This window comes from Pinus tabuliformis, chromosome 5_2, assembly GCF_031772625.1.
Source record: "Pinus tabuliformis cultivar Carrire ecotype Pingquan chromosome 5_2, CPIR1, whole genome shotgun sequence".
Taxonomy (NCBI): domain Eukaryota; kingdom Viridiplantae; phylum Streptophyta; class Pinopsida; order Pinales; family Pinaceae; genus Pinus; species Pinus tabuliformis.
In genome coordinates, this window is record NC_142306.1 from 1,027,029,303 (window position 1) to 1,027,173,481 (window position 144,179).

Consider the following 144,179-nt stretch of genomic DNA (forward strand, 5'->3'; position numbering starts at 1 on the left):
AATTATTGATCAAAACATAGAGATCAGGCAGATGGAAGCAGAGTTGGAAAAGCTAATAAAGGAGAAGGAAGACAACTTGAAAATGGCCATTGTTCCCTTGGATGATGTACCTCTTTCTCAACTACAATCCACAGGAAAAAATACTGCCCCTACCACTTCAACTCAGACACCCAATGCCGAACAGGTCACACAGACATTGCAAAATATGTCTTTGCGGTCAAAGGAAATTGAGACCTTGCATTAGCAACTTAAATATTTGGAAGTCCAGAAGGCAAAAGATGAAGCTACTAGGGTAGTTGAATTGGAAAAATCTCAGAGACTTTTGGATAAGCTACGCCAGGTAGAGAGATATATTTATTGGCCAGACCTTGGCCCTAGGTAGGGAAACAATCTGGATGAACATATTGGACTCAATGAATGAGATTTGGCATTCTATTAAGATTATATTTGAATAGAAACAGTTAATAGAGAAGGCCACTGAGACCATTGTGCAAGGAAGGGAAAAGCTGGGAGAAATGTCAACTGAAGTTGCCAATATTATTAGGTTCTTAAATTCAAAGTCCAGATATGAGATGGAGGAAGTGCGAGTCGGTTACAGAATTGCCACCATTCTGGAGGTTAAGAAAGTCTTGACTAAGAGAAATATTATTGACCAGTTGGAGGAAAGGTGTGAGACATTGGAGCTGTAGGTAAAAAAATTTACAAACAGGATTGAAGCCTTAATACAGAAGGGGCTACCCAGTATCTATGTCATCAATGACAAACTGATCACTCAGGAGGACCACATCTACAAGATGAAAGAGGTATCCAAAAGCAAAATCAATTTCAGTGGAATCAAAGGGAGTATGACAACACAGGATTTTTTGGAGACCATGTCAAATGACTTCCAGGTGTTGAATGAGGTAAAACACATTTTTATAGCTAAACCAACCTTTGCTAAGTGTACAAAGGTAGATGAAATCTACCGCATGGTGAAAAATTTAACATTTCCAGATGAAAAGAGATGGGAAGAGTTACTTGATTTACTCGACTAAGAAATAACTCAGCAACAGTGAAAAGGTTTTCTAGCACAACAACCAGCGCAAGTTTCAGTTCAGCATCACATTCTGTTTTGAATGACTCAGCAGCGTAAACCACCCAAACAGGGCCACTGTTTCCCTCAATAGCCTACATGGCCTATTATTGTGCCAGGATTAGATGATATTAGTTTGTAACTAGGCTAATAATACACTGTCAGTTTGACAACGATTTTTTAAGGCATTGTTGTAATGTTTATTATAAATAATTCACTGTTTGAAGTATTAGTGTTGATTTCCGAATGTAATTTTTGGTGCACATTGTAATTTTGAAGTATTGGAGCATCAATAATACAATGACCTTTTACAGGATTCATGTGGTGTCTTGAATGGTGATGTGTTTCTTGTCTTTATCTGTTTAAACGCTGTTATTTCTTTCCTCTGTTATTCTAAATTTGAATTAATCAACATAAATTGTGATAAATAGGATTCATTATCAAGAACGTCCTATTTTGGCTATTGTTAATTTTAATGTTTTCCACTGAAGTCAGGATAAAGAATTCTTAATTTCTCTTTGTTCTCTACTAAACCTTACATTTCTTCTTTTCCACCATCCATTTAAACTCTAAAAAGATCCATTTACTGCAACCTAGCCTTCCCTGTGAGAACTCCTTAAAAAATTGATGAACAAACTCTAGTTTAATCTATAGACTCCATAGTCCAATGGAATTATAACACTAAAATCAACCAATCATTTCAAACAAAACAAACAAGTACAATCATATCTAGCCTAAAATTTATCCATAAAACAAAGCTAAATCAAACAGAGAGATCCCTCTCTAAAGCTGGCAGGGATAGATCTGAGCTTCCAAAGTGGATTTGATGTTGTCCTATGTGTTTACTCCCTCAACCTCAAAAATCCAGAATGACAATACTATGATAAAGAAATGACCTGTTGGACATTAAATGAGTAAGGATGATTGAATTAGAGTTTGATTCAGGAATTTATGAGGGTTAAGGTTCAAAACCCCAATACATGATGTAAATTACCAAAAATGACTTGACATGATATCTATATGAAAGCAAAAGGGCACCCAATGAAATGAAACTATAGGCCAAGTTAGCAAATTCGACCATTATAGGGAAAATACTCGATGGGCTGAAAATAGTCACATTAAATGACTCAACTAATAGCAATAGAAATGACTAATACCTACCTGACCACAATCAATTGAGGTATATCACAACAAAAATGAGACGCTATTGACACTACGAAAATAAATGACTGAGACTAAAAAGGAAAAATTTACTCTACCCTAAGACTTATTCTATTCTCCCGGATAGAGAGTAATTAGAACCAAATGAATTTAGTGACCAATGTGGGGTTTCATGTGTGAACCATTCACCCAACCAAGCATGAGAACTCCATCACATTGTGTGAGCTTCATGACTCCAAACTCGCTTATTTCTGCAATAATAAAAGCACCCAACCAATGCTTCTATAACATTCTAGGGTTCTTTACATACTTACTATCATATAGCATAACCCTAAGAAATCAAATCCATCCCCCCCATGTCTTCAATCCCATGTGTTTGACACGATTCTCGGGGGACAAGTGTCTGATTTGTGGATCAAGCATGTCCGAACATGTGGGACTCGCTGGGCCTGCGAATTTGATTCACCCAACAATATGTCCTAATTTTGGGATACGTGTCCCATTATAAATGTGTGCCATAGATCCTTAAAAACCAAAATTTGGCCACTTTCTCTTCATCATTGTGTACCTCTCTTGTTGTTGGTATGTGGGAGTGATTAGAAAAAGTTTTAGGAGTGTTTTGGAGGTGATTCAAGCAATCGATAAGTGCAGTTTACTTCCATTTTTTTTCCGTTTTTTCTAATCCAATTTTCTTGTCCAATTTATTTTACATTCTAATGCATTTTTTCTTTATTTTCTTACAACATTCATGGCTTAATCAAGGGAAACAGGGAAGGTGAAAAATAAGGGGAAGAATGTTCCCATTGATAATGCCCCTCCTATTCTAATTTCATCAAGGTCTGTCAGTTCTCCCTCTGTTGGAAGTGGGGCTACAACAACAACTTCAAATGTTGAGGGAAGAATAAATTTAGAAAGAAAATAGGCTCAAGAAAGTGAATATCCCTTTTGGAAGTATGTCACAAGAGATCAAAGGCCATGCAATAAGTACCTATGTAACACAATTTCATTTTGATAAATTAATGAGAAAACTACAATTTATTGTCTTTATCCAACTGGATCATTAATGAATCTATCATGATTATATTTGTATACAAATTGTTACAACTTACAATTTTATGATGTAGAATCTAAATGTATGTTTGAATTTGTATCATCATGAGAATTTATCTAATATGAAATCATTGAAATATATATATATATATATATATATATATATATATATATATATATATATATATATATATATATATATATATATATATTACACGTCATTTTGTCACCATTAGGAAAATGACTGCCAATTTGGATCTCTCACTATCCAATGAAGTGTTCCAAAGCAATCCCCTACAATGTTGGAAGAAAAACAATCCCAAAGATAACAAGAATTCTAGATTACATTTCTTAAAAACCTATTTTCATGCATTGTCACACTTTTCCTAGTCACTACATACTCAAATGCAATTATTATCATTATTGCCTATGCAATCATGTGCTCTATTCTCCATTAAAAGGTTTGAAAACTTCTTAATGTAGGTAGAAATAAAAAGAAATTTCTAGAAGCTTTGTTGGGGGAATACTTCCCGACAAAAAGGCATCAAACTCCTACCTACTTTTTCCTCATCCTTTGACTTATGGATCAAACTCTGTCTCTTTGTGGAACCATAATCCCTCTCTTTATGGATCTCATCCCTTGAGAAGAGGATCTCAGACCTCCTCCTCTTGGCTTATAGATTTAACACAGTCTAGAAGGTAAGGGAGGAATTTGGAATGTAAACTTATGTTGTCACATTGAGGCTGGAAGCTTGTTACTTAAGGGAGGATTGGTGTAGCACCCTACTCCCACATTTACACAAGCTAACTGGTCCTCCCAGATAAACATGTGAAGAATAGCTATTAGGATATGATTAAACTCCCCAGGTATAGTTAAGGAAGATGAATCAACATGAAAATACCAAACTGACCTTCCTCATAAACTATAGAACCTTCAGGATCCAACCAACCCATTCAGGTGTCCAACACCTGAGAGAACTTACTATTTCACTGCCCTGGAGCCTCACCCCACTCCCATGAGAAGACATGCATGTGATTGGGACCCTCCAGTCGCTCCCACAGTAAGGAATCCATGGGACTTTAGCCTTTTCTAGGAAGTTCTATGCCAGCGACTTGAGATTTTGTGCTGCTTTTTCAGGACCAGGACTCAGGCCACTACCCAAAACTTCATGAAAATTCCATAAATGAAAAATAACATTGAAACAAGGGTAATAATGCAAAAAATTGAAAAATGGCTTTCTACTAGCCATGACAGGCATTTCGTCAAACACATCAAAAACATGTAATCTACATGTCACAAAAAAAGATCTAAGCATAGGGGTCTCATACTTATCTGAGATTCATCAAAGAGGACTGATATCTCTACACAATAGTTACATTGTAATCTATTAGGTCATTTATTCAATAATATTCCATATACTAACCAAAACATAATGTGAGTCATGCATCATAATTGTCATAAAACATTTATCACCACCAAATAATTATAGATATATCAATGAGGAAACAACCATTAACGCCACATAATATCAATCACATTTACTCATGAAAATACCAAGGAAAAGGAACTATTATTAACATATGAAAATCCAACCAAGTCAGGGGCTTCCATGTACCACCTAACCATAGATTGGGCTGAACCAAATCTCCCTTTCAACCAAGCATGAATGTGGGGTCTCATGAAACAAATCCACAAAACCAAATCAAGGCTTCCAAAGGCCAAACCACCTCAACCCTGAACCAATGATTCCACCTCACGATTGGACATCACTAACCATCACCAGATTAGTCTCTACCCAAGATGTCAAGGGCTTTGGAGCGTTTTTTATAACCAAGGCTTCGAGGGCTAGTAAATCAACCCAAAACTATTGTCAGAATCCAGAGCGTTTGTCCAACCAGGGCTTCCATGACTGGCAACTCAACCCACTAAGGGCTCCAGAGCATTTTTCCAAGCAATGCTTCCAGGACTATTAACTCAACCCAAGCTGTTATAGGGCTTCTAGAGCGTTTTTCCAACCAAGGCTCCAAGAACTAGTAACTCAACCCATATCCATAAGGAACATAAGAAACAACGAAAAAACTAAGACAAAGCCCATCACCATGGCTATCTAGGAAAACGAAATTCTAGGAAAAACCATTGTTAATCAAGGTAATCCTCCACGCCAATGACAAATCATAACCAAAAAACCACATGCATGTGCCGTGCATGCCAAAACTCGGAAGGAAATCAGACATGCAACTCCATACCTATAAGGAAAGTTGGATGTAGATGTTGATCTTGATGTCCTATTACACTTTCCTTATCTTCCTTTTCCTTCTTGCTCCAAATCCAAGGTGTGCCACACTCCTCGAAGAGTGCTCCAAGAAACTCCAAGTGTCCAAGAGTATGAGAGAGCATAGAGAGAGCTCCAAGCTAAAACTGACAAAAGTCTGTCAAACTTATCCTCAAAATACTTTTTATTAATGAGGCCTCTAATTTCTTAAATTTTCCATTATTTTCCTTCATTTTCCTCCTCACATGCAATTTGTGACCTTTCACCTTCCTTTTCTCCTATTTCCATTATTTTCATAAACAAAATGTCAATTAATGCCTCATACCTTGCCAAAGCCTTTGCCATTTTCCTCTTCTAATTCCCATAACCATTAATTAATCACAAGTGATCCCCATCACTATGTTTTTTCCCAGCATTCAACTTGGATTACATGTCCCATGATCTTGGTTATTATTTTCCATTATTAACTTTATTACATTGATTTTTGACCAGGGCTATTACAAAACCCTCCCCCTTGGGGGAACACCATCCTTAGTGTTCAATTCCACCTACAACCAACAAGACCGTTGAAAAGAAAAAACATACTGACAATGGAGATTTATAACTTAGGTCATTTTAGTATTTACAATGATCATCCCATTGAGAAGAAAACCAACATGTGAAACATAACATGACAACCATAATGACATAACACCCATATCGCTTATTGGAGATTTATAACACAACTCATGGCAGTATTTATATCCATATACATATATACAGATGTACCAAAACATCACACTAAAACATATGCCACATGTTTTTTCTCAACCAGCGAACTTGGAAGGATACATAGCCCACATCTGATCAACCATCTCCCATGTAGCTTCATTAGGCCCAAAGTGCTTCCATTGCACTTTAACTTGCTTGATTTCTTAGTTCCAGAGCATGAGCATCTTTCTCTTCAAAATTCACTAAGGTTCTGACCTAAATTCTCCTTCTGGCTCCACCTATAATGTAGACCAATCAATCACATGATCAACATATTTAACATATTTTTTAAGCAATGAAACATGAAAAACATCACAGACTTTCACTTTCGGAGGTAGCGCAAGTTGATAGGATACTACACCAATCCTCTCAAGAATCCTGAAAGGTCCACATTGTCGAGGTGCCATCTTTGCACATGATCCAATCCTCAAAAGATCTTCTAAGGCTTAATGTGCAGGTACACCTATTCCCCAACTTGAAACTCTTAAACATCCTATTATGATCTTCATAAATTTTATTCTTGTCATGTGCTACCTTCAAGTTCTTCTTGACTCCATGCATTTCTTGTTCCATCTCTGCCAACATGTCTGACCCTTTCAACACCTTGTTAACTAGATCACTCCAACTGATTGAAGTATTACAACTCCTCCCACAGAGTGCCACGAACAGACTCATATTCAGTGACTCCTGATAGTTGTTTTTGTAAGCAAACTCAACCAATGGAAGATACTCTTCTCACCTCCACTGCTAATGCATCACATACAACCTCAACATGTATTCCAATATCCTACTGACCCTCTGTATATATCCATTTATCTACGGATGATCATTTGTTCTGAAGGCCAACTCTGTCCCCAAAATGGAAAATAATTCTTTCAAAAATCTAGAAGTGAACTTGGCATCCTTGTCTGACACAATTTTCCTCAGTAGACCATGCAACCTAGCTACATCTATGATCAAAACCTACGCTACATCATTATCTAAATATGTAGACTTCACTAGAATGAAGTGCAATACCTTCATCAACCTGTCCACCACAACCATGATGGAATCATGCTATCTAGATGTCCTCATCAAACCTTTGATGAAATCCATGTAAATGATCTCCCATTTCCACTTTGGAATCAAAATCAGCTGTAGTAGACCTCCTGCATGCTTACACTCTACTTTTACTTGTTGAAAATCCAAGCACGTAGCCACAAATCCTTCCACTTCTTTCTTCAAGTTTGGCCAATAGTAAAACTTCTTCACCACTATCAATGTCTTTTGATATCCTGGGTGACCTAAATATGGCTTAGCATGAAATTCCCTCAAGATAATATTCTTGAGCTCACTGTTGTCTGATACATTTATCTTGTCCCCATCTTGATCACCTATACCCTACTATATACTGTGCATCAGCTCCATGTACCTACCATCCTGTTGTCATTCCTGTAAGATCCGATCCTGTAAGTATCTCCCATAAGAACTCATAGCTTCTACGTGATTCACCGACACCCTCCTGGTAAGAGCATCTACAACCCCATTATCTTTCCCTTTGATGTCTTGATATCAAAGTTGAAATTAGTGATTGTGGCCAACCATCTAGATTGCGTAGAATTTAGCTTCGGTTGATCAAATAGACACCTCAACCCACTATGACCACTCATCAAGATAAACTACCTGCCAAGAAGATAGTGTCTCCACATCTTCAAAGAAAGGATGATCTCTACCAACTTAAGATCACAATGTTGGATAATTTTGCTCATTCTCATTTAGTTTCCTTGATTCATAGAATACCACCCATCCTTCCTCTATAAGTAATACACCAAGTCCTCTCTTGAAAGAATCTGTACATACCACAAACTCTTTGTACGGATCTGTAATCTTTAGAACTAGAGAATTTGCCAATAACTTTTTCAACTACTCAAAACTAGCTACACATTATTTTTTCCATTCAAATTTCTTACATTTCCTTTGCAATGATGTAATAGGATAAGAAATGCAAGATAAGTTTCTGATTAACCCCCTATAATATCTTGCCAACGCCATGAATGATCTTAGCTCATCCACATCCCTAGGAGCTTCCCACACCATGATAGCCCTTATCTTCTCTGGATCCACTTCCTTGGGAACCACATGCCCTAAGTAGTGTACCTCTATCTGAAAAAAATTGCATTTACTAAGCTTAGCATAAAACTAATGCTCTCTCAGAAATCTCAATACTGTTGCTAAATGTTCAACACGATCTTCCTCATTCTTAGAATATATCAAGATGTCATCAATGAATACAATATCAAACTTGTCTAGATAAGGACACAACACATTATTCATCAAGAACATAAAAGTAGATGGAACATTAGACAAACCAAATGGAACTACAACGAACTCATAATGCCCATACCTTGTATGGAAAGAAGTTTTGTATATGTACTCTTATTTGATGCATACATGATGGTATCCTGATCTCAGATCAATCTTCGAGAATAATGTTGCTCCCTTCAACTGATCAAACATGTCATCATTCCTTGGCAACATATACCTATTCTTGATGGTCACCTTATTCAACTACCTATAATAAATGCATAACTTGAGAGTACCATCCTTATTCTTTACAAATAATAGTGGTGCACCCCAAGGAGATACACTTGGCCTAATGTATCCCTTGTCAAACATTTCCTTCGATGACAACTTTAATTCCACTAACTCGGGTGTGTGCTCATCTTGTATGGTGCCTTTGATGATGGTGTTGCCCCTCGTACCAACTTAATAGAAAAGCACACTTCCCTGTGAGGTGGTAACTTTGAAATCTCTGCTAGAAACAAATCCTGAAACTACTATAAAACCGGGTACCTACTTAAGAAATCTACATCCCCAACTTCCTTACCTATGTCACTAGAAATATGCACTACGAATAACACACACCCTTTCCTATGGCTGCGCTTTTCCTACGTAGCTATCATTGTTCTAACTAATGTTGCCTTCTTCTTACCTTGAAATATCCTCTTTTCTCCATTATCATCCAAACACTCAATAGATTTTTCATAACATTCCGCCTTAGTCCTGTGAAGATATATCCAATCTGTTGAAAATAATACTGAGAGGGGGGGGGGGGGGTGAATCAGTATTATCAAGCAATTTAATAAATCTTCCTTATTTGATCTTTGAATTATTTTTGCATGTCAGTACCATAAAATAATGAGCATGAAAAACAGATAATCACACCAAAGAACACAAGATGTAAGGTGGAAACCCAATGTGGGTGAAAACCACCTGCTGCAATATGTCTCTATCTTCTTTCAATTTAGAAACTTCTTTTACAATGATTTTGTACGGGTGCAGTCCTTTACCAGTACGCAGGCTGCAACCTGCAGAGAGCTACAACTCTCTCTCTTTCTCGTTTTCCAGTCTACTCCTGGAAGGGAGCTACAACCCCCTACTTCTTTTCATAAAGCATCAGATGATCAACAAGTACATAACAGATATAGACCACTACAGATATCAGATCAGCAATAACAGAAACAACCCAGAACACCTTATCAACAGAGAAATTCAGTCAACAGAACATCTTAAAACAAAGACGCAGTTTTTTATTTCTGTGACCTGCGACCAGACGCCGTTAACTTTTTGCTACTCTGCGTCCACACGCAGATATCCTTCTGCTTCGCCGCGTGCCCACGCACTGTTCCTGTGACTGCTCTGCGTTCTGTTGCTCCAGGGACGCACCCAAAGATACTATCGCGCCGCGTCTTTCGCTACAGAGACGCACCTGAAAACATTATAGCGCCGCGTCCTTCTGCTTCAGAGACGCACCTGAACCTTGATCGCCCTGCGTCCCCACGCAGGTCTCTTTCTACTGTACTGCGTCTCGGCGCACTTACCCTTTACAGTATCAGCGTCCCGGCGCACTTGCCCTTTACAGTATCAGCATCCCGGCGCACTTTCCCTTCACTGAACCTGCGACCCTTCAGATGTAAATGATATGAAGACTTCAGAACAGACCCAAATAGTCAGATCTACAGATCTGATCATGCGCCATAGAGATCACAGTCCATTAGAAGATTCGTCCTCTTAGATCTGGACTAGATCTCACCAAATAAGATATTCAACCCAAGACTCTTGCCCAATCCAAATGAACACCTTTGCTTTATATAGGCAAGCTCCTCCCCAAAACATGGAACAATACCATGAGCCGACACCATAGAAACACAAAACCGTCGGCTAGATACCACACAAGAAACCCCCACGTGCCTTGAAATGTGTGCACTGGGTAGACGCACCCCCTGAACGGCTGGTCGGCGTCCCTGGACGCGGGTTCTGCATGGTATACCTGCGGGGACGCACTTTCTGAACCGATTGTCTGCGTCCTTCTTAATTTTCAACAAACTGAGAGCCTTACCACTGGAGTTGCCATCAAGTACAACATCTGTAACATACAGTCATACCAGAAAACATAATGCCAACACAATCCATACCCAAAACCATATTATATGATCCAAATGGAAGTACATTCAAATGTGATGATGTAGGCATACAATTCAACTCAAATGCACAAGATCTTACCCAGTGATGAACTATCTTCTTTGTACCTATAGCCAATTGCACTAACCATGAATTTGCATGCACTTCTTTATTCAAACCACACTTATCCACCAGGTTAGGATTAACATAACTATAATTATATCCAGGGTAAATAAAAATAGAAACAAATTGATCACAAAGATTACCATCCATCTCGATAATAGATGACTAGTTATCTTCCTTCCTATTATCCATCCTTGCATAAATATGAGGAATAATCTGTCCAAAATCCCCCACTGCCTGTGCCTCCTGAGAACTGTATATTTGCAGTCTACCACCCTAATGCTATGGAAAATCTATCCTACGATGCTCTCCACCACAAGTCCAATGCTATAAAGGTTTCCTATCATCACCCTTGTTCTACTCATCATATTGAAATCCCTACCCTCTGTCAAATGCATTGAACTTCTTAGGTGGTGTTTCATTCACTTTGTTACCTATGTCCTGAGGTCTTGTTCTATTCTTATCCCATTTTATTTTATTCTTATCATTACCTTTCTAGTCTTTCTTAGTTTAATATCTACACTTTGATTACTCATAACAATTCTTTAGCTTCCGAATGGCTTCTTCGAATGATCTAGGCTCATCAAACTTAATCCTATCTTTGAATTCTATTAGCAACCCATTGATCAATCTCTGAATCTTCACTTTCTCCTCCTTCAGATAAGGCACATATGTCAATAACTCCAAGAATCTACTAGTGTACTCCTTATCGGTCATAGATCCCATCTACAACTTACATAATTCATGTTCCATGTCGTCATAGTATCTCTTCAATAGATACTTCTTCATGAATAGTCTCTCGAACTTACTCAAAGTCAAATATTCTTCATGAATACCTTTGTCATTATTTACATCTTCCCACCAAATATCTTCTTTACCTTTAAGATTGAATGTAGCTATTCTAGCCTTCATGTTTTTTGAGTAATCATGCAACCTGAAGAACTTATACATCCCAAGAAACCACGTTTCCGCATCTTGTGACTTCTTCATTTCCCCATAAAATGCAGGTGACTTTGCTTTCTTGAACTCATTCGAAAAATATCCCCATCACTAGTCATGTAAGGATGATAACGATGATGACCATGATACCTGTTTCAACTAGAACTAGAGTAAAACCTGTGATCACTACCTCACCTATAAAATGTATCCACAAATCTGCCATCTATGACCATGTCATCTCTATCCAACTTGTGCCCACCATGTGACTTGCTACCATATGCTCTTTTAGTCCTGTCCTCCTGTCTATGAATGATTCTAAGTTGTCCTTGTCTCTGCAAGTCTGAAAAGCTCTGAAGAATCACTGGATTGACTTCTGCTTATTTCTCCTATGCCCTATCAAGTCTCTCTTATGATTAAATAATTTAGTCAATAACTTCTTTGCAACTCCTTATTTCTTCCTTCAAACTTATGAGATTGTCTTCTATGTGAGGGGATTTCTCATCACCATGTTGCTCATCTGATGTATAGGGAGAATCTCATGAGCTATAGTCTACCATCTTTCTATTCATCTTTGATCTTCTCTTCTTACAAGGTATATCATGTCAACCAAATCATAAACAAACCAATGTACCTCATTGTAGTTTAGGGGAGGATTTCTCATCTACAAGATTAACTAGACTAGAAAAGTACATGTATATATAATCATAAACATATCAATATATAGAAATCATCTCAATAATCATCCAACTACCATGCATAATGCCACAACCACAATACCAAACATGCACAATGCATGCATAACAAAATATGTGTGACACACATGCATACACAATACTACAAACAATGACATTCATTCATGATGAACCCACTTCGACAACAACACCATAAAATTATGCATGACATCACAACAGCAACCATGACCACCACCATCATACAAAACAAACACATAGACCACAAGCATAAGTAAATATATGCAAACAACATATACACATGACAACACATTCATCCAATGAGAACGGAAACTAGACATCACCCAAGGAGAACGGAACCATGATTTGATACCACTCTGTAACACCCTCCTCCCACATTTACCCAAGCTAATCGGTCCGCTGAGGTAAAAATGTGAAAAAGAGTTAATATGAGATGATTCAACTCCCCAGGTATAGTTAAGGAAGTGTAATCAACATGACAAGTACAAACTGACCTTCCTCAGAAGCTACAAAATCTTCAGGAGCCAACCTAACCATTTAGGTGTCCAACCTTGGAGAGAACTTTCCTTTTCCTTGCCCTAAAGCCTCAGCCACTCCCATGACAAGGAATGCATGTGAATGGGAACCTTCTGTTACTCCCACAGTAAGGCATCCATGCAATTGTGGCCTTTTTCAGGCAGCTTTGTGCCAAAGACCCTGGATTTTATGCCACTTTTTCAGCACCAGGACTCAGGACACACCAAAACTTCATGAAACTTCTAGAAATGAAAAATAACATCAAAACAAGGGTACCAATGAAAACACTTGAACAAGGGTTTGATCTGACCCGTAGGAGCCATGATAGGAATTTCATCAAACATATTGCAAACATGTAATATACAAGTAACAACAATAGATCTAAGCATATGGGTCTCATACTTATATGAGAGTCATCAAAGAGGACTGATATGTCCTAACAATAGCTGCATTGTTATCTATTATGTCATTCATTCACTAACATTTCTTATACTAACCAAAACATGATGTGAGAAACACATCATAATTGTTATAAAACATACTTATAACCAATAAATAACTAGAGATATGTCAATGAGGAAACAACAATTAAAGACACATAATATCAATCACATTTACTCATGAAAATACCAAGGAAAAGGAACTATTATTAACATATGCAAATCCAACCAAGTCAGGGACTTCCATGTACCACTCGATTATAGATTGGGCTGAACCAAATCTATCTTTCATCCAATCACCCTCGCACCATATTCCAAGCATAAATGTAGGATCCCATGAAACAAATAAGAAAAAGCAAACCAGGGCTTCTAAAGGCTAACCCACCTCAACCCTCAACCAATGATTCCACCTCATGGCTGGAAATCAATAACTATCACCAGATGTGTCTCTACCCAAGTTGTCCAGGCCTCTAGAAAATTTGTTCCAATGAAGGATTCTACTAGTAAATCAACCCACAATTGTTATGAGGCTCCATAACGTTTGATCAACCAGGTATTACAAGACTAGCAACTCAACCCACCAAGGGCTCTAGACCATTTTTCCAATGAAGGCTTCCAGGACTAGTAACTCAACCCAAGATGTTACAGGTCTTCTAGAGCGTTTTTCTAACCGAGGCTCTAAGAACTAGTAATTCAACCCACAACCATAAGGAACATCAGAACCAACCAGAAAACAAAGACAAAAGCCACAACATCATGGCTATCTAGGAAATGGAAAGGCAAGGAAAAACCACTTTCAATCTAGGAAATCCTCCATGTCAATGTAGAACATAACAAAGAAACCACATGTATGTGCCATGCATGCTAAAACTATCAAGGAAATCAGACATGCAACTCGGTACTTGCAAGCAAAACCCATTGTAGGTGATGATCCCGATGTCCTCTTGCACTTTCTTACTCTTCCTTTTCCTTCTTGCTCCAAATCCATGGTATTCTACACTCCTCTAAGAGTTCTCCAAGAAACTCTAAGTGTCCAAGATTATGAGAGAGAGTAGGGAGAGAGCTCCAAGCTAAAAATGACAAAAGTTTGTCAACTGATCCTCATAAGACTTTTTATTAATGAGGCTTCTAATTTCTTCAATTTTCCATTATTTTCCTTCATTTTCCTCTTCACGTGAAACCCATGACCTTTCATCTTCCTTTTATCCTATTTCCATTATTTTCATAAATGAAATGCCAATGAATGTTTCATGCCTTTCCAAAGCCTTTACCATTTGCCTTTGCCAATTTCCATAGCCATTAATTAATCACAAGTGATCCCCATCAATGTGTTTTTTCCAAACATTCAACCTAGAATATGTGTCCCATGACCTGAGTTATTATTTTTCCTTTATTAACTTTATTACATGGATTTTTGACTAGGGATGTTACAATTGGAGACTACTGGAAGGAGGTTTGTGACATAAAGGCTTAGGCTGTATTTCTCCTTTTCATTTAGTTATAATACAACAATGTTTATTTCTCACTATATTGTTCAATGGAACTGATGTATTGTGTGTTTAATCTCATGTTTCCATTGGTAATGATGTTAGGTACTAGTCTCCTTGATCACTAGTATATGTTTTATTGAGTCATTTATATGTCATATGCCTTTGATCCTTTGTTGTTATTGTGTTTTGAGGTCTAGATTATGACCATTGGAAAGTTGCTTCAAACCATAGAAAGGATCTTCATTAGGCATTTTGTTTGAAAGGTATGGGTTTTGTACTCCATCACCCTTGTGTATGATTCAGTAAGAATGAACTTAGGGAAATATTTACTAATTTGTTTGTTTGTTACTAGATTCAACCATTGAATATAGGGAGATCTTGTCTTGTTTGCAAGATGAGATTTTGTGTGCCTAGAAAATTGGCAACTACACTAGGGAACATTTTTTTCTTCAATGTGCCTTCCTATGCCTTCCACTACCTTGCTTAACTATGTTTACAGCTTTTAGAAGTTAAAATTTTGGATCTCTGGATATCTTTTTATTTTTTCTTTATTTTTCTCGGGTTGCGCACTTTGCTTTCAACAACAAAGAACATGTTACGCAATTTGTCTTATGCAAGAGAGAAAAACCACATTGGTGTCAATATTTGACTTGTGACACACGTAGAAAAATTGAAAATTTAGAGGTTTTGTTTAGCTCTTCTTTGTTTTGGTCACTACTACGAGGTTTTTCCAATTTCTTAACATTTTTTGGGTGTTTTTTGCTTGAATTTTGCAAAAACATTTCCCCCTCAATTTCCTGTGGGGGGGGGGGAGGGATAATTATGTATGAGTGTTAATCTCATTTGAGTGTCATCTCTTTTGATCTTTGCAGTTTTCACGAAATTTCAGTTTGAGCTCTCTGATAATGAAATCTCATATTACATTTGATTTCATTTTGGTTGCATAATTTTTGTGAAATTTCCTTTACTTACACTTAATTGGTCCTTTCATTTCTTTAGGGAAAGAAGGTACTGTTGTGCATAAGTAGTCTTGTTATATTTTTCTTTTTCTAATCTTTAATCATATGTTTGTTTTGTTTTGAAGAATTCTCTTGCATAGATTACATTTTTATGGTCTTGTCAATAGATTAAAGTTGCATGATTTTTCATTAAATTGTGGCTAATTTACATTGCATAAATCAAAATATTTTTGTGTTGAAGGTGTGTTTTTTGAATAATTTTTTGTGTTTTGATGAAATGAAACTTGATGAAGATAAGATTCTTTGTATTTTTTCAAAAGTGAATGAAATTTCCTCCTTCCCATAAATAAGATTTCATCGAATTAAATAAGTGACAATTTCATATTTGTTGCATTAGTTTGAAATTAAGTTACTATACCGGTTGATTACCATACACATTTTACCTTAATGAAAAGTGAAACAATAAAATCAATTAAAATTTACTAACGAATTAATTAATCACATCACATTTAGTGGATCTAGATTAGAAGACGTGTTCTGACATCTATAAACATAGGAGTCGTTGTTAATTGTCTATGATACATTTTGCGGGTAGTCAATATTCCATGTATGTAAGTATATTATATCATTCTCCATGTACCCTTGGATATATCAGATGGTGCTCCACATATGATAAGTATATTGGAATGTTTCTTATCATACAGGAAACACTAGACAACACTAACATGGATTGAGCTTTCACATACTCTTGGGTATATCGGAAGACCCCCTCTAGGTTTCAAACCTACAATAGGTAATTGAATTAACTGCCTTGTTGTTTGTGATACATCGGACACAAAATTAGGAAGATTTCCTGCACGTACTGGAAATGATATTGCATAGTTCAAAACAAATTGCTAACCTTTTATAACTAGTATCCCATTCTTATTTCTTTTGTTTATTTTCATTTTTATCAATTGTGAATTTAACTATCATAAATTGTTAAAATTCTTAATTAGCATTCACCTTTCATAAACCTATGGTTGAATATGATGGAAACAATTTCAAAATTTACCTACCAAGGAACCCCTTTTAACTGGGATCCTAGTCTTTTTCCTTACTTTGGAAATGCTAGTCCTCCTTATATGGCTATAATGTCATTACCCAGATTTATGATAGGTTTATTGGTATGGTTGTTTTCAACTTCTTTAGTCCCAAATAATCAAATTGTTCCACCTCAATCGAATTCTTCACCTCAACTGAGTTCTCCATCTCAACAACCCCAAATGTTTGTTAACCCTTTACCTTATTCACCTATTATATCTCCTTCCCTTTCTTCTTCTTCGCTTGGTGAAAGTGATAATGCTAGTGATCAGGTGGCTCAGAATAAGAAGAAAAGGAAGAAGAAGAAGCAAGATAAGAAAGGGTTCGATCAACCAACCATGGTTATGATGGTTGATAATGTGGAAGAAACCTCCAACATGCATCATAAACTCAAATACAATTACAAGCTTTATAAGCATGACCACCTTCTTATCAATTGCACTGGTATTCATAAGGTCTTAGAAGAGTCGTCCCAATATTCTCATCAACTTATTGTTGATTCATCAACCAATGATTCCAAGGTTCCAGGGAAAAAGGTTAAAGTTAGGTTTCCCTGTAGGTTATGTAAAGGGAGTCATAAAACTCACCTTTTCCCTCACATGGATGAGGCCTAAAAATCGATGGAAAAGCTTACTATTTCTCAATAACAACTTTCAACTAGTTACTGCCATATTTCTCTCAACCTACCATTAGTTATTGAAGTGATTGATCCCATTTCAAGTTCGGTCAATCCCACTCTTGCCTTGGATAGTGAAACCCATATCACTCAGGTTGATGAACCATTGGTTGATCAAGTGGTCAACATGATTCCATCTTTGGTCATTCCTCCTCTCAACTTAGAGAGTGAAATTCATATCGCTCAGGTTCTTCTTATTACTTTAGATTCTACCCCACAAGGGGATATTTCATCCACTTCCAAATAACCCACTCCAAGTACTAAGGTTATTTCCTTCGATTGGAGTATGCTGATAGAGCCTTGTATCCCTTCTTCCTCCCCTTTCCAAATCATTGTGAAGGCTTATGGTAAGAATGTGTGTCACACAAATGTAGATGAAGGTGCTTCTGTTAATATTTTATCGTCAACTACTTGGAAAGATTTTGGTTCCCCTCAGCTTATGTTTGTTACATAGAATCTTTTAGCTTTTAACAAAACCATCAACAAACCTCTAGGGATCCTTCCTAAGTTACCATTACTCTAGAAGAAAAAAATGTTTGTATTGATCTTGTGGTAGTCTAAGGTCCCTTTTATTTCAATTTTCTCCTTGGGCAAGAATATGTCTATGCCATGAAACTTGTCATGTCCACACTCTTTGAAGTGATGTCTTTCCCTCATAATGGAAACATTGTGATTATTAACCATCATTCATTCGTTGGTCTTGATTCAACTACCAACCATTCGACATCCCTGAATGTTCCTTATATGGAAGTGGTATCTATCCGACCATAAGTTAATTGTGTGGCAACTAGTCCCATGCATTCACATACCCATAGAAATGAACCTTTCACTGTATGCTAATATTCTTTTGACTTAGATATGGTAGGCGACATGGTGAACCCTTCAATGGAGACATTTGAACTTGATTTTATTATCCCTATTAAGTCCCTTGAAATGTGTTCCTTCTAGGTAATTGTTCTTCATTTTGATGAAGACTTCTTGGAAGCCATGATCAATATATCACTTGGCATGTATTTCTTCCAACACATTGTCCTCTTGGAATCCATAACAAGGTCCCCATGAGGATGGTTCTTTTACTGTGTCAACCTTGTTAAAATATGAAACAAGGTCCTATGAGGATGGTTCTTTTACTATGCCAACCTCATGAAACAAGCTTACATGAGGATCGTTCTTTTATTGTGTCAACCTCGTTAAAAAATGAAACATGTCCCTAGTAGTGTGGTTCTTTTACTGTGTCAAGCTTGTTAGAAAATGAAACAAATCCTATCCCATTGATTTAACTCTTTGACAATGATTTCAATTTTGATTTCAGAGATGTTAGCTTCATTTCATCCACCCATAATCCTTTTTCTTCCTTCCTAGTAAACATATTTCTATTAGTAACCAATGGTATATTTGGGGTCCATGAGAAGAGTTGATGAATGAAATAAAGTTGGCGGTGCATGCCTCCACCCTTATGTTGGGGGCAATAAACCTATCTCAAGCACAATTTTTCTCTATTTCAATCTTGTGTAAAAATGAAACCACTCTCAAGCATAATTTTCCCATGTTTCGAGCTTGTGTAAAAGTGAAACCACAACATAGTTTTCCTCTATTTCAAGCTTGTGTAAAAATGAAACCACTCGTACTTTATCCTCATGATTGCCACTTTTTATCAACTTGTTTATGCCAAATGAGCCTTGGTTTTTTCATTCCATCATCACCATCTGCTTGGTCGATCATTTTCTTTCACATGGTGTTTTTCCCTTTCTCAAGGAACCACTATGATGAGTTGTATTATTAGCCAACCTATTGACCTTTACATGTTTTGAGAAGTTCCATCATGAACGAAACTAGTTGCTACATGTCAGACCCCAAAATTGTTGTACATAATGCACCTTTTTATTCATATCATGCCCTACTTATTCCCCCGTTTTACCAGTTTATGAAATATTTCTACATTATTTTAATGAAATAGTGAAGATTTATGCTTGGGTTTTATTTTATATAAGAATACCTTTGTTATATGAATTTCTAGGATTAATGCTCATTAAAATATAGTTAATGTAAATTATCTTGTTCTTGCATCGCATAGGGATTTTACACCAAGTATATGTGGACCACTTCATCCTTCAAGCTTGCCACCAAGGAAAACGCTAGTTGGTGGTAAAAACACATTCTTAGAATGATATTGGATCCTTTTTTACAGTTAGAGGTGGACTTATCTTTCATTGACTTGTTCTTGGAGTAAAGAGCAACATTCCTGCACTAGAGAGCAACTAATTTGGGGCTTTAATACATCGAAACATTTTCAGGAAAATCCGGGAAAGAGTTTTGTTAAAAATATTGTTCGAGCACTTTCACATCAGTCAAAATTCACCCACATCATACAAACGGATTTTTAGAAATTAATTAATATTACATCCCCAAATTCGCAACAGTTTTTAAATGACCAACTTCCTCCTAGATTTAAGTCGAATATGAAAATTATGGAACATGGGTTTTTTTCCCAGTATAGGAAATTAAATATTATGTAGTAGGTTTTCCAAAATTCACCAATGTTTGGGATATCCGAAGGGGTCTTTGAGGCATATTTGTAGAAAATCAAGTAAAACCCATATTTGTAAAAGTAGCCAAACAATCAACTTCGGGAATGATTTCTGAGGCAATAGAGCTGAATAAGAAAATTACAAGAGAGATTTTTCTTCAAAGCATGAAAAATTAGGTTTCTTCCAAACAAATTTACAAAATTTGTATTGGTCTAAGAGATACACAAGGATCTTTGAGGCAGTTTTATAAAAAATGATATTTTTTTCCAGAAATCCAAAATATGCCTAGATTTGCAAAAAAAATGGAAATTACATATCCGATTTGTGTCTTTTTTATTATATAATGGTTATAATAGACCTCCTTTGGATTAGAACATGTTATGATCCACTCTCATTCCATTTTTTCTTGGTTTGGCTTGTGCAAAGCTTGTCATGTATTTGTAAATTTTATAAAAGCCAAATCATGGCTCTGTAATGGAGGACAACACGCCGCTCTTCATATTATCATGCTTCTAAGCTGAGTGTTGGGGTTCTTCCCCTTCCTCAGATAAATTTGGAACTATACTATGGAGCTCTAAATGTACAAGGACTGAGATTTGCATTAATAACAAGAATCAATGCTAGGTTCTTGATATATGTTGGTTTAATCCTGTTAATGCTTCTCTTTATTATGTAAGTTCATTTCTTTTAATTAGGGAATGAGCTGGCTGGTTTGGGCCCAACCAATCCATCTTGTTACCCCTCTATTACATAATATATTGTGGCTTGTTTTCCTTTGGAATATATTACTGTGGTGTGTAAGTTTCTTGACTAAGCATAGTGTTCTTGCATAACTTATCAAAATACTCTGCCATTTCCTTTAAAATTCTCATTCTCATTTGAAGGTATAATTTTTTTGTGACTGGAAATGCCTGAAATCATGTTCCATAAACATATAATCTAGTTTTTGAGGTCTTCCCACAAGGTGACTGATATCTTTTATATATGATTGTGTAAATTGTGAGGCCTTTATGTAAAACTGTTTCTTTAAAGTATTGATGGTTGTTGAGATGAGCACTTAACAAGACCTTTCTTTGAAACCCTTGAACTATTCCAAAATTAAAATATTAAGGGAATTATGATTCTTTATGAAGATCTTGCCAAACAGAGCATAAATGAAGTAACATTAAAGGCTTGAATCTTATAGTCTCTTATATTTCTTTAAAATCATCTTTAATATAGTCTATAATTTGGTGCATGGATTTAGTTTATTATAGACTAATCATGTCAAGTTGAACTGCAGTCAAGCTTATTTATTGTATACTTTGCACAAATATTGAAAAGTGTCTATTCTTATTATTGTGTGTTTGGAGCCTGTAATAATCTTAAGGATTTTATTATGTGAAGTTTGTTAACTATTCTGGGGAGGTAAAGTGTTTAAAACATATATATGATCTATAACACCTTTTAGAACTCAACAACTAATGGGTTAAATCACATATTGTTCTTAGTACAATGCAGGCAACCTACCGAGTGCAGGTAGACTATGAGAAGGTTTGCTAAGAATTGATTTCTTGTTGTTCCTTAAAAATTTGGTTGGTTTCATTTTCCTCTTGTAAACCATTCTCTTAGGTATAGTTCCACATCCCTGGATTGGGGTACCTTCTAGTTTGATAAATTAGAATAGAGTGAGATCTTTTTTGTTATGCAAGTTTATGCATTTGTTTAGCACACTAGAATTTCCACACTTTACTCTTGAATGTATAAGAAACGAGAGGAGTGTTGAGATAGTGCATGGATGTCTTGAGATCTGTTTGGATTTCTTTAAGCACTCTTTTGGAATTGTTGGATTGAGACTTGTTTTCTTTTTTAGCGATTATTCATATTGTAATCTTAGTTTTCTTGATAAATTAATGAGTAAAGTAGCGAGTACCAAAATTGATCAGTGTTCTTTTCTTAGTACAAAAATTGAGTTGGGAGTTTATGCATTGTTTTCAAGAAATTGGAAGATTGTTAGTGCATATTCTAGAGTAAGGAGTGATTTTTCTAATAACTAAGGATTGCCTATAATTGTTGATAGATTGCAAGATTGGTGTTCATGTTTTCTTAAGTTTCCTTTGAGTGCAGGATTCGAATTAATTGTTGTTTGCAGGAACCTGAAAAGAGATTTATGTGAAAGTTAGACTAAAATTTTATTTATAGGTTGCTAGGGGCTCTCTTTGGCATTCCTAGTGTTTCAACTCCAAGTTTACGAACTCCTGGATTGACAATTAAATGTTAGGTTGTTTATTACACCCAACATTTTGGCACCATTGCTGGGGAGGTGCTTGAGGGATAGGGCCTTGGTGATCTATTATGCTCTTTCCCTTTTTACAAATGAGTTTTTAATTAGTGTGATTCTCTTGCTTGCTAAAGCATACTAGACAGTGTTATTGTTCTATGATTTTTAAGATTGGAAAGAAAAAGAATCATAAAGGATACATCAATCCAGTTTGGAGTCTAGGATCTAGCCATCCTAGGCTCAGAGAGGGCTCTCTCTGTGTATTTTGAGATTTGACTTTCTTTCTAGTATTTTAATGTTTTAGGCTAGCTATAATGATAAAAGATTGATTAATTTATTGATTGTTTGATTGGTTGGGGTAGATCTTGTTCAAACATTTTCCATTGGGCTATGGAGCCAAAACACTGGATTGTAGCATCAAATTTTTTCAGAGCATTCAAAAGGCTAGCTAACTATGTTTATTGAATCTTAAAGAAAAATGAAGAATGAGATGGAATAGTAATGAACTCAATAGTGGTTAAAAAGCAATTAAGTATTTCTTAACCAGACCTCAGAGGAAAACACTTATATAGTAAACACAGATGGAAATAAGGCGCTCCAATGACATATCTTACTCTAGTATTTATGTTTTACAACAAGATTTCAATGATACACAATGAAGGAAACAACAAGACATTTAATGCAGAAAGAAAAACATCAGTAGATAAAAACAGCTCAAGTATCTTGCAAATGGTCCTTTATTATTGATGCTCCAGCTCCAAAATTACAACGCTCTAAAAGAAAAGTTTTACAATCACTCAAGCCCAACCCCTAATACTTCCAATAAATGAAGTATTTAACTAAAATCTACAACAACTATCGTATACACTTTGCAATATGTTATTAATTACAAAGAAATAAAAATTTGACTCGTGTGACCACGAGGTGGCCACGATAAGATAACTTCAACATCTGGCCCTTTTTTTCTGAATGTCATTGGTGGGTAATCAATTCTACTGTAGTGGCTGATTTGGATGTTCTTTAATAAATTGTGTTGGATTTGCTGACTTAGCTAGGTGTTGAATCTTCAATCTTGCTTGTCTTGTTCTTCCTGGTAGTCGCACAGTTTGCTCCACTCTTCTTCATCTGGAATTTTAACCTTAATTAACCTGCAGTATATCTCATCTACTTCTGTGTACCGTGCAAAAGTGGGCTTCGTCACAAAAATGTGTTTCAATTCATGTTCAATGAAAATTGGATTGTTGATAGCATCTAGCATTGCTCTTCCTGTCATGCTACCTCTGATATTGGAGAGATTGACAACATCCCTTGCAATGTCTTTTAGCCTCTTGACATAATCTTCTCTAGTCATGAGTTTATCATTAATGAAAAATAGAGAAGGGAGACCTTATTGTGTCAAAGGTTCAATTATGCTGAAAATTTTATTTACTTTCAACTCTAAATTCTAGCTTTTCTCCTCAAGTTGTACAGTCAAGTTCTTTTTTGTCAATACCTTCTTTACTTGTAGGATAGTTTCTATTCTGTCTCCTACTCCCAACTCTTCTAGCTCATACCTATTCTTTGAATTTAGAAATTTGATGATTCTGTTGGCTATTGCTGGCATGTCTCCCAGCTCCTGGTTAATGGTTGAAATAACCTCTTTATCTTTTTCGACTAGCTCCTTCTGCTCAAATATGATTTGGATGTTGGGCCAAATCTCATTCATACCCTCAATGATATTGTTCCAGATGATTTCCTTTACTCTTCCCAGAGTGTTACCAATTGATGACTCCTTTTCTGATTTCTGCAATTTTTCAATTAATGTTCATGCCCTCTGCATTTCTACTGAATGTGCACTCTCATCTCTTTTAATCTGGTCCTGCAAAATGTTGACTTGAGTTTCCAATCTCTTGATTTCTTCTGTGTGAAGGTTCATGCTCTCCATGGATTTGGTTAGTTATTTTGCACTACTTTCTGTCCTTGTATTGGTAGTTTATGGAGTAGTTGTGGGAATAGATGTAAGAGGAACAACCTCCATAGTGGTAGTGGACAACTATGTTGCTCTATCCTTTTCATGTACCATATTCTCCATCTTTGTTTCCATTTGTTTTATTTGGAGTGACTTCTCCATTATCAATTTCATCATTTCTGCTTTCTGACTCTTTGTTTCCTCTATCTCTTTAGTCATGGGATCTTGTGTTGCAGGAATTTTCAGTTGTTTTCTCAAGGCTTTTATATCACCCTCCTTCTTTTTAATAATGTCTTATACTGCTTTCACATCTCATGGATCATACCCAGTCTTCACCACTAAATCTTCCAGGGAATTAATTTTGTTATCTTTTGACTAAGATTAAATCTTTTCCATCTTCAACTGAGATTGGGAATTTGATAAAGGCACCTGCAATTTAAACAAATTCATAGAGGTACTTGTTAGAGTGGAGGAGATCATCTCACTAGTTTTCTTATGCAATTCTAGTTGATCAATAGGATGAACATTTCTAGCATCAAACTCAAAGGAAGTATGTTTATAATTAGCTGAAGTTTTAGGTTCTGTTGTTTTCGCCTCAAGGAATGCCATATGCTTTTTCACTTTCTCTGAATTGAAAGCTGACAGAAGTATGCCTTGGGAAGTAGAACTTTGCTTCCAAAATTGACCATAAGTACTCTTTTTCAACATTTCATTTTTGGTCTTTATCTCCCTGAAAGTATCAAAAATGGTCTCCTCCTTTTCTCCTGTTACATTGGTAGATTTGGGAATTTGAAGAGTTTGTTTCCTTTCAGAGATTAGAGTCATAGGAAAAGATTCACTACCTATTGGAGATGAACCAAGAATGTCACTAAGGTTGATAACTATTTGCTATGGTGATTCGTTACCTGGGTCAATGTGCATATGAATCCTTGCCCTTTTTCTAAATTTCAGCTTAAATTCTTTTATAGAAGTATCAGTCCCTGGTGATTGATCTTCTCTCTGTCTTTTCCCAGTTGCTTCATTTTGTTGTTCCTTGCCCTTGTTTGGTCTATCATCTATACTATGCTTTTCTTGCTGCCTAGGAGTTTGTGCACTTGAAGAAGAAAGTATATGCTTCTCAGCCTCTTGCAAGGTTTCAAGAATCCACTCTGTCTGGTTCATGAATTTCTCTATTCTAGGCTTGTGAGTGTGAATATAAGGTGGTGATTTGTTTTCCACCCTTTTCTTAGAGATGATACCCCATGGGTCATAGGAGCATCTGAAGTTGTGGGTGAGCTTCATTTCTTTCAACTTCTTATCAGCCCTCTCATCCGTTACTCTGCTGTTGCAAATAAAAGGACCAATTTGGGATTTGATCCTAAATAGAGACTTCTTCTTTGTTGCCACAAAGTGCACTTCATCTGCATTGATCATCTGCCTGATATACTCTAGTGCAAATATCCTCATAGGGAGGAACTTTGGAATCTTGTAAGTGGCCAATTCACATCCATATATCCTTAATTCAGTGTAATTTTGGTACAAGTACCAATTTCTTGTTCTAGCCTAGTCAATCATCTACATAATTCTTTTGATTTCTTCACTAATTCTAGGTTCTATTGTACCGCTTAGGAGGCTTATAGCTAGATGGAGAAATGTATCTATGAATGCCTTTTATGTGAATTCTTCTTGTTCTTTCTTTAATATAGTTGTCTAGAATATGATAGACTGAGTTTCACCTTCTTCATTTAGCTTTCTCATCACAAACTGAAACATGTCTGCCTGAAAATACACAAACATGTAAACTAGTACTGAAGAATATTTAAATGCTTCCTTTGTGGTAAAATTTATGAATTGTTCATGGATGGCCTCTGCCAGTAATTGAATAAAATTAAACAGTATAGAGGGCTTTGATTCTGATGGTAATATGGATAGGAAACATATGATGGCCTCATCAAGCCACTAATCTGAATAATACCCTAGCAGATATGAAAGCATAGTGACTATGTGCCTGGTTCTATCAGGGAAAGCAGAGGATGGATATGGAGGATTTTTCTTATGCAGTGGGGTCTCTTCAATCATTAATAGTTCCAGGGTTTTAGCTCTTTTAGCAAAGTCTAACTTCTGGTACATTTCACTGAGGATTTCATGGGAAAAAGGAGTGGTTCTTTCAATGATAGGAGCTTGCATCATCTGCATAATGGATTTGGCATCAATGGTGAACAATATTTCTCTTGCATGGGCTACTATTTCTCTTTTCTGTGAGCTATAACAGGACTAGCATTTTCTGATCAATTCTAGGTAGCTATGGGTTTTGGGAAATATGTAGAAAGGTAAATTTGTATCCCAGAGTCCTATATCATCCATTTCCTCGAGGAATTTGTCCTCCCACCAACAATAAATGTCAAAGAGATCAAATTCTGATATTGTCTCGTTTATCTTGTAGTCTCTATCTACAAGTGCAATGTGGTCCAAATCCAGTGGTGGGTGCACCATTGGATTGAACAACTCCTGTTCTTTCTTCTTCGGTGGCATGGCTATCTTCTGGAAATTTGAAACACAGACTGTATCTGGATTTGCAGGTGAACTGCAATTAGAAAATGGAATGAAAAGAGGAGGGAACACAGAGAGGGAAAATAGAAAGGGAGTGATCGGAAAATGAGATTCAAGAAGGGGAATTCCTGCTAAATGCAACCAATTGCAGCTTGCTGCTGCTGAGTAGGTAATTCGACTACTTTTCTGCACTCTGTGTATATCTCTGCAAATTTTCACTTCACTTGCCATGCATAAAAGACATATCAAAAACTCTTTAAACTCCAAATGGGTGAGAGATAACGTATTTGTAACTTTGCAGAGTTCTCGTTGAAGTGGCATGAAGTGGCATGGGCCCGTTGGATAACGGTATAACGAATTGAATGCACAATGAGTATTGCGTGGGAATGGAGGTGGTTGGTGGATGGGATAGAGTGGTGGTGTGGAGCGGTGTGAGTGGTGGATAGACATGACAGGGAATGAAGACATGTCGTGACAGGGTTAGTGGAGGTTCCATTATCCGATGGGTGGTTTGTTGAGAGTAGAAACCACTTTTCAAATGGCCTCCTGAGTGGTAAGCAGAATTGGTGGGGGCGCTGTGACATTATGTGAGTGTGACATGTAGGTAGAGGCAAACCACTGATTTCACTCCCCACCTCCGACATTAACATTCAGAGAGTGAGGGGATGCTGAAAACCTTTATTGGTTGTCTATCAAACATTGAGCACAGGGATTTTGATGGAAGGTAAGGGGTGTATAACCAAGGATGTGATAGGAACGTGGGTGATGGGGTTGATAAAAGAAATGGAATGATGGAGGAGTATATGGAATAAAGTTAAGAGTATTTTATTATACCCCTATCCTTAATTAATTTCCTTTTTCCACATTAGGAAAAATACATGAAATATTGAATAAGACATTAGAATGAATTTTTCATATCTTTTTCCTCTTTATTATTCTTTCAAGATATCTACCCTTTGTTTCTAATCCATCATTTTTTCTTTTTGCAGGGTGCATTTAGACTTGCAGACCCTTTTTTCACTTTCTCTTTTTTGTTAATTTCTAACCTACTTTATCACTTATCTCTCCTATTGGTTCAGATTGAACAGTTGAACCAATTTCATTTCTACCTAGCTACTGATTTTCCAAGCTTAAACTGTTTGGTAGATCTTTATTTTCTACCCTATCAACAGAAATTGAAATTTGTTCAATCATGCTTAGAATATATGAATTGAATAATATTTGGGGTTTTCTTTTCTTTTGTTCTTTTCCTTCCTTTTTTTTTAAATACCCTCTTCTCTTTTCTTTCTCTTTTTGTTTGGAAATCAATTGAATATTGAAATATATGAACAATATGAAATCTACAAAATGTGAGATACTCAATCACCTTGAGATCCTATAAATTATAGGACCCTAACAGTGGCTCCAGCTGGGGATAGCACTTCTCAGGGTGAAGTGTCAAGAACATAAGATTAGTAGCCTTGAGTTCTCCATATCTGCATTGTCTTCAATCTGATTCCTTTTTGTGGTAGCTTCATCAAAGCAGGCTTAGGGCCATCTCTGTGGGCTTCAACCTCTGTCAAATGAGTTATCTAATAAAAAACATAAAATATTATGATATTTACAATGGAATGAGGGAAATCTGTGTGCTTATGAGAAGTATTGCTTCGACATCCTTCCATTGATAGGACCTCCTGGTAGCTTTGTTCCATCCAGCTATTTTTAGCACTTTTCTCCCAGGTTGAAATCGTCAGCTTTGGTTCTTTTGTCAAAAATTTTATTTGTGTTTTCCTGGACAACCTGAGTTCTATTATATACCTCTTCGCTAGACTACTAGAATTGAATTTTTTGATTTATTCTTCTTTATATATCATTTGGTTCAGTTTGTATCTCCTGAATAATTTTCATGACTGGAACTCCCATGGAAGAAGGAAAAACTGCATCCATTCCATAAAGCAGTTGGTATGGGGACATGCCTATTGATTTCTTTGTAGTCAATCTATCAACCCATAATGCGTTGATCAATTTGTTATGTCATGATTTCTTGTTGTCCTCCAATATCTTCTTAATGATGTTTACCAAAATTTTGTTTGAGGATTCAACCAACCCATTACCTTAAGGGTAATAAGTTGTTGAATGACCCAAAGAGATATGGTATTTGTGACAAAAATCCACCATCTTCTTTGATTTGAAAGCTGCAGCATTGTTAGTGATAAGTTTCCTAGGATAGCCAAATATGGAAAGGATATTGGTTTCAAGGAATTTTATAATAATAGAATCAGTAGCAGCTCTAGAAGGGATGGCTTCTATCCATTTGGTAAAGTAGTCTATAGTAGTTAGGATCCATTTGTGTTGGGTGGAGGATGGAGGATGAATTTCACCAATGAAATCCAATCCCCACTATTGGAAAGGACTTTCAAAAGAGATAGGTTTCAGGGGCAAGAGTAAAAATTTTCTCTTTCCTTCAAAGATTTGGCATTTATGGCAAGCAGTTACCATTTTGTGGATGTCTGGGAAAATTGTAGGCCAATAGAAACCAACTCTAAGGAATTTATTAGCATTTGTTTTCAAATAAAGATGACCTCCACAGTCACCTTCATGGAATTCCTGCATAACTCTGTCAACATCATCTTTTAACAAACATTTGAGTAAGATACCTCCAACAACTTTCCAATATAATGTATTTTCAATAATGCAAAACTTGACTGCTTTTAATTTTAGAAATCTAGCCTTTGTTTTTGATAACCTAGTAGGAGAATTCAAATTTAATAGAACATATGAAAGGTCTACAGACCAAGGGGAATTTAGGAATGCCTCATCTATTGGTGGAGTCGTCAATTCCTCTCAATCATCTAAGGCAAATACCATGTTGATATCTAGTGCATTAAAATTTGATTCAGCCATCAGTTTGGCTAATCCCTGTCCTTTGATCAACTTGGTGGGCTTGATTTCTATATCATATTCCAGAATAACAACTATCCATTTGCCTCTCTTCCCATTGGGTCCATTTTGCATTAGAATATCTTTGACAACCACATTAGGCACATAAGCAATGATATGAGAATGTAAAATATAAACTATGAAGTATTTTATTGCTTTGACCAAAGAAAATTCTTGTTTTTCCATGATATTGTACTTTAAAGAAGCATCTCTGAGAGCTTTGCTAAAGAATGCTATTGGGTGTTCATATCCTTCACTGTTTTTCTATAATAGTATGACAACAATAGTATGTTTAGATGCAAAAGAAAAGATAATAAAATATTTGGTGAAATCTGGGCTAATTAAAACTAGAGCTTTTGTTAATGCATGTTTGACCAGATCAAAAGATTTTTTGGCTTCAACATTCCATTTAATTTTTGTGTCTTTCTTGAGCATGTTTGTTATATTTCTAAGCAGTTCATCAAGATTTGGTATCAATCTTCTCAAAAAATTATTTTTTCCAATAAAATATTGAAGTTGCTTTTTGTTTCTTGGATGAATAAGTTTAAGGATACCTTCAATCCTACTAGGGTCAATTATGATTCCATATTTGGAAATTAAATGGTCTAGAAGTTTTCCTTCTTCAAGACCAAACAATGTTTTCTTTGGATTCAGCAAGATACCAAATTTTCTGCATTTTTCAAATATTCTTCTCAAATGTGCTAGGTGTTCTTCATTAGTCTTTGAGAAAACTGTGATTTCATCGCGATAAATCACAATAAAATGTCCAATTTCATTTGCAAAAGCAATTTCCATTTCTCTTTGGAAATTGGCACCAACATTCATTAATCCAAAGGGCATTTTCACATACATGAAAGTTCCCTAAGGAGTAGTAAAATATGTTTTATCTTAATCATCATGATGCACTAAATACCCTAATGTTATCAAGAAAACTAGTGTCCATTGAGGCATGCAAGCTTCAAAGTACTGAAAGGGTTGTTCCTAAGTCAACTTCTTGGATAATGAGCTGATGTTGACAAGAAGTGACCCATCATAGGAGGGCCTTAATGAATCCCACATCTACGCCACGGAACGGAGCAAATGATTTTGTGGAGGTGAAAAAAATCTGATGATACAAGGTTCAGGGTGGCGGTCATGAAAGAATGGAGCGTTAAGGTATCGCAGTAGATGAGACGTTAGCTGGGTTGGTAATTCTCTGAGCGACTTCTCTTGAACATATTGGCAACACTGGAATGGATTGGTAGCATTAACCCCAAGATGGATGGTACGAAGGACCAATGGTGATATGACCGGTGAACGGAATAACCCAACTCGACTCAATCATGGTGATGGAGTGAAAATGTCATGTTCAAGAGCGACCTGCTACCAACGAAGTTATTCAAGTTTTCTTCCCTTTTTCCCCAGTCATTGCTGACTGGTACTTCTTTATTTTTTTCAAGCTTGAGGAGGATAACTGTTATGAAACCAGCTCAAGAAAAGATAGAAAAGATAGATCAACGCCTTAGAATTCAGCCTCTTCGAGGGGGCAACCTCCTTTACATTACATAAATGAACAATTCTTTGATGATTCAAATGACAAAACCTCCTTTCTATATATAGGAGTCTAAGGAGTCACAATATAATCCAGCCGACCTAACAATAATAATATAAAGCCACAAAAATAACAATAGAGGGATTCTATGGGGCACAGAAATAACAATATGGGGGTAATAGGGGCACAACAATATAAATAAGGGGTATAACTACAATAGTAATGGGGTAATCACTAGTATTATAGGGACCCAACATGCCCCTCTCCTTCAAAAAAGTGTTGTCCTCAACGCTTGAGTAGTTCTGGATACTTCTGCATAAAATTCTCATCCTCCCATGTGGAATCTTCAGCGGATAAGTTCTTCCACTTGATAAGATACTCTGAAATTGATCGATTTCGTAGCTGTCGAGTTCTTGTTTCTGTGACTGCTTCCGGTTCCAATATAATTTTTCCTTCCTCGTCAAGTTCTGGCAATATTGTTTGAATTGGGAGCTTGTCGCCTATAACCTTCTTTAAACATGAAACATGGAAAACTGGGTGCAATCGAGAAGCTGCAGGAAGCTCCAATTTGTATGCCATAGTACCAATCTTTTGCAACACCTTGTACGGACCATAATACTTTGGTGATAATTTATTATCCTTCTTAGCTTGCTTTAGGGACATTTGCTTATATGGTTGTAGCCGTAGGAATACCCAATCACCTACATCAAAACTTCTTTCACTGCGATGTTGATCTGCCTGTTGTTTCATTCTATTTTGTGCCAACACGAGGTTATCCTTTAAGAGTTGGAGGACTTGTTGTTGATGTTCGATGTGATGTTCCACTGCCTGAACCTTAGAATTTTCTCTTAAATATGATGTGATGGATGGTGGTTGATACCCATAAAGTGCCATAAATGGGGTCATTTTTGTTGCTGTATGGAAGGAAGTGTTATACCACCATTCAGCCAGAGGCAACCATTTGACCCATTGTGTCTGTTTATCAGATACAAAGCAACGAAGATATCCTTCCAAACATTTGTTTACTATCTCAGTTTGCCCATCAGATTGAGGATGATAAGATGAGCTATGAGCTAACTGAGTACCAAGACAAGAAAATAATTCTGTCCAAAAATTTCCAGTGAAAATGGGATCTCTGTCACTTACAATAATCTTTGGGTTTCCATGTAGCTTTTGAACTGTTTCCATAAATGCAGTAGAAACTGTACTGGCTTTAAATGGATGTGATAATGCACAAAAGTGTGCATACTTGGTAAGTCTGTCAACTACCACCATGATGACACTCTTTCCCTCAGACTTGGGTAAACCTGTGATAAAATCCATTGAAACCTCCTCCCAACGTTGGCTTGGAATGGATAAAGGTTGTAATAGACCCGGTGTCTTAATTGTTTCAACTTTATTTTGTTGGCAAACCAAACATTCCGCCACAAACTTTTGAATATCTGATTTAAGGCCATCCCAAAAAAATTCCTTCTTAACCCTGTGGTAAGTTTTTAAAAATCCTGAGTGCCCTCCTAAGGGAGAAGTGTGCAATTCCATAAGAATCTTTTGTTTTAGCTGGGAATTCTTACAGAGGTATAAGCGATCTTTGTACCATAACGAATCATTTTGCCAGCTAAATGTATCAGAAGTACTGGAATCTTGTTGTAGCTTTCGAATAAGTGCCCACACTTCTTCGTCATTCTTCCATTCCTCCCTTGCTTCGTTTATCCAATCTGGTTGGATAATAGAAATGGCACACAACAATGCTTCCACATCCTCATCCTTTCTTGAGAGTGCATCTGCCACCACATTTTGCTTCCCTTTTTTGTAGATGATTTCAAAGTCATAACCCAACATCTTTGTGACCCACTTTTGTTGCTCTTCAGAGGATAATCTTTGTTCTAAAAAGTATTTAAGGCTATCATGATCCGTTTTTACCTTGAAGTGTCTTCCCATTAGGTAGGGTCGCCATTTCTTAAGTGCATGGAGTATTGCCAACATTTCCTTCTCATAAATAGCTTTGCTTAAAAACTTTCCCTTGATTGGACGACTTTCAAAAGCAATGGGTCTTTCATCTTGCATTAGAACAACACCAATTCCATTTCCTGAAGCATCACATTCCACAATAAAGGTTTTTGTGAAGTCCGGTGTAGCTAAGACCGGTGCTTGGCACATTGCCTCTTTAAGATGTTCAAAGGCCTTTGTTGCTTCCGGAGTCCATGAAAATGAATCTTTCTTCAATAATGTTGTTAGAGGTGCTGCTATTCTCCCATAATTCTTAACAAACTTGCGATAATACCCTGTCAACCCAAGAAATCCTCGCAGATGCTTTATGGATGTGGGGATTTTCCATTCCTTAATGGCTTTAATTTTGCTAGGGTCTACCTTAACTCCTTCATGAGATACAATATGACCCAAATATTCCACCTCCTGGACTCCAAAGAAACATTTGGATCTTTTTGCATATAATTGTTTCTCCTCCAATAGTTGTAGCACCCTGTCAACATGTTCAACATGATCCTTCCAAGACTTGCTGTAGATTAGTATATCATCAAAAAATACTAACACAAATTTTCTAAGGAATGGTTTGAAAATTGAATTCATCAAACCTTGAAATGTTGAAGGTGCATTGGTAAGGCCAAAAGGCATGACCAAAAATTCATAATGACCCTCATGAGTTCTAAATGTCGTTTTCGGAATGTCTTCAATCTTCATTCTGATTTGATGATATCCCGAACGAAGATCCAACTTGGTGAAGTAAATTGATCCATGCAATTCATCCAGTAATTCATCAATGACAGGAATGGGGAACTTATCTTTAATAGTGAGCTTGTTGAGCTCCCTATAATCCGGACACATGCGCCATGATCCATCCTTCTTGTGCACCAATACTACTGGAGCTGAGAAAGAACTTTGACTCGGTTGAATTATACCAGCCTCTAGCATTTCTGCAACCATACGTTCAATTTCACTTTTTTGGACATAGGGATATCTGTACGGCCTGATGTTTGGAGGAACACTTCCTGGAATCAGATGAATAGCATGATCATGATCACGCATAGGTGGGAGACCTTTGGGAGTCTCAAATACCTTGGAATGATTGTCCAGGACTTTTTGGAGATCTGGAGAAATAGATGATTCCAATGTGGAAACATCTAGCGAACATAATTGTGCAATTACACCTCTTTGCTCCTTTTTTAGAAGCTTTGTCATGCCATTAGAGCTGATTATCTTTCCTGGTTTCCCTGCAATACCCCTTAATTCAACTTCCTTTCCTTCCATAGAAAATTTGATGAAAAGTTCTTGAAAATTAAAAGCTATTGTACCCAAGGATTGTAGCCATTGGACTCCTAGTACAACATCAGCACCTCCCATTGGAATGGAAAGCATTGGGCTAGTCAATACATATTCTCCCATGGATAGCTTGATATTATGGCACTTTCCAGAGCAATTTATTGTTCCTCCATTTGCAATCATCACTTGACACTCTGGTGCTGGATATAGGAAGCAATTCAATTCTTTTGCTACCCTACAATGAATAAAATTGTGGGTGCTTCCTGAATCAATCAACACTATTACCTTTTTCTTCTTGATTTGTCCTTCTATCTTGATGGTTTGAGGAGTGGTAATTCCCGCCAATGCATTACAAGATATGGTCGGATTTATTTGTTCTTCATCTAGGCTTTGTTCCTGGAATATATCCTCTTCTTTTGACCTTTCTTGCTCCTTTTCTTCTTCCTCTTCACAATCTATGTAGAATAATTTCTTCTCAGCACACTTATGACCTTTTGTGTATTTGCTATCACAATTGTAACAAAGCCCTTTTGCTCTTTTTTCTTCCAATTGTTGTGGTGTCAACCTTGTAGGTTGTGGAAGACTAGGGGCAACAACACTTCCGTCTTTATAGTTGTGAGTGGTATGCTTCCTAGTTGCCATAATTTTGCTTTCCATTTTTCTTGCTAACCTGAATGCCTTCTCTAATGAATCAGGTTCCCAAAGGCGAACATCATGTTGGATATTATCCTTTAAAGACCCTATGAACACATCAATCCTATGCTCCTCTGGAATATCTTTTACCCTTATGTTCAATTTTTGGAACTCCTCAATGTGCTCCATTATTGAACCCTTTTGTTTGAGACTTATCAATTGGCTAAAAAAGGTGTTGCTTTTTGTATCCTCAATTCTTCCGTAAAAATTACCCAAGTGATAAATTGTTTACGAGAACAAAGCCATTGATACCATACAAACTGATTTGGTTCCAAATATACAGTTGCCATACGTACCTTTTGTGTGTTTTGCACATTATTGAGATCGAAGAATTGCTCCATCTGTAATATCCATGTGGCGGGATCCTTGCCATCAAACTTCCTCATATCGATTTTTGGAATATGGTGATTCTTCGATCCAACATTAGCTTCTATGGAATCATGATTAACATTTCTTTTGTTCTCATCATGAGTTTCCTTTACTACCTTTTCACCATTAGTAAGTATTTTTTGTAGAAAATTTGTCAAATCTGTCTTCAAATCTGCCATGCCTGTCTTCAAATTTGTGTTCAAATCTATCTTCAAATTGTCCATATTGCTTCCATGCCATTCATCTTAGCTTCCATGCCATTTATCTTAGCTTCCACGCCATTTATCTTAGCATCTGTTAACTTTTGTGAGCGTGACATTTGTTGCACTTGTTCTTGTAATTTTGATATATCATGTAGCATTTCTTCCTCTTCTTCATGAGTCATGCTAGAGCTTTCAGGTTCCTTACTAGGTGTTTGCATTTTCTTTCCTCGGGGCATCAGTTACCGATAATAATTCTCTACTATGCCCTTTGAATTCCTTCAAAATAATTTTTCAAACCAAGCTTAAGCAAAAATTTAAGAAAATCTACACACCTTTTTTCACTTTGTAGGAGCTCGATATTACCTCTGATGTATCTCTGTACTTTCCAATCATCTAGTTCTGAATTTGTGACCTATAGTAGCTCTCTGTGTCCTCTTTTCAATGCCACCAGTCTGATCCAAATTGGATTCTCCAAGAAAGAGTTATGCACAATCTCCCAAGATGACTTGATTATAGGCCTTTCCCGAAGAGTGAATTTGTATGAAGTGCCACGTGTACAATTTTCAATATTTGGTTCTAAAAAAGATATACAAGAAACTGCAGTCTGTCCTCTTTCTGTAACTTCTTACGAAATTTCAATCTGATTCCCAAAGAGAAAGTTATGACAATTTTCCCCAGGTCACTTGTTTTGAATGTAATTCAGGAGTCTGCAAAAAGACCAACTTCCTCAGATCATATCTCCGAAAATATCGCGTGAAAAGCTCTGAAATTCGGACCCAAGGTTCAGCACGATTTCTTCTCAAATGGGCTTTTTTTTGTGACTTCTGAAATGTCATAGAAAAAAAGTTATAGCGAAAATTCCACGATGACCTGTTTGGAGCAGCGAAACCCTAGAATCCAAAGCTCTAATACCAAATGTTATGAAACTAGCTCAAGAAAATATAGAAAAGATAGATCAACGCCTTAGAATTCAGCCTCTTCGAGGGGGCAACCTCCTTTACATTACATAAATGAACAATTCTTTGATGATTCAAATGACAAAACCTCCTTTCTATATATAGGAGTCTAAGGAGTCACAATATAATCCAGCCAACCTAACAATAATAATATAAAACCACAAAAATAACAATAGAGGGATTCTATGGGGCACAAAAATAACAATATGGGGGTAATAGGGGCACAACAATATAAATAAGGGGTATAACTATAATAGTAATGGGGTAATCACTAGTATTATAGGGACCCAACAATAACATATGCTTGTTCTATAATTTTCCCTTTAGGCAAACCTATCGCTATGTTTTAGTGAGCCTAGTGACAATGGAACTCGTTCTTGTCTACATGGACAAGTTTGTCCTATTGTTTTAACGAGTTTAACAACAAAGATAACTCAGTCCTTTTCAATTTTAGAGAGTCTAAAAAGAGACAGAAAGGAAACTCCAATAGTCCTTTTTCGTAATATAATCCCTTAAGTCCGAAAAAGTATAAAATAATACGAAAGGGATGAATTTTCAATAGTTTTAACGAGCCAAACAAGAAAAACGCTCAATCTTTTTGTGTAACGATCCCTAAGGTCCAAAAATATTAAAATATAGAGGAGGGATGGCACTTCCAATCACTTTAACAAGCTAGAGAGGCCAATTGCTAGGCAATCTTTTCATATTTTACAAGTCAGATAAAAAGAGCTTAAAGGAGACTCGTTTTTGAGGAATGAGTGATGTTTTTGGATAGCAACTAGTTCTAGGTAATGTTTGGAACTTTTCAATCACAGCAATGTAAATAACGTGGCTAATAGAATTACTCGTCGCAACTATTCCTCGAAAGGGTAAACAATCAAATGGAGGCATATGATCGGCTAAAAAAATGGAGGGGATGGTAAGAACATGACGAAGGTTCAAAAGCTAATAGCTATGCGATCGCAAAGATTATTTACCAAAGGTGGGTCCATTTTTTAATGAGCTTGAACTCTGAGGAAACGTGTTCTCATTGCTAGGTTTATTTTTTAATGAGCTTGAACTTCGCGTAAACCTGCTTGTGCTAGTCATATAATAAGAATGTCTCTCATTGGTAGGTTCATTTTTTAGGGAGCTTGCCCCATGCAAAACTTTGCTCCAGAGCCTTTTGTATGCAAGCTAGAAATGACCATCCTATGAGGTTAAAGGGTTGATAGCCTACAAACTAAGAAAATAAAAGGTCATTTTTCACTTGCATGCAAAAAGGTTTGCATGCCCCCAGGTATAAACAGAAGTAGAGTTTCCAGGTTACCATGCATTAAAGCAAGGTTGTTCCATCTGCATTTGTAGAAAAAACACTTCCCTGGCTCTGTCCAAAATAGACAAAGGTGAATGGTGGGAATTTCCAATCACATAACCTTTCACTTTCACGGGGGAATCATTTTCCAGTCTAATCCCATTTTCCTAAACGGACAGGGGTGTCAGACTAGTCATATATCCTATACGGAAACCTACCTTATATCTGCAGTTTTCCTGGTGAAGCAGACCAGGGTGCATGTCCCCTAGGTTTAGTCACAATCACCAAATCACTTGCGTTCATCAAGTTGATGGACTGGAGGTTGATGAGACATTCCTTGTGCAAAGAGACTAGTTAGGGATGGCATTTGACTAGTAGTTGTGTTTGAATCGGGGAATGAAAGTCGGTCTACTAGTTGGACCATTCCACCTTCATACGAAAAACACATCACTCGAAAGAGTGAGGAAACAATAACTCCCATGCTGTAAATGTAGTCACACCCAAGGAGTAGATTGTAATCTAGAGGCCCTTGGACTACCATCACATTTAGATAAATATTTTTCCTTCTCAAAGTTATAGGAAAATTTGGAAGGATCCCTAACGATCAACTGGTTCCTTTGTTGAAGCCTGATAGATTTCGAATCTCGGGCAGAAGCAATGGAAAACCAAGCGCTTTCCAAGTAGTTGAGGAAAGGATACTCATAGAATCCCCTTCATCTATGATAGTACCAACCATGATCATTCTGTAAGCTTGTACTATGATTCAGAATGGTACATTAGATGGTAGGCGGGGTCTCCCTAGTAGATTCCAATCAAAGGAAACAACTAGATTGCTTGAAGGAGGGATCGAATAAATGGCCAGATGAATCTCTGACGAACTTCCTTCTTGTAGTAAAGGAATGGGTAGATTGCCCCCATGTTCATCGGATTCTGTGTTAACAAAAAGAATTTGAACGATGTCGTTCTCATTCTCTTTGGTGACTGTATCATCTGAAGGTGGACCTTCTGAAGACAAGACTGGGTCGACTGCCATCTTGACCTATTGACTTTCGTCTGATTTGGACTCAGAGGGTTTATATTCAATGATAGGTGCTTCGACTGACAACAAAGGTGTGTCACTTGGATTTTCAAATTAGTGATGGACTTGGCAAGAGTTTCTTGTATCCAGGAGGAAGTCGCTGTGGTGAAGCAGGACAGTTATCCAAGACTCTTTTAGCTTCATCTAAGAAGGGACAATGGTGGAGGGCATGATCACCTTCACACAGCCTACAAGGAAATTTAGATCTTCCTTTCTGTCCTTTGACTTCATTTTCACTAGTTGATGGTGTGCTCTCAACATGATCGTCAGAGGTTGAAGACACTGGATTGTGCAAGCGGGGAGACCAATCCCTCAGGATCCGTGGGATGCAGGGACAATCTCGATGATAGTGGTCTCCCTTTCAAATGAAACATGGAGATTTAGGTTGGATGGTGTAGTGTGTCAATTTTCGCCTGATGATGCATGGTTGCCCCCTTTCGCCATTGTCTTCTTCTTCTTCTTCTCCTTCCCTTTCTTCTTCTTCTTAGTTACTTGAATTTTAGTGTTACTAGCTTCACCAAGAGAAGAGGAAGAAAGAGAGGGAGAAACAAACAAAGTAGAAGGTGGGGGAGCAACTTCAGTATCATCTCGTTGCTAATTTGATTGTTGAGGAATTACGATGTTTTGAGCAACAAAGGTCGAGAAAAACCATACTGGCAGGCCAATTGTGAGTCCTGGAAGGGACAATGTAGCCATGTGTGGAGCACCAACTTCTCCCCAAGAAGAGAAAGGACTAGGATTCCCCCCAAGGGGAAATCTTTGATTGGTGGACTCCATTTTCTTAACCTAAGACCAACGAGGGAACAATGATGTTATTCTGATTAAAATAAATTTTATGACGCTTTGACACAACTTGTTTTTCCAATTTTTAAGAGTCGAGAAAAAGCTAAAGATGACTCTAGTCGCCTTAGATTTTAAATGAGCCTGAAGTGATAAGTCCTCAGATGGACCTTCTATTTTAAGGAGTCTGAAAAGGAAAGAAAGTGACTACTCCGAAAATCTAGACAGAGGGATTACCAAACCAATCGCAAAACTGCAGAATACTTTTTATGGTACGACAGTCAATCTTCTCGAATGTTGTGTTCAATGCATTGTGATCGATAGGGCGGCAGACACGGCTTCCTAAGGATAAAGGATATAGCCTATTGTGGTCTCCCAATATATACTTGACGGTACGTGGGAGCACAAGTCCGTACTAGCATTTTTTGTATCAAAGAGGAGGAATCACCCAACCTACGATGAAAACGATAGTTACCAGGCTTTACGACATCGAAATACGTCTCTACCCTAGACTTCTAAATGTTGTGTGTTAGGTTCCAAAACGTTTTTATGTTCATTGAGGTTTATTTTACAGTTGATCTTTCTTAAGAAGTTTTCCTTTAAGGTTCATCGCGTGATGTAGATATACAATTCCTAAACATGCAATCTAAGATGATAAACAGTCATTTACTTTCTTTTAGCAATGAAAATCCTAGCTACTAAGGAAAGAGAAATAAAATTCTTTCAACATAAAGCAGAGAGCACACACTAGATGCACTTTTCCTAAATCAATTTCCGCATGCAGTGTAAATGCAAATGCACATGCATGTATTTGTTTTTCAGTTTCCTTAATGTGAGAATGACAAAAAGAAAACTAAGTACAGATCTGAACTATCTTCTTTCAAAGCGATAGTACTAACAATTTTCTCTTCAAAAAACGAAAGGAAGACTAAGATGACACTTTGCAATTTCGAATTTAAAACTGCTTTCAACACTTGAAATACTAATAGTTTCAAATCAAGTATAATGGAAAAAGTGTAATTGACTATCTAAAATAGGAATACTTTACGACACTCTTTTTCTTGACTGAAAATGACAATTGTGACACTTTCAAATCAAAAGACGACAGTTCGATTAAGCTACTACTTGCAAAGGAGGACTGTAAATGATGAAAAATACATAAAAAAACATTCACAATTCCTTATCAATGGAGGCTGAATAATGTAAAGGAAGAAGGTTTCAACAATGATATAATGATCATAGATAGCAAAACTACTGAATAAAGCTGAAGACAATGAAGAAAAAACCAAAATCTGGAGGCAGAAACAGTCTTACTCAATCATCACACCTGTAGCATAGGGAAAAAGGGATGTATCTCACCTGCAACACACAGGAGGTGCGATGCATCTAGGTTGCCAATTAGAGACAGTGCGATGGTCCAGGGATGAGACTGAGCTTGGTTTTTACTCACAGTTTGCAGCTAAGTTCAGGTATCTTAGGCTGAGTTAATGATAGGCAGTAAATACAAAGTATAGGGGTTGATATAATGAGGTTATTTGAGCTACCACCAGGGCACCTAGGATGTTTACAAGTCAGATGTTCAGTTCATAAACCAACCCAGAGATTGACTAAAGCAGCGTTGATCTACTTTGTAGTTGCATAGCAAAAGCAGTACGAAGGCTAGCTGGCTTAACTTCAGGCTCCGTCTGTAGTTTATAAAGCAAACAATAGTAACAAACAAACAAAATATTCGCTCCCCAGAGTAGTCGCCATTTTGTTATCGGAAAAAATAGTGTCCATTCAGAGCTGCTAGTCCCACTAAGACAGGTAGCTATCTTAGAAACAAACAAACTAAAGTTACTTGTGTTTTCCTCTATGAGAGATAGATGAGAGAGAAGTAGAGAGTACCAACCTCATTCTTTCGCTTGTCTCCTTGCTTGTTTCCTCTCTCCTTTGATAAAGCTTTCGCCACTCCTTTCTCACTTGTCCCGCTTCAAAGAACACCTGTAGAGTCAAAGCAACAAATTACCATCAAAGCATAAAGATATATAACCATAAATAATATAGGATCAGATGTACATTAACCATACAAATGCATATGTAAATACAAGATTCAGAGATATACAAGTATATGGAGGAAAACTCAAATAGCTTTATTGATAGAAGTAGTAGAAGAGAGGATTACAACCAACCTGTCTGATCCAGCATCTTCCTCCCAGCATGAAAGCCCTCTTCACCTCATAAAAAGCAAGATCACCCAACAATATAATGTCTCAAAGAGAAACTAATAGCACTTCCTTACAAATTACCAAATTCCAGCCTTTGGATCTCTAGGATGAGGGATCCATATATAGATGTTTGCAGGAGAGTGAGTCAGCTTCTGGGATTTTGATTAGTGTCATTTCACTGATAGTTCTTGGTTCCACTTGGAGATTTCATGATCTCTTACTCATCCCTGGGCGAATTCAGAGAGGCAAGTGTCATATGAGCAGTTTTTAGAATATTCTTTGAGTTTCCACCTAGCAAACTACTTCTGCCATATGTCTACTCTCGCTCAGCGCACCCTATAGAAGGGATTTTCAGTATGCATCACACTCTTTGTGTGTAGCAAGTGAGATGCATCACACCCTCAACATGGAGCAGTTTGTATGGTCCAGGTTTGACCAGTTCTGAGCAGTTTTTCAGGGAGAACTTCTAAGAAACGATGTAATTAGCTAACCTTGATCCTTTAGGGTATGAAACAACACTTTTAGGGGTTTGAGAGTCCTTGGTTTGTGGAAATATGTGATTGGGGTTGCAGTGCCCAAATATGTCTATAACACCTAAGAAACCATCTAACAAGGAGATCCTACTAGAATCCACTACCCTCTATAATATGTGATCCATATTTGGTAAGGGGTAATGGTTCTGAAGGGAAACCTTGTTTAAATTTCTAAAGTCAATGCACAATCTTATTTCACTAGTTTTCTTTCTTGTAGGCATAATATTGGATACCCATTTGGAATATCTGATTGGGACTCTGATTTTAGCCTCATACATTTTCTTGATTTCTTTTTCAACCAAGGGCATTAGGACATGATTTATCCTATGCAACTTTTGCTTAAATGGTTCTTGGTCTTCCTTCATTGGAATTTTGTGTTGCATAATGATAGTATCATAAGCTTTCAAATCCTCATAGCTCCAAGCAAATACATCTATGAATTCTTTAAACAGAGCTATATACCTTCATTTTTCCATGATAGGTAGTGATTTTGACAGTTTTATGATTTTGGGGTTTTGCTCACTGCCTATGTTGCATTCTTCAAGGTTTGTTCCTGTTGGTTCCGTTTTTGGCTTTTTGGAAACATCATTAAAGTCAAACATTTCTTATAAATGGGTAATCCCTCTAGGCAAAGCATTATCCTTGAGTTGAAGTGCTCTGAATTCCTCCTTTTCCTGGGTCTTTATGTATTTCAGTTTTATATACAGTTTTATTTGCTGAAATATTTACATAAAAAACAACAAGTTTCTCTATACTAATATGTACATTAGTTTGATTGTCTAGTCTATCCTTCAAATCCATGTTGCTATTCTCAAATTCATATTTCAATTGTAAAAAACTCAATTTTTTTATCACTTCCGAACACTTGCCAGTATCTCATGTTATCAGGAACTGCAGGACGGTGTTTCACCTCGATTGTGTATTGTTTGTTTTGGTGAGCTAATTTGCAGGTGTTGGCTAAAAAAGCTAAACCATTTGCTAGGAAATTCTAAATGCTTGGGATGACAGCAAGGTCATACTCTTCAAATGTTCTTATGAAATCAATCACAACATTTCTGTACTCTCTCAATCTAGGATGCTTTGTAGAGTATTGTCCTTTAATTTGTTTTATGATCAATTCAGAATCTCCCTGGACTGAAATTCTTCTAGCACCTAATTTTTTAAGCAATTTCAAGCCTAATAGTAATGCCTCATATTCTGCTATATTGTTTGTACACATAAAATTGAATTTATAAGAATGACCTTCACCCTGATTAGTCTTTGAATTATACAACCAGACTCCAGCCCCTGAACCTGCTTTACCACGTGAGACATTCAAATTCATATTCCAAAGAGGCTTTCTTTCAGGGTTTTGTTGCACAATGGGTATTTTTGGGTCATTTTTTTCATTAAAATCATTTTTTTGCATCAGTGACCTATGTATCTATAGTTCCATCATTGTATAGAATGAAGGAATCAAGATCAGTATGGATAGAATAGAGGGGATAGTTGTCTGGATTTTCTTGGTTGCTCACCATATATTTCATTAAGGTTTCCCTATACAATCTTCTTGATTGACCAAATATTGTTATTATGGCATATGTCATATCCATTTGAAGTGTTCCTTGTAACTTAGCTGCGCAAGAGCGTGAAAATAACATGCTATACTTAGGTGTAATGTCTGCTACAACTATGTCCATCACTAAAAATTTTGCTGGTATTTGGGCTAATGTGACACAGAGGTCCTTGATAAGACCTAGACACCTAACCATTAGGGGACTTTTGAGGTCTAAAATGGGCCTCCTAAGAAAAATTTACAACCAAAATAAACTTTATAAGAATCAATAAGATTCAATATGATTATGTCAACCATGGGGAATGATTCACCATTTTTGGAGTAAAAGAGTAAAAATATTAAAAAATAATAAAATAATAAAACTACTTTTCAACTTGTATTTCAAATTATCTCCCTAATGTTTTACTCAAATTTTGAGTGGGAGTACTCGTTGGATGCGCAATTTAATTCCTGATCCAAGGAGTACCCATGTTGCATACTTTCAATGGACCCTACAACACAAAAAATGAGAAATACATGAAAACATGTGATTACAATAACATTTTTAATGTATTTCTCATTTCTCACGTAGTAGGGTCCATCGAAAGTATGCAACATGGGTACTCCTTGGATGAGGAATCAAGTTTTTCATCCAATGAGTTTTACCACTCGAAATGTGAGTAAAACCATAAGGAGATAACTTGAAAATAAGAGTTGAAAAAATAGTTTTTTCTTTTTTCCCTCTAAAATTTGATGATGTAATCTAATATTATTTTATTATTTCCACTATTATTTTATAATTTCCTTAGGAGACCCATTTTAGAGCTCAAAATTTCCCTAATGCTTGCTAGAGTCAAATGAATATAAATCTTTGTATGGTTTAGTCATTTCGAGTCCAAGTTTTTCCATAACAGTCATTGGCATAAGATTATGTGATGCACCTGAATCCAACATGGCATTATGAAGAATTTTGTCATGGCTATTAAGGCTGACATAAAATGGGGGAACACCTCCTTCTTGAGACTTGCCATAAACTTCTGGTCCAAACAGAAGCTCAAGCTAGTCATCACTCAAGTTTACTGTATCAATGATTTCTCCTATGTTGAGTACCTTTAGGACCTAAGGCCTATACACATTTTTGTTTATCAATTCAGTGAGAAGAATATAAACTTTTAGTTTAGAAAGTTCATTCTCAATACTTAATGGTGTTTGAATTTTAAGAAGATTTGAGAAATCATCTCTTTCAGCGACTGCTTTTGTGACTAGTTCCATTTTTTGACTTGTACTAGGGATATTAGTTTGGAAAGTCTTACTAGAAACATCAATTATTTTCCTGGTATAATTTTCTATGTTCTTCTTTTCTTAACTATTTACATTTTTCTTAGAGCTTTCAACTGTTTTCTTGAGATCAAGATCGACAATATTCTTGGCAGGGTTATCATAATTCTTTTTGTTTGAGTTGTCATTGTTTTTCTTACTCCTAATATTATACTGTCTGTGGACTTCTAAGATGGCATTCTCAAATCCATGTTTATAGTCATCAGATTCCAACTCTGTTTGATCTAACAAAAAAAATTCCTGTTCCTCTTGTGTAAGAAAAGCAAAACCATATTCATTCGTCCCCATTAAATTAATTTTATTTTCCTCAAATTCTTCAACCACATCCACATCTTCATCAACGTATTTTTCTTGAAATGGGGGCCTAATTTGTTGATCTGGGCCTCTTTGTTCTCTTTGTCTGATTTGTGGAGGGTTTCTTCTAGGATTTGGATTTCGGTTCTCGGGAACAAGTGGGTTTTCCCTAGGGATATTTCTCTCATTCAAATTTATTCTCTCCATCATTCTTTCCATGGTCCTCACTAAGGAATGAATCTTAGCATTTGCTATAGAAGTTGAAGCTTCTTCTCTTATCGTCACTCTTCTTTCAGTTCTCATCCTAGCTCTTTTTGCTTGTAAATTAGCCTCTACACTTACGACATCTCTTTGCATCCCTTCTAATGTTTGAGAATTCCTTTCCCTAAGCTGGTAGGACATATCTACATCAAAGCCATCTGGGAATTTTATCAAAGCTAAATCCTGTGGTGGTTAAATATTACAAGAATTGCGTTATATGTCTTGTTGAATCTAACAAAATAATTTTGAACACTTTCCCCTACTTCCCTTCTAATATTTTCATATTCTGATAAAATATGCAGAGGGTTATTTTTGACTTCCCATCTATCAAGAAAGGTTTGGTGGAATGTAGGGAGATCATTTATACTATTTGCATGCAAAGATTTAAACCATTTTCAAACTTCTCCTCCTAACCTTTGAGCAAACATTCCGAGATTAACACTTTCTTCATCTACCTCTTGTAAGTCAAAACAAGAATTTATTTTATCCACATGTTGTTGGGTTGTTAAAGGACTAGTCCCATCAAATAGTGTGATTTTGGATTGATAGTCTTGTGGCATATTGTGCAATGGGGCTGGAAACACCAAGGGAGCATACCTGGTTGCCATGATTGGTGGAGGGAAAAAAGGAGGGTTGACAATAAATGGAGGTGTTAGAGGGAGACTGATTGGAGGGAGTTGAACAATGGATGAAGTTGGATTAACACTAGGTGGAGATGAGAATAAGGGAATTCGAGTAACACTACGTGGAAGGATAAAAGAAAGGGTGGGGATTATGGAGGCAGTAGGACTCGCTGACTGAATATGTGTAGATTGATATGTGATGGAAGAAGCTGCTATGGTTAAGCCAATTAATTCTACTGGCTGTTAAAGGTAATCATCATCAATTTCTGAGATGATATCTGTTACTAAATCTTGAAGAGCATCAAAATGTTGTAAGAGCTGAAGATCTAATTTGGTTTGTGAAGAAAGGTCTCTCACTGGGCTCTTTGGTAAAACTAATGGATCAAAGATAATATGATCTTTCCAATTCTCTAATTTGGTCCTGAATAAGCCTTGTTCAAAGTGTAAATCAAACTAGATATCCTAAAAGGTAATAAAGTTTTCAGGGAGAGAGTTGGCTCTGTGAAGAAATCTGTTGCTTGTCTGACTCTCAGTTCTAGGAGTTTTTCTTAATATCTTTTTAGGATTGTCCACTATGGTGGGAGGATTTGGATCTAGGTGGGATCTAGTAGAGATTATTTTGGGAGACAGTGTTTGGATTTAAAACACAAACAAACTGAATATATACAAGAGTAGAAAGGAAACCAATCTTAAGAACTATCTTATCATACAAAGCTTTTGATTGGGTACTCTGAATTCGAATGAAATGCCAAATTTTCAATAGTCCCCAGTATGGTCGCTAATATGTTATTGTTCTATGGTTTTTAAGATTGGAAAGAAAAAGAATCATAAAGGATACATCAAACCACTTTGGAGTCTAGGATCTAGCCATCCTAGGCTCAGAGAGGGCTCTCTCTGTATATTTTGAGATTTGACTTTCTTTCCAGTGTTTTAATGTTTTAGGCTAGCTATAATGATAAAAGATTGATTAATTTATTGATTGTTTGATTGGTTGGGGTAGATCTTGTTCAAACCTTTTCCATTGGGCTATGGAGTCAAAAGGTTGGATTGTAGCATCAATTTTTTTCAGAGCATTCACAAGGCTAGCTAACTATGTTTACTGGATCTTAAAGAAAAATAAAGAATGAGATGGTAGAATAGTGAACTCAGTAGTGTTTAAAAAGTAATTAAGTATTTCTTAACCATACCTCAGAGGAAAACACTTATATAGTAAACACAGACAGAAATAAGGTGCTCCAATGGCATATCTTACTCTAAAATTTCTGTTTTACAACAAGATTTCAATGATACACAATGAAGGAAACAAAAAAACATTTAACGCATAAATAAAAACATCATCAGATAAAAATAGCTCAAGTATCTTGCAAACTGACCTTTATTATTGATGCTCCAGCTCCAAAATTACAATGCTCTAAAATAAAAGTTTTACAATCACTTAGGTCCAACTCCTAGTACTTCCAATACATGAAGTATTTAACTAAAATCTATAACAACTACCGTATGCACTTGGAAATATGTTATTAGTTACAGAGAAATAAACATTTGACTCGTGTGACCACGAGGTTGCCACGATAAGTTAACTTCGACATCTGGCCTTTTTTTCTGAATGTCACTGGTGGGTAATCAATTCTACTTTAGTGTCTGATTTGGTTGTTCTTTAATAAATTGTGCTGGATTTGCTGACTTGCCTTGACGCTGACTCAACTGGGTGCTGACTCTTTAATCTTTCTTGTCTTGTTCTTCCTGGTAATTGCACAATTTGCTCCACTCTTCTTCATCTGGAATTTTAACCTTAATTAACTTGCGATATATCTCATCTGCTTTTGTGTACTGTGCAAAAGTGGGCTTCATCACAAAAATTTGTTTCAATTCATGATCAATGAAAATTGGATTGTTGATAACATCCAGCATTGCTCTTCCTGTCATGATGTCTCTAATATTGCAGAGACTGGCAACATCCCTTGCAATGTCTTTTAGCCTCTTGACATAATCTTCTCTGGTCATGAGTTTATCATTAATGAAAAATAGATAAGGGAGAACTTTTTGTGTCAAAGGTTCAATTCAATTGAAAATTCTATTTACTTTCAGCTCCAAACTCTAGCTTTTCTCCTCAAGATGTACAATCAGGTTCTTTTTCGTTAATACCTTCTTTAGCTATACAATAGTTTTTGTTCTCTCTCCTACTCCCAGCTCTTCTAGCTCATACCTGTTCTTTGAATTTGTAAATTTGATGATTCTGTTGGTTGTTACTTGTACGTCTCCCAATGCTTCATTAATGGTTGAAATAACCTCTTTAGCTTTTTTTACTAGCTCCTTCTACTCAAATATGAATTGGATGCTATGCCAAATCTCATTCATACCCTCAATGATATATTTCCAGTTGATTTCCTTTACTCTTCCCAGAGTGTTACCAATTGATGACTCCTTTTTTGATTTATGCAATTTTTCAATTAATGTTCGTTCCCTATGTATTTCTATTGATTGTGCACTCTCAGCTATTTTAATTTGGTCCTGTAAAACGTTGACTTGAGTTTCCAATCTCTTGATTTCTTCTATCTGAAGGTTCATGCTCTCCATGGATTTGGTTAGTTATTATACACTGCTTTTTGTCCCTGTATTGGTAGTTGCTGGAGTAGCTGTGGGAATAGCTGTAAGAGGAACAGTCTCCATAGTGGTGGTGGCTAGACCTGCAACCTTCTCCTTTTCATGTACCATCTTCTCCATCTCTGTTTCCATTTTTTTTAGTTGGAATGACTGATTCGTTATCAATTTCATCATTTCTGCTTTTTGACTCTCTGTTTCCTCTATCTCTTTAGTCAAGGGATCTTTTGTCGTAGGCATTTTGAGCTGTTTTCTGAAGACTGTTATATCAAGCTCCTTCTTTTTAATAATCTCTTCTACTACTTTCACATCTGATGGATCATACCCAATTTTCACCACTAAATCTTCTAAGGACTTAATTATGTTATATTTTGATTGGGATGAAATGTTTTCCATCTTCAGCTGAGATTGGGCATTTGATAAAGGCACCTGCATTTTAAACAAATTCATAGAGGTACTTGTTAGAGTGGAGGATATCATATCATCGATTTGCTTATGCATTTGCAACTAATCAATAGGATGAACATTTCTGGCATCAAACTCAAAGGAAGTCTATTTATAATCAGCTAAAGTTTTAGGTTCTGTTGTTTGTGGCTCAAGGAATTCCATATGCATTTTCCTTTTCTCTGAATCGATATCTGATAGAAGTTTTCCTTGGGAAGTAGAACTTTGCTTCCAGAACTGAGCATAAGTACTATTTTTCAACATTTCATTTCTGATCTTTATCTCTCTGAAATTCTAAAAAATGGTCTCCTCCTTTTCTCCTGTTACATTGGTAGATCTGGGAATTTCAAGAGTTTGTTGCCTTTATGAGATCAGGGTTGTAGGAAAAGATTGACCTCCTACTAGAGATGAACCAGGAATGTCACTGAGGTTGATAACTATTTGCTGTGGTGATTCTTTAGCTAGGTCCATGTCCATATGAATCCTTGTCCTTTTTCTAAATTTCATATTAAATTCCTTTATATAAGTATTAGTCCCTGGTGATTGATCTTCTCTCTGTCTTTTCCCAGTTGCTTATTTTTCCCATTCCTTGCCCTTGTCTAGTCTGTCCTAGGTGACTATGCACTTGAAGAAGAAAGTATCTGATCCTCAGCCTCTTGTAAGGTTTCAGGCATCCACTCTGTTTGGTTCACAAATTTCTCTATTTCAGGCCTATGAGTGTGAATATAAGGTGTTGATTTGTTTTCCACCCTTTTCTTGGAGATGATACCCCATGGGTCATAGGACCATGTGAAGATGTGATTGAAATTCATTTCTTTCAACTTCTTATCATCCTTCTCACCCGTTGCTCTGCCATTGCAAATAAAAGGACCAATCTAGAATTTGATCCTAAATTAAGACTTCTTCTTTGTTGCCACAAAGTGCACTTCATCTACATTGATCATCTGCCTGATATACTCTAGTGCAAATATCCTCATGGGGAGGAAATTTGGTAGCTTGTAAGGGGCCAATTCACATCCATATATCCTTAATTCAATGTATTTTTGGTACCAAGTACCAATCTCCTGTTCTAGCTTGGTCAGTCAACTGCATAAATCTTTTGATTTATTCACTAATTCTGGGTTTTGTTGTACTGCTTAGGAGGCTCATAGCTGGATGGACAAACATATTTATGAATGCTTTGTATGTGAATTCTTCTTGATCTTTCATTTAGCTTTCTCATCACAAACTGAAACCTGTCTGCCTGAAAATACACAAACATGTAAACTATACTGAATAATATTTAAATACTTCCTATGCGGTAAAATTTATGAATTCTTCATGGATGGCCTTTGCCATGAATTGATTAAAATTAAATAGGATAGAGGGCTTTGACTTTGATGACAATATGGATAGGAAACCTATGATGGCCTCATCAAGCCATTGATTTGAATAATACCCTAGTAGTAATGAAAGCACAGTGATTGTGTCTGGTTCTATCAGGGAAAGAAGAGGATGGATATGGAGGATTTTTCTTAGGCAATGGGGCCTCTTCAGTCATGAATAGTTCCAGGGTTTTAGCTATTTTAGCAAATTCTAACTTCTGGTACATTTCACTTAGGATTTCATGGAAAAAGAAGTGGTTATTTCAATGATATGAGCTTGCATCATCTACATAATGGATTTGGCACCAATGGTGAACAATATTTCTCTTGCAGGGCTACTACTGCTCTTTGTTGTGGGATATAGTAAGACTAGCATTTTCTGATCAATTCTGAGTAGCTATGGGTTTTGGGAAATATGTAGAAAGGTAAATTTGTATCCCAGTGTCCTACATCATCTATTTCCTCGAGGAATTTATCCTCCCACCAACAATAAATGTCGAAGAGATTGAATTCTGATACTGTCTCGTTTATCTTGTAGTCTCTATCTGTAAGTGCATTGGGGTCCAAATCCAATGGTGGGTGCACCATTGGATTGAAAAACTCTTGTTCTTTCTTCTTTGGTGGCATGGCTATCTTCTAGAAATTTGAAACGCAGACTATATCTAGATTTGTAGGTGAACTGAAATTCGAAAATGTAATGAAAGAGGAGGGAACACAAAGAGGGAAATAGAAAGGGAGTGATTGGAAAATGAGATTAAAGAAGGGGAATGCCTGCTAAATGCAACCAATTGCAGCTTGCTGCTGCTGAGTAGGTAATTTGACTGCTTTTCTTCACTTTGTGTATATCTTTGCAAATTTTCACTTCACCTTCCCTGCATAAAAGACATATAAAAAATCTGTAAACTCCAAACGGGTGTGAGATAACATATTTGTAACTTTGCAGAGTTTCTGTTGAAGTGGCATGAAGTGGCATGGGCCCATTGGCTAATAGTCTAACGAATTGAATGTGCAACAGGTATTGCGCGGGAATGGAGGTGGTTGGTGGATAGGATAGAGTGGTGGCGTGGAGCAGTGAGAGTGGTGGACGGACATGACAGCGAATGAAGACGTGTCACCATAGGGTTAGTGGAGGTTCCATTATTCGATGGGTGGTTTGTTGAGAGAGGAAACAGCTTTTTGAAGGCCCCCCTGAGTAGTAAGAGGAATCAGTGGGGGGGTGCGAAATTATGTGAGTGTGACACACAGGCGGAGCCAGACCACTGATTTTGGATGCCCCCCCAACCCTAACATTAACGTTTGGAGGGTGAGGGGAGGCCGAAAACCTTTATGAGCCATTGATCAAATGTTGAGAGCAGGGATTTTGATGGAAGGTGAGGGGTGTATAACCAAGGATGTGACGGGCACGTGGGTGGTGGGGTTGAGAAAAGAAATGGAATGAGGGCAGAGTATATGGAATAAAGTTAGGAGTATTTTATTATACCCCTATCCTTAATTAATTTCTTTTTTCCACATTAGAAAAAATACATGAAATATTGAATAATACATTAGAAGGAATTTTTCATGTATTTTTCCTCTTTATTATTCTTTCAACCTACCTACCCTTTGTTTCTAATCTAACATTTTTTCTTTTTGCAGTGTGCATTTAAACTTGCAGACCCTTTCTTCACTTTTTTTTTTTTAATTTCTAACCTACTCTATCGCTTATCTCTCCTATTGTTTAAGATTGAATAGTTGAACCAATTTCATTTCTACATAGATTTTCCGAGCTTAAACTGTTTGGAAGATATTTATTTTCTACCCCATCAACAAAAATTGAAATTTGTTCAATCATGCTTAGACTGTATGAATTGAACAATATTTAGGGTTTTCTTTTCTTTTCATGTTTTTCTTTTATTCTTTTCCTTCTTTTTTTTCAAATACCTTTTTTTTGGAATCAATTGAATATTGAAATCTATGAACAATATGAAATCTACAAAATGTGAGATACTCAATCACCTTGAGATCCTATAAATTATAGGACCCTGACAGATGGTATTCCCAAAGAGCTCACAATCCTGGTTTGTTTCCTTTCTTGCAAATGAATTTTTTGTGGGATTCTCTTTCTTGCTAAATCATACTGGATGGTATTTCCAGAGAAATTACAAGCCTTGTTTTTTTTTCCTGCAAATGATTTTTTAGCGCGATTCTCTTGCTTGCTAAAGCATACTGGATGGTATTTCCAGACAACTCACAAGACTAGTTTGTTTCGTTTCCTGCAAAAAAAGTTTTAAGTTTTTTGGGTGTTATAAACCCCCCCACCCCGCCCCCCCCCACCCTATATGCTAGTCTATGTGTTAACAAGATCTTCTAGCTATCAAAAGAAGAATGATCAAATGCTTGAAAAGATATGCACTCTAGGAGATTTCTTAAATCTTGGCAGTAGCTGGCATCTCTGCTTCCCAGGAGGAACAGATCTTTGCAGAAGTTAAGAGCATATCCATATTTTCATATGTGATAAAGGAACAAAATACCCATTAGCCATCCCTGCAAGAAGGTTTAGAAGCTTTCTTTGAATAGCCTTGTCAGTCTAATGAGGAAATTGAAGAATCATGGATTAGACTTGATGAGGAGGAGGAGCCATTGGAAACAAATATTGAAGAGTTATTGCCATGTCTATCACAAGATCCAACCTGCAGTCAAGAAATCAATCAGAAGTCTTGTGAAGACTGACATGAGATGACAAAGGAGGGAAAACCACCAGTTACTAATGAATCACAAGACTAAGAATATGTGAACTCCTTTAAAAATTGGTTCCAAACAATTGTCGGTACACAATATTACTCCATCATTCAAAATCTCTTGCTACAATCTTAATTAACGCAGTTGGTTTCTCATACTCTGGTATGTGCTAAAGTTTATTCTTTGCAACTGAGTGTGAGTATATTTAGCATTCTCTTACACACATTGTTAGGTCCCTATAATACTAGTTATTACCCCATTTCTATTGTAGTTGTATCCCTTATTAATATTGTTGTGCCCTTATTGTCCCAATATTGTTATTATTGTGCCCCATAGAATCCCTCTATTGTTATTTTTGTGGCTTTATATTATTATTGTTAGGTCGGGTGGGTTAATTTGTGACTCCTTAGACTCCTATATATAGAAAGGAGGTTTTTTCATTTGAATCATACAAGAATTGTTCATTTGTGTAATGTAAAGGAGGTTGCCCCCTGGAAGAGGCTGAATTCTAAGGCGTTCAACTATAGTTTCTATCTTTTTTTGAGTTGGTTTCGTAACATTTGGAATCAGATCTTTGGATTCTAGGGTTTTGCTGCTCCAAATAGGTCACCGTGGCATTTTCGCTATCACTTTTTTTCTGCGATGTTTCAGAAGCTAAAAAAAACCATTTGAGAGGAAATCACACTGAACCTTGGGTTCGAATTTCAGAGCTTTTCAAACTATATTTGCGGAGATATGATCTGAGGAAGTTGGTCTTTTTGCAGACTCCTAAATTACATTCCAAACAGGTGACCTGAGGAAAATTGTCATAACTTTCTCTCTGAGCATCAGATTGAAATTTCGTAAGAAGGTATAGGAAGAGGACAGACTATAGTTTCTTGCATATATTTTTGAGATCCAAAGGTCGAAACAGCGACTCGTGGCACATCGTACAAGTTCGCTCTACTAAACTAGTCTATAATCAGGTCACTATAGGAGATTTGGCATAACTCTTCCCTGGAGAATCCAATTTGGATCATACTGGTGGCATTAGAAAGAGGACGCAGAGGGCTACTGCAAGTCACAATTTCAGAACTGGATGATTTGAAATTACAAAGATACATCAGATTCAATGTCAAGCTCCTACAAAGTGAAAAAAGGTGTGTAGTTTTTTTAATTCTTGCATAAGATTGGTTTGAAAAATTAGTTTGAAGGAATTCAAAGGGCATACTAAAGCATTATTATCGGTAATTCATGCCCTGAGGAAAGAAAATGCAAACACCTAGTAAGCAACCTGAAAGCTCTAGCATGACTCATGAAGAAGAGGAAGAAATGCAACATGATATATCAAAATTATGAGACCAAGTGCAACAAGTGTCACTTGCACAAAAAAGAATAGAATCTAAGATGGATGGTTTAAAGAAAGATGTAGAAGCTAAGATGGATGGTTTAAAGAAAGGTGTAGAAGCTAAGATGGATTGTTTAAAGAAAGGCGTAGAAGCTAAGATGAATGACGTGGAAGCTAAGATGAATGATGTGGAAGCTAAGATGGATGCTTTGAAGATAGATTTGAAGACAGCTTTGAAGACAGGCATGGAAGTTTTGAAGACAGATTTAACAAAGTTTCTACAAGAAATGCTTACTAATGGTGAAATGGTAGTAAAGGAAACTCATGATTAGAACAAAATAAATGTTAATCATGATTTCATAGACTCTAATGTTGGATCAAAGACCCACCATATTCCAAAAATCGATATGAGGAAGTTTGATGGCAAGGATCCCGCAATATGGATATTATAGATGGAGCAATTTTTCAATCTCAATAATGTGCAAAACACACAAAACGTACGTATTGCAACTTTATATTTGGAACAAAATCAATTTGTATGGTATCAATGGCTTTGCTCTCATAAACAAATTATCACTTGGGCAATTTTTACAGAAGAATTGATAGCACATTATGAGGATACAAAAAGAAACACTTTTTTTAGCCAATTGATAAGTCTCAAACAAAAGGATTCAATAATGGAGCACATTGAGGAGTTCCAAAAATTGAACATAAGGGTAAAAAACATTCTAGAGGAGCATAGGATTGATGTGTCCATAGGGACTTTAAAGGATAATATCCAACATGGTGTTCGCCTTTTGGAAGCTGATTCATTAGAGAAGGCATTTAGGTTAGCAAGAAAAATGGAAAGCAAAATTATGGCAACTAGGAAGCATACCACTCACAACTATAAAGATGGAAGTGTTGTTGCCCCTAGTCTTCCACAACCTATAAGGTTAACACCACAACAATTGGAAGAAAAAAGAGAAAAAGGGCTTTGTTACAGTTGTGATAGCAAATACACTAAAGGTCATAAGTGTGCTGAGAAGAAATTGTTCTACATAGATTGTGAAGAGGAAGAAGAAAAGGAGCAAGAAAGGTCAAAAGAAGAGGATATACTCCAGGAAAAAAGCCTAGATAAAGAAGAAATGGATCTGACCATATCTTGTAATACATTGGCTGGAATTACCACTCCTCAAACCATCAAGATATAAGGACAAATCAAGAAGAAAAAGGTAATAGTGTTGATTGATTCAGGAAGTACCCACAATTTTATTCATTGTAAGATAGCAAAAGAATTGAATTGCTTCCTATATCCAGCACCAGAGTGTCAAGTGATGATTGCAAATGGAGGAACGATAAATTGCTCTAGAAATTTCCATAATATCAAGCTATCCATGGGAGAATATGTATTGACTAGCCCAATGCTTTCCATTCCAATGGGAGGTGCTGATGTTGTACTAGGAGTCCAATGGTTGCAATCCTTGGGTACAATAACTTTTAATTTTCAAGAACTTTTCATGAAATTTTCTTCGGAAGGAAAGGAATTTGAATTAAGGGGTATTGCAGGGAAATCAGGAAGGATAATCAGCTCTAACGGTATGACAAAGCTTCTAAAAAAGCAACAAAGAGGGTGTAATTGCACAATTTTGTTCGCTAGATGTTTCCACATCAGAATCATCTATTTCTCTAGATCTCCAAAAATTCTTGGACAATCATTCCAAGGTATTTGAGACTCCCAAAGGTCTCCCACCTATTCATGATCATGATCATGCTATTCATCTGATTCCAGGAAGTGTTACTCCAAACATCAGGCCATACAGATATCCCTATGCCCAAAAGAGTGAAATTGAACATATGGTTACAGAAACGCTAGAGGCTAGTATAATTCAACCTAGTCAAAGTTCTTTCTCTGCTCTAGTATTGGTGCACAAGAAGGATGGATCATGGTGCATGTGTCCGAATTATAGGGAGCTTAGAAAGCTTACTATTAAAGATAGGTTTCCCATTCATGTCATTAATGAATTACTCGATGAATTGCATGGATCAATTTACTTCACCAAGTTGGATCTTCGTTCAGGATATCATCAAATCAGAATGAAGACTTAAGACATTCTGAAAACAACATTTAGAACTGATGAGGGTCATTATGAATTTTTGGTCATGCCTTTTGGCCTTACCAATGCACCTTCTACATTTCAAGGTTTGATGAATTCCATTTTCAAACCCTTCCTTAGAAAATTTGTGTTAGTATTTTTTGATGATATACTAATCTACAACAATTCTTGGAAGGATCATGTTGAACATGTTGATAAGGTGCTAGAACTATTGGAAAAGAAACAGTTATATGCAAAAAGATCCAAATTTTTCTTTGGAGTACAAGAGGTGGAATATCTGGGTCATATTGTATCTCATGAAGGAGTTAAGGTAGACCCTAGCAAAATTAAAGCCATGAAGGAATGAAAAATCCCCACATCCATAAAGCATCAGTGAGGATTTCTCGGGTTGACAGGGCATTATCGCAAGTTTGTTAAGAATTATGGGAGAATAGCAGCACCTCTAACAACATTATTGAAGAAAGATGCATTTTCATGGACTCCAGAAGCAACAAAGGCCTTCAAACATCTTAAAGAGGCAATGTGCTAAGCACCGGTCTTAGCTACACCGGACTTCACAAAAACCTTTATTGTGGAATGTGATGCTTTAGGAAATGGAATTGGTGTTGTTTTAATGCAAGGTGAAAGACCCATTGCTTTTGAAAGTCATCCAATCAAGGGAAAGTTTTTACACAAAGCTATTTATGAGGAGGAAATGTTGGCAATACTACACGCACTTAAGAAATGGCGACCCTACCTAATGGGGAGACACTTCAAGGTAAAAATGGATCATGATAGCCTTAAATACTTTTTAGAACAAAGATTATCCTCTGAAAAGCAACAAAAGTGGTCACAAAGATGTCGGGTTATGACTTTGAAATCATCTACAAAAAAGGGAAGAAAAATGTGGTGGTAGATGCACTCTCAAGAAAGGATGAGGATGTGGAAGCATTTTTGTGCACCATTTCTATTATCCAACCAGATTGGATAAACGAAGCAAGGGAGGCATGGAAGAATGATGAAGAAGTGTGGGAACTTATTCGAAAGTTACAACAAGATTCCGGTACATCTGATACATTTAGCTGGAAAAATGATTCATTATGGTACAAAGATCGCTTATACCTCTGTAAGAATTCCCAACTCAAACAAAAGATTCTTATGGCATTGCACACTTCTCCCTTAGGAGGGCACTCAGGATTTTTAAAAACTTACCACAGGGTTAAGAAGGAATTTTTTGGGATGGCCTTAAATCAGATATTCAAAAGTTTGTGGCGGAATGTTTGGTTTGCCAACAAAATAAAGTGGAAACAATTGAGACCCTGGGTCTATTACAACCTTTATCCATTCCAAGCCAACGTTGGGAGGAGGTTTCAATGGATTTTATCACAGGTTTACCCAAGTCTGAGGGAAAAAGTGTCATCATGGTGGTAGTTGATAGAATTACCATGTATGCACACTTTTGTGCATTATCACATCCCAGAACATTTTCTATTGCATTTATGGAAACAATTCAAAAGCTACATGGAAATCCAAAGATTATTGTAAGTGATAGAGATCCCATTTTCACTGGAAATTTTTGGATAGAATTATTTTCCTGTCTTGGTACTCAGTTAGCTCATAGCTCATCTTATCATCCTCAATCTAATGGGAAAACTGAGATAGTAAACAAATTTTTGGAAGGATATCTTCGTTGCTTTGTATCTGATAAACAGACACAATGGGTCAAATGGTTGCCTCTGGCTAAATGATGGTATAACACTTCCTTCCATACAACAAAAAAATGACCCCATTTATGGAACTTTATGGATATCAGCCACCATCCATCACATCATATTTAAGAGAAAATTCTAAGGTTCAAGGAGTGGAACATCACATCGAACATCAACAACAAGTCTTCCAACTCTTAAAGGATAACCTCGTGTTGGCACAGAATAGAATGAAACAACAGGCAGATCAACATCGCAACGAAAGAAGTTTTGATGTAGGTGATTGGGTATTCCTACAGCTACAACCATATAAACAAATTTCCCTCAAGCAAGCTATGAAGGATAAAAAATTATCACCAAAGTATTATGGTCAGTACAAGGTGTTGCAAAAGATTGGTACGATGGCATACAAATTGGAGCTTCCTGCAGCTTGTCGAGTGCACCCAGTTTTCTATGTTTCATGTTTAAAGAAGGTTATAGGAGACAAGCTCCCAGTTCAAACAATATTTCCAGAACTTGACAAGGAAGGAAAAATTATATTGGAACCAGAAGTAGTCACAGAAATAAGAACTCGACAGCGACGACATCGATCAATTTCGGAGTATCTCATCAAGTGGAAGAACTTATCCGCTGAAGATTCCACATGGGAGGATGAAAATTTTATACAGAAGCATCCAGAACTACTCAAGCGTTGAGGACAACACTTTTGTGAAGGAGAGGAGGATGTTAGGTCCCTATAATACTAGTGATTACCCCATTACTATTGTAGTTGTATCCCTTATTAATATTGTTGTGCCCCTATTGTCCCCATATTGTTATTACTGTGCCCCATAGAATCCCTCTATTTTTATTTTTGTGGCTTTATATTATTATTGTTGGGTCGGCTGGGTTATATTGTGACTCCTTAGACTCCTATATATAGAAAGGAGGTTTTGTCATTTGAATCATCCAAGAATTTTTCATTTGTGTAAAGTAAAGGAGGTTGCCCGCTCGAAGAGGCTGAATTCTAAGGCGTTCAACTATATTTTCTATCTTTTTGTGAGTTGGTTTCATAACACACATGGTTACATTAGAAGTACTCCTACACTTGAAGGAGATATTCCTCTCTCTAAGTAAGGGTAGAGTGGTATAAGAATAATAAAAATGCCATCTGAAATAAAATTGTATAGTAGCACTCTTGAAACTGCAAGTCTTAAGGCACAACTATTGAAATTTCTTTCGTAAGCACTCTTGTGGTAAGACTTGTCAGAAGAAATTCACTCTTAATGCCTCATATTTTATAAATTGACTTTGATTATTGGCCAAGTTTATTCATTGGGTCAGTTAGGGGGATTTTTATCGTTATATTTAATACTTTCCATTCATAAGCTTAAAAACCTTCTTCTGCCCTATTCATTCTAACAGTCTGTCATCCAAGAAACCATTTCAAGTTTCTCTTCGAAGGTATTAATGAAAAGCATCCTATGGTGTACCACCCCTATAAAATGCTAATGAGCTCTCATGAGAACCCTAGCACGATCAAATTGAGGAATCTTTCAGTCATTATCTGAGTTGCTTTCTTTAAAGTGAGTCTTTAAGGTAGAATGACCTATCAGTAAAAATTAGTAATTAAAAACTTTTCATGCCATCCCATGCTATTAAGGAGCATATTTTCCTCCCCATATATTAAGTAACCTATTTAAGGTTAATTATAATCATAATTTCTTTTAAAATGATTAATTGAGGGATGGAAGATCTCATTACGAGTCGACCTATCATGGTGATGGGTCCTAATGAGAATGACATTACCGCTACTGGTCACCAAGCCAGGGAAATAGCTATTAGTTGAAAATATGGAAGACAATAGGTCTCATCATGAACCAACTTATTCATTATTGTTAGTTCTTATGAATGGTGTTGTCGTTAGCTGGTTACCAAGCCAGGACAATGACCTTCAATTAATTTCTTAACAAATATAAATGCTTTCAATTGGCTTTGAATTTATATCTAATAGATGGGACATAAGCATTTCATGGGGTTAAAAGACATCCATGTCAAGGCTATAGACACCTCCTGGCAACAAGTCCATTCCTGTGGTATTAAATTTATTTTTACACAATGATTTCCTTGGTTGTTTTTTTCTTTCCCTTAACTCAATATCATATCTCTCTGAGAATGGATTTGAGATCCTTATTAGTAATGTGATTTGGAGTTATATCTTTCAAAAATAATTTGGTTTTTATGGATGTGGGACCCTTAGTGCAGGTGATTCACTTTGCCTAAACAAGAGGAGCTTCAACTATACTCTTGGGTAATGGTAAGATGGACATCCTCGAAAGGTATCATTTTGTCATATTTCTTTTTCCATATTTCCATCCATTTTAATGCCTTGGCTTCCAAATAAAATCACTTATATTTATAATAATGAGGCTAATGAAAGTGAAGACCTACTGATTTGGATTGCTCTTTATATTCTTTGAGGAAATTTTGATTGTTGGCTATTTCATGATAACACTATTATTGTAGTAATGACATTATTAGCATTCCTATAGTAGCCCTAACATCAAAATTTATTTGGATCAGTATTAATGAATAAATAATCCAATACAGGAATGAACCAACATTCATTATCTTTTAGAACAGTCAAATCTAGTAGGGAACATTTGTTTACATGTGGATGCAGGAACATTTATGGTTCAATTTTGTCCTTTTGCAAGGGAACATTAGTATATCATTTGATTCACTTACATGAGGACATGCAAGATGATCAACATGGGGGGATGTCAGGCCCCTCAATTGTTGTACTTAATGAACCTTTGTATTCATATGAAGCCCCACTTATCCCTTGGTTTACCAGTTATGAATGCTTTCTACATTATTTTAATGCAATAGTGAATATTTGCACTTGGGTTGTATTTTATATAAGATTACCTTCGTTATATGCATTTCTAGGATTAATATTCATTAAAATGTTGATAATGTAGATTGTCTTGTTCTTGCATCACAGAGGAATCCTGCACCAACTATATGTGGACCACTTCATCATTCAAGCTTACCAAAAAGGAAAATGCCAGTTGGTAGTACAAACACGCAATTGGAATGATCTTGGATCCTTTTTTACAATTAGAGGTGGACTTATCTTTCATTGACCTTGTTGAGAAATGGCAACAAGGAATTCTAGTTTAATTTGTCCTTGAATTAAACTGAGAATTAAAATAGAATTCTATTCTCATAGCAACTTGTAAATAGTTAATTAAGTTTAATTAAATTAATTAGCTTAGGAATTTCAAGTTGGAAGTCTTTCTGAAGTCATGAATATGTTCTCCCTAAATTTTAGGGGTCTAGGATGAGTTTAATTGTGAGTTATAATTAGATCGCTCTGTTTACTTATTTATGTTCAGTTAAAATAGTTCCAAACTATTTGAGGAACTAATAGAGAGTTAACAGTTAGTTAGTGCACTAGTGCATCCACAAGTGTCACTCTATTTAACTAAAGATTCCCTCATCAGAAACTCATGCATGTCGATTCTGAGAAAGACACAATCGATACTAGAGTGTAGGGACAATGTACTATCAGTTGTATGATTTACTGAGTTGCATAGATCATGCATGCAATCCAAGAAGGACCTAATTTTGGATTGTGCAGTTTTGGAAGCATGAATTCCCTTTAAATACGGGTTATTCATCCTAGGAATTACACAAGAGATTAGGGGTTTGGAGAGCTGTTGAATAGGCTAAAGTGTTGGCCAAGATATTTCTTGTGAATTAAGAGAGTTGAGCATACTTGTGTGGAATTGTTCTAGTGAGAAAAAGCCTTGTATCTTCACTCATATTTCTAATATATGGAATACAGATAGTGGGGTTTTGAGCAATGGCTTTCCCCAGATACATCTTGTGTTGTGCACCATTGATTTTTATTCTTCTTGTTCATATTGTTTTCATCGATCTATTGGCTTTCGTTGGTTGAAAGTAGAAGTAGATTCTTGTCCCGTGCTTTAGTAAATTACATGATATTGTGAATCTATAGGAAATTCTAGATGGCATCAGAGCTAAAGATAGTACACTAGAGGAGATTTTAAAGTTTTGAGTTTTGGGTTACAGGTGAAATTCGAATTTGTAATACATACTCCAGGATTGGTAGATGGCTTTCTACGGTTTATGGCTCAAGTATGCCTTGGAAGGCAACTCAAATTTTATAGCCTAGAGGGACATAATGGACATTGTGTTAGAAGATAATGGCTTGAAGGAATTCGTAGATCAAGAAATTCCTAAGCAAATAACAGCAGATGCATAGAATCTGGCTGAATGGAAGAAGTGTGTGGTGAAGGCGAGGTGGATAATCCTTGAGGGAGTTCAAGACCACATTATCTTGAGTCTCCATGGTAAGGAAATTCCATATTCTATGTCGGAAAAATTGACGAACTTGTATCATAACAACAATGACTAAAGGAAATTGGCATTGAAGGATAAACTTCAAAAGATCAAAATGGAGAAAGGCAAGATGATTCCAAAATACTTTACCAAGTTCACTAAGTGTCATGATGAACTTGGAAGTGTTGGAATCATGGTTGCTGAGGTTGATATGGTGAGTCTTTCTCTTCTAGGACTCCCAAAGAGTTGGCATAGTTATCAAGACTCTATCAATGGTCGGGAGAAGCTACTAGATTGTGAATGACTCTGGTCAAATTTGATATAGGAGGAGATCAGGTGGAAAACCAAGGATAATTCTTCATCAAAGACTGATGATGAACAGAATTTTGCCTTAGCGATTAAGGTGAAGAAGGGGAAAGGGAAAGATTCCAATTACAAATCGGATTCTTAGCATGGAGGTAAGAAGAAAGAAGTCCAAGGGAGGTAAGAGCTTGGCCATTTTGCTACAAATTGTCCACTCAAGAATTCCAAGAAGAAGTCCTTAGGAGGAGTGATGGGTGAGGCTTTGGCCTCTCAACTCGAATTGGACATTTCCCTCATTGAATGTGTGGTGTCATCAATGATGGGAAGTGTATGGTACTTAGATAGTGGAGCTTCATTCCACATGACTTGTGACAAAGAGTTATTTAGTGACCTAGAGGAGAAATATCTCCATATGCATATCGAGATGGGTGACGATGGGAAGTATAGTGTTACTGGATTGGGCATGATTACTTTTCAAAGGGAGCATGGGGCTCCACTCACCTTGAAGAATGTTATGTATGTGCTTGGACTAAATAAGAACTTGGTATCTATTGCATGCTTGATGATAGAGGTTATGATGTGATCTTCTCTAAAGGAAAGGCATTCCTTTGACACATAGCCACGGGTCAATTAAGGAAGATAGGGATTCGAGTGATGAATATCTATAAGTTGGAGGTAGAGGAGTGTGTTTCTTTGAGAAAAAAATCCAAAAGGGTGCAGAGCCGAGATGTTGGTGAGTATTAGCACAGGTGATTGAGACACTTGCATCATGGGGCTTTGAAGATATTGTAGCAGATCCCTATCGTTATTCCCAAAGGTACACTTGAGAAAGTTGATACATGCTAGGGGTGTACTTGGGTAAAATACACCAAGTCTTCCTTTCATGATAGATTCAGTTGATAAGAGGTTATTCTAGAGTGTGTTAGCACTCAGAATGAACCTCAAGGCTGAGAAGGGGCAATTCTGAGGTAACCACAGACCAAGATTTTGATCTGGCATCTAGCCCTACCAGACTAGAGAGGTCTCTCTCTTTTCCAACTCAGGGTGGCTAAAATAAATGAATCTTAGGCTAGCTATGAAGAATGAGGATTTGGTTGAAAATTGTGGGTTGAAAACAACAAGAGAAGGGACCATTGGGCTATGGAATCGAGGCTAGTTTCTGCCGGCAAACTTGGGGCAAAGTAAGTGCAATGTTCAACCAGATTAAAAATATAATGAGAGAAGAAAAGAGGAAAAGGATCACTACCCTATAGGCATTAATCAGGGGATGGGTCTAAAGTGGCAACCTTAGAAGAAAGAGAAGCATATGGTTACTCAACAAAGCATCTAATAGAGGATGGATTCTGAAAAGATAACCAGTACATTAAACAACATAATCATTGTGAAAGGAGCATCGTGTGTGGATGGATTCCTAACACTTCCCTTAGAGAATGTTGTAACAAAATTAGCATAAAAAACAAAGCATGGAAATGAATTTACAAGAAAAACATGCTGCACATTAAACACCATGATGGATCCTAAGTTTAAAGGGCAGAGATTGCTCCAATAGAATAATATTCAGAAAAGTTTAAGCTTTACATTGTCCAATAGAAGCTTTCCTTTAATGAAAAATTTGAACCCTTTACACTCTAAAATTCATAAAATATATACAATTATCTCATCCCTAGACTAAGGGAGTCGAGCTCAACCATCTCCCTAAAGATAGAAACAGTTACATTAAATTTGGCATTCCCTGCTAAGAATAGGGACCGAATTTATGAAAATAGGGGTCAAAGATGAACTCGTATCTCTTGAAACATAACACCTGTTACAAAATGGAAAGAGGCTTTTGTAGATAATATTATTTTTGAGAACAACCTCTCTCAAATTTTAGAAATTTGGTTCCAGCTTCTTGAAATCTGTGCCACAAGATAACCTCTAAAACAAGAAATCATTAAATATTTAAATCGGTAAAAATAGGTTGTAAAGATCTAGTCAAATATTCCAATTCACGATACCTATGAATAAAATGAAAGATTTTTTTGTTATATTTCTCCTGGTTGACAAAAGCCTCCTTGGGTGTCTCAAAATTACTTTCCATATGTTATAAAAGGGCGCCAAAATACAATGACTAAAACAGTAAAATAAATGCAAAATTTGTTTTGTTTTAATGTAGGCTTCAAAACCCACTACATATCTCCCACATAGTAACACCTGTGCATAAACTGAAGGAGGTTTTTTTATTTGGTATGTGATTGAAAAAAACCTCTTTCACTTTTGTAAAATTCATGTCCATTACTTCAGAGACTGATTTTGCAGTAAATTTGACCCTGTGTGCAACAAATGACCTCAAAACCCCAAAAAATCATGCCAATCACCTCCTTCATAACTAAATAATATTGAAAATAATGCTTCCACACATTATAAATCATATAATCAACCATAGTTCACTACATTTGCAGCTATAAACTATGAAAAAGGTGAAGGAAGTTTTCACAATGTAAAATTATAAGAAAACATGCATCATGCATAACCAAGAATCAATCATTCATTTCAATCATATCTTTTGATCCAGGAACCAGTCTTGGGTGTGAATATAGCATTGGAAATATCTTTACGAGCTGCTTCTGATGAACATACTTAGGATATGATTTTCATTGAAACTCATGTCCAAAATATCTCTGAAAACAAGACATAGTAAGAGCCCATTTTGATCCCTGGTGACAAGCTATGAAGATTGGAACTAACATTGGCCTTATTAGGGATGGAAACTCCTTGGAGGTGTCAAGAACACTGCAGACCAAGTGCCTCATCCATTGGGAAATACAATCACAAATAGCTGCAAACTTGAACAATTTATACCAACCAAAAAAACACACATACTGCAACCTCTACATTAGGAAACTAAAACAAATGCCGAAAACTGAAATGCTGCTTTGGGAAACTTATTTATTTACAACCCTACCCTACTTTGCTACAAATCACTAGATCAAGTGATACTGTAATGCCAAATTAACCAATCAAGCAACTGTAGTAATGATGATGCTTGGTAGTGCTTGAAGCAAAACATAAATTTAAATGTTGACAGCCATACATACACAAAATGAGTTTGGTTGTGTAAAAGGAAATTTGGCTTGTTATTCTAACTGAAATTTTTTTCTATATATGTCACAATAGGATCAAAGAAATCAGACTCTATTTTCTTCCCCAACTCCTCAATACATGCTTCCAGCTGCAAATTATTAATGCAAACATCCAAGGGAAACCTTACCTTTCCTTCCTTCTGCTGGAAAAGGTCCCCAAAGAATGGGAATTGACAGTCCAGATCGTGGGACTGTAGTTGGGTCTCCAATTTAGTTAGATCTTCTTCAATTTTGATGGCAAACCATTGCAAAAAATTGAGCTTAACTTCATGACTACATCGACAAGACTTCAAATAAGAAGAAAGAGATGAAGCAAAGTTCTCATCTACCTCATCATTCATGCACATATCTTCCCATTCTCTAAAGCCTTGAATAGAGGCTGCCTCTATTTCAAATTCTTCCTCTTTCTCCATCCATGTTTCAAGAAATATATGCCAAAAATCTATAAATGACTTAACAGATCTAATAGAAAAAAATTTGATCCATTGTCTACATTTCCCATGAAACGAATCATAGAACAATCTAATAAAATATCCTCTTTTTTTACTCTAAGAGATTCTATAAATGTTTTGAAATTTGCTACATGTTCAAGAGTCAAAGTTAGATCTTCCCCATTGAATTTAGGGCCATTGCTAAAAAAATATGCATCTTTCGGTAATTGATTAGGAAAACCAGGAAGATTAGAAAAATCGATACATGAATACCTTGAAAAAATAGAAACAACATCTAAGTCCTTCATTTAGCCAGTGGAGCCACCATCAATACTTTGAAACTTGGGATTTCAAACAATGGAGTCATCAGGTAGATGATTTCAGCCTTCATATGTGTCTGACTGTTGTCCACCATCAACAATCAGATCTGCAACTTGAACGATCTTTCCCAGAGAAGATGTGTCACCTCGTCCCCAGTAATGGCGCCAATATGTTATCACCTGGATTGAACCTCAGGCTGAAGGAAGGCAATGCCAGGGTAACCATAAACCATGCTTAGCCAAGTAGCTAGTGCTACTAGGGCAGGAGAGGGCTTCATGTCATTGTATATACCGATTTACTTTTCCTTGCAAGATTTCAAGTACATTGTCATCTGAGCTTGGGGCCCAAAGTGAAGGCTATAAATCTTGAATGATTTGTGTCGATTTTGGTTGATTTGGTTTATAGTCAAGTTTAGATTCAGTTGTGAGTCAGTTTTCAGTTTGTATTGAGTCATTTTTCTTTAAAATTGTAAAAAAAAGGGTTTTTTTGTTTGTTTTATTTTTCTATTTGTTTGACCATATTGGCCCAATCAGCTAGGCACTTGGTCTACGGTGTTCTTGACACCTCCAAGGAGTTTCCATCCCCAGTAAGGCAAATGTTATGTCAGTGTCTGCATACTTACATCAGGGATCAAATTTGTTCTTTGCATTTTCATTTTATGGGTCCCATACTGAAATTTTTACATCATTTCATTAGGTCATGTTAAAATGATCCACTGATGGTTGTCTTCTCTTCAGAAAATCTAATTTCTCCCTCATAAAGTATACTTGTTGACCCATCTTTAGGTTGTCTTCAGTTATGGTTTCATGGTCAAAATGCAATCATGTTTTCATTAGGTCATAGGGCATGTTTTCATTAGGTCTTAGGGTTTCATTTCCAAGGTCAAGGGCATGATTTAAAGGTGTAAATAAAAGGCAGCAAGGGGATGAGGATGATAAATAAATCAAGAATTATGGCTAGTAAGTCATAGTCACTATATAATTATATTTTTAACTAATGTATCTTTCACCTCAAAAACATGTTTTCGAGGTGAAAATAGAGTATTTTGAGTTAATTTATATTTCTTATGTAATTTTAAGTCACTTTATGTAATAAATGATCTCGGGTGCACCAATCCATCTCTCCTTGCTACAAGACAAAGAAACACTGCAAAAATCAATTCAAATTGAGCGTCGTCCACCTGAAAAGGAACAAAGAAGAAAAGACATTAAAAACAGAGATTTGAAAAAGGTCAAGAAACATTAGAAAGTTGGTTTTTCTACTAAAAAATCAAAATCTACTCCTATATAAGGTGTCACATTTCATTTTTCAAGTTCATCATTCTCATTTGGCAAAGAAGGAGTCAAAAGGTGAAGAAAAGAGGAGAATTTGAGTGAGTTTTGGGCCAGCGAGAAGTGGCATTGTGCTTTGGGAGTTTGGCGCTTCGCTTTTTAGGTAGTGGAGGTGGTGTTGCTGAGTGTTGCACATAGGGTGTTTCCAGCAATGTAAAATAACACTGCATTGTGCGTTCAGGAGGGCACTGCATGCCTGTAGCGAGCGTTGTGCATTGAGCAACAAGGACCAAAAAAGCCTCCAGCTTCATAAAAACTTCCAAAATCACCCTCTCATCCCTCAAACAAGTAAGTTCCCTCACTATACCTCATCATTGATTTGCAATTGAAGTGTTTGAAGGTAATTTACCATGGCAATGTAAAACCCTAGATTCTCCCCTAGTTATGCCTAAAACCCTAACCCCTATTATTCCTCCCACCATCTATTACTAAAGCCCTGAAACTCTCCCCTATATCACTCCATAACATTCTATACCCCCTTGTCCTTCATCCCACAAGCTATACTTCAAAAAAGGACCCAAGCCCCTCTCCCTCATTTTCATGATTCATACCCTTCCTTTCATTTTCTAGCCCACCAAATACCTCACAAGTTCATCTCCCATTACCCTACTCCTATATCACTCTTTCTCACTCCCTTCATCCCTTTTCTAGGAGTGCACAACCTCAAAATTTGCAAATATGGACAGATAAGAGAGAGACTATGAGGAGGAGGAAAACACTAGCAGTGACAGTTCGATAGATAAACCTCGCCATCAGAGAAAACCACACAAGGGAGCAGAATTATCGGGGAAGATCCATCAAACCTCAGAGAATTGTGGACCTCTCAGTTGGCTGTCACTTGTTTCAGACATCTAGGGTGTTATGAGTTCTATGAGCGGGTAGAGAGAGTTCAACACCACCTTGAGCTCACCAAGATTTTTGTAGCCAATCTTCAGGACAACAAGGTGACTCTTGTTGGGGTGACATTTACAGTTTCACCTTCCATTATTGCAGATGCAACCAGGATTCCGAATGTAAGGGAGAAGTGGTATAAGGCACATGACCTAGATGAACACTATTATGAGCCTTATATCAAACCCAAGTACAGAAATGAGGAAAAAAGGCTTTTTCCTTTTAGATTTCTTGAAGACAAGTATGCCCCCATGATGAAAATCATCATTAAATACTTCACTTGTGAGGGAAGATTTTCTAGACTATACACCTATCACATCAGGCTTCTCCTGCATTTTACTAGGGTGAGGATGTTAAACCTCCCTTATTTCTTGTTCAAGAATATTGAGAAGATGGCCCATTTTGTGCAGAAAAATCCATACCCCCAGTAGATGAGTAGTCTTTATAATTATTCCCTAATCAAAATGATTGTGCTTCATCATCTTAGCCTCCTCAACATCTTTTGGGAGACATTTATTGCTCATGACATCTTCAGGGGTCCTCAAATTCCTCCACCAGTGTCTCAAGAATCAAGAGGACCTTCTAGCAATGCTTAGGTGAAGACAGATGAGAAGGCTAAAGAGACTAGAGCTACTGAGGTGCTTGGGACCTACATGACATACCAGAGGGGCACAAGGAAATTTTTTGTAGTTGATAGGCAAGTGTTTGCTCCATAGGATGTGGAAGGCACCATGCCTTCTTCATCAACTCATAGGCAAATTCTTGCTCCACAGGGTGTGGAAGGGGCTTTGCCTTCTTCATCAACACGGCAGGAACATGTGCAATATCTACACAAAGGGAAAGAGAAGATGCCAGAGGAAAGTTTTGATGATGAGGAGGAAGAGAGAGACTTTAATTTGACAGAGCATGATGAGCTAGAGTAGCATTATACTCATCATGGCATGGAAACAATTGACTTAGAGGCTCGGGATGAAGAAACAATAAAGGACAACATCATACAGGAAAAGGAGGCTCAAGTCTAAGCATTAATGGAAAATTTGGAGAGAGCCAAGTATGTCATCACATATTTGGAACAAAAGAACAAGCAATTGAGTGACAAGTAGGTCCTCATGGAGCTAGAACTTCTCAAGATAAAATGACAAGGTGACAAGGGTGAATTAGCTATGCAAAAGGAAGAGGCACTGATCACTTTGACTCTTATTGAGAAGGAAATTGAGGATGATAGAGAGATTTGGATTCAAAGAGACAATTTTCACTTAGAGAATTTGTTGCAAAAGGCCAATAGGGACAACTAGATCATCAAGCACATGGCCTGCCACTAGAGGACCCGGAACAAAATTTGCAACACGAGGGTCAAACAGATGAAAGTTAGGCTAAGGCAGGATCTAAAGGGAAAAAAAGAGGAGGATAGGCTTATGTTGCTTGCTGAAGCTTTCTTGGCTCATCAAGATGCTTGATGATGGTGCTACTCACCAATTTTGGTCAGGTTTGGAGGAGATTTTTTTTTTGCAAATTTTGGAAATTACACACAGAGAAAATTTGGCTCAACGTGCAACGTCACTGGCACTTCTCCTTTCCTAGGGGCACCCAATGGAAAAATGGCTTGCATTTTGGATTCCGAGTGATGAGTACATGCAACCTATGGTTTTTCTAAGTTTTTGGGGTAGAATTGGTCCACCAAAAAGTAAAAAAAAACCCTAAAAATGACCTTTCTGCCACCTTTTGGACACACAGAAGCAGTCTTGGGAGAATCCATTTTTGAGGGGTCAAATGAAATTCAAATTAAGAAATTCTAGGTGTTTTGGAAATTATACATGAATATATTTCCAATGAGCTATCATGTGCTCAATTTGGATGTAGGGAAGGTCTCCAAAAGGGACCTGAAAGTGGCACTACGTGTAGGACAAATTTTGCAGAGGATGGCCATTTTTCTGTGTTTTGACTGTGTTCATGGATTTTCGCTCATGGAGGATGTTTTACTGATGTAAATGGTGACTTGGCTTGTAAATATGATGGATAAATAGTAATAGAGGGTAGATTCATTAGATTAAAAGTCAATTTGAGCACAAATGAATCAATTTTCTAACTTTTAGAGGCAAGTTGTTAGGATGCCTATATTCTAGTTTCTTGTTCATTGTTGGTTAGATTAGCTCCTCATATTAGGGATTCGACTCTTGAGGATGGGAGGAGGTTGAAAAAATGCATATATCTTCTTCTTCTTCTTTCTCATTATAAAGGGTTGGACTCAGCTGGATTCTTATGCCTTGATTGTACATCATTTTGTAGCAGTTCAGTAGGAGATTAATAAAAATTGTAGCTATTTATTTGGGATCCATGTGGTATGGAGTTTAGTTAAGTTTCTTCTCTTGTGATCATATGTTAATATGTTTTGTTTACTTCATTAATCATTTCATTGCTTCTAAGTGAATGTTTTCAAGTTAATAGGTAGAATTCATAACATAACTGCTCTGCTTTGGGGAAATATTCACCATTATATGTTTTCTAAAGTTTAGGAAGGTTCCATGGTAATTACATGCTCTTCCTAGCTTCTCACCAGACTTGAAACACCTCACCCATCAAGCCTTAGAGTACTAAGCCTTATACCTACCTTGCTCCATTGAACACCCTGCAATTTTGACCTAATTCCCTAGCCCTAACTGTCTGACTCCTCTTGATCCAAAAAAAAACCTTTCCAAAAATCAAATCAAACCTTGTGCTACTATACCTAGCCTAATATCATTTTCCTGATCCAGTCATCTTGGCTGAGATCCTCATGGAGAGAGCCCTCTCCTGGCCTAGTAGGGCTAGCTACTTGGCTAAGCGTGGTTTGTGGTTACCTTGGCATTTCCCTCCTTCATCCTAAGGTTCAATCCAAGTGATAACATAATGGTGACCATACTGGGGAAACGAAAGATTAATCACCCTGGTAATATCTTTCCTTTGAATTTTTAAGCTTGTGGATGATGGGTTTTAGAATTTACTAGGCTGAATTGGAAAGCTATAAAGCAATATATAAAATTTCAAAATTGAGCATATTGGTTTCGCAAAAGTACACCAGATCTAATCCAGATCTAAATCCTCCAACCATTTTCAATGATCCTCATAAAATTGGGTGGAAATCTAAGAAAGCTACAAAGAAATTTAGTGTAGCAGAAGAACAGTTAAGTGAAATTTTCATTCCTCGAGTTCATTCACTCCCGGAAAGGTTAGACACTCTGCGAGATATTGAGTTTGATGTTAACTTTGAGCAAAATCTATTTCACAGTAAATCTTTGAGTTGGATTGATCAAATAGTTGTTGATTCCTCTATATCTCTTGAATACCCCATTGAAGACTTGTTTACGCAAAGTAAATCAAGGTCACAACTTATTCATTCTCTCGATCAGTTGCAGAAACTTTATTCAAACGTAGACACTTGGGTGAAAAATAGGCCATATTTTAATTTTTGAAATAACTCCTTTACATCTACTGCAACTCAAACAATTCCTTACCCACTACATTCATCTTTACAGATTGTTCATACTACCCCAACTGTTGTTAATTCCCCTTTGAGTATACCAAGTACCCCAATCCTTGCTTTAAATCCACCTCCCCCACCTCGAGTTATGGCTACCCAGTAATCACCCCTTGTTTTACCTCAAAATCTTGGTGCCATGCTCGCTGATTATCAAACCAAAATACCTTTCTTTGATGCCACTCAAACCATTACAGCTCAACAACATCTAGATAAAATGAATGATTTTTTTGACCTCCATGAACTAGAAATTGAAGATGTGACGATGAGGTTATTTGTACAAATCTTTGGAGGTGAAGTTTGGAAATGGTTAAAAGCCTTACCAATAGCTTCTATCACCACTTTACCAATCCTCCATAGGCAGTTCCTAGATCGATGGGAGGTGAAGAAGAATCCACTTCAGATTTTGTCCAAGTATGAGAACATCAAAAGAAATGTTGGCGAGAGTGTGCAAGACTATTGTGTGAGGTTTAATGCAGTATACAATGCTATTCTTACAAACATTAAACCACCAGAGGGATTGGATTTGCTCAAGTTTCCGGACGGTTTCGATACTGATATGGCATATCAGTTGTGGGAACGTGATCCTACAACACTAGAAGACATGCAAAAGAATGTTGTGAGCGTAGAAGAAAACTTGTTGGCCAAAAGAGAAAGAATGAGATCCGAGAAAAGAGTGACCATGAAAGAAGAAGCATCTACTTCAAATGTAAAAATGGATACACTGATTCGAACAGTGGAAAGGATGGTTGACTGGTTATCCATCATAGATAGACCTGAACCTCAAATCAGAATCCAAATTTTAGAGGACAGCAGTAGCCCCAATTCTGAATCAAGCAGAGAGAACAAAAAGCACCAGAGCAACCAGCACAACAACAACAACAAATCAGAACTCCCTTACAACATAATTATGTTCAAGGAATGGAAGAAGAAGATGAGGACAATCCGATAATTGAAACAAATCACTTTTTCACTGCTGATGGTATGCCCATATTTCTGACTGAAGATGAAGAATATACAAAAGTTCTAGACATTCAAAGGGCCGAGGATTACATCTTAGCAAATGATGTGGTTTTGGAGGCTGAACATGATGATTATCAGTGTGGTTATATGAATGCTTTGACTATATGAATGCTTTGACTACAGAACAGAGGTAGTACTCTTTAAGGAACAGAGATGTATCGATCAATCCCATTCAAAAAAGAAAGGATGTACAATCAACTAATGATCCCTCAAACATTTAGAAGAAAGGAAAAGAGCTTGCTGATCTGAATCCCAACAAGGTACCATCAACAAGTGCCGCTGCAAATGAGAAGAAAAATCAGCAAAAATATAGTGCAATGAAAGAGAAAACAGATAAGAGGGACATTGGTGTCAAATAGGTAGAGAAAGTTTCATCCTTTAATTTAAAAAGTGAAAATGCTAAATTAAAAGTGTCCATTCCTTTGACAGAGCTTGTTAAGAATAGAAACTATAAACACCATGTATCTAGAATATTGCAAATAGATCCTTTGTCTGACATGGTGAATGTCGAGGATGATCATCCTGAACTCATTTTTGGTCCATCCATAGAAGGTCAACCTGAAGATAGCGAAGTCCCCCCCTTTTATCTGAGTCTTAGACTGCATGAGAATATTCTCCATAATGCCATGTTAGATTCGAAAGCTTCCCATAATTTGATGCCCAAAAAGACATTATGGAAAAGTTGGACCTGGATATCACCCAAAAATATCATGATTTATACTCATCTGATTCTGGTAGAGTTCATTACATTGGTATCATCAAAGATTTGGTGGTTTCTTTAGATCAAATCCCAGCCAAAAATGTCTTGATGGATGTGGTAGTTGCTTATATACCACCACGATTTGGTATGCTCTTATCTAGATTGTGGGGAGCTAAACTCAAAGGCACTTTACAAATTGACTTCTCTTATGCTACAATCCCTGTTTTCGGTCAATTGAGGAAGTTGTACCGGGAAAAGAAAATGAAGTATATGATCACTAGTAAAGAGAAGCCTATGAATCATCCGATAAATGTTGTACATATTGATTTAGAGTCTTTTGTTTTGTACTTTGATAGTAGATTGAATGATGTAGATATTCAACTTGTAGAAGTAGATGATGTACTAGAAATTTCCGAGAATTTTATAGTAGTTCTTAATCAAGAAAAAGAAAAAATAGCAATTTCTTCTGAGCAGCTTATAGAATAGAAAAATATCATTGAAGATCAGAAAAATGAAGTAATCAGTGATGGTAAGGTTGAGAAAGAAACAAAATTCCATCATCTAGAAGATGAAGTTGGCCTTTGGAGCATGGACTTCGATGGTGCTGGTATTGGAATTTGGATTTGAAGCCCTGCTTTCCAGCCTACAAAAGTCCCAAGTAATGTTAGAGTATGTTCCTACAAGTTAGCTTTTGATTGCTCTAATAACGAAGTGGAGTATGAGGTTTTGGTTACAGGTCTAAAATTTTTGAATAAAAAGGGCGTGAAAAGGATTAATGTTTATGGTGATTCAGAGCTGGTGACTAAACAAGTAAAAGGAGAATATCAAGAAAAGAATCCGCAGATGAGAGCCTACAAAAATGCAGTTCTGGATATTTTGAAGATGTTTCTAGAATACACCTTGACAGCGATACCCCAGAGTCAAAACATCATTACAGATTCACTCGCCACTGCAACCAACAATTTGACGATTCCAATGAATTCTAGAAATAAATTTGAAATTCATGTCAAACATAGGCCTACTGTTCCTGATAATTTGAGGTATTGGAAACTTTTTTTGGATGACAATGAAATTAATACCTTTTTAAAGAATGAAGGAAAGTTTAAGAATGCTCTCATTGATGATGTTTGTGATTTCGATGAATAAGATATTGAGGTAAATCAGATGGAGGTTTTACAGCTAAAGGATAATATTATTCCTAGAGGTCTCATACCTTTAGAGGAGCTCTTTGATCAAGATGATGTGGCGAGAAAACTAACCTTGGTTCCTACGGACAACGGAGTTCAAGATGTAAATCTTGGAATAGCTGACCAGCCCAAGCTTGTAAAGTTATCAAAAACATTGTCTCCTGAAACAAAGGCTAAGTATGTTAAGTTACTTTATGAATTTTTTGATGCTTTTGCGTGGGATTATTTAGATTTGAAAGTGTATGACAAGAATATCATTCTTCATACTATTCCTATCAAGCCGGATCAAAAACCTTTTAGACAGAAGTTGAGAAGAATCAATCTGAAGCTGCTGCCATCCATCGAGAAAGAGGTAAATAGATTGTTTAAAGTTGGCATCATTGTTCCAATTAGATTTTCTGATTGGATTTCAAATTTGGTCCTGGTACAAAAGAATACTGGAGAGATAAGGTTGTGCATAGATTTCTGGAACCTCAACAAAGTGTCCTTAAAGGATAATTACCCTCTTCCTAAGATGGACCATATTCTGCAAAGAGTAGTTGGAGCATCACGGATGTCACTACTAGATGGCTACTCAGGCTATAATCAGATCTTGGTGCATGAAAGAGACCAAGACAAAACTGCCTTCACAACACCATGGGGAACTTTTCAGTATGCCAAGATGCCATTTGGGTTGAAGAATGCCGGAGCCACTTTTCAGCGGGCGATGGACATAGCTTTTGCTAATGAGAAGGATGTTTTCTTGGTAGTCTATTTAGATGATTTGACGGTATTTTCTGGTTCTGATGATGAGCATTTGCACCACTTAAGGATTGTTTTTCAGAAATGTAGGAAGTTCAAGATTTCTCTAAACCCAAAAATGAGTCTTTCTGACATGGAATAAGGCAAACTTCTTGGTCATATGATTTCTAAATATGGTATTCGCATTGATCCCTCAAGGGTGGAGGAAATCTAGCAAAAAGACTTTCCGCAGAACAGAAAAGAGATTCAAGCTTTCAATGGTAAGATGAATTCCTTACGCAGATTTATACCAAATTTGGCTGAGCATTTGCATCAATTAACTAATATGTTGAAGAAGGACAACACTATGAAATGGACTGAGGATGCTATGAAATCGTTCAAGTTAGTAAACTTTTCTTTGACCACAACTGCAGTTTTGATTAATCCTGATTATACTCATGATTTTATTATATTTTCATTTGCATCTGAGCACATTATGGATGTGGTGTTGATGCAGAATATGGATCAGGTGGAGCAACCCATTGATTTTTTCAATAGGACTATTAGAGATGCTGCCTTGCGTTACAATTTTTGGAAATACTGAGAGGGGGGGTGAATTAGCATTTCTTTTTTCGACTATTGTTTTACTAGTTAAACAATTTATATTCAGAACACAAGATGAACAAAAATAATAAATTCTGTTATTAATATAATCTTTGCAGTAAAATAGATACAATATATAAGTTGCTGCAATCAGTTGTCAAGCTCCAACTCGGACTTTGGTGAGGCTCCAACCTTCAGAGCATTGACTCTATTTCGCCAAGACACCAATCTTGGACTTAGGAGCACCAACTCCCGAGGACTTCAATCCTTCCATTTCCTGAGACACCAGTCCCAAAGACTCCTCTCCTTCCTACTTCTGAGGCATCAAACCTAAGGACTCCAATCATTCTTACCTCTAAGGCACTAGCCCCAAGGACTCTTATCCTTCTTGCTTCTGAGGCACCAGTCCCAAGAACTCCATTCCTACTTACTTTTGAGGCACCAGCCTCAAGGGTTCTGACCCAATATTGTCAAGGTTCATTTGATAGTAATGTTCTGTTCTCAGAACTCTTCTCTACTGAGTTCTATCTAATTATAGCTTCACTGCAGTCTCCAAGCTACAACATCACTGACAACCAGTATTCTTATGAAGAAGTCTTTACAACTCTCCACACCGCCCACACATAGTCTCCAATAGCCTTCATGCTCTCGGATAATGTCTTCACAAAACTTTAGTTAGTCTACTGTTAGTTGCACTAAGCTCTGCATAAATAACAACTTCCTATTCGAGCTTATGTTCTCTGCTACCTACTTCTCCCCTTCGACTGTCTGCTATCCTGTTGGCCCTTCGGCCCTCTTTCTATTCTGCTAGATCCTCTCATTGCCTCTATCTCCTCTAGCTTTTTTTCCACAGTGTTTTAACAACATTTAATAGCGCTCAACACCCTATGTTCTCTGTTTTTTCTACTTTTATTTATTCCTCATGCCTTTGTCTGTCGGTTTCCTCTCTTCGCTAGCCCTTTAGCTTCCTCCTCGGTCTCTGTGGTTTCCTCTGCCTCTTCATGCTCACCAGCACCCCTGAGACACATTACTTCTGAAGAGAGGTCCACAAATGCACAGATAAATCATGTCTTATGTTAAACAACAAAAGCGCTCCTTTTTAAAATAATTACAGGCATACACAGAGACAACATTGTTTAATAGACAACCACATCCCAATCATAATCGCAATCGGCTTGATTCAGCCTCCTGAATTATAGTTCAAGCCTCCTAAACTATCGGGTGCACTTTACAGTGTAGTCTCACCTTCAAACAGTGCGCAAGCCAAATATATACATACACAGGAAATATGATCAAAAACGGGCGAAACTTGTTAAAGAGCGGACTTCAAATTTATTTTACCTGTGTCTATTCTTGTATCAGGTCTGGTCTTTATCATAATCAGGGCTCAAGACTTCCAGGGGTCCTTTATACATTGACCCCATGACATCGCCAATGGCTGAAGGGCCGATCCTCCAGTGGATGCGATCTAGCATTAAGTTGTGTTATAGTCAGACCATCGGGTTCATGACTTACATAGCAATCGGCGCTCGGGAGAGTGACATCCCTTTGTTTATTATTATGATGGGTGGATACGATATGGCATTAAACCATAGCACAATATTGCATCGGGTCCACATGTATTGCAATTATATGGTATCCACATATAAATACATCTATATAAATATATATCACAATCGCTTAAGGCCCGCATACATCGCAATCGGGGGTTTGGGATGATGGCGCATAGCCGAACTACCGATTAGCGTATTGTCAATATACATATATATGCTGATATATATATAAAATTCTCTGCCGATAGTGTGTTTGTCATATATATATGTTTTGGCCTCCGTTTTCCCTCCGATAGTGTAAGTGCACATACATGCATGCGTCTGCGCTTCTGATAGTGTATATGTAATACGACTAAGTATTTCTTCCTTCGATAGTGTTAATGCATCCTTCACTCCTCCGATGGCTCCCGATAGTGTAATTTCACACATACATGTGATTTTTGCTCCAGACAGTGTTATCTGTGGCATATATGGCTTCGATAGCTGTTAAATACATGCATATATATGTCTGTGCTCCGATATGCTCTCTGATGGCGTATATAGCTCCACTCCTTTAACATTGTATATATATTGCTCTGTTGTTATACTCCTCTTGTAGGCTCTATTTATGCAACTCTAGTATGGCTCTGTTAAATGATTATATATGGCATATATATATGGCTCCCCTGTAGCTCTGATAGCTCTGTTTGTTGCCTCCCATGGCTCTGTTCTTCTTTGGCATATATATATGGCTCCTCTTGTAGCTCCTCTGGATATCTTGATGGCCTTGCTCTTGTCTCTTCATGGATCGTCTCTGCTTCCCCTTGGCTTCATATCGTCATCTAGTATCTAGAATATTGCTATATTGACATCAATGATAACCTAGGTCAAGAATCTACCTCTTTGTTATTGATGGCAATATTCTTCTTCTCTCCCCCTTTGACATCAATGGAAAAGAAGTGCTCTAGGAATCCCCCTATCAAACTACTTTTGTTCTTCATGAATGGTAGATCTTCATCCCCCTGTCATAGTGCTCTTCTTCGTTTTACTCAAGACAGAAGGATTGATGCTTTATCATAAATTTGCACATTATTCCCCCTTCATGTCTCAGAACTACTCTATCATGGCTTCAACAATGCTTAAATATGCTCTACTTTAATGCTTTCATTCAGATTGAAAATGGCCATACACCAAGTGTCCAAGTCCAGGATTTTATGCTTCAATCCATATTGTTGTCTTCATAGGCAAAATTGAGAGACCTTCATAGTCCAAATCAAGAGAAACTGCCACTGAGATTGTCTATCTTTTTGTCTTTCTTTAGATCTGAGTTCCTTTGTGTCCCTGTGCTTCTCTTTAAATCACTGCCATCCAGTGTCCAACATCATTTCATTTGGGTGAAATGGTGAAAGGTTGTGCCTTATTGCTGCTATATTTTCTCAGTGAGGTTGTCCCTTTTTCCATGTTATTTCCCTAGTAGATTTAGATATCCTGTCTATGCTTGTCTTTCAAATCCATTCTACTGATTTTCATCTTTTTGCAATGCTTCAATTTTTTATATATGCTGCCAACTGCTCTTATTTCGATATTCCATTCCAGATGTATCTGTTTGGTTGAAGATTGCCTCCATTAGTGTCCAGAATTTAACGCATCATATTCTTCAATGGAGTACTCCTGAGAAATGATCTTCATCAAAGAATGATCGTTAATATATCTCAACAAGGATTTCATAAGGACCCTTTCACTAATAGATTCAACAATAATGATCAAGAATCACAGGCTCCCCCTAACTGTATGCATCATCTCTTTCGGCAGAGTCTTATAAACTGCTTAGATTGTCAAAATTTAGGCCAATGACATATATTGTTGGCTGGAGAGCTCAAGGGACTCTCGGATTGATTTCCTTCCTTCTCCATACTTGTGTAACTTTCTTCTTTTGCATGGTCTAGCTTGTGTAAGAGCCCAAGTTAAGTTACAGTCACATGCCATATGACCAATGTTATGACACTTGAAGCATTCTACATTGTTCATGAATAAGAATTCATATTTTCTTCCTGCAAAATTGTTTCTTGGAGATTGTTGGGGACCATAATATATATCTCTATGAGATGCTTGAGGACAATAACATCTATCTTTATGATATGCTTTACAGTCTTTTTCCATGTGACCAAAGTTTATACAAGAATAGCAATAACCAAAAAATGAACTTTGGTACCTGGAAGATGAAGGTTTCCTTGATGTACTGTTGAAGCCTTTCTACCTTAAGATCCTTTGATGATAACAATTGCCTCTTGCATCTTTGACATCATCTATATTTCTTCTTGGAGCAGGATTTCTTCTATTGTAGCCTTGATTTTTCTCCTTGCCTTTGCTGGAACTAGGAGCATCACCATTTCTTTATGGCTTCTTCACATCTCTTTTGTTTGAAGCATTTTCATTCTTGTTTGACGGTTCATCTATGTATCCGAGACCTAATTTATCAGATGGAAATCTGTGATAGCTGAGCATGTCATCCAAGGGTTGAGAGCTCTTCAAGATTTTGTTCATCCCTTCAACCTTTGTCCTGAGGAAGACAATCTCTTCTTCCAATATTTCACACTTACTATTCTTCTTAGCAAGATTTTCCTTAGTTTCTTCCTTGATATGAATAGCTTCATCTGCTTCTATTTTAAGGGAGATGATATCTGAATTCATTTTGAAGATTTCTTCATTCTTTGCTTCCCATATATTAAAGTTCCCATTGAGACTTGGAGCCTCCTAAAATTGATTGTCTTCTATTTCCTTAGTAGAGGGAGACACATCCTTAGGAGGATTGGAGACTTTCTTCCTTGACTTCGCCATTTGTGTTCTAAATATAAACCTTCAAGCTGTTAGGCTTTGAATGAAGGAACCTGCTCTGATACCAATTGTTGGAAATATTGAGAGGGGGGTGAATCAGTATTTCTTTTTTCGACTATTGTTTTACCAATTAAACAATTTATATTCAGAACACAAGATGAAAAACAATAATAAATGATTTTATTAATATAATCTTTGTAGTAAAATAGATACAATATATAAGTTGTTGCAATAAGTTTCCAAGCTCCAACTCGGACTTTGGTGAGGCTCCAACCTCCATAGCACCAACTCTCTTTCGCCAAGACACCAATCTTGGACTTAGGAGCACCAACTCCCAAGGACTTCATTACTTCCATTTCTTGAGACACGAGTCCCAAAGACTCCTATCCTTCCTACTTATGAGGCATCAACCCCAAGGACTCCAATCCTTCTTACTTTTGAGGCACCAGCCCCAAGGACTCCAATCCTTCTTACTTCTGAGGCACCAACCCCAAGGACTCCTATCCTTCTTGCTTCTGAGGCACCAACCCCAAGGACTCCAATCCTACTTACTTCTGAGGCACCAGCCTCAAGGGTTCTGACCCAATCTTATTAAGGTTCATTTGATAGTAATGTTCTGCTCTCAAAACTCTTCTCTACTAAGTTTTGTCTGATTATAGCTTCATTGCAGTCTCCAAGCTATAGCATCAATGATAGCCAGTATTCTTATGAAGAAGTATTTACAACTATGCACACCACCCACACATAGTCTCCAATAGCCTTCATGCTTTCTGATAATGTCTTCACACAGATTTAGTTAGTCTATTTTTATCTTCACTAAGCTCTACATAAAGAAAAACTTCATGTTCGAGCTTATGTTCTCTACTGGCTACTTCTCCCCTTTGATTGTCTGTTGTCCTGTTGGCCCTTCGACCCTCTTTCTATTCTGCTTGATCCTCTCACTACATCTGTCTCCTCCAGCTTATTTTCCACAACATTTTAATAGCCTTCAACAGTGCTCAACACCCTTTGTTCTTTGTTTTTCCTACTTTTATTTGTTCCTCATGCCTCTGTCTATCAGTTTCCTCTCTTCGTTGGCCCTTTGGCTTCCTCCTTGGTCTCTATTGTTTCCTCTACCTCTTTGTTCTCGCCAGCACTCCTGAGACACATTACTTCTTAGGAGAGGTCCACAAATGCACAGATAAATCTTGTCTTATGTTAAACATTAACAACACTCCTTTTTATAATAATTACAGGCATACACAAAGACAACATTGTTTAATGGACAACCACGTCCCAATAGTAATCACAATCAGCTTGATTCAACCTCCTGAATTATAGTTCAGGCCTCTTGAACTATCAGGTGCATTTTATAGTGTAGTCTTGACTTCAAACCACACACAAGCCAAATATACACATACACAGGAAATATCATCAAAAACAGGCGAAACTTGTTAAAGAGTGGACTTCAAATTTATTTTACCCGCGTCTATTCCTGTATCGGGTCTGGTCTTTATCGCAATTGGGGCTCAAGACTTCTGGGGGTCCTTTATACATCGACCGCATGACATTGTCGATGGCCAATGGGCCGATCCTCCAGTGGATGCGATCTAGAATTAATTTGTGTTACAGTCAGACCATCGAGTCCGTGACTTATATTGCAATCAGTGCTTAGGAGAATGACATCCCTTTGTGTATTGTTGCGATGGGCGAATGTGATATGGCATTAAACCATAGCACAATACTGCAGCAGGTCCACATGTATTGCGGTTATATGATATCCACATATAAATATATCTATATAAATATGTATCACAATCACTTAAGGCCTGCATACATGACAATCGGGGGTTTGGGGTGATGGTGCATAGCCGAACTGTCGATTAGTGCTATTTCCAATATACATATATATGCCGATATATATATCTATATATCTATATATATATATATATAAACTTCTTCGCCGATAGTGTGTTTGCCATATATATATATATATATATATATATATATATATATATATATATATATATATATATATGTTTTGGCCTCCGTTTGCCCTCCGATAGTGTAAGTGCACATACATACATGCGTGTGTGCCGTTGATAGTGTATATGCAATACGACTAAGTCTTTCTTCCTCCGATAATGTTAATGTATCCTTCGCTCCTCCGATGGCTCCCGATAGTGTAATTTCACACATACATGTGATTTCTGCTCTCGACAGTGTTATTTGTGGCATATATGGCTTCAATAGCTGTTAAATGCATGCATATATATGTCTGCGCTTCGATATGCTCTGCGATGGCATATATAGCTCCACTCTTTTAACCCTCTATATATATTGCTCAATTGTTATACTCCTCCGGTAGGCTCTGTTTATGCTCCTCTGGTATGGCTCTGTTAAACGCTTATATATGGCATATATATATGGCTCCTCCTATAGTTCCTCTTGCTCCAATGTGTCTCCTCTGGCTATATTGATGGTCATGTTCCTGTCTCTTCATGGATCTGCTTTGCTTCCCCTTGGCTTCATATCATCATGTAGTATCTAGAATATTGCCATATTGACATCAATGACAACCTAGGTCAACAACAATATCATTGTAAAACAAGCCTTGGCTCTTATAAAAGCATTGAAGGATTTCAAAGTATACATTCTACATTCACATACCGTAGCATATGTTCCTAATGTAGCCGTCAAGGATGTTCTCATGCAAACTGATCCAGAGGGAAGAAGTGGTGAGTGGATACCAAAAATGCTGGAGTATGATCTTGAGATTAAGCCTACCAAACTGATCAAAGGACAAGGCTTGGAAAAACTGATGGTTGAATCAAATTTGCACGCTCTAGAAATAAATCTTATTGCAGCAATGTTAGATGACGAATATGGTGGCTCACTCAATCAAGTATCAGAAATGTTTCTCAAATCGCCTTGGTATTCTAATATAGTTTATGTTCTTCAGCATGTTTTTCCACCTCCTAGAATGTCAAGAAGTAAAGGTAGATCACTAAAACTAAAGTATGCAAAATTATGCATTTTAAATAGTGCTCTCTATTGGAAAGATCCGGGAGGGGTTCTTCTCAATTATTTGGTTGAAGATGAAGCTCAATAGGTGATGAAGGATTTTCATAGAGGTGATTGTGGCGGTCATTTGTTTTGGAAAACAATAGATAACAAAGTGTTCAAACCAGGATGTTATTGGCCAACTTTGTTTTCAAATTTATATAAGATAGTTATGATTTGCCATGAATGCCAAGTTTTTCAAGGAAAAAGGAAGTTGCCTCCCCTTCCTTTGGAGCTAGTTGAAGTAAATGCACCTTTCCAGTAGTGGGGACTTGATTTCATAGGAGAAATCCATCCTACATCATTAGCACAACACAGATAGATTTTGATAGCTACCTATTACTTCAACAAGTGGATTGAGGCCATTCCGACAAGGCAAGCCATGGACATGGTAATTATCCAGTTTTTAGAATCTAATATCTTGTCTCGTTTTGGTTTCCCTCAGAAGATTATAACAGATAATGCAAAAACATTTAATTCAAAGAGGATGGTCGAGTTTTGCAACAAGTACAATATTACATTGGATCACTCCATGGCATACTACCCATAGGGCAATGGACTGGCTGAGTCATCAAATAAATCCTTGGTGAAAATTATCAAGAAAATGTCGGAGGCAAGCAAGAAGAATTGGCATTGAAAGCTTATTAATGCCTTGTGGGCCAACAAAGTGAGCAACAAGAAATCAATAGGTATGTCACCTTTTGAGTTGGTTTATGTGACTGATACGGTATTTCCCACATCACTTGCAGTCCCGGTCATGAGATTATTACAAGAAGCCGGCAGCGAAGAGGATGATATTCAGCGCAGAATTAATCAAATGATTCACCTTTAGCAAGTAAAGGAAGAGGTTTCCTGAAACACTTTCTGGTTGCAAGAGAAGATAAAGAAAATTTATGACCGCAAAACCAAGGCAGAAAAGTTTTAGCTGGAAGATGTAGTGCTGCGATGGGATGCACGAAATGAAGAAAAAGGAAAGCATGGTAAGTTTGACAATCTATGGAAAGGACCGTATAAGATCTTAGCCTATCGAGGATAGAATGAATTTTTGTTAAAGGAAATGGATGGTCAAGAGTGCTCAGGAGGACCAGTGAATGGTAGGCTCCTAAAACACTACTACTTTTGATGTTGTTCCCTGAAGTTGCTTCACCGTCATTGTATATACTGGTTTACTTTTCCTTGCAAGATTTCAAGTACACTATCATCTAAGCTTGGGGCCCAAAGTGAAGGCTATAAAGCTTGAATGATTTGTGTCGAGTTTGGTTGATTTGGTTTATAGTCAAGTTTAGAGTCAGTTGTGAGTCAGTTTTCAGTTTGTATTGAGTCATTTTTCTTTAAAATTGTAAAAAAAGGGGGGTTTTTTTGTTTTAGTCTTCTGTTTGTTTGACCGTATTGGCCCAATCAGCTAGGCACTTGGTCTACAGTGTTCTTGACACCTCCAAGGAGTTGCCATCCCTAATAAGGTCAATGTTAGTGTTAGTATCTACATACTTCCATTAGGGATCAAATTTTCTCTTTGCATTTTCATTTTAGGGATCCCATTTTGAAATTTTTCCATCATTTCATTAGGTCATGTCAAACTGATCCGCTGATGGTTGTATTATCTTCAGAAAATCTAATTTCTCCCTCATAAAGTATACTTGTTGACCCATCTTCAGGTTGTCTTCAGTCATGGTTTCATGGTCAAAATGCAATCATGTTTTCATTAGATCATAGGGCATGTTTTCATTAGGTCTTAGGGTTTCATTTCCAAGGTCAAGGGCATTATTTAAAGGTGTAAATAAAAGGAAACAAGGGGATGAGAATGATAAATAAATCAAGAATGATGGCTAGTAAGTCATAGTCACTATATAATTATCTTTTTAACTAATGTAATTTTGTAATTTTCACCTCAAAAACACGTTTTTGAGGTGAAAACATAGTATTTTGAGTTAATTTATATTTCTTATGTAATTTTAAGTCACTTTATGTAATAAATGATTCCGGCTGCACCAATGCATATCTCCTTGCTACAAGACAAAGAAACATTGCAAAAATCAGTTCAAATTTTGCATCATCCACCTAAAAAGGAACAAAAAAGAAAAGGCATTAAAAATAGAGATTTGAAAAAGGTCAAGAAACATTAGAAAGTGGGTTTTTCTAGTGAAAAACCAAAATCAACTCCTATATAAGGTGTCACATTTCATTTTCAAGTTCATCATTCTAATTTGGAAAAGAAGGAGTCAAAAAGTGAAGAAAAGAGGAGAAGTTGAGAGTGTTTTGGGCCAAGAAGAAGTGGCGTTGTGCTTTTGGAGTTTGGTGCTGCACGTTTCAGGTAGTGGAGGTGGTACTGCGCATTCAGGGGGTGGCGCTGTGCATACAAGCTGATCGCTAATCGTAGGACATTTTTAGTGGTGTAAAATAACATTGCACTGTGCGTTCAGGAGGGCGTTACACACCTGTAGCAGGCACTGCACGTTGAGCAGCATGGACCAAAAAATCTTCCAGCTTCATAAAAACTTCCAAAATCACCCTCTCATCACTCAAACAAGTAAGTGCTCTCACTATACCTCATCATTCATTTGCAATTGAAGTGTTTGAAGGTAATTTACGATGGCAATGTAAAACCCTAGATTCTCCCCTAGTTATGCCTAAAACCCTAACCATTATTATTCCTCCCACCATCTATTACTAAAGCCCTGAAACTCTCCCCTATATCACTCCATAACATTCTATACCCCTTGTCCTTCATCTCACAAGCTATACTTCAAGAAAGTACCCAATCCCCTCTCCCTCATTTTCATGATTCATACCCTTCCCTCCATTTTCTAGCCCATCAAATACCTCACAAGGTCATCTCCCATTCCCTTACTCCTAAATCACTCTTGCTCACTCCCTTCATCCCTTTTCTAGGAGTGCACACCCTCAAAATTTACAGACATGGACAGAGAAGATAGAGACTATGAGGAGGAGGAAAACACTAGCAGTGACAGTTCGATATATAAACCTCGCCATCAGAGAAAACCACGCAAGGGAGGTAGAATTATCAGGGAAGAGCCATCAAACCTCAGAGAATTTTAGGCCTCTCAGTTGGTTGTCACTTGTTTCAGACATCTAGGGTGCTATGAGTTTTGTGAGCAGGGAGAGAGAGTTCAACACCACCCTGAGCTCACTAGGTTTTTTGTAGCCAATCTTCGAGACAACAAGGTGACTCTTGCTGGGGTTACATTTACAGTTTCACCTTCCATTATTGCAAGTGCAACCGAGATTCCAAATGTAGGGGAGAAGTGGTATAAGGCACAGGACTTGGATGAACACTATTATGAGCATTATATCAAACCTAGGTACAGAAATGAGGTTTTCGCTATTCTATCTATCATCCACTTGGCTATCTTTACACTTAGAGCCTCATTCTATTTGTACAATCCCATGGTCCATAGACCATGGGTAGGTCGACACAACTTTACATTAAATTACAATATTTTAGGGCAGACAACCCTATGACTCATCCTAGACTTCGCGCTCTGTGCCCGTAATTCGTGGAGTCTTACAATATTATTGACCAAAACTTGGGCTTTGAACCCCAAAACATGTTGCGGGGGATCCCATGCCCAACAGGCCCCCAACACAATCATTGTGACTCGTCCCAAGTCACTCTGCTGGTGCAACGATCTTGGCACGGAGCCCTTCCAACTGTGCCTGTGCTGCGCGAAGGTCCACAGTGCACTCTTCTGCTATCTATTGGATCTGCTCTACTCTTTTGGCTGAATGCTCATTGTTAGGGGAAAATCCCTGACTTAAGGTATGCATCACCTTCATCTTTGCGAGCTTTCCTTCGATAGTGGCAGTGATGAGGAAGGCCTCATCAATCCAAGGTTGGACGCGCACTTTAAGTACTGCCTTTTTCTGTCACGCGACATCCACATGTTTCTTCAATGCCTTTGCCTGCTATAGCTTCGCTAGCCTTTGGGTCAAGACAACTGTCTGCACCATTCCAGGCACATTGTCATACTGCACTTGAAGCTCTCATGCCTCTGTTTCCAGGCACTGTATGTTGGGGTCCTCCTGTAAAGAAGTGAGGACCGCGAAGGATTCTTCCAACATAGCAGTACAGTTCTGCACTGCCTATCTTATTTCCTCCAGCCCTTTTTAGATAGCGCCAGTGGGTTGTTCCCTAGCTTCCGGGGGTGTGGAGGACTGCACCTTTAATCGTAGTTCGACAATCTAATGGTTGAGGTCTAGCTGTATCCTCATTGCTTCCTCCTTTGCTCGCGAAATCCACTATCCAAATTGTGAATTCACACTCCTACTAGTAGATCTGTTGCAATTTCTAGCTCTGGAACGCGACAACATGCTTCTTCTAATATTTTCTCTAGTTGTTGATTCTATGCGAGTGCTTCATCGCGTTGTAGACTAAGCTTCTCGATGTTGATTTTCTATTTGCTGAGCATCTGTACTGCACGACCTTCACTAGCACGAAGTTATGTTATCGCTCCGTCCTGTAGCTAGTATAATGTATCTCGCGAAAGGGTAGCCAAGTTTAGGCCAAGTCCCTTGATCCAGCCCATCGTGACTCTATCCTCTGTGCTTTTTGTTGTTAGTGCTCCTTCCAGCAGCATGATGGTGTTAGCCATTTTGGCCCACAGCAACTGCTCCATTGCCGATGTACCTGTGACACCATAGGTGGCTACCATTCCCTCCTGTGGGGGCCACACCTGAAGTTCTTGCAACTGGGTCCTGAGGCCCCCAACACATTCTGCTGCTCCGTCATTGCTTCCTGGAGCACTTCCATGGTGACCTCACGAACTGTGTCGCCGATGTTGTAGAGGTCACCCTCTATCAGTGTAATAGGTTCACTATCCAGTTTGGAACCCTTGGTCTTCTTTTGTGGGCTTGCTCATTTCGTACCGTGTGGCTGTTTTAGTTGTGTAGATGTCGTGCTTGGTTCTACACCTTTCATTGTGTCCTCTTTTTCCCGTCCTGTGGTTAGGTCGGGGCCTCCTTCCTCCCGCATCATGGTGGCCCCTATTGCCTGTGTTGTTGCTTCTTTTTCAGTGGTCTTAGTCTGCTCTACAGTGGCCTTTGCTACCTCGCGAAAAGCCCTTACCTCCGTGGCCAACTGCTTGTTGCGCTTCTACTGAGCCAGTAGCTTAGTAGCATCCTTATGTTTTTGTACTATTGTCTTATCACGTGCCACTAGATTCGGGGTGTGCCACTCGGGAGGCCATGAGTCGAGCACGGTGAAAATGGCATCATCAATCGTGATTAAAGGAATTTTGTTCCAGTTCTGTATTAGATCCTTACACGCCTTAATATACACATTATTCATATCCGCCTTGAAGTCTGCAAAGCTCCACAGATTGTTGTACACTGTGGGGGATAGGCGCGGCCTTTTTTTGATCCACATTCGGACACAAGCCTCCATGAGCACCCAGAAGATCTTGGTCTTGTAGATCCTCGTGGAATCCTTCATAGCCCAGAGTGACGCGTATTTTTCCGCCTCTGGCAAGTCATGTTCAAGAGGAGGGAACTGATTGTCCTCGAGCAGTTCCTCGGTCACCAATAAGATAGACAAGAGCAACAATTCATAGTGGAAGGTCTTTCCCTGCTCCTGAGCTTCTTTGCAGTTGGTTAGGAATTCCTCACAGAGGAATTCGGCCTAGTTGAATTGGACCCCCTCCACTCATTGTTCGGTGAACGCAATGACCATCATTGGTACCTCATTGCCGTGGAATTTTCTCATAACCTTCCCGGCCAGTAGCTAGGTGTCTATGTGCACCCCTTTTTCTGGAATGCTACTAATTACGTAGCCTCTTTTCTTCTTTTCCAACTTGTATTTCTTCTTCATGGCCTCTACGAGTGCCAAATCTCTGCTTTTGCCAACTATTTCCGTGGGGTCCCTTCCCTCACAGGGAAGCCGAGAAATCCTGTGAATAAGCTCCACTGTGATGGGAATGGGCTCTTCTAGCCATAGGTACCCATCGTGTACTACGCAAAGCAGCTTCCTGATGATACAGATCATAATCGGTGTGTAGTGAAAATGTGGAATCCATAGTAGGTGGAGTAGCCCGTCCTTCTCCACACTGTGCAACCAATTCTGTGGTTCTAGCATTGTAATGGACCCCTCCTTGCTTTGTTTCATGAGGTTTTCAGTTTGTAAATGTGGGAAATTTTCACCGTCTGCGAGGTTCCAATCTTCAAATTTCATCATGGGCACGTGACCGAGCACCGAGCCTTCAAACAGAATTCCATCTGGGAGGAGCAGGGTTTGGAGTGCACTCTTATCGACATCCAAATTCTTGGGTACTTTTGCTTTCCCTTTCCGTGGAGGGACATACTCAGGTAGTTTTGCTACAGCGTGCACCGACTGGATGTCTTCTTCCATTTCCTCATCCACCTCTACCTCCTCTATGAAAGCCTAGAGGTCCTCCTCCTCATCATCTGTCTCAAGGTTAATAGTCTTGCCCTTGTCTTCCGTAGAAAGTTTACCGAACCACGGATTTCACGGGGAAATGTGGACTCGTCCCGCTGCCTGTGTATCCATCTTGGGCCTTAGCATCTGGGGCAATTTCAGAATTTCCAGTGCATCCCCCACGTACACCTTAGGGCTCTATGTGGCTTCCCCGATGGTACTTTTGACAAAACCCACACCTCTCCTGGTATTTTTCATCTTCTTTGAGCTGTCTATAGTTTTTCACGACTTTGGAGGCTCAAACACTACTTGGTGCTCAACACTGTGTGCTCTTTGTAACATCTCAAATCCCAAACAACCAAGTGTTGTCTCGTGGCCAACCTTGGTAGTTTTATAACATCTTCTGAATTTGAATTTTACCGTTCCCCCCATTTCTAAGTCATTAATGCATTCTTGGCTGTAGATCGTCCCAAATCTAGTTCTATCTTCGTGTTTTAATTGCTCGCCGCCCACTTCACTTTGCCTTAAATTGGACATCTTGTCATGAACAGTGACACCAATGGTCACTTCCCATCCTACCCGCATGGTAGCGCAAATCCCTCTATGCGAGAGCGACCCTTGTGACATGCCAATCTCGTGTGCAACCTCCTTATCACACAGCTCCCTCACAGACTATTTTATAGTCCTGCGCTCTCTTTCAACTTCTTGGAGCGCTGAGACTGTGCTCCCTATGGCTAGTCAAGTGGTCGTACCACCTGTGTGAGACTTCAATTCACCTTCCATCCTAGTCTACGGGCATTACTTAATTACCCTCGCGACAGTCAGCGCTGCACGTTCTTCCTTGTGCGGTGCACTCCCCTGTTACTTTGTTTGGTAAGGTGTGGTCGCAACCATGGTAGCATAGTCACAAATTCTCGATGACAATCTTCTAATGCAGTAGTATGGTTGTCCATATCTTGTCTTTTCATTCTTAGTTTTTCGACGAGACATGCTTGCTCGATTTCATTTTCCAGTTTTTTGATCTCTGTGTCTATTAACATGATTTTCTTCCTCAATTGTACCCGATCTTTTACGAGTTTGCGAAGCTTAAGTTTCCCTCGCCGAATGGCTTTCTAAATCCGCATGTGTTTTCCCTCACATATCTGCATAATTCCTTCATCCTGGTCCTCGCATACTGTCCCAACTGTGGGAGCTATTGCATGATGATTCCTTTCCTCCAAAAATTATGGTCTCGACTCTGCTCGTTAGCTTCATAATCATCTCCATGCTCATGTTTTTGCACATGGCCCTATGGGCACATTGAACCGTTTGCACGCGTAGGTCCCAATCAATTCGTTTCACCTTGTGAGCCCTGTTTAAGACTCTGCATACCTTATTGAGTGCTTCCATGTGGAACATTTGAGGTGTGTGTCACCGTTCCTACTACTGTGTCCTATTCCAATTTTCGATCCTGAGTTTGGGGCGTGCTTGTGTGGGCTGCAAAGCACATGCCTATACCATCAATATAGGAGGGCACGCAAGTTGCTCCATCCTTGCTGAACGAATCTTGTTCAAATCTTGGGGCTTCGAAACTGTAGGCTCATCACCCTTTTGCATCTGTGACAGTCCTTAAAATTTCCTTGAGGTGTACCCCACCATCGTGCGGGTGTTGTGCATAGTGCCCACTTCAACGCATTGAACCACTACTGTTCTGGTACTGTGCTTTCAAATTCACTCAGGAATTCATCCACCGCTGTCAATCCATCATATGTTAGTAGCTCTCTTTCCTCTATTGTCATGCAACGCAGTGACCTAACCATCATGTTACAATTTAGTGTCATCACTTCATGCAACCGATTCTGCCATCATTCTACTTCATCTGAATCCGAAGTACAGGAGCTTTCGTGCTCCCACGAGATCCTCCCATCTATAGTTGGATTCACCCAATCCTAGTCTCATGTAGTTATCTTGTAAATATAATCAAGATCATCGTTTCTATCATCGTCACGCACTGGTTCAGTGCATCACGCTCCTTCAACTGGGTCCAGTGGGACTACTATGCATAGTGACGTTTTCTCAAAGATCATTTTGCGCTTCTTCAGGTTGATGACTCCATTCATATTGGTGGCCCAGTCTATTCCTAATAGCACAGGATAGGGATTGTTATCATCGACAATCTCTATTACCTCAAAATCCGCCTGTGCGCTCATGCCTTCGATATCAACTGTTACCCCTTGCAACCTTCACATGGGAAAAATATTCTGTTGGTTCGCCATTCATAATTGAATAGGGGACCATTGTAATGCGGGCCTACCCATGCATTCCCATGTTTTCTTCGGTAATACATTCGCGTCTGAACCAAGATCTAAGATTACCTAATCCATTTCATACTCACCAATCTATGCAGTCAACCTCATTTCCCTTCCAGTGCGCAGTGCATGCTTCCCCAATATCTGGACTACCTGGGATTCTCTTGACCCCGTGCACCTGGTGATTGGTTCTTGTAATCGTTTAATTGCCTTGTTGTCATGCAGCAGTTTCATGCATGCCTCCAGAAAGGTAGTGAGCATTGAAGGATCCATTCCTGGCTCTGGTTGATGCTTACTACCTGAAGTAGAGGCCTCCACGAAGCTCTTCTTAGCTTCCATGAATGTCTCCTTTGTGCGTTCTAAGTTAAAATGGGGTTCCTTTACAGGAGCCTTGCGAACCCATGTACTTTCCTCTGGTTGCTTCCACGTATCTTCTCCTGTGTCCATACCTCTTCTAAGCATCATGTTTACATTCGGGTCCTCTTCGTGCGGCTTAGATCTCATCATTTGTATATTTCTAGTCGGGGGAGGTTGGAATACCCCTTTTTCGCGCATCCTCGTGATCAACGTAGGATAGTATATTGTTTCAAGATCAAACTGAGCACAATACGTACAAGATATCCTCATTGGGTTGGTACAATCGCGGGCATAGTGCCCTAGTCCTCTGCAATTGTAACAAATTAATTGTCCGCGGCCCCTTCCTGGTCACATTCCACCTCGTCCTCAACCTCGCCCCTGAAATCCAGCTTGTGCCATCCCTGTATCTGGGTCGAGGGCTCATTTTTTCATCTGCATCCTATAGGCAAGGGTCCAATCCATCATTAACTCGTAACTGCAGCAAGTACGCTCATCGTGGCCTACCGACCGACAGAAATTACAAAACAATTACTAGGGTGTCTGTGTATATTTCTGCAACAAATGACAATTATTCGTCATGTGCTTCCCTCCTATCTAACATATCGTGTGCCATAAAGCAGGTGTCGCACTTGGCCCTGCTTGTGCCTCCAGTCTCAATGGCATTGGCCCTCCTCCTGCCAAGTAGTTTGCGAACACTGGACAACGATCCTTGTCATGGCCATGGCCTTTGCATTTTATGCACCATACTTCCTCACGTGCCTCTGGCCGTGGTGCCCTATCCTTCTTCAAACTTTGCATTTCCAAACATATATTCTGTAGTTGCATGTGGATTTGTTGAACTCCCAACCCAGGGTCTTGTATCAAGGTCTCATGTAATCTCATTGCCATTTCCAATGCTTCGGCCTGGGTGGAAAGTTTCTATTGTGACAATGTCGTCCTCAAGTGCGGTGTCAGAGATGCTACAAACCATGCACGATGTTGTCCATTTGTCAATGTCATATTGGCTTCACAGATCGTACTCTTCAGCTGTTTATCCAGATCCAGGGATTCTCGTCCAGGAGCATCACGATTTCTTTAAACCCGATGATTGATTATGTTTCTAACTTTGGCCTACTAAATTCCTTGTTCAGTGTGTTTTGGATCTCTGCTATCCCGGCGTTTGGGTGGTCATTAGAGTGCTTGATATACCATGTTAATGCGCGATCCTACAGTGCACTCACCAATGTAGCCTTCTTAATATTGTTTTTCGTGATAGCTTGTCCTTCCCATACTGCTCTTACCATGAACCAGAATTGGTTCAGATATTCATTCCCCACCCCTGTGAATACTGGTAGTTTGATTGCGCTTGCCATACTGAATTGTGGAGGTGGTGGAGGTGGAGCGTGATGTAGGAAAGTGTTCCCTCTGTGGACAGAGGAAACCCCTCTAGCCCTAGAGTGGGTCTAGTCACAAACAAGGACAGATCAACAATAGTTTTCCTTAAACAGTCATAGTTGGAGGCCTACCTCAACCGGTGGTCGATGGAGTTCTGTTGCGCTGCTCCAGCTTCCGCTTCCTTCTCCTAACGAGTGATCAACCTGAAACAATGTAAAGGAAATACAACAAAGCACATAACCAGAAAACAACAATGATCTATTTACTCACAAAGTCAAGAATTCATGAGCTATCAAGTACATTACATACAAGACATAGGAAAACATCATTGATTGTATTAATAATGAAATAAGAGTAAGCTTACAACCAAAGTCTTGATGTCACAAGCCTTCTCAGAGGGATCCAGCCAGCATGTTCCTCAATCATTCACTCTTTGAAGATGGATCTCCCAATATACAAGTCTCTCTCACTCATAAGTTTTACACAAAATTAAAGGCACTTTAAAACCTTCCACAAGCTATCAACAATCCCACACTTTTCACACTCACACCAGCTATATAGCAAACTCACAAACACTAACAACACTACTAACTAGCCAACTATCAGAAAACTAACAATGCATAGCAATGGTGAGAGTTTAAATGGGAGAAGGAGTGTCCGTGAAAGGTGGAAGAGTGAGCTTATCCCAAAGGAAGGTAGCACAATTGATGGAACTACCATGCCAGAGAAAGGAGGGTGATACAAACTATGCCAACAACCAGGTCTGGAGTCATCTAGAAGGTTGAATGTTGGAACAAATTATCCCAATATGGATCATTGCAAGGGCATAACTGAGCTATAGCACTGACATCGCTAGTGAGTAACATAGCTAATCCGATCATCGCTAAGGATTATAAGTAACCTCGCACTGGGACATAAAATCATACCATCATGGGAATCAGATTACTTTCGCACTGGCAGCACAGCTAGACTATTTATAAGCACCTTTCAGCGCATATATTTAGTCCATAGTCGCGATGAGGCAGATAACTTAGGAAAAGTGGGTCATTTGGCAGCACAAGAGAGCATTTGTTCAATATGAGAATGTTTGACTTGGACACATGACACAATAGAAGGACTGGAGTGAAGACAGTGACAAATTACTATCTAACAGATGCCCCTTAAAGTATGAAACCCGAGAGAGTGGGAGGGGTGAAATGCTTTACGAAACTGACTGAGCCGGAACACCATCTGGAAGAACATGCACGCAAGTACAAGTGATATCTCTGATAATGAAGTACATGTAGTCTAGGCATGGGTGCAGCCATCCAAAAGACATACGAACTAGGTCTGTGGGATGGATGCAGCCATCCAACTAAGAAGACCATGATAATAACAAAGGTATGGTCACAGCCATCCATGAAGACTCAGGTATGGTCGCAGCCATCCATCAATGAGTCATGTAATCACGAACCAATCCACGCAACCCAAACATGGGTAATCTGAGTTTGGGTTCTTGAACCCATCCAATCATAGTACAAAGTCTAGCATGCAAACAGATGTGCTAAGGTCGAGCATGCTAGAAAGTCGCTTGATTACCGGTCAATGATGAAAACCGTTAACAAGCATGAGAGAAACCACCAATAATGCCAATGGTTCTTAAGGTACTAGCTAGCACAATCCATGAAGTGTGAAGAAGGATCTGAAGTCGAACACTCGTGGAATCACCTAATCGACGACCAATGATGAAAGTTGACCGTCAGGTGTAAAGAACTTGCCATTGAGGCATGCAAGCTCTAAGGTACCAAAGGGGATCTCTAGATCAATCTCTTGGATAATGAGCTGATGTCGACAGGAGACTACCTGTCGCAGGAGGGCCATAATGTTGCCCCCATCAATGACACGAGATAAGGAACAAGCAGTAGATGGTGAAACAGAGTATCAGAGAGAAGGCGAGGGTGTAAACTACAGAAGGATTATACTCTTGAACATGTCGACGACATGACTCCAGAGGGTGGCAGCATTCAGGTACCAAGGGATCAGAGGCTCAATGGAGACAGCGTGAATCAGATGGAATGAGGCTGAATGGTAACCCAAACCCACAGAAGGCCAAATGACGATGTGTGGATGTCCCAACCTGACAAGAAGCAAAAGTGTCAATGTTCAAGAGTGAGTAGCTGCCATAGACAATCAATGATAAACCTGCTATTGAATCCAACCTAGTAATAGTTTAACGAGCCCTAGGGAGGAGAAGCTCGAGTCTCGTCATGGTGATGAGTCCAATGTCGTCAAGGTTTAACGAGTCTGACATAGGTAAAACTTGGAGTCTTTTTCATGTTTAGAGAGTTTGAAAAAGACACAGAAAAGAAAACTTCAGGGGGGTCCTTTTTCATAGATTTGTGTCTCTCGATCCCAAAAAAGTATAAAACAATACTCGAAAGAACCACCTGACCATTACAATCAAGGAGTACTTTTCATAACTAGTGACTTCAACCCGAAAAATTAGAAAAAGTGATCGAAATCATGTCGTTTCGTAACCAGTAACGAACCCGAAACGACAAGGGCCCGACAATCTTTTCGTGTTTACACGGTTGGAAAAGATCTTAAAGGCGACTGCCTCTTACTTCTTTTAACGAGTCAAGAGGAACAACTCGGCTATCTTTTCATTTTCCAATTTGGACAAGAGCGTTAAAGACAACTTTACGGATCAAGTCTATACGAAGCTGACATAGCTCCACTACCTGTAGCTTTGCACAAAGCACGTCAAACGTAAACCCATTCGATATAAAATGAACAATATACGTGGAAACATAGTTAAAAAACCAAATTTTAACTAACCATGTGATAAAAATGAGAAAAAACCCACATTTATAAAATATAATTTTTTAATTTTTCAAAAATTACTATAAAAGGGGGGTAATTCATTCATTTTTACCATTGGTACTGTTCATTTCACCTTGGAGCAATTTGGAGCACCAAAGTTGGCGAGCTGATTTCGGCCCTATTCATCCACTGTTCATCTTGAAACTTCTTCTAGGTAGATAGACTTCGTCTTGTGCTTCAATTCAGTGTCTTTTTTATGCATTTTGACGTTAGATGTGTTAGTTTAGGTGGATTTTTTGAGTCGGGCACCGCCGCTCGGTCATTGCAGGTATACTGCTCAGGTCCGCGATGACCGAAAATATTTACACATAATGTTCTTTGATCATCGTAGGAAAGTGATTTACTTCTGCAATGACTGCGAGAAAATAGAACTCGCAACCTTGCGTCATCATGTCTGTTTTAAAAATAGACGCGATGGCGACGCAAAATTATGTTTTCATTCAAATTATGTATTGAATTTTGCAAATGAAGTTTTAATCCATTTTTTCTCATCATGCAAGCCATAATGGTGTTCACCTGGCAAGAGCGAATGCATGATGATAATGATATGGAAGCTTTTGCTAATGTTGGGTGCCGAAATGCATTACGTGCATGCGGATTGCTAAAATTCTTCCTTACTCTACACCTTCGGTCTCAACCCGATTTACTGAAGCTAATGATCCGTGCTTGGAATCCCATAGATGGGAAATTCATAATTTGAGGCTGAGACATCGAGTTCAATGCCACAGATATATATTTCCTGACTGGGCTGTCCCGTCATGGTGAGAGGCCCATTCTAGAGGGGCAGCGACCCGAGGGCGATTCTCTAGAGATGTTGATGGCTCAAGTGTGCCCATGGGCACACAAAATGAGTAGCAGGAAGGTAGCAATCCTGACAGTAGAAGACGTGGTTCTTCGTGTTATGCTATTCATGGTGACACGGGTAGTGGGCTCCCAAGACCAACACGAGGCATCAAAGACCCATCTCCGGTTCACTCTCGAATGTCTCAATCCAACCATGTTCAACTAGGCAGAAGTAATGACAGCCAACATGAAGAGACAACTTAGCAACTGTCGTCGAGGAGAGATGAAGAAATTTGGCTATGGGTCCATCTTAGTCCCGCTCATGCTAGAGCAGGTTTCGGCATTGCAATTACAGGATATGGATTTGGATTTGCCCAGACCACATTAGACTAGGGCCACATGGTGGGCACACGTTATGCCACGGGGAGGTGGCGGACGACCAGTGTCGTGGGGAACATTGTTTCGAGAGTGGCTGGAGCGCTAGACGATCTTCATTGAGGGTTGGCCATACGCTGGCATGGACTTCCACGGAGATCCTGACATGTAGCTACCCGCTGGAGAGCAGTGGGATGATGGTGGTAAGACACTTGATCACATTAGTTTTGCATTTTATTTTTTATGATGTTTTTTATATTTTTTCATGTATATGTCCTAATGACGAACTCTATGGTATTGCAGATGTGGGACCAGTGAGACCCATCGGGTTGGCTCCAGAGGCATGGCATTACAGCACTAGCCTTGGCTCCCCCAGCTGATGATCTGGTGGAGACAGTGGCCCGAAACCTTGAGCGTCTGACGGCGAGGATCCCAGATTACATGGGGATCCAGGAGGTCCCCATAGCGTTCTAGATTCACATAGTAGGAGTGGTACCCAGGGTGCACTTCCTGTTGAGGCGGGTGGCACGAGCGGTGGTGTGCTATAGGGAGCATGACCCACCTCAGTAGTCACCTAGGTTTTATTTCCTACTGATGATTTTTTTAGAGACATGTGTCTCAGATGTATGGAGAACAAATACTCTATTTGGACATGTACACTTATTTTTTGAGCGCCTTGGTACGCAACATGAGATATATATCTATATCTATATATATATATATATATATATATATATATATATATATATATATATATATATATTCCTATGGTTTATTATTGTTTTTTACATGCTTCTTGTTCATTGTTTTGATTACATGTTACGCAAATGTCTGTCTAATACATGGTTTGCCAATGCATCAGTTAACATGTTTAATCTTCATGGAATATGCTAATATGTGATAAAATCAAAATTCCTTTCTAACAATTTAATACATAAATACAACCTTAAAATCCGATGGTCTCAGACGGAATATTGCCCATTGAGCTGGTGGACGACAAGCTGAGAATCCAGGTTCACAACCAATGTACGAATACTAAGATTGATCGCCTTGGCCAGTAACTCAATAACAGCACTATATTCAGTGACATTGTTCGTGGTACAACCTAGAAAAACACCTTGAAGGTCGACCAACTCACCATAAGGATCGTAGATCACCCATGCCACAAAAGACAAGTTGTGAGTACTGCGGCAGGCACCATCAGCGAAACCAACATAAGGCGCACTAGACATCTGCACAAAAATCAAAAGACACAATAAGCGGCAATACGCCCACACACCAAGTCAAAACATGAAAACATACACACACACCTGCTAGAAAACACACGTATGTACAAATCGAAGTGTATGAAGTTCATGCATAATATTTTTTCAAGTAAAGCCCATTTCGGGGCTTATCCAAAGGGTTTCCTTCATAATCAATTAGCTCATAGGCCCCTTTTTGCAAAACTCACTTTACAATGTAAGGCTCGTGCCACATGGGCTCGAATTTGCCTGCCCCTAGCTTATCATTCACTTGATCATAGAGTAGGACTAGATATCCTTCAACAAAAGAACGAGGATGGACAATATGATCAAAGTGAGTTTTCACTCTCTTCTTCTGTGCTTCAACAGCTAGAGAGGCTAGTCGACGAGTCTCGTCCAACTGTTCTAGGTAAAGAAGGCGTTCTTCTACCGAAGTAGTGTTGGGGAGTAATTCGACGACTAATTTGAAAGAAGGGATCTCACACTCGATGGGAAGGGTAGCCTCCAGTCTGTAAACTAATTGGAATGGAGTGAAACTGGTGGCATCTTTTATGGAAGTTCGGTAGGCCCACAAGGTAGAGAATAACATCAAGTGCTAGTTAGACTTGCGCATGCCAATGGTGTGTTGAAGCATCGTAACTAGAACCTTGTTGATGGCTTCTACTTGGCCATTTGCCTTAGGATAGTATGGAGTCGAGCTATCATGCCGCAAGCCTAGCTGGGTTGTTAGCTAAGTCATCATATGATTACGAAAATGCTTGCCGTGATCAGTGACAATAGCCTGAGGGACTCCGAACCATGAGATAACATGATTAAACAAAAATTGTGCCGCTATGTGACCATATTCATACAGTGTAGGCATTGCCTCGGCCCATTTTGTGAAGTAATAAATGGCAACGATGATATACCCATGCCTCCTAGTCAAGTGAGGGTTACAGGTCATATAATCAATACCCCATTTGGAAAAAGGGTCGACGGTAACAATAGGGTGCAATGGAGTGGGAGGTGCACGCATCTTCCGCTGGTAGATTTGGCACTCGTGACAGGAGCGGATGGCAAGAATGCAATCCTTGAATATGGAGGGTCAAAAGTAACCAGCATGGAGGATCTTTTGAGCAGTAGCATACCCAGACATGTGACCACCACAGGCGCTAGAATGGCAGTCATTTAAAACTCACTCAGCTTCCTTGAATGTCAAGCATCAGCAGAGAATAGAGTCAGTGCCAAGACGGTACAGGGTGTCCCCAATAATACGGTAGGGCTGAGATTGATGGCGAATCCGTCACCAAGTGTCCTTAGACACATTAGGACGAAAAGAGGACATCTGTAGATAGACAATGATATTCCCGTACTAGGGATCGAGGGTGCTAATTAAGAACAGAGTTTCATCCAGAATATGGTCCTCTAACCGAGAGGGCGCGGTAAGAGATGGAAAAGAGCAAAGAAACTCAGCAAAGACGAGGGATTTCTTAGAATTGGCAGTGGTGAATTCCAAGTCGAACTCTTGGAGGATAACAATCCATTTTGAGTACTTGCCCCCCAGCAACTGATGTGACAGGATGTACGTCATCGGGTTGCAATCAGAAACCACTGTCATGGTGTGCAACAAGATATAATGGTGGAAACGTTGGATGGCACTAATGGCGGCCAATGCCAACTTCTTGACGTAAGCATATCAAGTTTCTGTATCTAGTAGATTGCAACTGAGATAATAAATGACATGCTCAGTGTCATCATCATCATCTTGAACGAGAACCATGCCAATAGTGGTATCGGCGGCGGCCAAATATAGAGTGTAGTCACGATGATAATTAGGAGGACGCAACAACGGAGTAGAAACAAGGAGAACCTTGAGGCGCTCGAAGGACTCTTGAGTAGCGGCATCCTAAAGAAAAGGGGTATCCCACTTTGATAACCACGTATAGCCTTTGGCCACTTTGGCATAGTTCAGAATGAAGCGTTATAAAAAATTTGCTTTGCCCTGCAAACTCTGCAATTGCTACAGAGATGAAGGGGGAGGGAGATTCAGGATAGCCTTGACTTTAAGAGGATCCAAATAGATACCCTCTCGGGAGATGATGAACCCGAGAAGTCTGCCTGACTCAACGCAATAGAGACACTTATGTGGATTAAGTCGGATGCGGTAGTGTTGACAGTGGAGAAAGATTTCGCGAAGGTGAGCGGGATGGTCTTGGTGTTTTGCTGAATGAGCTGGTAGATCATCCAGGTGAGGTTGCACAATGTCTCGAATATCATGGAATGCATAAGACATTGCACGTTGGAAGGTGGCACTGGCATTTTTCAAACTAAAAGGGAGCTTTTTGTAAGCAAAAGTGCCCCATGGATAGATAAAGGTGGTCTTGTGTTGATCTGCGGGCGTAATATTAATCTGGTTATAACCAGAAAAACTATCCATGAATGAACACATTTCACTCCTGGCACACTCATTAATGAGTTGGTCAATGAAGGGTGTGGGGTAGTTATCTTTGGGATAGGCCCAATTAATATCATGGTAATAAACATAGACCCTGATAGTGCCTTGTTTTTTAGTCATAGGGATGATATTGGAGACCCAATCTGTGAGTGGGATCGGGTAAATAAAACCAGTCTTAAGAAGCTTTTCAACTTCCGCTTTAATAGTCGCAGCCTTTCGGGGGTGCACGGGGCGTAGACGCTGTTGAACAGGCTTAGCACCTGGATATGTAGGTATCTCATGCACCATGATACTAGGGGCATTTCTTCGTAATACCAAGAAAAAACGTCATGGAATGCACGAAAAAGATCAGTATAGAGCTGAATCTCCATCGGAGTACAAGTCACTCCAACATGGATGTGCTCGACAATCCCAGGCTTAACAGAGATGTCGATTGGCTGGGTTTGCATAATTTTTCCCATGTTCCCTTCAGAAGACACTTGATAAACTTGAATGTGTGTCTAAAGGGGTTGGGATGGGAGATGACAAGCAAACCGCTCAAGATAGGTAAGCATTTCCCGGTGGGCAGGGAGAAAGGAGGAATGATGGTGGTGATCAGACCAAGGGGTTTCTCGAGAGACATGGTCTCGATAATGGCTTCATCAGAAGGGAAAATTTCCTTTAAAGGGTCTAAAGAAGCATCATCTCCAAGCCAAGGGGAATAAGCATACAAGTCGAGAGCTCTGCTCGAAGGAGCAGATTCAAAGGGTGGAGCCGATGCAGCAACAATTTCGACATAGTTGAGCTCGGCAGGACTCAATGGCATCTCATCAACCCAAGATTCGATCTGATCATGGGGGGAAAGAACCCAAGGTTCAGAGCGAATAGAAATCATATTAATAGGAGCGACGTTGGGAGGTGGGAGTGAAAAAACACCCATAAGGGCAGAATCTTTAAAGAGTCCAGCTCCCACACTCTCACATGGAATGGAGGTATGCTCCACGAAAGGCACGTTACCATCGGAGGAGGAGGAAAAGAAAGACAACTGGTCTACTGGGACGATCTTCCCCTAATGAGGGAAACGAATGACACAAAATAGAGATGAAGCCACGGCTCACATGGCATATGTCCAGCTTCGTCCCAAAAGGAGGTTGTAAGTTAGATTGGCATCAACTACTTCAACTTCCACTTCGACCGTCTTCCCTTCCAAAGTAATAGGCAAGCATTGGAGTATACTGTAAGGGTGAGACTCTCTCCCATCAAAGTCTTCCAAGGTCGTAGGATACTGTCTTAGAGTCGAAGAACCAATAGCCTTCCAACAAGAAACAGACATGATGCAAGTAGAAGTGCCTTCATCAATGATGGTATGATGAATCGTTTTAGAATTGATGATGACCTAGATAAGGAAGGAAATTTGGTGAGGCAGTCTTGGTATATGGCTATCTAGGTCAAAAGTGATCAAATCTGAGTCGGCCAGGTCAATGCCACCGATGGCTGATAGCAAGGACTTCCTCTGAGAGGGGAAACTCTAGAGAACTTCTAAAGCAGACATAGCTGACGGGGCCTGGGCTAGGTCCTCAACGATGTTATAGTGCTGAGCAGCATGAGCATTAGGGTTGTAAGAAGATTTCTAGAGTACACCTTTAGGAGGGGGTCGAATGGGCGTCTCAGTGCTAGGTCTCTCAATATGGAGCGAACCAGAACTGGACAGAGGAGCGCTAGAGGGGACCTCAGCCTCTTTCCTGGTAGGCGACAAATACTATTTTGCCCGAGTACTAATGTGGACAGGAATCTTCCTAGCCATAAACACTTGAGAACCAAAGGGAGAGGAGGATTGGGATGGATCACCCACCATTTGCGTTTGCTGCAAGGGAAAAGGATCTTTGAGCACTGGAGGAGTCCTGGGAGCACCTTTCAACAAACGACTAATTTCAAACAGCCTCGGGCAGTCTTTGGTATAGTGATCCTTGTCACAGATAAGGCAAGGATACTTGGGCTTGCATTTGGCACCTTCCTTGGGTGGAGGTTTAGGGGAATCCTGCTTGGGTTGATCAGTTTTATTCTTTCCTTTTCCCTTCTTCTTTCCTTTCGAGGCTTTGTCCACTGTGGTGGACTAGAAGACGTTAACCTCAGAAGTATTACTGGAATTAGATACAACCTGAGAAGTATTTTCATCCAGAGCATTCGACTTTTGCTTCCCAGGGTTCACGGAAGATTTCTTAGAGGGTGGATTAACAGAACCAATGACGCCGTCAATAGATGGTGTTGGCGGGGCTTTGGAAGTTCCAGGCCTTAGGGCATCAGGCAAATAATCATATAGGGTACCGGACTGGGAGTAAACCAAGTCAAGGTACTGAGCACATGCAATAGCCTGCTCTTGAGTTACACATGCCCCCATAGCAATGTCCCGTGCTATTGGACTGACAAATGAGGTCGTGAACCAGTCGGTCAGAAGCTGATCGGGAATCCAAAACTTAATCAAACGGTGACGCCATCTCCATTCATGGATGTGATTGGAGATATGTTTAGATATTTTTTTTTTTAAGGATGTTAGGAGATGTGTGCTTGTTTCATATCGAATCGGCAACTGAAAATGAGTTAAAAATGCCATAGCCAACGAGTTAAAATCCTGGAAAGATCCGCGAGCTAGCTCAATATACCATTTAGCAGCAAAGCCAGTGAGGGTCCTCTAAAAAAGTGGAGCGGATTGAATCATCAAGCCAAAAATTTGACAAACACCATAGATGATAAGTCATAACGTGGGCTTGGGGATCTTCTCCAGCTTTACCATCAAATTTGGGACAATCAAAGGGAATCTTAGTTGGAACTGGTGGCCAATACGGATTATGATGAATAGGATCATTGGTTAGTTTGGACACATCCAGTAACTCCAACATTGCTAAGAAGGGTAATTGAGGGTTAAAGGACATCTGAGGCCTGGGTAGTAGGTAGCACCAGAGTTCCAGCCAACTGCTTATTGCCCTCATTGATTCTGTCCGGACGGATTTGGCCCAGGAGGGTTCTGTCTATAGGGATTTTGTCCAAAGGGGTGATAGCTATAACTGGATGGTTGACCCTGGATTTTCCCCCCAGCATTTCATTATTTACCAACTTGGCCTGCAGGAGCAACATACAGTTGATGGTAGTTCTGATAAGGACTCACCTGCAGTTGTTGAAAATTTTGGTACGGGGCAAATCGGGTTTTCCCTTGGGATTGCTGGAAACCATAAGGTGGCTGGGCTCCAAACTGAGCCTGGGAGCTAGGATGCATTTGATAAATAGGTTGAGATTGAGTTCCAACCTACATTTGAAGACTGGATTGGGTCTGGAGCCCAGACTGCGGCTGAAAACTGGGTGGAGCTTGAGAAGCAACAATCATTTGAGTACCTAGTTGAGTAGGCCTAGATGGATGTCCTTGAGAGAACTGAGGCTGAGCCATTTGGCTAGAAGGTTGACCTAGTTGAGATTGAGATTGACCCATTTGCCCAGAAGGTTGAGCTTGCTAGGTATTGAGTTGTCCTTGGACAACTGAGGGCTGTCTTGATGGATCAGATGGTTGAGCAGACTGGACAGTTGGTTGACCTGATTGGCTTTGAGGGTGACCAACTTGTCCAGATGGTTGACCAGATTGGACAGTGGGTTGGCCTTGCTGAACGTAAGGTTGACCGACTTGCCCAAAAGGGTAGCCTTGCTGGACACCAGGTTGGCCTTGTTGCATGTAAGGTTGTCCCGGATTACCAGAAGGTTGCCCGAAATAGGTAAAAGATGAACCACCAGAGGCCGAAGGTTGTCCCTGGAAGGGTTGTCCTTGTGGGCCTCTAGGTTGCCTTGGATAAGGCTGTCCGTAATACTGCTGCCCATAGGAGGGCTGCATGTAAGACAACTGACCTTGATAAGGTGGTCCTTGAAAATTCGCAAGGGGTACTTGGCCACCATGATAACCAGTGGTACCCCAAGCAACGGATAACGGGACCATAACCTCAACCACAGGCTGAGAGGGAAAAGTTTCGGGGTAATAGATATGAGCTCCTCGAGAATCATAATAATGAAACAGATCTTGGGGGTCCGGATTATGAGGAGCGTGCAAATATTGATCGTATGCCCCCCTACTGGAATGGAACCAAAAGAAGGTGGGGTATTTAGTGTAGGATCGACAACTCCGAGTGTAGATGCCGATGGGCCACTATTCGCAAATCTAGGCGAAGGTCCAATAATAGTGGTCACACTGAGGTTGCAGTGACGACACCAATAGTAGGGGTTGAAGAAGCCACACAGACAGTTGGAATAGTCGGGACTGAAGTGACAAACACATTGTGAATTTGAGGAATAAAAGACTCTGAAGTGGGAGTGACGGTATGAGACCACATAGAACTTGTAAGGGAGGTCCTAGAACCCATAACATCCCTCAAAGCCTTATAGCGTAAAGGTAGCGTGACACCGAGAGGGGTGACACGGAAGGGTGTAGTTTTCGTTGAGATAGGAATTTCACCGCTCGTCACAACGGATTCTTCACTCATAATGGGGGATGTATCATCCATGTCAGAAGAAGACATTGGGACCGAAACACTAGGAGGAGTACTGGGAATATCTTCTTCGGAAGGCTCCCAAATGAGGTTCCAATGAATATCGTAAGACTCGTCTTCTAGAGCGCGAGAGTTAATCTATTGGATACTCGGAATAATAGGGAGAGTATCACTAATAATCGGTATCTCAGGAGCAACAGAAGAGGGAGACCCTTGGTCACTTGGAACGGGAGATGGGATCGGTGATTCCGCTAGGATGATGATTCAAAAACCGTAGGAAAACTAATGAGAAAGGACCCTACTAAAGCTAATGCAAACAAGATCTAATAGGGTAAATGTGAACGTGGCCGAATAAATTTTAAGACACAGGAACAGAACTTGAACTTTTCATCTTTAGAAAGTCAAGAAAAGGACAAAAAGATGACTCTAGCCGCCTTCGAATATTTAATGAGCCTAAAGTGACAAGTGCTTAGATGAACCTTTTCTTTTACGGAGTCTAAAAAGGAACGAAAATGACTACTCTAGAGAACTAGGCAAAAGGTTTAGCAGACAAATCCGTAAAATTGCATATACACCTTGGCAATCATATGAAAACCAAGGACTTTCCATACGGTAGTCAATCTTCCCGAATGCTGTGTTCGGTGTGTTACGGTTTGTAAGGCGGCAGAAACGGCTTCCTAGGGATAAAGGATGATAACCTAGTGGGGTCTCCCGACATATACTCGATGGTACATGGGAGCACAATTCTGTACTAGACCACTATTGAGTCACAGAAGGAGGAATCACCCAACCTTGAGTGGAAACAAAAGTGACTAGGTTTAATGACACCGAAGCACATCTCTAGCCTCGACCTCTAAATAATGTGCGTTATGTTCCAATGCATTGTTAGATTTATTCAGTTCATTTTAGAGTTGATCTTAGATTACGTTTCAGTTTTCAGGCCTTACCGTATGTATACAACAAATCCTAGGATGTAGCTAGAATGAACAAAAATATCCTTTTTCTTCAATGAAGATCTACCTACAGGAGGGTAGAGAGATTATTCGCAAACCAGGAAAACCAAGAAAACAAAGGTAGTCACTCAGTGCATATAGAAATCAATTCCTAAAGTGCACAGATACTACTAATGAGAGATTTAATCATTCGCTTTCCAATATGCAAACTTGAAATGCAAATTCACTTTCACTTTCGTACACTAAATTAATGAAATCCTTTTGATTTTGATGTCTTTAAATCTAGAAGAAACAAATAAGCAACAAGCAAGTGCGGCAAAAACCAGTTGATCCAAACAATTGTGATCTATGTTCGGTAGAAAAAAGAAATCGAATCAATGCCAAATATTGGTTCAATAATAGTCACTAAACAATCAACCAAAAACAAGCAAAGGGGAAGGCTCAATCAAACCAACAAAAAGTTGCAAATGAACCTTGAATGAACAAGCAACCAAGCCAACTGATTCAAGAAACTTGAAATAATGAACTAGGTCACATAGGAAAAAAAGCAAGATTCATTCAACAAAGCTCACAAAAGAGTGCCTTAACCATAAACAGTGAAAAACAAGCTACCAAGCAAGAGAGAAAAGCAAGGGACTAGCATGACTGATGGACTCAGGAGGCAGAATTGAGAAAATCAATTCCACAACAATCGGCGCGGGTAATACACAAACAACTAGCCTTGATAAAAGACTAGTTGCAGCAATAGAGTGATGTCAGCACGGAAGTACACGAATTTTCTGCGATGGTCATATTTTCAGAACCGTCGCGACTGTGAGGCGTAATTACGCGATGCACAGGATATTACAAAAGGGTGGGTGCGATGACAGCGCGACTGCTAAATTTAAATCCACGATGATGTTCAAAACAATGACAAGCAAACCAAAACTCCCAAATCAAAAGCAGTCAATCCTTCAATCAAATAGAGGTACTTCCCAGATCAAGCTAGGAAACTCAAAAGACTGATAACTAATCCCCAAACTTCAAAAGAGACCAAATCAAAAATCAAAACAAGAGAAAACAAAGGAAGAACAAAGGCCAAGCTCCCCAGTGGAGTCACCAATTTTTGATGCAGGAAAGTGTTCCCTCTCCAGACAAAGGCAACACCTCTAGCCCTAAAGTGGGTCTAGTCACAAACAAGGACAAATCAACAATAGCTTTCCTTAAACAGTCATAGTTGGAGGCCTACCTCAACTGGTGGTCAATGGAGTTCCATTGCGTTGCTCCATCTTCCGCTACCTTCTCCTAATGAGTGATCAACCTGAAACAATGCAAAGGAAATACAACAAAGCACGTATCCAGAAAACAACAATGATCTGTTTACTCACAAAGTCAAGAAGTCATGAGCTATCAAGTACATTACATACAAGACATAGGAAAACATCATTGATTGTATTAATAATGAAATAAGAGTAAGCTTACAACCAAAGTCTTGACGTCACAAGCCTTCTCAGAGGGATCCAGCCAGCATGTTCCTCAAGCATTCACTCTTTGAAGATGGATCTCCCAATATACAAGTATCTTTCACTCATAAGTTTTACACAAAATTAAGGGCACTTTACAACCTTCCAAAATCTATCAACAATCCCACACTTGTCACACTCACACCAGCTATATAGCAAACTCACAAACACTAACAGCACTGCTCAACTAGCCAACTATCAGAAAACTAGCAATGCATAGCAATGGTGAGAGTTTAAATAGGAGAAGGAGTCTCCATGAAAGGTGGAAGAGTGAGCTTATCCCAAAGGAAGGTAGCACAATTGATGGAACTACCATGCCAGAGAAAGGAGGGCGATATAAACTATGCCAACAACTAGGTCTGGAGTCATCTGGAAGGCCGACTGTTGGAACAAATTTTCCCAATTTGGATCATTGCGGGGGCATAACTGAGCTATAGCACTGACATCGCTAGTGAGTAACGTAGCTAGTTAGATCATCGCTAAATATTATAAGTAACCTCGCACTGGGACATAAAATCGGACCATCACGGGAATCAGATATACTTCCGTGCTGGGAGCACAGCTGGACTATTTGTAAGCGCCTTTCAACGCGTATATTTAGTCCATAGTCGTAATGAGGCAGATAAATTAGCAAACGTGGGTCATTTGGCAGCACAAGAGAGAATTTGTTCAATATGAGCATGTTTGACTTGGACACATGACACAGTAGAAGGACTAGAGTGAGGACAATGACAAATTACTGTGTAACATGGAGTGAGTGGAGATGGAGGTGAGGGAGGTGAAGTGGGTGGCAGTGTGGGTGGAGGTGGTAACCGTGGAATGCGCTGACTTATCAAACTAACCGTGCTTCTTGGAGAGACCTTAGCAAACTCCTCGCTCTCTCGCGAGGTGAAACTAAGGGACTATTTTCTAATTCTTCACTACTTTTGTAGATTATTCTACTCCGCGTAGTACCAAACATTAATGTATTCACATGACCATTTTTTCACACAATAGAATCTTAATCCAAGTATTCAAAAATTTAATATACTTACCTCGTGGTCCTTTGAGAAAGTGTCATTCTGCCTTGTTGTAGCTCACAGTCGTGTCTACCGCAAACTCAGTGATAAATCCCCCTATTATCCGATTGAGCCAATGGTCCACAACTTGTGTGATCTTATCTTCTAATTCTTTTTTGGACAGATTTGAAAGGGAGGTGTCAGAAAAGAAACATTTCTAGGCCTTGAATTGGGTACTACCCGCTATGCCCGCAAGTTGGTGGGGTACTCGCAAAGGGAGCTTTGAGGACTGGCGCGAATGCTGGATAACGACACACACGCGGCTTGGGAAGCATAGAGTGTGATTGACAAATAAATGCAATAGGCATGATAAACCATGCACACATCTAGCCAGATGGATGCCAACATACGGAAAACAACCTATGCGGATGCACATGAACTTCGCATTGGGAGATACGGTCAATAAGCATGTGTTGGGGGGTCAATTGCGCAAACGGCTCCTCAAGTTGGAACGATAGAGTGTGGAGAGAACGAGCACATAGAAGGTTATCCATGCAAAAGCATTTAACGAGGTGTGTAGAGCATTGAACAAGGTATATAATGCATAGAAAAGTGATTGGGACCTATTGTACCAGCAGTTTTATGGGCTTATAGGACAACGTGCAAGAAACTGACAAGATAGGCAACTTCTAGTTTGGCCCATGGAGCGAACGTTGTAATACTAATGGAGTATATCATGCCTAGTCTGTATGTAGCAGTGCCCATGGATATGATGGATTGTGGAGCCCTAGAGGAAAGAATCACACAGTTGGAGGAACTCAAGGAAGAATGATTTCTAGTTGGCTTTCACCAATAGGTACAAAAGCAGCGTGAAAAGGCATGGCATGATCAACATATTAAGTTGCACACCTTCAAGGTGAATGATTTGGTGTTACTATATGATAGTAAGTTTGATAAACTCTCGGGAAAATTCAGAATGCATTGGCTGGGACTGTATGTTATAAGGAGGTCACAGACAGAGGCGTGGTGCAATTGGTAAAGTTAAATGGAGAACATTTCCTAGGAAGAGTGAATGGCAGTCAGTTGAAGCCATACACGGGTGGCCCGATTATTTGGCTAACCCACTGAAGCATAGTCTTAGTGCTCCAGGTAGCTGAAAGGAGTAGATACAAGGAAGTAGTTAAGATACATCAGTCTCTGAATAGTGTGTCCAGGAGATACAATAGGCAATCGCTCAATGCATTACTGACCTTGCAGCGGTTCGGGCAGAGGTGGGAGGTCTTTGGGTGAAGATCTCTGCACCGATCAAGTGACTCGAGGGCAAGTCACGATGTTTGTCTTGGGGGCCTGTTGGGCGTAAGATCCCCTAAGGCAAATTTTGGGGCCTAAAGCCTAGATTTTGACCAAATCTGATGTAAAGACTCTGCGTTTTGTGGGCTCGGAGCGTGAAGATTGTAAGTGAGTCATAGGGTTGTCCACCCTCATTTTTGTAATGTAATGTCAGCTTTAGAAATGTACCCATGGTCTACAGACCATGGCATTGTATAAATAGAGTGAGGCTCTAAGTTGTAAATCACTGAAGTTAGAGAAGTGGAAGTAATATATGGAGAATTAAGTCTTATCTAAGTGTAGAGTCGAGTCCTTGGGTCGTATAGTAGGAGAAGGCTCTGCAGTTGAGTGTGCAAAGGCCTAGTAGTCCACAACTGAGTGCGCGAACCCTTGTAGCTAAGTGCATAGGGAAGGTCAAGTCTGTAACCTTTGGAGAAGTAATAAAGAGAAGTTTTACATCATTTTTGTGTATATTTTTCCTTCTTTTTGTGTTGAATGTATCGGATATAAATTGTATTTCTATTGTTTATATGATTTGCGAAATTATATGAATGTGTTGATAAAGTGAATATAAGGTAAAGTATCTTCTTACGCGAAGATAACTAACTGTTATAAGAAGATAAGTAAGATCTGCAATATAACTTGGGGAAGTAGCACAGATCGTTGCTAGGGCAGTGTGAAGTCACCTTAGCCCCTGGTGAGGGCTGGGTGAAGGTGACTATAATGGATTGCAAAGGCCTTGCAGGTAAGGATAGTGCACGAAACGACCAGCGTGAAGGTCTTCATAGTTGGACTAGGTTGACCCCTTAGACATCTCAAGGGTGCAGAAACTTGGTTCCAGCATCCCCCCATACTGCTTCAGTGAGACCTCAGTTTGTGCTCTGTGGGATGTTTCTGAAAGGGCCAGTAGTACAAGGATTTTTTTGGCTAATTAACTCTGAACCTGGGTCAAGCCCCTTCAAGCCAACATATATTTGAAGAGCCTACATGAGAATAAGAAGAAGAATCCATTCCAACTAACCTAATGGCTGAAAATAGAAATGACAGAGGAAATAAAGAAAGAGTTTAGGGTGCCTTTCCCATCAAAGAAACTAATGGGGATACCAAAATGAAGAATATAAGCCCCTCTACTCTTCCTTATTTCCATGGCCTAGCCTCAGGATATCTAGACACTTTCTTATTTGAGTTTGTTGTCATATGCAAAGCCTATGATTACACCAATGATGAGTAGAAGTTGAAACTATTCCCATCCACTCTCAAGGATGTAGCTTTGCGCTGGTTCACGGGTTTACCTAGGGATACCATCACAACTTGGGCTCAGATGTAGCAAGCCTTCAACAACAAGTATCGAGACCACTGAAGGTCCAAAGACATTAAGGAAGAAATTTTTGGGACGACCTTAGGGCATGATGAATCCCTAGAGGATTATGAAGAAAGATTCTAGCTTAGTTACAAAAGGGCCAGGTGCACACTTGATCCTAAGTCATTAAATCTAGTCCTTCTTAGAGGGATAAGGGAAGATCTTTTGGATACCCTAAACCTGCTAGCAGGAGGGGACATCTACCAGCTATCCTATGAAGATATGAAGATTGTTTTTAGGAACCATTCTAGGGCAGCTAGGAAAAAGGGTAGGGGTAGTCAACCAATGGTAAGTCCATCCTCTTCCAATACATCCATCAAAGGTGAAATTGGAAATATGCTGGAAGATTTAAAGAGTGAGATGTTACAAACCCTTTCCCTACAGATGGAAACTATGGACATCAAGAGAAAGCAAGAGGAAGCAAAGACAACCTTGGCCATTCTCTGCCCTAGATGCATAAGGAGGCACCCTATGAATGCATGTCCATTGAATTTGATTGAAGTCTGCTCAGTCTATGAAGAAAACCACTCCACAGAAAAGTGCCCTTCTCTACCTGAATTAAAAGCTATGTATCAGGGGGATGAAGGGGTGACTGAACAGCTCTGCTACATAAATCAAAGGAGATCTCATGGGCCTCAGTCATACCAGTAGGGAATGAAAGGGTCATACCATGCATATTACAACCCCAACTAGACCACATCCATTCCCTCTTGGGCCCCCCTACTCATCCTTCTTAGTCTACACCTCCTCCTTAGTCCTTTGCACCTTAGTACCATTCCCAGCCGACCAGCCAGTCATTTCAGCCATATACTCCACCACAGCCTCATTGGAATGCACCGCCCCAAGGGTGGAGGCCCCCATACAATAATTATCCATCTTTATTGCCTTCACCACCTACTCAACCACAAATTTTACACCCTTCTCCACCTAAACAACCCTAGATGCCTGCCAAGCCAAATTCGAACCCGAACAACAGAAAGGCACAACAAGTATACAATGGAGAGACATCTTATCCTTCTTATGCTATGGAGATTCAAGAAATCAGCCTGAGATTTGGGAGAGTACTCCCAGAAAACCAACCTCTACCTCCACCTAGGGAGGGTGAGGAGGAAAGTGAAAAAATGATGCCTAAAGTAAATCCACCACCCTTTCCTGAGAGATTAACTCATACAGTCCATCCTACCCCAAAAGAGGATGAACTTCTCGGTGAATTGAAAAATAAATGTGTCAAAATTCCACTTCTCCAAGCCATAAAGGAAGTCCCTATTTACAACAAGTTTATTAAGGAGAAGTTCTTCAAACATCCAGGGAGGCGAAAAAGAGACACCCCTACCATTAATGTCATTGGACAGTTGTCCGAATTAATGTTGGGGCTAGTAATTTGTCCGATGTATTTGGACCCTAGAAGCCTTGTAGTAGATGTGCACATCAATGGCACCATTGTCCCACACACGTTGATTGGTTTTGGGGCTGCCATTAATGTGATGACTAAGGACACCATGCTCTAGCTCAATCTCCAAAGTTCATTGAGAAAGACCACAATATTCTTGCAACTTGCAAACCGTTCCATAGTGACCCCTGAGGGGATTGTGGAGGATGTGATGGTCTCCATTGACTCTTGGGAGTACCCTGTAGATTCCCCAGTTCTCCAGCCTAAGGCCAAGCTTACTGGTAACCCTCTCATTCTTGGGAGGTCCTGGTTAGCCACTATTGATGGCTACATTAGTTGCAGGGCTAGAAATATGACTATAAAAAAATGGTCATATGTCCAAGAGGTTAGTCTTGTAACCTCCTACTCATCCATCTCTTAAACATGACGTACTGTTATGGATGGAAGAGGAGGAAGAACATGAAGTCTACTCAGCCCAACTCTATACCTTAGAAACAACCATGGGAGGAGGACCACTGGATGAAGATGATTTGATTGAACACATACTCCAAAGTCCAACTCCCAACACCTTGTCCTTAGAGGAAGCAGTAAAGGAAACCCAGAACAACCATCAGACTGATCTATGATTAGTCGATTCAAAACCTACCTATGTCAAAACCATAGAATTCGTCCTTGAGAGAACTTTGAAAATCAACCCATCTCTTTCTGTACACTAGGGAGAAAAGTTGTGCAACGTGTTAAAGGAAAATCTAGATTCCTTTGCTTGGAGTTACAAGGAAATTAAGGGAGTGCACCCCTTGATGTGTACTCACCACATTTATATCAAAGAAAGTTGCAAACCAATGCAACAACCCCAAAGGAGAATGAATCCAGCTCTCAAGGATATAGTCAAAGAAGAACTGCAAAAGCTGCTAGATGTAGGATTCATTTACCCTATCTCGGATAGTGAGTGGGTCTCTCCTTTGGTGTTGGTTCCAAATAAAAATGGTAAGTGGAGGATTTGTGTCAATTATAGAGAGTTAAACAAATAAAAAAATAAGGACCATTTCCCTCTACCTTTCATTGACCAAGTGCTAGATGGCCTGGCAGGGAAAACATTTTTCTCTTTCCTAGATGGGTTCAACAAGTACAATCAAATCTAAATCAGCCTAGAAGACCAAGATAAAACCACCTTCACTTGTCCTTCATGTACTTTTTCCTATAGGGTCCTTCCTTTTGGCCTATGAAATGCCCTTTCCACTTTCCAGGGAGTAGTCCTGAGTATCTTTTCCGAGCTAGTCCATGATGTAGTAGAAATTTATATGGGTGATTTCACACCCTAAGGGTGTGATTTCTAGGAGGATCTGTCAAACTTGGGTAAGGTGCTAAAAAAATGCATTGAAATGAACGTGTCCCTTAGTCCCGAAAAATATGAGTTCTTGATGACTGCAGGGACTGTTCTAGGTCATTCAATATCCCAGTAAGGACTGTAGGTGGACCCAAATAAGATAGCCATCATCAAAAGGGTCCCAACTCCGCAAAAATAGAGAGATGTCAGAATTTTTCTAGGTTTAGCTCAATACTATCATAGTTTTATAAAATACTTCAGAAAGTTAGCTTCTCCTTTATTTGGGTTGTTGGCTAAAGACTCTGAATTTGTATGGTCAAAAAGTTGTCAAGAGGCCCTTGACACCCTGAAGGACAAGTTGACCACTGCATCTATTCTCTAAGACCAAAATTGGGCCCTTCCTTTTCATATACATGTTGATGCCTCTCACAAAGCCATAGGAGTAGCTCTAGGCTAGATAGATGACAAGTTACCTTATGCCATTTACTTCATCAGTAAGAATCTTCCAAAGGTCAAACTAAACTACACAGTGACCGAAAAGGAGCTCCTAGCTGTTGTGCATTCATTGAAAAAATTTAGGAATTACATTACAGGTTACCAAACATTTTTACATACTGACCATGCTGCAATTAAATATTTGATGAATAAACCTGATGTGAATTCCCAGATTATTAGATGGTTACTTTTATTACATCAGTTTGATCTAACTATTGATGATAAGCCTGACAAGGAAAATGTTGTTGCATATTTTTTATCCAGGTTAACTTTGCCTGCAGGGGAGGAAGGAATGGTTGATGATCAGTTACCAAATGAACACTAATTCACCATTTCAGTTCTCTCTCCATGGTTTGCTGACATAGAAAACTACTTGGTGTCTACACATTTCCCACCGAATTTTTCCTCGAAAAAGAAAAGTAAAATTGTGGGGAAGAGCGTCCCATTCACTTGGATTAGGGGAAACCTCTTCAAAATAGGCCCGAATCAAATTCTAAGAAGATGTGTTAGGGAGGAAAAAGTCGTTTACATCCTTCTGGCCTGTCATGATGGGCGTGGTGGAGGTCACTTTACAGCTAAGAGGACAACATTCAAGGTGTTACAAGTTGGTTACTATTGGCCCACTGTTACAGGTCCATTTGGGCACATCACTCCTGACATTCAGATCAGTACAATTAGGGCTCATCAAACCCTAATTCAGTTGTTACATGCCCTAGACAAGTCATCACATTGAATCCTTCCATCCATGAAAGTTTCCTAGCCTAAAGCCTTGCAGAAATGCCTCCTTGGGACACCAGCGTAGCCTTAGTCAGGGGCAACTACGTTGCATAGTAGGTAGGCCCATTCAGGCCTACACTTCAGTGCACTTAGGCCCACTTACACCTACATTGGGTGAGAATGAGCGAACGTTTCACAGGGTTTCGGTAATATTTCTTGATTCTAGATCATTCTAGAAGGATCCCAGCTCTTATCTCATCCTATGAGCTCGAATTTGGATAGGCTATGGATCAGTTAACCTCCTATCCTCCCATCCCTTGCTCCATGCAAACTAACTCCAATTTTGGAAGTCCATTCAATACCCAATTTATGACAAAACCACCTCCATTTCCCTATAAATTGACCACTCATCATAGTGATCAGGAGGCTGGAATTTGTAGATTGTAGAGAAATACTATTGGTTTGAGATTTGATTTCATGTCAAGTAATGTTATGTTGCTGTATTGGTGTGCTTTTGGTGTGATGAGGGTTGGACTGAAGCCAGATGAGTGACATAGGATTGAACCGCATTGTGTGTAACTCTTCCTTCTACAATAATAAAGTTGTTTATTCCTTTTCTCATATTATTGTTCATATCTATGATGATTATGTGTTTCAATGTTGTCTATTCCATTGGTTTATAGTAGATAGATCATGTATGTTTTGATCGTTGTTGTTTTTGTTTCTATTGTCATAGGTACCAATGAGCAAATTCAGTTCATGTGGGAGCGACGAGAGCAATTCAAAGGAGGTCAAGGAAGCAAAAGATTACTAGTAAGTTCCTTCATCTCATCTATCTACTATAGGAAAAGGTTAAACTACTTTCTTTCTATTGTTCTATGTGTAGCTACCCACTTAGGTAAAATTTCTTTATCCATAGATACAAATTCCATATAACACCCACTCTTCATCAAGATGTGAGAAAGTATACTAGTCAATGTGATCAGTGCGAAAGGATGGGAAAGCTTACTCCAACGGATGAAATGCCTCTGCAACCTCAAGTGACTTTCGAGCCATTTGAAAAGTGGGGCATGGATTTCATTGGACCTATTGACCTTCCATCCAAGAAAAATAAATACATCATTATGTGCACTGACTATTTGACCAAGTGGGTTGAAACCAAGGCAATCAAGGTAGAAACAGAGGAGAAGGTGGCTGATTTCTTAAGGGAAAATGTATTTAAAAAGTTTGGGTACCCTAGAGAAATGGTCACTAATCAAGGTAGCCAGTTTACATCTAACATGATTGAAGACTTGTTAATCCAACACAATATCAAGCATAGAACATCCACTCCTTATCACCTACAAGCTAATGGGTAAGTGGAGGTGACCAACCGAGCACTGGAGGGCATTCTGACCAAAGTGGTTAGCAACAACAGAAAATATTGGGCAGATAGATTATTTGAGGTCACTTGGGCCTACAACACCACCTGGAAGACCACCATTGGATTCACTCCCTATGAGTTGGTCTATGGGAAGAAGGCCCTATTGTCCATTGAATTTGAGTACAATACATTAAGGATGGTAGCCCAACTAGATCTACATCTCAACAGTGCAAAAAAAGAGAGATTTCTCCAGCTAAATGGGTTAGATGAGTTTAGAATGTAGGCCCTCCTGTACATAGAGGTGACTCAATTTAGAGGAAGATCTGGCATGACAAGAACATCAAGGAAAAACAATTTCAAGAAGGTGATTGGGCTTTGTTGTATGATTACAGATACAAGTATTTTAAAGGAAAGTTAAGGACTAGATGGTTAGGGCCTTATGTCATAGAGAAATTTCATGATAATGGTTCAGTGCAGATTAGAACCATTGATGCAGAGGCTATTCCTTTACTTGTTAATGGGCACAAATTGAAGGTTTACAAGAATCCCTTATCAAAGAAAGAATTCATTGAAGGCATCAACAAGACAACGATGGTGGTGGAGCAAGTCTCAGCTTCTACCTCATCAATTCATTGAAAAGGAAAAAAAGAGAAAATATAAGGAGACTCAGGTGAAAACCTCCATGAGGCACCTGAGTCCCACTATTGGGTTGAAAACCTCTTGAGGCGCCCAATGGTGTCAAAAAAAAAGAGAAAAAGAGAGAAATAAAAAGATCTCTGGGTGAAAACCTCTTTTAAGGTGCCCTGGGCAAGTGGCTAGGATAAAAACCTCTTGGAGGCAAACTAGTTTCTTTCAAAAAAAAGAAAAAGAAAAAATATATAATAAAAAAAAGAGAAAGGAAAAGTTTTAATATTTTATTTGCAGGCTAGCAAGAGGAGGATTAGAGCAACAAGAGAGGATCAAAAGGGACCTGTCCATTTCATGTTTTTTATTTCTCCATTCATTATCATTCATCATTCCACCATTCCCTCCATTTCTCCACTCATTTAGCTCAGTTTGCAAGGGTTATGTGTTTTCTACAGGATTCCCTGAAAACCTACAGGATGATCCTGTAGGAATTACAGTGGCTTGGGAATCCCAAAGGAAGTAACCCTAGAGCAAGGGGATGACCTGCCCATTTCCAAAAACTAAATTTTCTAATTCACCATCTCATCACCATACCTCTCTCCACCATCATCACCCTTACATTCATAAAAAAGGTTAGTTTAAAAAAATTAAATTTTTCAAAGAAAAAAAAACACGGAGAAAAGAGGATGAAGACAGAGAACAAGGGGACAAAACTTGAAGGCTATATCTCTCATTCACAAATCCCTAGACTCCTTCTCTACGGATGCCAACCATCCTCATGCTCTAGAAGTGAAAAATGATTAAACATTTTTGAGGGAGAGGCAGCTACAGGACATCCTGTAGGAAATCCTGTAGCAGTTTGTCCCACAAAGCAAATAATCACAGGGTGTAGTCCACTTCAAGCATGGAGATAAAAAGTTCGAATAAGCTCCTCTAGATCTTAGCAATAGCATCAAGATCATTAGCATCACCATCCAAGTACCTGCACATCAAAGAAAAACATCAGAGGACAATAAAAAAAGGAGAAAAGCACATGCAACAAACATACAACAAAGATTTCACTCTTTGACAAACAACATCAAGGAATCATTACCACAGGTATGTATCTTGCTTCCACTCTCTCATTAGCATAATATGATCAAACATGTAAAAGTTGTGAAAGAGTGGGTTTTATAAGCAGAAGGTGGCTAGTTAAATTGGACACCTTCACTCAGTCAATGAGGAGAAGATAGTTAGTCCTTACACATTGTTGTGGCTAGCAACAACCCCCCTTCTTATTTAGTTTTATCACTAATACTAAATAAGTGGGGACCCTTATTTAAAAATTCAAAAAATTGATTAATGCTTGTATTTCCTTTTTTAATAAAACTTACTATCACAAACTTAGGAGAATACCCTCAAAAATCTAAAAAACCTAAGCTGTATGATAAGTTAGGAAAAAAATCACTCCTTAAAAGCACGTCGCATTGGAAAAAGAGTAATCAATACCTTCTCACATGCAGAATTCTAAAAATGTGAAATTGCGATGCGAAATCACGCATCGAAAAACCCTCATCACATCGCATGCCTTAAACATCACCTATGTTGAAATGTCTTAAAACGCTGATATGCGATGACACATCTCGTGAATCTCATTTTGCATAAAATACATTGACGAATGCTTGCCCCACGTAAAGGAACTGCGATTTGCGATATTGCGATATTGCGATCTTGCGATACTGCGATTTGTGATATTGCGATATTGCGATCTCGCGATACTGCGATCTGCGATATTGCAAAGCAAATCGCAAAATCGCCTTATCATAGATTTGCACGGTCCATCGTTCAAGAAAGCTTTTTCCATAAACCAAGGCCCGGTTATGCGCATTTATATTAATTAATGAGTTAGTTGGCAATCATTAATGAAATATGGTTTTGATCTTATCAAGGAGCCAGTTCACGTAACGTAATATATTTTATATGTTTTCCGCATTTAAAGATTTCCCGTCACCTTTTCTTATCATCGTTCTCACCTCAATTGTAAACTACAAGAGCGAAGAACTGAGAATTATACAAAGCAGAACTTAAGATACTATGGGAAAGAAGGGTAAAGCTCCCAGTTCTAAAGATAAAGAGATGGCTCCCTTGTACATAGACACCACCTGCAACAAAGATGCCAGTATTACTACTTGGGAAGGCATGTATAATTTACTTGAGGAAGAAGATCCCAAGGTAATGGAGGTCACCGCTACTGCAGGCTCACACGGGTCTTCTGAGGCATCTATTACAGACCTAGCATGTTCATTCTTGCACAGGATAGCGGCAAGGCCCAAAATTCTCCCGTATACGGACATGGTTAAATGAATGCTAGATAGTGCTGATATCATGTATAGAGAATTCAAAGCTCAGAACCAAGAACGTATAAGTCATTCTTTCCACAAAATTTAAGCTTTATATCCTCTAATTAAAAAGCGTGCAAGAGGTGAAAATCGCACCAGGGAAGCCTGGATCAAGAAACGGAGGCAGTTTCTGATGTGTGATTAGTTCTTAGCGCTAATCGTGCATCTCCAAGCAAAACTCCTCGAGATGGGAAGCCTCAAATTGCTCAGTCACCTGTAAGCGTGGAAATTTGAAGGAAAAAATGCTAAAGACAGAAAGTAAAACTAAAACTCATAACTAGTGATATTTATCAGGTATATCATTAGCTGGTATGTAAATATCTACCAAATGTATAGCATCTACAAACAATCTAGAGACAGAAGGCTAAGGAAAAGGCAGAAACAATCCAAAGGTTAACCAGGTTGAATTGGGATTCTTACTAGACGTACTTGGTAAAACCACATAGCCAGTGCATGACTCTCAAATGTGTCATCAATTCTGCCGAGAAGATGGCACCAGCTCTTACAGATTCCGTTTTTGCAGGATAGCTAAAGTCGGAAGTCGGCCAGCCAACTCTCCTCAAGCAAATGCTGAACGCATGCGATTTCAAGGAACAGATACATAAATAGTTAGTTAGTAGTTTGAGTTTTAATTTTGCTTTATTTTTTCCTGAAATGAGGACGGTCATTTAAATCGCATCCCACATTTTTGTAAATAAATTATTTTTAGAATTAGTTATTAGTATTTAAACCCTTCTCATGCATTTAGAGAAGGGTCCAGAAATTTATCAAAAACTTGTCCTCAGAACATGCACTTTTGCACCCTCCGAGGAGGTTTTGATGAATGAATGGAATAGGATTTATTGATTTCTGCATTTAATATCTACTATTGATGTTGCACTTCTGTACTCTTAGTGGATGTTGGATTAAGAAGAAATAGATCATTATTACTGGAGCTCATGAGTAGAACTAGTTATAAATGGTACTTTTATCTCTTAACTGTTTTTGCTTATGTGTTATGGTGATATTCATGTTCAGTTATTTATATATGAATGCTTAAATGCTTGAGTTATCATTTGGCACTTTTGTACGGTGATAGATATTTATTTATGCTTAGTATATGAGTAGCTTACTATGCGATATGTTTTACACAACTGTTTCATCTAACTTTTTATATGAAATGGTTTATCTCTATTGAATTATTTTCTCATAGCAGTTGAATGATCTTCATTACCAACTTTCATTTGAAATCATTTTAGATCACATAACGGAAAGATTACATCCCGGGTTAGTTTAGAATTATATATTTCTGTTTATTAGAATACAGTTGCACGTTGTTAGATTAGAAAGAATTTTACTTAAGAATCATTAGGAAAGAAATATCAATTCTCAACACACACACACATATATTGGGAAACTGGTCCCATATCCCCAGTCAGACCCACTATACCAAACAGAAAAGGAGTTGCTAAGCAAGGTCCGGACCAGGTGGGTATCCCCCTTGTTGTAGACTTGATTTTTGGGGCTTCAACATATTTGGCACTAGAAGGAGGGCCCCGAACTGTGAATGGAAAGTAAGTCTAAATCTAAATACGATTCTAAGAGTAAATCTCCCTTACCGTCTCCCCCGACTTCTCCATCGCACTTAGAATCTTTAAATCTTGAGAAAGAAGTTGAAAGAACAACAACCACTGCCGTAAACCCTGACATTTCAGAGAAATCTACTATTGAACCTCCTGAAGTTGAATCTTTGATTCATAAACTTCAGCGATTTTCAATATCTCCTCAAAAATATGATAAATCTCAAGGTAGTGTGACTTCGCAATATAATCCTGCTCATCCTCTCACCAGATTAAAGAGAGAAAAGTTTGGTATTGAACCAACTGAGTTACCTCTACCTGCAAGGAAGAGAGGATGGAAATCACCTAAAGGGTCCGATAGTGAGACTCTTTCATCATCATCATCCATCTCAACTTCCCCACCGCGAAGTCAACCATCCACTCCTCCACTTCAAATCATCGTCCATCAGACCATTGGAACTTCAACATCTCCTTCTCAAACATCTGGAACTGTAATATCCTCATCTTCCCAACCACAGGGATCATCTTCTGTGCTTTCCTCTGTTAGTGGTTCAACGATGGCCCAAATGCCATGGAATAACCTAGGGGCAGTCTTAATTCCTGCGCCCTTGAGTCAAATACTAGCCCATCCTAAAAAATGGCTGCCTAAGTTTAATCCTGAAGTAGGCATGCTAGTAGAAGAACACATAAATAATTTTATGTTATCCATAAATCTCAATGGGGTCACTAATAAAGATGCTGTCATTCGGCTTTTCCCTTACACGTTGCAAGGAGCAACTGGATCATGGTATTTCTCATTACCATTCGGGTCTATTACTAGTTGGGAGATCTTCCAAGAATAATTCTTGACTAAGTTTGGTGATGACAGGTCTATTGCAACATTAATCAAGGACCTGTCTAACCTTAGAGCTGAGTCAAAGGAACCTATCAAAGATTTTAACTCGCGTTTTAATAAACTATTGAAAAAGATTCCTACTGCTTCTAAACCAAGCGAAGAGTGTGAATTGAATGGTACATCTCTGTGTTACCATCAAACATAGCAACCTTCATTGATAGAGCTAACAAAACAACTTTAGCTAACAATATGAAGGAAGAAATAGCAGTAGAGAAACATATCATAGCTCTAGTAAAGAAAAACGCCGTCGAAGAACGTAAATATAAAAAGGTTTCTTTCAAAGAAGATCCAAAGAAAAAATATCACAAAGACCCATTTGATTTAGAAGGATTTCAAAAAGTTTTGAAAACCATGTCTAATGAAATGGTTGATATAAAGAAACAGGTAGCAGAGACTTCTTCTAAAAAGACTTACAAGCCTTATAGAAGAAATCCTTCGACTAATTCAAAGCCCCCTAATGCTATTACAAGTGCTGAATCAGAAGAAGAAGAAGACGAAATTGCTACCAAAGAACCTAGCGATGACGAAGAAGTTGTAGAATTACAAGGTATGTGGGATTTCATCCTCCCCGATGAAGAGGATCAAGAGGCATCGCCAGTTAGTACTCGAAGTAGAAATCAGCTCGATCCTCCTCAACCTACTCCTAAGCCAAAGAGCGCAAGCTCAACACCTAAGGATAAAGTCGCAACCAAGAAAACGACATCCAAAGTGACTCAAACAAGCCCAGTACAAACTGATTCACCAACTCCATCTAAAACATTGATTGTTTCAGATGAAATGGAGTATAATATCATAGAAGATATGAAGAAGACTAGGGCTAACATCACTTTTTATGAATTGAGCAAGTTAAAACATCAGCAAAAGCTCCTTTTGAAAGAATTGCATGTAGTACCAGTTGCACCTCTGCCCGCCGCTGTAATCTCGCAAGCTTCCCATGAGATGGGAAGACCTCCAAGTACTGTGATTAACAAAGTTGACCCAAATGACATCGCTCTAATTGGAGGAAGGTCAAGATCTCATACTCCACCATTTCTTCTTACTTATGAAATTTTCAATAAAAATTTGCATAATTGTTTAGTGGATTCAGGAGTTTCATCCAACATCTTCCCTAAATCAATTTGTGCAAATTTGAACGTTCAACCTCAAAAATCTGCTGTGCACATAGTATAGCTAGATCGGTCACAAGTTGAAGTGATCGAAGAATTAAATCAGGTTACCATAAGGTTGTCATCTAATCCAAAGGTATGTCAAGTTATCGATATTTTAGTTGCAAACATTCCAGAACTCTATGGCTTAATTCTTAGTAGGGATTGGTTAGAAAATATTCATGGATACTTTGCAACCGATTGGTTACACATGTGGCTCCCTTACAATGGTAAGCCAAATTGTTAAGAAATTTACTGCATAACATAAATAATTACTGAGAGGAAAAAATATAAAAATAACCAGCAACAACCATAAACACATAAACACAAATGTTTATCCGGGAAAACCCCAAATCCAGGGAAAAACCCAACCTAATAAGATCTCATTAGCATTGACCAAAACCCTGGCCAATCCGACCAAGTGAGCCTTCACCCCTCACCTCCAGGTCTTGCATTACAATGAAGTCTTTCCAACGTTTTATAAGCTCCATTACATATAATACCACAGGAAGAATACTATGGGTGCACAATACCATGTGCCCCAAAACCATCACTGTTTAACATGGTCAACTTTGACTCTATCCTGAGTCAAGTTTACCTAACAATTCCCCCCTTAAACTTGACTTGGGGTTCCTTGACTAACTCCAGCCAAACCTGCTAAGTGATACAATCCCGCTCACTCTAGCTCTTACCCCCCTCAGAGTTTTTACTCGGAGTATTGTTAACCCGAAATCCCCCTATCACCTAGGTCTAACCCAGACTTTACCGGTGATCACCGAGGGGTACACATGCCTTACCAGATCTTACAGTAGTATGCCCATTTACATGCAATAATTTTGACTTCATTATTTTTTTTTGTTTATCGTTGCTGCGATTCTGATCCATCTTCTCTCAATTTGATTTGCTCAAAAACTTCTATCAAACCGCTCCAACTGCGAGCTCAATGAGAACCTTACAGATTCCAGCATCGGTGGCCTCACGTAGCAGAAAACGAACAATTTTCGAAGCCAAATGGACAATTTTCTTTTGCTGACCTGCATGCAGCCCATGCCTACTCCATCTTTCAACACGACATAGAACACACAGGAAATATCCCTTATCGATTCCCTACGAAAAAAGCTTCGAACAAAATCAGCCTTGAATTTTAATATTACCAAAGGTATCTCTCAACCTTCTTTAAATAGCTGCATGAATCCCGAACAATTCGTTAGCATGTTCCAAACCAGTAAATATCGCAAATGCACTGCGATCCCTGGCAGTTATGGCACTATCTTCCACACATTCTCCTCGAGGTTCTTCCGCATACGATTATTCCACCATTATTTTCCAGACCTAGATTTGTAAAAAGGTTGCATTGATCTCATCAGGCACTATAAACCCCTAGCATTGATGCCAGCTGTTAAGAAATTTACTGCATATAAATAATTACTGAGAGGAATAAATATAAAAATAACTAGCAACAACCATAAACACGTAAACACAAATGTTTATCCGGGAAAACCCCAAATCCGGGGAAAAACCCAACCTAATAAGATCTCATTAGCATTGACCAAAACCCTGGCCAATCCGACCAAGTGAGCCTTCACCCCTCACCTCCAGGTCTTGCATTAAAATGAAGTCTTTCTAGCCTTTTATAAGCTCCATTACATATAATACCACAGGCAGAATACTATGGGTGCAGAATAACATGTGCCCCAAAACCATCACTATTTAACCTGGTCAACTTTGTCTCTATCCTGAGTCAAGTTTACCTAACACAAATCAGATAAAGGTTGAGCGAGAAAGACATCAAAAATACATAGTAACAGAATTGGAAAGAGAAAATGAACTAGTAGCATACAACAATAATATAATTGGCAACTATTCTGTCGATTATTTCCTAGGAAATTTTAATGCTCACACTTCACCTTACTTAGAACATTCTATTTTATCTCAAGTAGAAATTTTTTCTCAAACAAATAGTTCTAAATGTATTAATTTTATAGATAATCCTGTAAATAAATCTTTATTTTGGAAGTTATTTTTTGACGGTTCTAAGTCTAATGGAGGAATAGGAGCAGGATGCATATTAGTTAGCCCAGAAGGAAACAAAACTATGCTAACTTGTAGACTCGAGTTCGATTGCACCAATAATACTACAAAATACGAGGCTTTAGTCCAAGGATTATACAAAGCAATCATATTAGACATCAAATATCTACAAGTCTTCGGAGATTCTGAAATTGTTATCAGACAGGTACGAAATACTATACATTGTCTATCAGGTCATTTAAAGCATTACCAATCTTTAGTACAAGATCTGACTGAACATTTTATAGCGTTTAATATTTCATCAATTCCTAGAATCCAGAATGCTAGTGCCGACCTCTTGGCCAATGTAGCTTCCAAGCTTATTCCCTCAGAAGACTTTAGTCCTGATAGATTTTCAATCGAATTAATCTTTAGACCCTCAATTCCTGATAACATTACAAATTGGAGAATTTTCAACGATGATCCTGATATTGTAAGCTTCCTCACCTCTGAGGGATCTTATACTAATCAGATAATTGATGAGGACCAACATGACAGACAATTGCAACAAGATAGCACTAATAATGCTATGCCAAAATTAGTAGTCAAATTAGAAGATCTATATGATTTGAAAGATCGATTCAAAAGATCTACCAATTCAAAGCATCAAAGTTCAACTTTGAACTATGAATTAGTAAATCTAGGAACTGATACCAAGGCACAGAATATCAACCTAGGCCTTGGCCTAGCTCCTGAAGAAAAACTAGCATATGTTCGTCTCTTGAAACAATAAAAAAGTGTCTTTGCTTGGAACTACGATGAACTTAAGACTTATGACACTTCTATCATCCAACATACTATCCCAATGATAAACGATGAAAAACCTGTCCAGCAGAAATTGAGAAAGATCCATCCTAATTTAGAAAACCAGATCAAATCTGAGCTTAATAAGCTACTGAAAGCCAAAATCATCTTTCTTGCCCGACATTCTCAATGGGTTTCCAATATGGTTCCCGTTAGAAAAAAGAATGGAGACATTAGAATTTGCATTGACTTTCGAAATCTGAACAAAGCCTGCCAAAAATATAATTTTCCTTTTCCTCCTATGGAGCAAATATTGTAGGCAGTTGCAGGATTAGAATTAATGTCCTTATTGGATGGTTTCTCCAGCTATAACCAAGTTTTGGTCCATCCCAATAATCAATTAAAGACCACATTCAGAACCAAATGGGGTACTTATGCCTATCAAAAGATGCCTTTTGGTCTGATCAATGCTGGTGCCACATTCCAAAGGGCCATGGACATCACATTTAAGGGATTAGTAAACAAATCGGTAGTAATCTACCTGGATGACATAACTATATATTCCAAGAAGCGAGGAAATCATCTCAGGGATTTAAAACAGATCTTCCAATGGTGTCAAAGGTATGGAATTTCACTTAACCCAAAAAAGTCCTTTTTTGCATTGAGTGAAGGAAAACTTCTAGGATTCATAGTGTCAAAATCTGGAATCCATATTGATCTTGACAGAATCAAGGAGATTTCTGAAATACCTTTGCCTCACAACAAGAAAGCTGTGCAATCTTTCCTTGGCCAGATTAACTTTGTAAAGAGATTTGTTCCAAATTTTTCAAGAATCGTATCTCCTTTATAGGCAATGATTAAAAATAACTCAATCTTCAAATGGGGCCAAGACGAATATGAAGCATTCGACTTAATCAAACAAGCGATTGTTAATGCTCCATCTTTAGCAGCTCCTAATTTTTCCGATCCTTTTATTTTATATACATTTGCATCTGATATATAATATGCTGCAATACTCACTCAAGAAAATCAAGACAAGGCAGAAGTCCCAATTGTTTTTTTTAGTTCAAATCTACAAGGGGTTGAGTTAAATTATTCAGATGTAGAGAAACAAGCATTTATTGTTTTCAAAGCGATAAAATATTTCAGACCCTTTCTGCTTAAAACCCATACAAAGATCATAGTACCTTTTCCACTAGTAAGAAATCTTTTAGTACAGAAGGATGTGGGTGAGAAAAGAGCCAATTGGGTTACTGCATTACAAGAATATGACGTTGAGATTAAACCAGCAAATATTGTTAAAGGTCAAGGCTTTTGCAAAATGCTGGCTGGAGCATCGCTTATTTCCGAAATACCATCTACAGAGATACAAATGTACGAGGTAATCCTAAACAATGTTGATTCATTATACATTGATATCATGTTTTATCTAAAGAACGGATATGTCCCCTCAAACCTCGATTATACAAAGAAAAGAGCTTTAAGGTTCAAGGCTAAGCAATATCAGCTCGTGAACGATGTAATTTTTAGGATGAATTATGACTATGTTCTACTTAGATGTCTTGAGAAATCTGAAGCTGAAAAGGTGTTGCAGGAACTCCACGATGGACCAGTGGGTGGACATTATGTTGGAGACGCTACTGCACATAAAATCCTCCATGCAGGCTATTACTGGCCCACACTATTCAAAGACTCACATAGCTACATAAGGAAGTGTCAAGTTTGTCAAACTACTAGTGGAAGACAAAAGAAGCCATCGTTACCTTTGCAACTAGTCAACATTGAACAACCTTTTGATCAATGGGGATTGGATATAATAGGTGAGATCGTTCCTCACTCTTCTAAACAACATACAACTACATATTATTTTACTAAATGGTTAGAAGTAGTTCCTCTCAAGACAGCTAATGCTGAACACATCATTGATTTTATAGATCAGTTCATAATCACCAAGTTTGGTTTACCCTCTGCTTTAATGTTTGATAATGCATCGTATTTTTCTGGCAATGCTATGACTGAATTTACGCTCAAAAGAGGTTTCAAGCTCAAGTACTCTGCCAATTATTACCCACATCGGAATGGGTTATATGAATCTACGAATAAAAATTTGATTAGGATCATTAAGCGAACCATTGACCAGAATCATAAAATTGGCACAAGTCTTTAATATATGCTTTATGGGCAGACCGAATCATGCAGAAAGCCTCTATTGGCACTTCTCCCTTTAATTTAGTTTATGGGAAAGAAGTGGTTCTTCCAACTCATCTAGCAATTCCATCTTTAGCCTTAGTTCAATATATTGATGAAACACCAACTTCCTCCTTACTAAGGCAGCTACAAATTCTTAAGCTAGAAGAGCAGAGAGAGCAGGATAAAATAACTCACACTCATCACCAAGCATTGGTAAAAGCTTCTTTTGACTCAAACATGATGTCCAGAAAAGACTTTCAGATAGGATATCTAGTTTTAAAATGGGAAAAGGCTTATGAGGAAAAGGGCAAACATATGAAGTTTCAACGAATGTGGCTTGGCCCTTTCCAAATTGCAAAAATCATAGGCCCATCTACCTTTATGCTACAGGATTTAACAGGAAAAAGAGAATCTTTACCTATTAATGGGAAGATCCTCAAAAAATATTTTCCATAGGAGATCATTCTTCTATTTTTGTAGATTATTTTTTATTTACTTTCATAATAAAACCAGTTGTAAACGGTTACATTTGGAATTCGCATAAAGGACAATTATTTCTTTTAGATTTTGTTTTTCCGCTTGTATAAATAGAAATAATTTAGAAAGTTAGTCATTATTGTTGAAAGATACAGTCAAAAAGCTATAAGCCTGAAATATGATACTAGTTTTAACCTTGTAAATTTTGATAAAAAGCAACCTTTAGCAGGAATTTGTTTTATATCAGTCAAATGAAAGGTGTCAATAACAAAACAAAGATTCTCTGTAGAAAATCTCTTTCCAAAAACTCTACCATTGTCGTCCAGAGCTATTCTTAAGGAAACAATGACTTCCTCCCCACCTAAGGAATCACAAGCTTCAGGGAATAATCCAATGATACACTTTAAACTTAAAGAATAAGAGGTATCATCACGAGCCAACTTATCATCATCATAGATATTATAGCTTGCTGACTTTGCCAAAACTGCATACCACAACAAGGCAATGACTCAAGATTCTTGCAATCATGAGACAAGGGGTCTCATCGTGAGCCAGCTTGTTTAGCAAAGCTATAAATCAAGTGAGTGGCACTGTCATAATTTGGCTATCAAACCAAGGCATTATTCTTTAAGGATTAAAAGAAAATGAAAGCAATAAGTGTAGATATGGATTTCTCTTTGAAAATTGTATATTTCTCCAAGTGCGATATAGGATCATTGCTGGGTAACAGGTAACCCTGTCGAGGCTATAAACGCCTACTGGTAGCAGTGGCTCTACCTACGACAAATGAGCATATTTAAAACTGATTTACAGAGAAGGCCTTGTTTTTATCTTTATAAACCAAGTAGTGACTGATGTAGATACAATAACCAGCTCTAGGAAGTAAATAAACAAAGTTCACATAGAAGAAACAAACTATCATTGACAGCTGAAAAGCATAATGTATTTTATCTTTCTATAATAAAGTTTAATTTTCTAGGAAATTTTCTGTTTTGGAAGTTTAGGAAATTCAAAAGAAAAGCAGAGATAACTGGTTCTTCCAAGTGAATCGCCAATTGTTGTGGCCAGCAACAACCCCCCTTCTTATTTAGTTTTATCACTAATACTAAATAAGTGGGGACCCTTATTTAAAAATTCAAAAAATCGATTAATGCTTGTATTTCCTTTTTCAATAAAACTTACTATCATAAACTTAGGAGAATACCCTCAAAAATCTAAAAAACCTAAGTTTTATGATAAGTTAGGAAAAAAATCACTCCTTAAAAGCACGTCGCATCGCAAAAAGAGTAATCAATACCTTCTCACAAGCAGAATTCTAAAAATGTGAAATTGCGATGTGAAATCACGCATCAAAAAACCCTCATCGCATTGCATGCCTTAAACATCACCTACACTGAAATGTCTTAAAACGTCGATATGCAATGTCACATATCGTGAATCGAATTTCACAGAAAATACATTGACGGATGCTTGCCACACGGAAAGGAACTGCGATTTGCGATATTGTGATCTTGCAATACTGCGATTTGCGATATTGCGAATAAAATTGCAAAGTCGCCTTATCGCAGATCTACACAGCCCGTCGTTCAAGAAATATTTTTCCATAAACCGAGGCCCAATTATGTGCATTTATGTTAATCAATGAGTTAGTTGGAAATCATTAACGAAATATGGTTTTGATCTTATCAAGGAGCCAGTTCACGTAAGGTGATATATTTTATATGTTTTCCACATTTAAAGCTTTCCCATCACCTTTTCTTATCATCGTTCTCACCTCAATTGTAAACTGTAGGATCGAAGAACTGAGAAGCATACAGAGTAGAACTCAAGATACTATGGGAAAGAAGGGTAAAGCTCCCAGTTCTGAAGATAAAGAGATGGCTCCCTTGTACACAGACACCACCTGCAACAAAGATGTCGGTATTACTACTTGGGAAGGCATGTATAATTTACTTGAGGAAGAAGATCCCAAGGTAATGGAGGTCATCGCTACTGCAGGCTCACATGGGTCTTCTGAGGCATCTATTACAAACCTAGCATGTTCATTCTTGCATAAGATAGCGGCAAGGCCCAAAATTCTCCCATATATGGACATGGTAAAATGAATGCTAGATAGTGTTGATATCATGTATAGAGAATTCAAAGCTCAGAACCAAGAATGTATAAGTCGTTCTTTCCACAAAATTTAAGCTTTATATCCTCTAATTAAAAAGTGTGCAAGAGGTGAAAATCGCACCAGGGAAGCCCAGATTAAGAAACAGAGGCAGTTTCCAATGCGCGATTAGCACGCTAATCGCGCATAGCTAGGAAAAACCCCTCGAGATGGGAAGCCTCAAATTGCTCAGTTGCCTGTAAGCACGAAAATTTGAAGGAAAAAGTACTAAAGACAGAAAGTAAAACTGGAACTCAAAACTAGTGATATTTATCAGGTATATCATCAGCTGGTATGTAAATATCTACCAAATGTACAACATCTACAAACAAGCTGGAGACAGAAGGCTCAAGAAAAGGAAGAATCAATCCAAAGGTTAACCAGGTTGAATTGGGATTCTTACTGGGCGTACTTGGTAAAACCACATAGCCAGTGCATGAATCTCAAATGTGTCATCAATTCTGTCGAGAAGATGGCGCCAGCTCTTACAGATTCTTTTTTTGCAGGACAGCTAAAGTCAGAAGTTAGCGACCCAACTCTTCTCAAGCAAATGCTGAACACATGCAATTTCAAGGAACATATACATAAATAGTTAGTTAGTAGTTTTAGTTTTAGATTTAGTTTTAGTTTTAATTTTGCTTTATTTTTCCCTGAAATGAGGACGGCCATTTAAACTGCATCCTACATTTTTGTAAATAAATTATTTTTAGAATTAGTTAGTAGTATTTAAACCCTTCTCATGCATTTAGAGAAGGGTCCAGAAATTTATCAAAAACTTGTCCTCAGAACATGCACTTTTGCATCCTTTGAGGAGGTTTTGATGAATAAATGGAACGATATTTATTGATTTATGCATTTAATATCTACTACTGATGTTGCACTTATGTACTCTCAGTGGATGTTGGATTAAGAAGAAATAGATCATTATTACTGGAGCTCATGTGTAGAACTAGTTATAAATGGTACTTTTATCTCTTAACTATTTTTGCTTATGTGTTATGGTGATATTCATGTTCAGTTATTTATATATGAATGCTTAAATGCTTGAGTTATCATTTGGCACTTTTGTATGGTGATAGCTATTTATTTATGCTTAGTATATGAGTAGCTTACTATGCGATATGTTTTACACAACTATTTCATCTAAATTTTTATATGAAATGGTTTATCTCTATTGAATTCTTTTCTCATAGTAGTTGAATGATCTTTATTACCAACTGTCATTTGAAATCATTTTAGATCGCATAACAGAAATATTACATCCTAGGTTAGTTTAGAATTAGATATTTATGTTTATTAGAATACAATTGCACATTGTTAGATTAGATTTAGAATGGAAAGCATTTTACTTAGGAATCATTAGGAAAGAAATATCAATTCTCAACACACACACACATATATTGGGAAACTGGTCCCATATCCCCATTCAGACCCACTATACCAAACGGAAAAGGAGCTGCTAACCAAGGTCCGGACCGGGTGGGTATCCCCCTTGTTGTAAACCTGATTTTTGGGGCTTCAACACACACGTGGCAGTAGTCAAGTCAAGGGAAAGGAGAGATGAGGTTGAATGCAGTTAAGCTATGGATGCCCGAAGTTGGAGTTGATCATGAGGTAAGGAGAATGATGATGTAGCAGTGGGACCAATGGTCCAAAAATAGATATTCCTACCTCGGTTGCCAGCACACCACCCCACTCAAATCACCCATATTATGAAATAAGAGTTGATCCCCATGCATAGAGGCATTCACATTCTCGAGGCTGCACACTAGAAAAGTTTCTCTCGGCCCTCAAGCAGTCTACATGAAAGGAATAATTCATTTTTTCCAGTGCAGGAGCACCTACAGGATCCTACACAAGGTCCTACAGGATACAGAACAACAATCTATAGAATTGGCAATGAGTAGCTTTAAAAGGGAAAAACAAAGTTTGGCTTCATCAAGCAGTGATAAGGAGGTAGACTCTATAATTTCCCACATTTTTGAAGTGAAAAGAATATAGAAAAGCCTTCTAGTTTATTGAAAAAGATTGCAATCTAAGGGAATTGTATACACAGAATTTTCATTTAAAATTACTTGTCCAATAAATTTGGTATCAGACATATACAACCCTCCATCCATTAGAGAAAAATGATAGGGGGATTTAATAAGAGGGAACCCATCAACACAGTGAGGATTCATCAACACCCTCATGTACTAGATATATTCACAAGGCACAGTTGGATGAGTTTATTTGAAAAATTGAGGGGATATGATGATGAAGTAGCCAAATATTTTTCTCTCTCCCTCATTCCACTGACTAGGACCCATGCCACTATTGTGGTGAAAGGCCTCTCTATAGAACTCACCCATGAAATCAAAGGCAGAATCACCACCCTTCCTTTAGGAGTGCCTTGGAGAAAGGAGGATAAGGGAAATAGCCAAATTACAAAGAATAAATTCTTTTTAAAAGGAGAGGAGGCCATGGAAGACAAAAATGGAGTCAGAAGATCAAGCCTACCATATTCTTGGAATGACATTAGCTACCACCTTATAAAGTATATATCATGTGAAGGTAGGTACAGTGTGGTATATGGATACCATTTGGGGCTTCTCCAAGAGTTGAGGTTTGGAGCAGACACACCTCCTCAAAACAAACTCAATGTACCCTACTTCCTTCTTCAATCAGTGATAGATATGAGCATTAATGTGCAAGAAGGAAAACATCAATAGTTAGCCCATCATGGGTTAATTAGACTTATCATAGAAGATGCCCTCCAAAACCTGAGACTCCCAATCACATGCGAAACTTTCAAAGACATGTAGACAGAGGAAGACATAAAATCCCCTGAATATGACTAGAGCCCCACTACCCGTGAAAGGGAGGAAGAAGACAAAAAGAGGGACAAAGAAGAAATAGAGAAGGATGAAGAGGGAATAGAGGAAGAAGAAGAGGAAGAAAAGGAGAAAGAAAGTGGTGAAGAGACAGAAGAAGATGCAAAGGAGGAAACTGATGAACAAAGTGAGGAACTAGAGGGAAAAGAAGAGGGGAAAGATAAGGATGAGAAGGAGAATGGAAAAGGGAAGACAAAAGACAAGCAAGAATCACCAAAGGATCTCCAGAACCCATTGAGAAAGAGTCGGTAGTTGCCCTCACTACCCTTAGTAGCCCTATCAAGAAAAAAGGGAAGAGACAGAGACAAACTCCATTGTACTTTAGGACAAGAAAAAGTACAAGAATAAGGCATGGAAAACCTAAAACTCCCACCAAGGTTCCTATTGTCATTGAAGACTCCCCAAAATAGCATGAAATGATAACTCCTCTCATGAAAAATCAAGGAGAAGGATCATCAGGACAAGCCTCTCCCAAGTCTCTTATCACTTATGTTAGGAGTCCTGTCACTAGATCTGCCTCATCCAAAGGGAAAGACCTCGTATAGGATACACAAAAGGACCTACAGGTAGAAGAGGAAATCCTATAGGAAACTCTGCTAAACCTACAGGAAACTCAAAAATTGGACAAAGAAGGGCGTATGGAGTAAGAAACAAAGAAGGAGAATCTAGAGCTGAGGGAACCTAGTCCTCAACCTAACCTTGACTCCTACTACAGGTTCATTGAAGGGGGTAGGGTCATTCCACATAAATTTTCCATCCCATTATTCTTTGAGCTTGAGAAAGAAAGGGAAAGAACCCATAGATGGATGCAAATTTCCAAATCTAAAGGATTGGAGGACATAGGTCACATGGAGGAGAAAGTAAAGGAGATGGGCAGAGAAATGAGTAGCCTGAGGGACAGAGAGGCAATGATGAAAGCTTAGTTGGAGGTAGAAAATGCATGGTTAAGGGGACAACTACAAGGGAGAGAGAATAAATTGGCATCCATGGCCAGTTTATCCTTGGAGGCAATCCAGTGCAGAATACCAGATAAGTCCTATCCATTGTACCTTAAGGAACAGTGGTTGTAGTTCCAAATCAAGACTTTAGAACATAGAGGCACTATGCCCTTCTAGGATTATAGAAAATTCATTGATCTTATTTATCAAAGCACATTGGAGGATAGGGATAAAATGTTTGAGTTCTCCCTATTACCTTTGTTGGCATTTGGCCTAAAAAAGGATCCAAAACACTCCCAAGGTCTCCAAAGTTTGCTTAAAATCATGCAAATGGATCCAAATATGCTCCAAAGCACTCCCTAAGTCTTCAAAAGTGCTTAAGATCATCCAAAGATTGAAACAAGCGAGGGAGGAGAGCCCTTGGAAGGGCAGAAATACACTATTGGTATTCTAAATCACTTCAAAATCATGAAAAAACCCTTATCGCAGGCCTAAAACTCAAGAATGCAGAGCAGCGATCACAAATCGGCAGTCGTAGGCAGTGGAAATTGGTACTAGACACCGCCGATCAGTGATCGCTGATGATCAGATCAGCAGGTCGCAATCATCGAAGACAAATCGGTGGTATTGGTGCAGACAATATGCAAGTTGTGACTGCGATCGACGATTAAATGTGGACCATCGATCGCGTGCGCCGATCGACGGCCCACGTTACATCGCTAGATCTCTATTAGCAGAAACCATGGGCAGGGCCTTTGCATATACATAGGGGCGACTCGATGAGCCAGAATCAACGACATTATATACAATATTTGATAAATTTTCAGGTCCGTGGAAAGGCCCGTTTTAATGCATTTTTCATGTATTTCGTTATATAACGAAATACAAAGGGGAACAGGGCAGCGCCGATTGCGACAAAGCCCAGACCCGAAAGGGTCCGGGAATTGAAAAATATAATCTTTGAAGTCCGTGGGAAGGCCTATTTTCAATATATTTTGTGTATTTTTGTTGTTTAAACGGAATACAAAGGATCCTTGGGGCATTGCGATAGTGATAAGCTTGGACCCGAAAGGGTTCGGGAAGCAAAATATATATATATTTTTCAAGTCCGCTAAGGCCGATTTTTCCTATTTTTCAGTGTTTTTCATGTATTTCCAAAATACACAGAAAAGGTGGGAGGTCACAATATTACATCAATTTTATGTATTGAACAAAGACCAGTCACTATCCGCATTTTAGAGGGGTTTCATAGGCCCAAAGATCCATTCCACCACATAGCAGAAGCTGAAAAGTGATCAGGGAACATAGAAGCAGTCATGGAGCACACGCAACTAGCCTGAAACAAAATTGGCCATGAGGCATCAACAGAGCAGCTCATCCATAACAACAGAATCAATTGTGGGGTATCTCTTGCATGGGAGAACTCCCAGACAGTGCAAAAAACCACCCAAAATATCTGAAAGTTGTTACTCTTTTGTCAGAAGGAGAAACCCTCCCAGCCATGCTTGCCCATAGAGGGAATCAAGCAGTTAAGGGACAGAGTGGATAGATTAAGACTTCGATCCCTCTAGAGAGCTCAGGAGCATTGTAAACAGGCTATAAATAGCTAAAAGTAAGATGTAATACAAGTTCAACTTCTGGAGACTATTCCTCCATTGTTCCTTCAAGCTTCTCATCTTCATTTCTAGTAATATAAGCTTCTTTTGCTATTATATGTTCAATGTCCATTCTCTTTGTTGTTCTATGCTTGCACTTGAATAGTTTGTTCATGTTTTCTTTTGTGTCTAAGGCTAGATAACTATCATCTTATCTCTACTTTGATGAATTAGATTTGCAAGCTTCTTTATTGCCTGTAGCTAGCCATTCATATGTGGTCATATATGCATCTGCTGGTACAAGCAGTATTTTCTTTTGATGCTTGTAGCTAGCCATTCATTTATGTTTACGTATGCAGTCTGCTAGTATAGTCAATATTCTCCATTTACCCATTGAATCTATAAATTTTTGAGCATTAGTGGTCTAAAGCCTTGTATTGTTGAGAGTGTTCATGCATGCCTTGAGTGGGAATAGAGCTGAAATGGTCATCTGAATTGATCCAAACCATCATTTATTCCAATAGTTCAGAGAACAATATTGAAGATTATATGTTATCATGCATCTCTAAGCTGCAACCTAGGAGAGTTTCCTGGAGTGATAACACTCCCTACATAACTTAGACTTGACAGATTTGAATGTATGGGACCCTAATTCAAAACTAAGGGACTTACAGTTGATGGCTTTGGCATCATGGATGAACCATGAGTAAGAAAGGGATGCATAAATGAAGAAAATAATGGCAAGGGAAGAAATAGAACCTCTCATGATAAGAGTTGAGTAGTCAAATCCAATGGTTGTCATCAACACCCATAACTTGATTGCAAATTACCCTCAAATTCAACCTAGGTACCTTGTTTCCCAAGAGTAAGAAATCACATGCTTTAAGAACATGTTCAAGCTGTTAGGGGATGACATCATACAAGCTTGCCAAAGGAGATGGAACACTTTGCCTTACAGCTTGAAAATCACAGAGTATCATTCTCCTCAGAGAATGAGAGAAGCACTGAACATGACACCCATGTACAAGCAAGCTCTCCAAAGACTCAAAGTCAATTGGATTGGCTTGAGACTTAGTCCACCATTGCTCTTAGGAATGTTGGAAGGAAGGAAGGAAGGAAGATGAAGAAAGAAAGTAGTGGGAGGATATAGAAAGGAAGGCCAAATTCTATAAACAGGAAGAGGAAACTAGCGTAGAAGCATGGGATGTCAGGGAGGCCACTAGAGTAATGAAAGACATGGATATAGATTGAGTTGCTTAGAAGATTAGCAACACTTTCAGTAGGGGGGTGATGATGAGCCTCATCATTGGGTAACTATATGGAGTTTAATGCACCTCCTAGCTTATTTAAATCAACTCTTCTCATGATTTATTACATATTTTGATTGTATTTTGCTTAATGAGATAAGTCAAAGTGAGATATTATGCCTAGTGGACTAATGTCCATTGATTGCAGGTTTTTGAGTGAAAATCATGGAAATTTTGGCTAATTAAGGGCTGAAACTTGAATGAGAGAAGGAGGAGAGGTAGATCCTCCTCATTTACTCCTCACTCATTTGAATATTCCTCCATCAATCACACTAGCTTGGAGTACAAGCAACCAAGTCATGGAGATCAAAAGGCAGTCAAGCGAGTGACAGTTAAAGAGCTAGTTTATCTCAAGTTTGGGAGCCGAGCCTCCCTAGATTTAAGGAAGTCGTTGGAGAATTCAGTTGTATAAATAAGGAGGTGTAGAGCCTCATTAGCATTCGAATTGTTGTTGTAAAAACACTAGTCATTTTTGAGTTCAAGACTTGCGGAAGACATTGTTATGTAATTTTCTGATTTGATAATGAGAATGGGAATTTCCTTGATCTAGCACTGAGTCGACTGAGAGAGATGAAGCTCTTGGGTTAGGGCCCAACCCTAGTAGTAAAGGCTTCTCTTCTTGTATTTGTATGTTTAGTTGATTTCATAGTTGAATTGTCTTTAGCATTATTTCATTGCAAGTAGTTGTGGATTTAATTAGTTTGCTTCCATTTGTGCCTTACATCAGAAGTAGCTTAGAAGAGATAAATGAATATACAAAAATCTATCAGTAGGTGGATTTGGCCTCACTCCTCCCTTCAGTGATCATGGTTTGAGGAAAGAACTCCTATGCAGCCCCAAAAAGGCAGAATTCTAGTTTCTCATGGAATTTAGGGTTTTCAGTTATTCAGGTCAAAATTTTGCTAGTTTTCAAGAATAGGATTTAGTTATCATTTCTATTATCTTCAGTCTTACTTTAGATCTCATTAATGTTTCATATTATTCTGCAAGTTTTCCCATGCATGAAATAGGCAGCTAGCTCATGAAATTTTGTTTTCCTTAGATAATTGAAATGCTTCTTGTTTACATGATTTATGGAAAAATATCAATGGTTGATGTAGTGGAGGAGTTTCAGAAATACATAGAGATTTCATGATCAGCAACCTCATCCCAACTTCATCCATCCATGATCATTCCCTTCTTTCACTAAAACCCTCACCAATTTCATCATTTTCAAGAATACTTCTCCAATCTTGTTGAGCAAATCCAACCATCTCACAACTATGGTTTTGAGCTTTGAAGGAGTCCTAGGCACTCCCTTTCCTCATTTCATACACCATCCACCTTCCCTAAGCCTTCCATCACCTTCAACATCCCTCCTTTTTCTCTCGGTTGTATCCTATAAGAATACAGAGGATCTTGTAGGAATTCAGGACATCATGTATAACACATTAGGACATCCTGTAGGTTGGCTTGTAATGGCCTGTTTTGAGGCTGAATTGTGGAAAATGCCCCTAGGAAGCTATAAAAGGACCCCTACTTGTCTGCGAAGCCTTCTGACCATACACCATCATCCCTAAGCCACCTGCCACATCACCAAAAGAAGTTAGCTTTCACACTTTCACACAAAAAATACAAAAAGAAAAACATAGTTATTTTATTCATTTACATGCACAGTAGTAGAAAGTTTGATGTTTTAATCTACATTCCTAGGATAGTAGGATTGCATACATGTTAAGTTAGCATTATTTTGAAGCAAAGCCTCTTAGTAGTTAGTTAAAAGAATGGTGTGTTTAAGCATTTGATTTCGGTCTTTTCCCTTACTGCAATAGACAAGATTGCTTTTAGTGTAGATTTCTCTTTTCCTCATTGGTAATCAAGCTTATTCTAAACCAATAGAAGTCTGGTTTGAAAAGCATTAGTGGTCTATCGCCATCTTAGCAGTGACAAAGAGCAGGCCCATCACATTTACTTGTGTATACAGCAGTGTCACCTCCAAGTTTGTACGAACCCCGGGTTGATAAAGTAAAGTTGGTAGCCCCAGTAGTTGTAGCATTCTTGCTGCAATAATGGTGCTCATCAGTGACTCACCCTCGAGTCACTTTGTTAGCATCATAATCTTACTGTAAATATCCCCCATCTCCACCTGGACCACGACAACTTCGACAGCGCTCTGCATTGCTACCTGCTGAACCTCCTCGACTAATTTTTCTGTGGCTGGTCCCCCTACTACCAGCCTCATCATTTGTTACATCTGCTGCAGTCCCTTAATCTTATCCTAAATGGAATTCATGACTTGATAAGCTTCCTCCAACCAAGGCTACAACTGGACCTTTAACAAGGCCTCCTTCTTCTGTGCTTCCTCTACCTATGACAATAGTTGTTTTCCTTCATGTAACTTGGCAAGGTGTTGTTCTAGTGCTAAGGTGGGTGCAGTCACCCTCACCTCATCATATTACCACTACCTCCCCCTTACCTCTATGTTCAATATCTGCTTGTTTGGGTCCTCCTGCAGATTGGTCAACAAATCCATAGCCTAATCGAACAGTGACACATAGTTAGTGACTATGGCATCCAAGGTAGCCATGCATTTCTTAATTGCAACTTCACACTACTCCTGGACCTCAAGCAGAGTTGTGGGCTGCAACTTTAACTATAGCTCTGCAATCTTCATGTTGAACTCAAATGTGACTCATCCAACTTTTGCTTTAACCTCACGCACACCAACGACTAGTTTTCTAATTTTGGCTTCTTGTTGTGCATCCTCCGGGATGTGAAGTTCAAACACTATATTACATGCCTCCACTACTACTGACTCTAGACATGAACTATGTGCCTATAGCACCTCCTTTTCATTTAGAGCTTGTGTCTTTTCAGCAAACAGTTGCTGATTATTAACTTTAATTTCACTGACAATAGAGAGTTCTCGTTGCTCTTTGGTCCTGATCTCTTCCATGACTCCCTACAGTAATGCATGTAGAGATTCAAGGGATAGCGCAACAAGGTTCAATCCCATGTTTGTGATTTTGTTAAGCAGTGTATGCTCTTCATCTGTTTTTGCATGGATTGACCCTTTGGGAAAAGGAAATACTCTCACATCCTACAGCTAGACCATATTTGCGACTGTACTCTTTCCTCGTGCCAGACTGGCTTGTGCGCTACTCATCTTCCCAACTATTGGTGCACTAAGATATCTTTTTACAGGTAATCTTAATTCCTACATTAATTTTCAACATAAGGCAAGTCTTTTTATTTCAAGAGTGTCAGCACTATATATGCAGTGAATTCAGAGGTTAACTAATAACAAATCATCGCAATTGCTAATGAATATCTTCTTCAAACTCAATCCAAACAACTCTGAAAGAAGTAACTCTAAAAGAAATTCATAACACACTCTACAATTATACTTAACCTATCATGAAAGCAAATGGATCTGAATACAAATTATAAAGAATCATGCTTGGTAGCCTTAAATAGAATTGAAGCTAACTCGCTCACTCATGAAAGAGAACTGTAACAATTGACAATAATGGTAATTGAGCAAAAAATCCTAATTAAACAACAAATCTGAATTGAATAGCAAATTTGAATTGAACAACAATTCTGAATTGAATAAAAAATCTGAATTGAACAGCAAATGATACAGGAATAAAAAATGATATCTGAATAGAAAATGATTGTAGAAGCATAAAATAATCAATTATATCTCTGAAATATATGATAACATTACTTGAAATGAACAACGATTTGAGTTGGAACTAGCATAACAAATTCAACCAAAAGTATTACTCACATATAACACACAGATCAATCTAAATCTCGAATGAACAGGAAAAGCAAACTGAATCGACAATCCTTATGATAAGAAAAAGTAATATTAACTTAACATCAACAAGAAATCAAGAATGAAATAGAAAATATTATGACATAGGTGAAGCAGTAGATCTTCTCTTGACTGGGCCCAAAGTTGCTAGAAGTCTCCGCTAAGAGATACTTAGAATATAAGTATGAGTGAAACGTAGTATTTCTTCATTAAAATAAGTAAGCAAGTTACAACATCCAAGATAATAGTATTATATGTCCAAAATAATAATTACATACTGTGAAATTTTGAACTCCCTGCAATTTTTCCTTTCGGCCTTATATATTACATTTACAAAGTAAATAGATAAAAGCGAATCCTCAGGATCAGGGGATCTTGAGGATTTCACTATACTTGATCTGATTCTGTCA